This window comes from Malaclemys terrapin, chromosome 11 (assembly GCF_027887155.1).
Source record: "Malaclemys terrapin pileata isolate rMalTer1 chromosome 11, rMalTer1.hap1, whole genome shotgun sequence".
Taxonomy (NCBI): Eukaryota; Metazoa; Chordata; order Testudines; family Emydidae; genus Malaclemys; species Malaclemys terrapin.
This window is the reverse complement of record NC_071515.1, coordinates 31,664,948-31,809,126: the sequence shown is the minus strand read 5'-3', so window position 1 is coordinate 31,809,126 and position 144,179 is coordinate 31,664,948. Positions and strand designations below refer to the sequence as shown.

At 41.3% G+C, this 144,179-nt stretch overlaps 2 protein-coding genes, 1 long non-coding RNA gene and 1 pseudogene across 3 annotated transcripts; 2 read left to right on the top strand and 2 right to left on the bottom strand.

The window, feature by feature from the left end:
• Positions 1-5,389: 5,389 nt before the first annotated feature.
• LOC128845242 (DNA (cytosine-5)-methyltransferase 3B-like) lies at positions 5,390-6,533 on the bottom strand (annotated as a pseudogene).
• Positions 6,534-13,280: 6,747 nt separating this feature from the next.
• On the bottom strand, positions 13,281-20,035 carry LOC128845459 (uncharacterized). The gene is made up of 2 exons (XR_008446657.1): positions 19,932-20,035; positions 13,281-13,584 (listed from the first exon to the last, which is right to left on the bottom strand). It is a non-coding gene; the product is annotated as an uncharacterized LOC128845459 (long non-coding RNA).
• A 131-nt stretch (positions 20,036-20,166) lies between these two features.
• Positions 20,167-38,863, top strand: ZC3H15 (zinc finger CCCH-type containing 15). Its single transcript, XM_054044199.1, has 10 exons — positions 20,167-20,340; positions 24,777-24,878; positions 29,018-29,129; positions 30,979-31,131; positions 32,388-32,479; positions 33,950-34,132; positions 34,993-35,139; positions 35,313-35,414; positions 35,707-35,833; positions 38,065-38,863. Exons 1-10 carry the CDS (start codon positions 20,263-20,265, stop codon positions 38,253-38,255), a joined length of 1,287 nt encoding a protein of 428 aa, XP_053900174.1. The 5' UTR covers positions 20,167-20,262; the 3' UTR covers positions 38,256-38,863.
• Positions 38,864-57,433: 18,570 nt separating this feature from the next.
• On the top strand, positions 57,434-137,362 carry ITGAV (integrin subunit alpha V). Its single transcript, XM_054043352.1, has 30 exons — positions 57,434-57,809; positions 70,318-70,445; positions 90,471-90,562; positions 91,043-91,157; positions 93,128-93,189; positions 95,179-95,224; positions 96,816-96,941; positions 99,850-99,894; positions 100,368-100,411; positions 100,502-100,558; positions 101,083-101,135; positions 101,573-101,775; positions 103,259-103,450; positions 103,585-103,630; positions 104,696-104,803; positions 106,252-106,310; positions 107,400-107,554; positions 108,062-108,199; positions 109,227-109,294; positions 111,496-111,643; positions 113,875-113,967; positions 114,740-114,819; positions 118,799-118,879; positions 120,158-120,263; positions 121,296-121,454; positions 124,686-124,799; positions 129,217-129,330; positions 129,427-129,534; positions 131,118-131,240; positions 131,619-137,362. Exons 1-30 carry the CDS (start codon positions 57,652-57,654, stop codon positions 131,712-131,714), a joined length of 3,117 nt encoding a protein of 1,038 aa, XP_053899327.1. The 5' UTR covers positions 57,434-57,651; the 3' UTR covers positions 131,715-137,362.
• The last annotated feature ends 6,817 nt before the right edge of the window (positions 137,363-144,179 follow it).

Sequence of the window (144,179 nt, the reverse complement as noted above, 5' to 3'; positions counted from 1 at the left end):
TGAACCTTTACTGTAGTAACCATAGTTTTTCAAGATGACTGCCTGCATGGATCCACACTTAGTGCATGAGCTTGAAACTTTTAAATAGTAGTGTCCATTAGTGCAGTGTGTACACCTTGCCATGGCCCTGCCATCTCCCTCCCACTATATAAGAAGTACAGATCCAACTGCCACTAAGTTCCTGTATATCTACACTGCAGTCATACCAGAGCCAGCTCGAATAGCAATAGCAGTGAAGTCACAGCACCGTGGGCTCTAGCCTCTCAAGTACATATCCAGAGTCCCGGGGTGGGGATATACAGACTGCTGCCTGCCACCCGTGCTGCCACAGCTTCAAGCTAGAACAAAGCTAGTGCAGGTCTGGCTACATGTCCTGCAGTCACCCCTCCAACTGCAGTGTAAGTATACCAGAGATTCTTGATTCAGAGGGTAAGACTCAGATATAGTGGGGGTGGGGTGGGGGAGGAAGGGACTTTGGATCCTTGCAGGCAATCATGCTGAAGAACCATATTTCCTATGATACAAAACTGTTACTCTTTGAGCATTTTTTGCATGGATCCCCACTGCAGGAGACTGACAAGCAGACTCCAGGTCCAGAGGAGGTAGGTCTGAGGAGATGTCCTTAACAAAAGATTCACAGAGTTTAAGGCCAGAAGGGACCATTAGACCATCTAATACAATCTCCTGTATCTGAGAGGCCACTAATTTCATCCAGTTACCTCTTTATTTAGCCCAATAACTTGTAGTTGACTGCCCCCCGCTTCTTGGTATGCCTTTCTCCACTAAATTAAAGGGCTCTTTGATGCCCAGTATTTTTTCCCTGTGAAGGTACTTAAAGAGCTCAATCTATTAAATTTATCAAAAAAAGACAGAAAGGTGACTTGGAGGTTTAAGTCGCTCTCTGTAAGGCATTTTTTCCAGCCCTTGGGTGATTTTTGTGTCTCTTCTCTGTACCCTTTCTAGTGTTTCACTATCCTTTACAAATGTGGACATCAGAACTGGATGCAGCATTCCAGTATCAGTTTCACCACTGCTAAATACAGAGGTACAATCACCTCCCTACTCCTACTCACAATTCCCTGTTTGTACATTCAAGGATCACATTAGTCCTTTTTGTTACATGATTGCACTGGGATCTCATGTGCAATTGCTTGTCCGCTATGACCCCTGAATCCTTTTCAGAATCACTGTTTTTCAGGATACAGAGCCCAATTCTGTAGGTAAATTCCCTGTTCTTAGTAACTGAATGGGCCCAGCTTCCCAAGCAATCACTGTGTATGATTGCCTTGTCCTCATCAATATTTACCTCTTTGCCAATCTTTGTGTCATTCACAAATTTTATCATCAGTGATTTTATTTTTACTTCCAGATCATTGATGAAAATTTTGAATAGCATCAGGCCTACCTCTGATCCCTATGGAATCCCACTAGAAACCATTTGATGATGATTTCCCATTAACAACTAATTTTTGAGATTTGACAGTTAGCTAGTTCTTAATCCACTTAATGTGTGCTCTTTTGTATAGTCCTGATGTCTTTTATATGAATGCCATGCAGTAATAAGTCAAATGCTTTATAAAAGTCTAAGCATATTATTACAAGCACGCAGTTACTTTTATCAACCAAATTTGTAATTACACCAAAGAATGAAATCAGGATTCCTCTCTCAAATTGAATATATGTACTCAAGGGGAAGCTCAGAGTAAAGCTGCATGAAGCTATGGCTGGAACTCATCATAACTCTATGACTGAGACATTTGTGAGACATACAGTAGAAGTGCCTTCAGACTTTGTAGAATATGCTAACATCTTATGGTAGTAGAATCATTGCAAGCTCGTAGCAAGAATGTATGTTTAAATGGATCACTCTGCAATCTCTGGGTAGAAAGTGAGTTACTCCTAGTATTATCCATAATATTATCTGTTTATAGACAGAACTTGCCTATAAACAGTATAGACGATTTCTGAAATTGTTGGTCCAATTCAGATAGTTGCTTGAAAGCCTTTTGTAGCCTTTTGGATACCACTCATCTAAGCCCATATCATACAAGAGCGGCAAAGTCCATAAGGATAAGGTCTCTGGAGGAACTCATTAATCAGAACGGAACCAAGATGCAGGTGCAACATTGCAGAAGATGGAGTGACTAGAGCCCTGAGAGACAAGGATCCTGGACTGATTTCAGGTTCCCAAATAACAATGAGGCTGACTTAGAGAGCCTGCAGATCTGAGAACCGACCTTACCTAGATATAGTACAGGCAAGACATAAAAAAAAGATGTAGGGGAGGCCTTTCTCCTAAGAGGGGGCACAGAAAGACTCTGTGATCAGGAGACTGTCACTTGAAGTAAAAGAACAAGTGGTGCAGAAACAGCTGACATAATCCTGACTTCCTAGCATCGAGGAATCCAATAACAGCATACCCAACAATGAGACAGTGGGATTCACAGATGTGCCAATCACCTATGCATCTAACACCAAAGCAACCAGTGTCAAGACATCAAATACTTAAAGCCATCCACAAGGATGGACCACCTGACACAGAGAAGCCCTGCACAAGATCATCTATGCCGATGTCATGGGGTGCTCCACTCACCCTTGCACTGGCACCTCCTCCTGGTCGCTCTGTGGAATAACTCTTGAGGTAGTTGCCCCCTTCTGAAGTTTGAGTGCCATCACTCTCTTTCTCTCTCTGGTCTGCAGCTCCTCTCTCTCTCCAGGACCCTCAGCCTCTCCTTCATGACTTAACCCTCTGTGCCATTCAGCATTTCCCCCGTCCAGGGTACAGTACATCAGCAGTCCTAGATAGTCTTCCCATTCATTGCCTCAGGTCTATGCCTTGCCCTCAGTGGCTGGTAGAGGAACCCAGGCCCATCCTCTACTCTGGGTTCCAGTCCAGGGACCCTGACCTCAGCAGTTCTGAGTTTCCACACTCTCTGCCCTCACACTCCTTCCCTGGACTGCTTCCTACTCTCTGGTTCCCCTTCTCTCTCTGGGTGTACCAGCTCCAAGAACCCACCTCCCTGTCCATATGGAGTGACTGCTGCCTGCCTTCCTGAAGCCTTTACCAGCAGCCCCTAAACACTCCTCCATCTTCCCAGGGAGTGACTGCCCTTTCTCAGTCTGTAGCCTGCTAGCTGGCTTTGTAGACTCCACCTGTCCCTGCACAGGTGAGCCTCTCTCCAACCAGCTGCCTCTGGCCTAAATTAACTGATCGAGCCCACCCAGCCCAACGCAGCTCTTGCAGGGCTCACTCCGTCATAGCCCAATACAAAGATGTTGGAGCACCCAATATTAAAGTAGTTGATGATGATGTTCCCAATGCCAAGGCATCAGAAACATAACATATCTCAGTATCGTCATGGTGATGAGCAGAGTTGCGAGACTCAGTGCATATGGTAAGTCAGCCCCTGGAAAATATGTTCCTGCTCCTTGATGAGCTGATCCTGTATGGTGCCCCAAATGAGAAAATCCCATTGTATTTAGTAGGGATGAAAAATAAGGTTTATAGAAATATAATAGGGCTCTAGAAAAATCATTCTAAGAACCTGTAGAATCTACTAGAGAATGATATCCTGCCTTTGAATTTTAAACATATCCTATAGAATTATAGCATGGATATATTTCTGTATAGAATTCCGTGGAGTTCAAAGACTCTATAGAAAAGTCGTAGCTCTGAGAGAGCTAGGACAATAGATAGGAGACACAAGCAGCTTTTCAATGAGATACTGAATTACTGGGTAAGGCAAAAGACAATAAGATTCTGAGAACAATCACATAACTCACCTGAAACTAAAAGATCCTTAGTGGGATTGTGCAACTGTAGCTGACTGCATGTGTGCACCAGTATAATAGAGAGAATCTGGCCCTACAAACTGTAACAGAACTGAATTTGCAGTTTTATGCAGGATTTATTTTTGAGCATAGGAGAACAGTGACACTTTGTGGAAGTTGCTGTTCCTGGCAAGCGACCAGGCCTGAAACATCCTCCTGAGGTTAAAATCGTTGTTCTTTACAAGTTTCTTAGACTGTAAAAGCAAAATAGCCAGTTTAAATTTGATTTTGAGTCCTCTTGATTTACTAAGATACTCTCAGGAAATATGCTCTGGGGTTTTGGTCACTGATGAGCGATTAAAATATATTTCAATTTACGTCCTCCTTAAACAGAAGAGAAACAGGACTGTTTTTGAACCTGAGTCTTATCATTCATTTAGTCTATTTCTAAACAATGTTATTTATTTATAGATAAAGGAAGTGCAAAAGACCATATTCTTTCCTACATAGAAGCCTGATCCAAAGCCTGTTGATAGAAAAACTCCCATTGATTTCAGTAGGTTTTAGATCAGGCCCAGGATCTGCTCTTTGCTCCTTCCCTTTGCTTTTATGTATGTAAACATATCACTATGAATCACCTATTCCTTTCTTGAATGCATAAAACATACATTCAGTATGGAATAACACTGTTTATTTACTGCATTATTTTTAAAACTCTCAATGATCTGAGCCAAAGATACCTAAACACCTCACCATCTGGAAGCTTGACTGCTCTTGATATTTATACTCCTCAGGACCAATTGTTGAACAGCTTATTACTAGAATGGTGCTTATTTTTGCAGGGGACAGGTTTTTTTTTCCATGGGCTGGCCCCAGACTGTGGAACTGATTGTGACCAGGTGCCTGGAATGGACCACACTGAGAATGCCACACTCAGGGCAGACTGCAAGAATCACAGCAGACAATCCCCAAAATCTGGTGGTTTATTCTATAATTAGATTCATCAAGCCAGTAACAACAGAGCTTCTGCAGTACCACACTGGTTAAACAGAAGCCAAATACAGTCCCCCTTAGGTATCCCAGCCTTTGGCTTCCATCCAGACAAACAGGTCTAGGGCTACGTCTACACTATGAAATTAGGTCGATTTTATAGAAGTCGATTTTTAGAAATCGATTTTATACAGTCAATTGCGTATGTCCCCACTAGCTCATTAAGTCGGTGGAGTGCGTCCTCACTACCATGGCTAGCATCGACTTACAGAGCGGTGCACTGTGGGTAGCTATCCCACAGTTCCTGCAGTCTCCACTGCCCATAGGAATTCTGGGTTAAGCTCCCAATGCCTGATGGGGCAAAAACATTGTCACGGGTGGTTTTGGATACATGTCGTCAGTCACCCCTCCCTCCGTGAAAGCAACGGCAGACAATTGTTTCACGCCTTTTCTCCTGGATTACCCATGCAGATGCCATACCATGGCAAGCATGGAACCCGCTCAGCTCACCGTCACCACTGCTGTTGTGGGCAAGTCTACTGTGGGGGCTGCTGTGATCCAAGTAGCCAATGCAATCATTGACGTTCTATTATCAAGGGTAGTGACTCTGGGAAATGTGTGGGCCTTTTTAGATTTTAGGTGCATCATATTCCTGTCCTTTGTCGCTGGTGAAGAAGTCTTGCAGCCGTACATTCCAGTCCGGTCAGCACTGTAACACCCCATAGCACTTCTCTGGTTGACACATGTAACAGCTCCAGGGCTCTTGCTCTTTTGCATTGGCTGAGGTACCTTGCCCTACCAGGACCTCCAAACATTCGACACAGAAGCACCTTCAGCAGCTGGCATTGCTACACAGCAGCAGCTCCTTGCCTTCGTAGCAGACGGTGCACTAGGACTGTTACCTGTCTTCGTTGTACATGTAGAAGAGCTCCAGGAATCGATCCCTGCAAGTCTGGCAAAGGCTCCCCTCAAACAGCAGGTGGAATGTGGCTGGGTTTTTTCTCCCACACGATAAACAACTGTCTTCAAGGCTCCTGTTGTTGTTTGTGACTTCAGAAACCATTTGCTCTCTGCTCTGGTCCTCCTCCACCTGCTCCTTGCCGTTGTTGCAGAAGTTAGTCTTTAGCCGCTTGGCCAGGAGTTCTGGGAACGTCTTCCCTGCCCAGCTTCTAGCAACCTCCAGAGCATGCTGTGCGGCTCATCGATAGGAGACCAGCTTATTAAAGTGCAGTGGTTGAAATGCTGCCTAAGAACCATCAGACCCAACAGCTTGTCTGCTGAAACCTCAGAGAACTTCCCGTCCCCAAACCATTGCACCCAACGCATTCCGGAGATTGCCTGATGTTTGGATGTGACTCTGTAGGAGACGATGATTGCAGGCCACCAGGAGAAGCTCTTGATCTTTCCCCACATGAGCTCCCCAATTCCTTCCCATCCTGGTATTCCACCACTTCCCCTGCAACTCTGCTCTCCTGCTTCCCAGCGACGAGCTTGGGGGATCCGTTCTGGTCCTCCTGGGTGCTGCTGGCAGACATGGTACTGCTGCTCTGGGAGGACTCCTTGGAATCCTCCTCAGTGAGGTTGATCAGGGGCGCCTGGACAGACATGGCCACCCTCCTCTTAGAGCACCGAATGGGAGCCAGAGACTCCAGGTCATTCTCTTCTTTAAGTTTCATCTCATGGAGATTCAGTCCTGCCTGGAATATCTTACAAGCTGGAGGCTTCTGCCTCAGGCTGCTCTCCCAGCGGTCGCGACTACCCCTTGCTCCCATGGCTCATGAGGCCTGGACAGTAGCAAGGAGCAGTTCAACTATAGGCTGAGCAAGTGCAGAATGGGGCTAGAATGTGCCTTTGGATGTTTAAAAGCTCACTGGCACTGTTTGCTGACTAGGTCAGACCTCAGCGCAACCACCATTCCCATTGTTATCGCTACTTGCTGTGTGCTCCATAATATCTGTGAGAGTAAAGGGGAGATGTTTATGGCAGGGTGGGAGGTTGAGGCAAATCGCCTGGCATCTGATTTTGAGCAGCCAGACACCAGGGCAATTAGAAGAGCACAGCTAGGTGCGCTGCACATCAGAGAGGCTTTGAAAATCAGTTTAATGACTGGCCAGGCTTCAATGTGACAGTTGTGTGTGTTTCTCCTTGATGCAAACCCACCCCCTTTGTTGATTTTAATTCCCTGTAAGCCAACCACCCTCCCCCCTTCGAAATAAAGTAACTATGGTTTTGAAACCATGCATTCTTTCTTTATTAATTAAAAAAAAATGAGATAACAGACAAGGTAGCCCGGGTGGGGTGGGAGAGGAGGGAAGGACCAGGCCACATTGCTTATTGTAGCCACACTAAAAATCAAACTGTTTGAATGACAGCCTTCTGTTGCTTGGGCCATCCTCTGCAGTGAAGTGACTGGGTGCCCTGAGCCTCCTCTCACCCCTCCCCCCCCCACGTTCTTGGGCATCTGGGTGAGGAGGCTATGGAACATGGGGAGGAGGGCAGGTGGTTATACAGTGGCTGCAGGAGGGGTCTGTGCTTTTGTTGGCTTTCCTGCAGCTCCAACAGATGCTTCATCATGTCCGTTTGCTCCCCCAACAGATGCTTCATCATGTCCGTTTGCTCCCCCATTAGCCTCAGCATCGCGTCTTGCCTCCGCTCTTCATGTGCACTTAATTCTTTCCTGGCCTCTGCCACTGAATGCCTCCATGCATTAAGCGGTGCCCTATCAGTGCGGGAGAACTGCATGAGCTCGGAAAACATATCATTGCGAGTGCATTTTTTTCTCCTTCTAATCTGCGATAACCTCAGGGACGGAGATGATAGGGGGAGCGTAGAAACATTCTACGCTGTACGATTCTGGGGGGACTGCATGGTCACCTGTGCTGCTGAGTTCGCTATGCTGACCAAACAGGAAATGAAATTCAAAAGTTCCCGGGGCTTTTCCTGTGTACCTGGCTAGTGCATGGAAGTTCAAAGTGCTGTCCAGAGCGGTAACAATGGAGCACTCTGGGATAGCGCCCGGAGGCCAATACCGTCGATTTGTGTCTGCACTACCCCAAATTTGACCCAGCAAAGTCGATTTTAGCACTACTCCCCTTGTCGGGGAGGAGTACAGAAGTCAATTTTAAGAGCCTTTTAGGTAGACAGAACGGGGTTGGTTGTGTGGACGCAGTCATTTTTAAATTGACCTAACCCGTAGTGTAGACCAGGGCTAATATAGTGAGAGTTTACTAAAAACCCAATTCACCATCTGAGAGATTCTACAAATCCCAAAGGATCAGTCACACCTACCCGCAGGTCAATATGTATCTCATGTCTTACCCAAATATCATGCTGTCAACTAATCCTTAGTAAACTAAAGATTTATTAAGAAAAGAGAGTTATAAATGGTTAATGCATCATATACATGCAAATGTTTGCAAAGTCCTTATATCGGGTTTGTAGCAGTGATGGAATAGATTGCTGGCTTGTAAAAGTCTCTCTGAGGACCTTTCAGTCTTTTGGAAATTCCTCAATCCATAGTTCGAGACACTCCTTTTAGTTGTAAATCCACAGTCCAGAGAACTGGAACAGGCAAGAGACAAAATAGAGATGCCTCAACTATCTTTTATATGCTTTGTGTATGGAAGTTTACTGTCCCAAACAAAGTCCTCAGCCCCTGTGTATAGAAAATTGGAGTCCAGGGTCACATGTCCTTACTTGTGCTTTACTGACTCACAGGAGCAGCCATTGCCCATATTCTTTCTGAGGTGTCCACAAAGAAAGCTTACTGGGAGGGGTGAGTTTCAATGGTCCATTGTGAGCTGAGTGTCCTTAATGGACCATCAACAAACAGCTGTCTAGCCCTGATATAAATCTATCTGGGCGGGTGTTACCCAAGCATACAAGACATCTGACATACAGATACATAGCCAATATTCATAACTTCAGATACAAAGATGATACATGGATTTAACCAGGATAATCATACATGACAGATTGTAACTTTTCCATTGACATCTTGTATGATACTTTGTATAAAATTTGTTGCAATTGCATAGGCTGGAGCACCCAGGGGGAAAAAAAGTGGGTACTCAGCACCCACCAGCAGGTCCTGCCAATCAGCTCCTCTCCCTCCCCCCAGCGCCTCCCCCCCGCCAAGGATCAGCTGTTCAGTGGCGGGCAGGAAGTGCTGAAGGGGAGGAGCAGGGGTAGGAAGAGGCGGAGCGAGGGCAGGGCACGCTCAGGGGAGAAACAAGGCAGGAAATGGTGGAGCAGGGACAGAAAAAGGTGGGGTGGGGCCCTGGGGGAAGGGGTGGAATAAGGGAACAGCCTGGGGCAGAGCGGGGGTGCTTATCAGAAAGTCAGTGCCTCTGTACAACTGCATAACGGTGGTAGCAATACAGATACAAATGGTCGTTTTCAATCATAGAGCATCACACTCATTACTGTTGGAGTTCAAAAAACCACAAACATGCAACATCCTGGTCCAGATGCAACATGCATTTCTTTGATCTTGCCCTCACAAATAATACATAGTAGTAACTTAGTTGAAAAGAGAGAGAGAGTGTGAGTGCCATGCATGCAATTTTTCTGACTGGAGAGAGGAATGAAGAGGAAACCCTGCTTGACAGACATTAGTTTCCTTGTGTTATTTTCTAACTCTGGAAATCTTTCAGATATTACAGTGATGAGTGCAGTAGAAGAACCTTAGGAGAACAGAATTAGACAAATGTGATAGGCTATTTGACTGTGCCATACACTCCTCAGGTTGGAGTATTAATTTGTGAACCATATTATTTGCATAAAGTAATTGCCACTAGTGAGTACTACAATAAATTAGGATCTTACCTTTTATGGGGCAGTTATTTGAGTGAAAAATTGAGAATCCTAAGTAATACTGTCATGTAAAGAAGCAGGCATTTCTTCATTTTTAGGGCTATTCTTTAACAGTAATGAGTTTTAAAATAGATGGTGTTGGGTTTTTGTTAGATCATAATCTATTACTAGCAACAGAAATCTAACTAGATTTCACAGAATCCTAGAAATTAAAGATGAGATTCATCTATTACAGGTCCAGCCCTTTATACCCGTCATTGTGTGAGTATCCTTACGCAATGAAGTTAGTGAGACTATTCCCCTGAGTAAGAATTGGCTCCCACAATTTGGCCTGGGATAATTTAGTCCATCTCTCTACTAATACAGGATTATTTCCTACTATATATTTTTCTAGTGATTCACCCAATTTTGTTTAATATGCACCTAGTGCTCAGTTTTCCACTTCTTTTGAGACACTACTCCACAGTCTAATAGATATCACTCTCAGAAAGCTTTTTCTGATATTCACCTAGATTTTCAGAAGCTTAATTTCATCATATTACTTCTAGTGATATGCTTTTACTGTCTTGAATGATTACTCTTCATATTTGGAGTCAATGGTATAACTCAAATGAAGCCAATGGGTCTTGGCTGATACATGTCTGTATTTTCAGACCCGAGCCTACTACACGCTGGGCATCCATAACTGCTATTATACCTTGAGGATGGCTATCACATCTACTTTTAGACATCACTTCGCCATACTATTCATATTTTCTCTTTTAGTCATTCCTTCCTGATCCCTCTTCATTTTCTCTGAATTTCCCCCTATTTGTCTATATTTTTCTGGGATTGCAGTGCCTAGAAATGAATACAAAATTAATGTGTACTCAAGGAGCTTTGACAATTTTTATTGCTTTTAGTATGAAAGATTGTCTCTTGCTAAATAAAATTTAGCTTGCCCTCTATTTGAAATGTGCTCTGATAACTGGAATATTTAAGGCCAAGTTCTCTTCTCACATCTATGTTGAAAGGCATGTATTGTTGTTGTTATACTGCTCTAGATCCCCAGCAGAGGAGTTCCATGTGCAGTTCAAGATCACAGTGTGGTCTTCAAAAGCTTTTGTAAAAGTTACCCCATTAGTTAAGTAAATACACCTGTGCTTTTACAATCTGACAATATTTTGCCCTTCACTTTGGTGTTCGCTAGCCTCAATAGTTGGTGACTTTGGTTAAAAGAAACCAAGCATTTTTAACAAATCGCTTAAGCTAATTACATTATTTGTATAATGGTAGCACCTAGAAACTCTAAATAGAATTCAAGGCTGTATTGCACTAGGCCCTGTACACAAAGTGCTGACAATTTATGCATATCAGGAGACGGGGAGAAAACAAATACATGAAGAAAGGACCAGGCAATAGTATGATACTATAGGAAATGAGGTTCTCTGTAAAGCCAGTTCAGGACCTGAATCTGCAGACTGCTGGCAAGTGATGCTCATGGAAAGTAATGGTAGTCCTACCTTTGTAAAGACTTCAGGATTGAGGTTTAGCAAGTCTAAATTACTGTTCTATCTTGTTTTCAAGCTTCATAGGAGTACTTAGGCTTTATACATATTTTTCAGCTAACCAAGTGATCTAAATGCAAATTCATCACTCAAGGACACCATATGAACATATGCCACTCTCTGGAGCAGTGGCTCTCACTCTTACCAGACTACTGTTCACTTTTCAGTAGTCTGATTTGTCTTGCATACCCCAAGTTTCACCTCACTTTAAAACTATTTGCTTACAAAATCAGACATAAAAATACAAAAAAGTGTCACAGCATACTACTACTGAAAAATTGCTTGCGGTCTCATTTTTACCATATAACTATAAATTAAATCAACTGGAATATAAATACTGTACTCACATTTCAGTGTATAGTGTGGTAGAAACAAGTCATTGTCTGTATGAAATTTTAGATTCTCCTAACTTTGCTAGTGCTTTTTATGTAGCCTGTTGTAAAAATAGGCAAATACAGTGAATCCCCGCTATAACATGATGATTGGGGTCCAAAAAATTCGATTGCAATAAATGCGGGGTCGTGGTATAGCGAGGTTTACCATTTCAAGCCAGTCAGTTTCAAGCCGGTCAATTTCTCTTGGGCAGAAAAGGACTTGCTTTTGCAAACTGCCCATAACAGTAACTGAAAGGGTGCAGCTCTAGCAGCGGGGGCTCTCAGCCATGCAGCGAGAGAGGGAAATACTTGGGGAGAGCAGGGGAGACATGCAAGGGGCAGAGGAAGAGCGAGGAGCAGCTGGGGAGGAGAATGGCTCTTCTCACCAAAAGGAGAAGCGGGGGTAGGGGGGAAGAGGCAGTGGGGAAGGCACATTCCATTTTTTGTTTTTTTTCTTCGGCGGCGCTCCAGCCTTTTTTTTTTTCTTTTTTTCTTTTTTGTGCTTTGGCAGCACTCCGGCCATTTTTGTTTTTTTTTTCCTTTTTCGCACTTCCGCGGCACTCCGGCCGCTTTTTTTTTTGTGTGTGTGTGTTGCTTGGGGCGGCCGGAGCCACCTTATGATCACGTTATATCCGAATTCATGTTATTGCGGGGCGCGTTATAGCGGGGTTTCCCTGTATCTAGATGAGTTTATGTACCCCCTGGAAGACCTCTCCGTACCCACAGAAGTATGCATACCCCTGGTTGAGAACCACTGCTCTGGAGGACATGAGTACTGAAATGAATGACTATATTAAACCAGTCTAGCAATGCCGGCTTTTAAAATATGACAAAATATTGATAATATTTCTCATTTTCACTAACTTTCAGATCACTGTGAGAAAACACAACAGAATGGAAACAACTGATGCTAAATGTGAGAAGAGGTTAAAGCATTTTGTGACATGGAATGAAGAGATTGACATGTTATGTCCTAGCTTGTGGCATGCTGGAATCTAATTGCCATGCTACAGCTTAAAAGCCAGCATATGAGGAAAAAACTTGCAGAGAGCAGTGAAGGGCGTTGGGAGACACACCTAGACCCCTCCTGACAAGGACGACAAGATTAAGACATCTCCATTAGCATACAGAATGGAGAGCAGAGACAACTCCCCTAGCCTCATCTGCATGAAAGATGGGACAGGAAGACATCTCAATTTACATACAGAATGGAGAACAGAGAACCGCACTGAACTCTGGGACTAGAAAAAGCAGGGAAGCACTGCATCATGGGAATCTCTGCTCCAGATGCTAATGAACCTATGCCTGCACACACCCAGCTCAGCAGTTATCAGACCAATTCTAGTAATGAATCCTTAATTGATATCCAAATACTGAAGCAGCCTAGTTGCATTGTGCTGCTTGACCCAGTCCATGGAGCCCAGGGGCATATAAGGAGAGGCAGCTTTGAAAGTGCTGCTTCATCCAGCCCAGGATGTCCAGAGACATATAAGGGGTCAGCTTGACAGTGCTGATTGACCTGGTCCGCTCAGACTTGCTCTGTTAATGTATGTGTGGGTGTGTTCATCCGGTTCTGGGGCTGTAGAAACCCAGCCCTAGGGAACCTAGGTCCTGCAGGATAGCTCCATTGGGAGGGAACTTGCAGAAGGGAGAAGTAGAGCTCCATATGAAAACACAAGTGACATAAGCAGTACATTGATAGAATTACATAATCCCCACCCCCACAAGAGTAACCTGAATAAATGAGCATACCCCAAAGTAACAGGCAAATCTGGTAACAGCATGGATTTAAATTGTAGTGTATATTTATTAACATAGCTTTTCCTGAGAGAAGTGAAAAATCAGTATTGTTGGAAAACTGCCAACACTACATGGGGAAAAGATTAACATCTGGAAAATTCATCTCTGACTGCAGCATGGCAGCTGGTTTTCTTCCCAAGAGAAGTCTAGCTTAATTTAAAATATTTTTTGTTTCGTTACAAGTTGTTTAGTAACCTGTTTTCTTTTACAACAAGCCCCAGCAGTTTTGTTGTATAACTGGTGTCATGTCTGTTTAGTGATTCCATCCAGGTTTTGTTCCTACAGCGCTGAAAATAAAGGTAAAAAATAGTTAATCAAAATAAACAGCAGACAGGTGTTGCCTGATGGACAAAGTATGAATTTGTTGGTTATATTATTGGAAAGGAAGTTAAGTTTTGCTTGGTTTACTGATGAATGTTTATAGTAAGTAATTATTGTTAACTAGGTCACTTGTTAGAAGGGAGTATTTTTTAAATGTTTTGGAGAATCCTGATGAGGTTGGTAGTATTCCATGGAAGCATTTTTTTTTTTAAAGCTTCTTAGGTTAGATATTTAACACAAGTTACATCAAGAGCACATCAGAGGACTTGTTCTGTTATCCTTAGACCATACTGGACCATGAGGAATATGCGTTTTTTTTAATCTGTATTACCATCCAGTCCTTGATTAAATTCTTTGCTGGGTTTTGAAGGCAGAGATTACAGCTTTCTTTTTGGAGATTGTGTTTTTATTAGTGCAGGCATATATTAGAAAATCATTGTATCTATGTAACGTAGTGTCCCAAAGCTATATAAGAACATAAGGGTGAATATAATGCAAAGATTATATATAGGTTAAAGCCCCAATTCAGCAATGCACTTACGCATTTGCTTAACTTTAAGAAAATAAGCCTTACCAAAGTCAGTGGGATTACTAACATTTTTAAGTGTTCTGATTAATCAAAATTTCTTAACTCCTGAGTCATTAATCAGTTTTAACAACAGTATGTTCTCCATGAGTCTGTTGGACACTTAGGTTGCTAACTATGGTACTGTACATACTCAACAGCTCTAGGTTTAAATTTTATTAAGCAAAATAAATCTGAAACAGAAGATACATATAACTAAATAGTAGGAGACATTTTTCAATGGAGTATTTGGCTTGCTTTGTGTAGTCTTGTTTTTTTCCTCCTCAATATGGTCTCTTCCCCTCCTCCCCCTGAAAAATCTCTGTATTGTGAATTAATTCTCCTCCCTCTAGGCAATGAGTAGATGAATGAGAGGATATACGAATGAGAGCTTGGAGGCGGGGTTTATACACTCTGGCTATCCAGAACCTCGCAACTAAAGCTATAGGACTTGGAGACTAATGTCTTGATGGATAGCTGTGTCCATTCTTCTTCATCAAACAAATCCCACTGAAGGTGAAAGTACAGAATGGAGACATCTGGAGGACAGGCAGCTTCTCTAGCATTGAGGGAAATGGTACAGTAAATCCTCGCTTAACATTGTAGTTATATTCCTGAAAAAAATGTGACTTTAAGCAAAACAATGTTAAGCGAATCCTATTTCCTCATAAGAATTAATATAAACAGGGGGGGTTAGGTTCCAGGGAAATTTTTTTCACCAGACAAAAATGTCTGGTGAAAAAAGTTTCCCTGGAACCTAACCCCCCTATTTATATTAATTCTTATGAAGACTTATATATAGTGACAAAGCTCTGAGCCTGTATTGGTGGATCCCACGCTTCCAGGCAGATTCAGTGGCCTCAGAAGCTCACTAAGGCCCCCAATATGATCTCCCTTTCTCAGTACAGCAGCAAATGTCACAGCTTATTGAGCTACTTTCATCAAAGGCCAGTATGGGAGATAGGAAGGTGGAATACCCACAGTCTCTGTTGCTCCTTAGAGCTCAATAAGGTACAGTTTAGCCTCCTGCCTGGACCAAAGTCTGCTTCTCCTCTCAAGGGGATCTCTGTAGAGGAGGGGGGGGGGAAGGAATCCAGGCCCACCCTTTACTTCAGGTTCCAGCCCAGGGACCTTAATGGTAGCAGCTGTTGGCAGCTTTCCCTTCACCACTGACGCTGCTTTGATTCCCTGGGCCACTTCCCCATGGTCCCCTTTTCCTAGTTTCACCCTTGATTCAGGAAGCTTCGTCTCCTCCAGCTCTTGTCACCGAGGCTTCTCTTAAGAAGAGCTGGAAAGGAGAGCTTTTAAGCAGTATGAGTAGGACCTTAATTGGTTCCAGCGGTCGCCATTAGCCTAACGACCTTAACTGACCCTTTGCCAGTTAATTGTGGTCAGGTGCCAGCATTAGCCTAACGACCTTAACAGGTTAAATTGGCATCAGGTTGCTTGATTAGCCTGGAGTAGCCTTTGTTTGGCTATCCAGGGAACAGGGACCTGCTCATTCTAAGGCCGATATACCTGCCTTCCACTACTCTCTTATATCCTGCTGGTATACACACACATATACCTACAGAGGGCGGAAGAGGATAGGCTATTGCCCAGGGAATGCCTTACTGATAAATGATGAACTAGCACTTGGTTGAGCCCTCAAGGGTTACCACATTGTTATTAATGTGCCCTCACACTCTACAAGGCAGCACAAATGCAGGGAGAGGAGACAGCATGGCAGGCAGCGACACACACCCTGTGTGTGAGAGAGAGAGAGATGCGCATTGCCCCTTAAGTATGCTGATGCCACTCTAAGTACACTGCCTTTTTAAGTAGATCAGCAAGTTGAGACAGCAGCTGCTGCCAGCAAGCTCCCTCCATCTTGAGTCCTGTCCTGTCTCCCCCTACCCCCATAGAGATGGGATAGGCGGGGGGCAGGAGCAGGGGGGAGGACTCCCTGACCTTAGCCAATCTCTTTCCCCCCCACACACACACAGCAAACAGGAGGCTCCTGGGAGCAGCACTAAGGCAGAGGGCAGGAGCATCACAAGGCAGTGTGGGGAGGGACAGCTGAACTGCTGGCAATTGATAGCCTGCTGGGCGGCTGCTGCACACGGAACTTAGGGGAGCGGGGAGCTGATAGGGGGACTGCCGGTCAACCTTGCTTCCAAGCCCCCACCAGCTAGCTGCAACAGCCTGCTCTTTCTGCAAGCCGTAGACAAAGCAGGCGGCTGCCAAATAACGTTATAAGGGAGCAGCCTTTCCTTTTGTGTTTATTCCCTATTTCCTGTGGGTACATGTTTAGCTCCTGATTCTCTCTCACCCACTTTTCCTGTTTTTTTCTTTTTGCATTCTCTCTAGGTGCAGCGTTTTCAGGTCTCATGCTGCTTCCTCCCTTCTTGCCAGGGGCAAGAGCCTCTTTTTGAGGGCTCTGACATTTGTGGGGTTGGTTTTGCCCACTGGCATCAGTATTTCCCAGACATGAGTTGACTGCTGATGTATCTCTCTCCCTGTTCCCCAGTGCTTATGTACTATAGCCCATATTCTTCAGCCATTTGGTGGACCAGCAGCCTGATTTGAGAGTTCGAGACGAAGAAAAACCCAACTACATCTTGCTGCTCTCCAGAACCACCATCATTAAGGCTGTATCTATAAGCCGTAATGGAATCCCAGTCTCTTCTGCAGAAGCAACCCCCAGTCAGGGTACACTTTCTGGACTTCAGCAGAGATATCCAGTAGCTTGTTTCAAGCATCTGAGCACATTAATCTATCACTATTACATCAAAGTGATTTTCAGGAAGTAACATCAGTGGGCCATCAGGGAAAGCTCAAGTATTTATTGTGAGAACATTAGCTGAGGGGAGAGCAATATGAGAAGATACTCCTCCCACAGCCTACCTCCTGAAGGTTATTCCATGAGAGGGGATGCTCTAGATCTTTACATGTAAAATGCAGATATTGATACTTAACGCTTACATGAGTATTGTGAGAACACAGAGCACTGAAAGATGCTATATGGGCGTGCAAATTGATCAAAATTCCAAACAACAGAACTACCATCATAATTGGCACTAACCAATGTGTTTGTTGGCAGTATTAGCAAAGAGTATCTAAAACACTCACCCCCAAAATGATTAAAATACAATTGGACTAATACCCTCTCACATAAACCAATATAAAACAGAAATAACTACTCTAAAAATCAGTGGAGCTGTACTATTCTAAACCTATTGCAAGAAGATAATCAGACCCAGTGGTGGGGACTGGGGATAGCATGAATGGTTCTGGCTGGTGTTATACCTATTCTCATATAAATTTGAGGCCTTCCATTGTTATCAGTCAACACTTTCATGAGCACTAAATTAACTTTAAATTTATTATATAAGACAAGGATTCCTTAAGAAGTAAGTTTCTTACATCATCACTTTTATTCTCAACATAAACTGACTCCTTTCCTATGGATTCTCCAACTTAGAAAAAAAAACAACATTGAAAATTTCATAGGAAAATGGAACTTCTGTATCCAAGCAATTACCACATTTGCATATGAATTACCTTGCTGCTCCTGTTTTGCTCATTTTGGAAACTTAATAGAAAAGTTTAATATTTTTGATTTCTCAGAGGTAAGTGTCATACTGAATGTTACCCAATAGATTTGGCTCACAGCACAACCTAGCTTTTTTAGTTAAACAAGTGATTTCCATTATATAAAATCAGTATTGTCATATCAGATGTAAAAGTAAATTAGTCTTAAATTGGTAACCTTTCCAGTTATGCAGATGATGACAAATATACTCAAATGAATCTGGAAGCATGTGCAAGTAATAAGGCAAATCTCAAAAGATTTGAAATTTAGTTTTGTTTAGGTAAGCATCCTCCAAAATGTGGATCTTTATCAGAACTATTAGAACCTCTTGCATTTGCAAATCTGTATACGCTGGAAATCTTCTGAGAGCAGGCTCCCAATTGCCATTACATTTTGCTTTTGGTCAGGCCCAACACACCATCAGGGTAGCCTCTTTAAGTGGTTTGGTATTTTAGCACATGTACTTCTACTTTCTGATATAACCAGGAAATATAATTAATAATTAAGACTCACATTACGTATTATTATATCCATCACACTCATGAGGGAATTAAAGCATAGTAAAATTAAGTGACTTGATCAAGGTTACAGAGGAAGTCTATATTAGAGTTAGTAAAAAATGCAGCCCTAATATTTGACTTTAAGAGCTGGGGCTTTAAAAACACCAATTATGTGAGAATTGAGATAATATCACATAATAGGTGTCTAACTGCATTTGTGCCTTTGAAATTCTCTCCCCCTTTGGCCCTGGTTGGTGTTTCTTTTTACTGGTTCTCCCTTTCATGGTAAATTTCACAGTAAATTAATGGAAGTAATTGTTAAAAGGACCGAAACAAGCTATAAATAAATACAATCATTGTCACAGAATCAAGTTAGTTAAAATGCAAGTAAATGGGCCATATTCACCCTCATGTAACTCCACTGAAACTATTTCCACCACAAAACCCTTCGCCCAAATGCTGACTACTTGGTTAAGCACTGGAATAAATTGTCTAGGGAGGTTGTGGAATCTTCATCATTGGAGATTTTTAAGAGCAGGTTAGACAAACACACCTGTCAGTGATGGTCCCATAATACTTAGTCCTGCCATGAGTGCCAGGGACTGGACTAGATGACCTTTCGAGGTCCAGTTCTATCATTTTACTTCCCACCTGGATTGCTGCATTTTTCTCTTTGGCCTCCCACAATTTTGCTCATGTCCCTTGAAACCATCCAAAATACTGCCAGAAAAAGCATTTGCTTTAGCCTAATCACATACAGCCCCTCTCCAAATCCCTGGGTGGGCTTCCATTCCCCGCTACATCAAATTTAAGCTCTTTGCCTACATTCAGAACTCAGAACCGCCTCTTATCACCCTTCATTCCCCAGCCTATCCAGGCCACATGCCTCACTGTTAAGCCTGGTCTCCAGTCCCTCCCTAATCTAGTCTCCATCCCCCTTTCCCTACATCCCCTTACAAATGGGACCCTCTGTCCATCTCTCTCCTTAATATGCACTTCTTCCAAAAGTCATTGCACCAGCGGGTCTGGCTTTGGGGAGAAGCATTAGGTACTTCACCTGGTAGCTGAATTTGCTGTAAATCACTTTACATTTAGGCACCTGAATAGGGAAAACGCATATTACTGACTGAGGGGAAAGGGGGGGTGTATTTCATATGTGACCGGTATAGCATCTGGGTTGGAGTCCTGCACCAGGTGGTTACAGGTGCTTATTCACACACCTGTAGGGTGACCAGTCAGCAAATGTGAAAAATCAGGAACGGTGTGTGTGTGGGGGGGGGGGGGGGGGGGGATAATAGAAGCCTATCTAAGAAAAAGACCCCAAAATCGGGACTGTCCCTAATCAAATCGGGACATCTGGTCACCCTACACACCTGGCTCCCAGGCCAGTCCTGTTTGCGCCGGCGTCAGCTACACCCAGCGCCCTCGCAAGACGCCAACTCCCGGGGGGCGGGGGAGAAGTCAGCACACAGCAGCAAGGTGGGGCGGGGCGGGGCCGGCACGTCCCCGACCCGCAGTGAGGGCTCGGCCGAGGTGCGCCTGCGGAACGGGGAGTCCCCGAGCGGCTCCTGCCCAACGCCCGCTGCACGGGATGGGAAGGGCGCGGCGCAGAGAACCGGCTCCGGCCACCACGGCTGAGAGCGCGAGGCTCAGGCCCACTCCCCCACCACTGACCGTTCCCTCAGCAGCGGGGGGCAGAGCCGGCACGCGGGTAACCTCGCCTCACCCCAGTCACGTGATTCCGGCATCCCTGGGATTTTTCGCTCGTGCGGGATTGTGGGAAATATCTTTGCACGCGCTTCGCCATCTCAGATTGCGCGCGCAACCGCTTTCGTAGCGCGCCTCGGGGCAGCGGTCGTTGACGGCCTGTCGTAAACCGAATCCTTCCTTTGGTTTTTCATCGCTTGGCTGTGAGCTACGGCCCCTCGGTCGCCCGCGCGCTTTCCGGCCGCGGCGCTGAGAGGACCCGAGCGAGCGCGGACAGGGGCCCGCCCCCTTCCCCGAGATGCCCCCCAAGAAACCGCCGCCTGCGGCGGGGCCCAATAAGAAGGCGGACCAGAAAAAGAAGGAGAAGATCATCGAGGTGAGGAGGGGGCGCCGGGAATAGGCGGCGGCGGGAGGAGCCGGGGTGGCCAGGCCCTCGGAGCCGCCTCACAGTCGCGATGGGGCGAGGGGGAGTAGCTCAGGGAGGCCGTAACCGTCTCTCGCACGTCACGCCTCTGGTGTGTCCCCGCGTCGCCTCCGTATTCCGTCCGGCCCCTTTCCTGCCGGTCTCTGCTACCCACCGCATCCCGTAGTCCCGTCCCTGCTCCTCGGCCCCGATCCAGCCCCCGTCTCCCCTCTCCTTCCCGGGATGCGTCTCGGGCCCTTTCTTGATCCCATGTCCTCTGGGGGAGCCTTAAACCAGCAACCTTAGATTGCCTTAGAAACGGAGCTGATCTCCCTCTTTCCTCTCCTCCCCCCGGGGAAATGGCTACCGGGCGGCCACTTCGGTTGATACAACTTTATGAAAATGTTTTTAAATCAACAAGCTTAAAAACAAAAGTGTAGAAACTGCCACCGGGTACGGAGGCGCCTCTGAAAGGACTCCGCCGCCCTTCCTCTCCCCAGGCACCAGCCGCATCTGTTAACCCATTGCTGGCTTCTCCGTGGCCCTTTAACTGATCTTTTCATTGGATCCCGTAAATAGACCAGGGTTGGTTATTTTCAGCCTGAAGATGTGTTGGTCAACGTTTTTATTCTGACACATTAGAGCACAGGTGTTGGAAAGCTTTCAGGGCTCAGCTCTTTCAGATGTATGTCTGCAATGCCAGTCAAATCAAATCACTCTGTATGTGTATCTCAGTGCAAAACTTGGCCTATGGTCTCTTGTGTCAGGGCATAATGTCAGCTGATGGCATGGGTAAATACTTGTTTAGCAAATCTAGGCTGAATAAATTAAAGATTATCAGGTAGTAACATTTTGTGCTCTGTTGGTCCTCTAACAATGTTTGTCATTCATAAAACTATTCTTGACTGTTAAGAAATGTCAGTGTTTATAATTTTATTTAATAAAACCTGTAACATTATACAGGCTTATTTGTCATTGGGATTCCTTGTGAGTGAATATCTTCTGAAATGCTGAAAATATGACTTTTTTGGGGGGGAGGAAAGAGTGTAAATAGAAAATTAAATATCTAAGCAAACTGACTGAGATCAGTCAGGTACGTTAGATTTAGGACCTAGATATCTTAACAATTTCCTTTTAAATATAATGCTACAAACTACCCTCAAATAATTGTTCTTTTTTATTGAACTCCTTAAACTGCTTTAGATTTTAATAATTATCTTGGAGTGTTGGTTGCTGAATTAGTAATGTTTTGGCTGAACTCAGTTATAGGGGAGTTCTAGTCCACAAAGACTCTTATTTTGTAGTTGAAAAAAACAGATAAGTTATCTTTGACATTTCAAATGAGATCACAAACATGATAGTGCATGTAAAGTAATGGTGTATTTAAGGGACATTCATTATATAAAATGAGGCAGTAATGCCACATGTGAATCAGTCTTCTTTTTTCATAACATAGGGCATGTCTACACTACAAAATTAAATCGACGTAAGTTAAGTCAACATCTATACTCCATACCAGGAGCACTTCCACCGACTTAATTCTCTGGGGCGTTGAGGGCACTGACAGTTGGAGCCCACCACTGGGAAGCCCCAGCTGTCAGGCCCATGTGGGGCTGACAGCCAATAGACGATGTAAGTAATGCAGTGTCTACACAGCTGTACCACTGCAAGAGTGCTTGGGTAGTCGCGTTATGCCAACAGGAGAGAACATAATAGCTACCATTGTTCGTTGAGCTGGTTTTATGTTGGTGGGAGAGCATCTCCTGCTGACGTAGCACTGTGCACACAATGCTCAGGGCTGTGTTTGTTTTTTTTACACCCTGAGTGACAAAAGTTTTGCCCCATAAGTGCTAGTGTAGACATGGCCTAAGTTGACGTAGTGGGTGACTTACATCGGTGGGAGTGACATTTTAGTGCAGATGCTTACAGAGTTAGGTCAACATAAGCTGCTTTACGTCAACCTAACTTTCTAGTGTAGACCAGGCCTTATATTTGTTGTATTTAAAAGCTATACAGTCATTGCAAAGCAACAAATTATTAAAAATATACACTGAAAAATCACTAATCCATTATTATTATTGATGGTTAATTAGTATGTAAAACTTTGTGAGCTTGAGTGCTGGAACTATTTTTTAGTGTTTTCAATAAAAAGTAACCAGTTTCAAATTTATTTATTTTTTTCAAGTATCAGGGGGTAGCCGTGTTAGTCTGTATCTACAAAAACAACAAAGAGTCTGGTGGCACCTTAAAGACAGCTTTCACTCTATGCATCCGAAGAAGTGAGGTTTTTACTCACGAAAGCTTATGCCCAAATAAATCTGTTAGTCTTTAAGGTGCCACCAGACTCTTTGTTGTATTTATTTTTTTGTTATTTTGCTACGTGTTTTTCCTCTATTAACATTTCCCAAATTGTGTTAACCAAGATGTTATCATTGGGTGACTTTTTTTTATTCCAGTGACTAGCAATAAAATATTTTTCTGCTTCTAATAAATAGAATTAAATCAAAGGCAAAGATAGGCTTTAAATAGAGGTTGCAGTCACAGAAAAATACATTGCCGCAGATAGGAGTGTAAAGGGTGTTGTCAGGTTTTATATAAAATTTGAATGGAACTGAGATAGAAGATCTGCCTTCCATAAACAAACTGGAAATGTAGGGAGACAAATTGCTGCAGAGGAGCGTGAGCAGACACTTTTTGCCATGGAATGGGGGGATACTCAGTAACTTTTTGGATTGAACACACAGAAAGCAGGTGCCTTTTCTTCAACAGTATGAAACTTTGTGAAATACTACTTTAATGGTATCTCACATTGGTCACATAGGGAAGATGGGTGAGGAGAGGAACTACAGCAGTGGTAAAGAAAACTGTTAAAAGAATGCAGGACAAGAAAGGATTATATGGATATTTTACTGTTTTACAAAATTTTGGGACACAAATATTCAGATAAATTGAAGACATTATGACTTAATTTGGAGGACCCTTTGGTTCAGCACCTCAGGGGGAGGCAAGTGACAAGCACACCTTGCCATAACAGAAAACAGCAGTAAGGGGGAAATGCTTTTGGCTGGACACCCTAGGGCAACTGTTGTGCTTACAAAAATGCCATGGAATGGCATTCACCAAAAAAAAAAAAAAAAAAAATAAGCAGAACCTCCAAGTCCATTTTAAGGTCATATATGTAGTTTCTATCTTTTCCATAGCTTAGTGCATTTAACTGAGAAGCCTTTTTCTGCTGCCCAGAACTTGAAACTGGTGTTCCCAGAAAGTATTGTGTTTTAAGTACCCCTCTAGTCTATTTTCTGTTCTATCATTCTCAATAGAATAGATCAGTGTTCCTCAATCTTGTGAACATTGTGGGCCATATATGCAGCTCTCTGTGTTATGTGGGCCGCCTCCACACTATATATATATATATATATATATAACACATGTATGGCCCTGAGGATGTCACATGGGACGCAGCTGTGTGCTGATTGGGCTGCAAGTGGCCCGTGGATTGAGAACCACTGGAATAGACAACATCTTTCTTTATTTTGTGTTACACATTGAACTTGGGAATAATATTGTTCCACAAGTCAAAGTTAAAGGTGTGTGTAATGCAAGGTAACCTCTTTTTAAATAAAAAGCCCTATAGGTTTTACAGATTTGTAAAGTTGACTCTAGTTACTACAGAAATCTCCAAAGGGAAAATAAAGTATTATGAGTTGTTTTGGAGCTGAGTCTCAAAATGATATGCAACTCACATGGTAAACTGAGCCTGACAGATGGAATGTAAGATTTTATTCTGTTCATTTTACTATTGCTACATCATGTTATTGGTTCAGTCATTCATAATTGCCTGTTGGGATTGAGATACATTATCGAGAGAGATTATTTAATTTACCAAATCCTTGTTGAGGTATCTTTATTTTATCGTATTTTTTTTTTAATTCTTTTAATGCTGTCTGCATGCAGGCCTTCTATATTTAAATATAGACCAGATTACATCATTCAAAAACTAAATAACACTTATTGAACTGGAAGTTACAACCATAGGGTTTTTTAATTTGTTTTAATTAAATCTTTAAATACTCTTCTTGCTCTTTCTTGACTAACAAAGAATTAACTGTAATTTCTGAATGCTGTATGTTACCTTTGAGAATAACATGGCTTGTTTAAACTGAAAAAAAATCTATTTTAATTTAAGAGCTAGTGTTTAATTTGATATGAGACCTTCAATCTTTGCCCAATTCAAGACTAAATATTGCCCATTCTGTTCCTCAGATCAAAGTAGCTTTGGGGAAATCAAGGGTGGGAATGGTATTGATAAGGTGAAAGGAACAGTAAATTTTTGTTGTAACTTAAATTGAACTTTTCATAAAACTGTCCAGTAGCTGAAGCATCACTTATACAAATCTCTTCTAATTTAGGACAAAACATTTGGTCTAAAGAATAAGAAAGGAGCAAAACAGCAGAAGTTTATCAAGGCTGTGACTCATCAAGTTAAATTTGGTCAACAAAATCCAAGACAGGTAAGCACTTAATCTGTAATTATCTCTTATCAATCATAATGTCTCATATAGACTTGTACCGAGATGTTGTTGAGGTAAGATTTATTATTTACCTAATGTATTTTTGCTAGCACAATTTTAATTTATTCAGTTGGTTTAGATTTGTTTTAAAAATAATAGCCATTTAATTGTCAGACACTAAATCTCTTCATCATTATTGTTAAGTTAATGTTTATCTAGTTCAGGAGTCGACAGTCTGCAGCACACATGTCAAAAGCGGCACGTGAGACGATTTTTACAGACCCCCGGCCGGCAGCGGCTGAGTGGCTCAGCCCACTTCCAGTCTGGGGTTCCAGCCGCCGGTCCCTTGCCAGCCTGCTGCCAGCCTGCGATACTGGCCGCTGGCCCCGCTCACCTTGCTGCTGGTCTGGGGTTCCAGCCGCCCGGCCCCCTATCAGCCGGGGTACGGGCCTCCGGCCCTGCTCAGCCTTCCTGCCGACCTGGGGTACTGGCAGCCAGCCCAGGGCTCTGCTCCTGGCCTGGTCCCAGCACTCTGCAACCCTTATCAAAAATTACACTACAATTAGCTTAAAAACTTGAATACTTAAAAACGTTGTTTGTATATTACAGTAATCATTAAAACATGTATAATGTTAATAAATACATAGGTTTTATGAAACAAAGTAGTTGTACTTATGTGCCTGTGCTTAATTTGTGTTTTCGATGATTTACCTTATAAAAAAATCTCGCATGTCTCGTACCCCCAGAAAGGGCATCTCGCACCCCCCAGGGGGTGCATGCACCCGAGGTTAAGAACCACTGCACTAAACTGATAAGATCTGCATTTTAATTTAATTTTAAATGAAGCTTCTTAAACATTTTAAAAACCTTGTTTACTTTACATATAACAATAGTTTAGTTATATAATATAGACATAGAGAGAGACCTTCTAAAAACGTTAAAATGTATTACCGGCACGCGAAACCTTAAATTAGAGTGAATAAATGAAAACTCGGCACACCACTTCTGAAAGGTTGTCGACCCCTGATCTAGTTGAAGGATAACATAGTTCCAAATATAGAAAAAATTTTAATATACATTTTTTATAAAACCTTTCAACTAGTGAAGATGTTTCCATATTTAAAAAGCTTTCCAGTGGTAACAGGATTAGCAAACATTCCTATGGAATGCTTTTAATCCAAACATTATATTATTGTGCTAGTGTGTGAAAACCTGAAGCTAAATAACTACCACCTAATTATAAACAAAAGTGAAACTAAGTGGCCCTTTTTTACCTGTAGGGGTCAGAAAGGCACTCTTTTCCCTCCGTTCCATTCTAAGGGCTGAAGCATCAGAGGTGGCTAGGCAGTAATACTGGCTAGGCAGTGAAGGTTAAGTAGCAAATGTGTGGCAGTAATAGTGGATCACAAATTGAATATGAGGCAACAATGTGGTACAATTGTGAAGATGGCTAACATCATTCTGGATGTAATAATAGGGGTGTTTTAAGTAAGGCACAGAATGTAATTGTCCCGCTCTACTCACTACAGATGAGTGACTCCCCCACCTGAAGCTTTTGTGTCCAGTTGGGAGAGTCAGACTTTGAGAAATGTAGACCAACTGGAGAGTTCAGAGGAGAGCAACAAAAATGATAAAAAGTTTAAAAAAACTGACCTATGAGGAAAAGTTTAAAAAAAAAAAAAACCTGGGTATATTTAGTCTTGAGAAAAAAAGACGTGATAAGGCTTCAAGTAAGTTACGGGTTGTTATAAAGAGGATATTGATCAATTGTTCTCAGTGTCCACTGAAGGTAGGACAAGAAATAATGGGCTTAATCTCCAGCAGGAGAGATTTAGGTTACATATTAAGAAAAACTTTCTAACTGTAAGGATCGTTAAGCACTGGAATAGGCTTCCAAGGGAGGTAATTGGAGGTTTTTAAGAACAGGTTGGACAAACACCTGCTAGGTATGGTCCTGGCTCAGGGGAATGGTCCTGACCTCTCGAGGTTCCTTCCAGGCAGACATTTCTGTGGTTTTAGGCCACTGCCAGAGATGGGACATAGCATGGGAAGGTACAGTGCTATGTGATAGTACCAAGAATTCTTTTCTCAGGTGTCTGGGTGGGTCTTACTCACAGGATCAGGGTCTAGCTGATTGCCTTACGTGGGAATTTTTCCCAGGTCAGATTGTGACACCTTGGGTTTTTTGTCTTCCTCTGCAGCATGAGGCACAGGTCGCTAGCTAGGATCATCTTTAGAGCCCTGTGAAATTCTTTTTTGGTTCATGTCAGTTTCACAGCTGCCCAGGGCTGAATAGCAATTGTAAAACTGACCAGACTCATGTTGATTTCACTCAGTTGCTGCTTTTTCACAAAGCTGTGCGCAGTAGAGAAGAATTCTCTCAACAAAAAATGGAAACTGGGCAAGGTATATCCTTGTATGTCTTACGGACTTGCGAGGTACATCATTGTATTAGGATTAGATGTTGAAACTTTTCTCCCCAAACAGCCAGGAAACCTAGAAGTCTGGAAAGAGAACTTTCAACATCTAATCCTAATACAGTACTGTACCTCCCAAGGCCATACCTCTGTGAATAACCCTCAAGAGTCAAGGACAGGCATGTCTTGAGGTACAAATGGAAGTGCTGTCAAGCTAAGAAACAACTTCATCTCTAATCCTAGAGGTGTAACAAAGGTACTCTAATAAGTGTGTAATTTCAAAGAGTAAATCATTAAACATACTGGTTTTTATTGTAGTTGACAAGTGTGGAGGTGCCATTTCATCCATCAGATGCAAAGTAGGATTGAAATAGGCTTTTCTAGATTGAATGTCATTAGAAATCAAAATTGTAAAGATAATTTGGCATCTTTTTTAGGTTGACTGTTAGCCCAGGATCAATTTACCTTCATAACTATTTTGAAAGTTAGATATCTCATGCATCATTTAGGGAAGAGGGGAGCCTGCTTTTAATTCTGCATTGCATCAAATTATGCCCCTGCCTGGAAGTAGTATTATACTGGTAGCATCCAGGCTGCAGAGCCTGAATGGCAATATATTGAAAAAAAGAGAATGACTCTTTCAAATGAATGTTTACCATTGACTTCAATTCTGACTGGGCCATTATACACGATCATCATATAAATATTTACTACTGCTAATAATAATGGGAGCATAATTATATCCTTAAATAGTTAGGTATAAAGTCTCATTAACAACTTTGGGAGGAGAGTCAGGCATACTAAAACTAATTAATTGTACATGCTATTTTCCCATGTCTTCGTTCTTCTGCACAGGTCCAGGTATTGGGGTATAGGTCTTTTTTCCTACCAGCTTAAGTAACAGTAACTTATGATGAGGGGAATGGATTTTTAAACTACTAGAAGGGGGAGGCAGATTCACAATGTCTCCCTTGTTGTCATAGAAATAGTTTTCCCTTTCTACTTTATTCATTGTCTCTTCCTCGCGCACAATTCAAATGAAACTAAGTTTTCCTGCTATATACACCATCAGTTATTAACAGAACACTGTAATGCTGAAGAACTGCACACAATAAAATAAAAAATTGGCTAGGTGATGTAATGAATAAGATGACTTTCAAAGCCAGACTTCGTGGCTAGCTGCTGCTGATGCACATAAAAGGAAAGAACAAAACATAAATTTTAGGGTTTTAATAGTAGAGTCTCTACCTTTGTGGATCGTGGCCAAGAGTAACTGGGCTGAGTGTTGGCACTGGATCTTTAATTCAGTTATTCCTCTACTGTGACAGTTTGTGTTTGCTAGAGTCTTGCTGGAAGATGGCTGTCCTGTGCCAGCAATGACACTTATTTCCTGATTTCCTCTTCCATAAATGTGGAACAAAAATAGAAAAGGGTCCTTCAATCATATTGGTATATTTTAGCCCTAGTAAAGTGTTTCCTCTCTTCGGTTTGAAATGTATTTTAGCTCTTCCTGACATTTGCTAGATAGTGCACCCTGGCCATTAATACAAGGAAATATTAGGAAAAGAACAGATACTACGTTTGCGCCACAGCTCAGTGACTGTCGTTCTATGACATATAATTAATATTGCATGCTATCTTATCTTTGAAGTTGTAGTGTACAGGTTGTGAGTAACTTCATGGTTCTCAATATCCTTTACTTCAAATCTGGGATTATTATAGGCTGCTCAAGCTGAAGGTGACAAGAAATTAAAGAAAGATGATAAGAAGAAAGAATTACAGGAACTAAATGAACTCTTCAAACCAGTAGTTGCTGCCCAGAAAATTAGTAAAGGTAAACTAAGAGTAATGTAATATTTTAGTTTGTAGATAATTCTATTGGTATTTTATGAAGTTCACATTCAAAAAGTATTTAAAATGTCAGTTTTCCTATCTATAAGCAAGCAATTCTAACTTTTTTATTTTAATAATTCCATTCTTTTAACAAATAAAACTAAAATGGATATGAAGGGTTAATGAATATTATGTGACCTCTTAATGCAAACCATTGTGAGGTCATAATGTCATTGATCCGAGTACAGAAATCTGTACTGATTTCAATGGAGATTTCTTCATTAACATTGGCAGTCTGATTCTGTGCTGCATCCAGTTTTTACTGGGTACAGTAGAGTCAGGGGTGGAGGGCTGTTAGAGCCAGTTGCAGTTCCCCAATTCTCTGCCCTGGAGATTGCTAGAGTGTAGTGCACTCACTCTAGCACTGTCCTTCCCTGAAACTGTCCCTGTGCCAGAGGCTGCAGTGAACTGGTTCTACAGGCTCTATGCCAGTTGTGGCCTTGCATATAGTTTTCGTTCTCTGTGTCCTCCCCCCTTAGTGTTCAGTGGTGTCTCTTTCTTTGTAAAAGTATAACAGTTTGATTATTTTATTTATGTAAGTAAGGAACACTTTAAATTACCATTATTCCCATTTTACAGAGTGGGGAAACAGTCATGGTTGTTGTGTCTTAGGCTAGATCTATACTACAAAGTTTTCTCAGTGTAGCTGCGTCGGTCAGGGGTGTGAGAAAAATCACACCCCTTAGCTGACCTAGCTGTGCCAGCCATAACCCCAGTGTACATGCAGCTATGCCAACAAGTGCTTCTGCTTGCATAGCTAACTTTGTTTGGGGAGCTGCTGGTAATATACCATCAGGAAGAACTTCTTCTGTTGGCATATACTGCACCTGGACTAGGGGAATCTGCCAGTAGAGTTATAATGTAATGTGCCAATGTAACTATCAGCAGAACCTGTATAGGGTAGACTAGCCCTTAGGTGTCAGATCAGATCATTGGCCAAATCAAACTTTTTTTTTTTTTTTTTGCCTGACACCCACCCTAACCATAAACATCACTGCCTCATTAAGATTAAATCCTAGTAGTTTCATTGCTATAGTAATACGTCCCATAGCAGTGGTTCAGTGCCTGTGAAAATACACCTCTACCTCAATATAACGCTGTCCTTGGGAGCCAAAAAATCTTACCGCATTATAGGTGAAACTGCATTATATCAAACTTGCTTTGATCCACAGGAGTGCGCAGCCCTCCACCCCCCCCCCCCCCCACCATCCCCCCCGGAGCACTGCTTTACCGTGTTATATCCGAATTCATGTTATATCGGGTTCCATTAACTATGTTGCACTGGTGCTAGATGGCTGCCACTGAAAATATCATGCCTTATGAATCAATATAGGAATTAAGTACAAGAAACTTGATTAACCCAGTTGATAGTTTTAAAGTGAATTTGATTCTTGAATTAGTACCTATTGTAGTAAGCTAAGAGTAGGTCACATGCATTACTTAAGCCACACATTGATGCCAGTTTTTCTTAAATATCAAAATGCCTTTCAATTTGGACATTTAAAACAAACCTAACAACAAAGTAGGTATGAAGCATGCAGTACATGAAAGACAGCAGCTTGGTAGTGGTATTGAGGTAGATTGAGAGAAGTTAGTGATGGTGATTGTACTGTGAATAACTTCTAGTTTTTTTTAAATTAACTTTGAATTTCCATGCTCTACTGTTTGGTGTTTAAAAACTGAAATGTGGCGTTAATGCTTTTTGAAAAAAATTGGCAAATAATTTTAAATGCGACTTAAAATGTTTTGCCTGGAAACAGTACTAAAATACTAAATTTCATATGACACAGGTGCAGATCCCAAATCAGTAGTTTGTGCTTTCTTCAAGCAAGGACAGTGCACTAAAGGAGATAAGTGCAAGTTCTCTCATGATTTGTCTTTGGAGAGAAAGTGTGAAAAACGAAGTGTTTACATTGATGCAAGAGATGAAGATCTTGAAAAAGGTATAGTTATATTCTTTCTGGAAAATAACTGCCAACATATTTTTCTGGTGCCAAAGTTCTAATAATAAGTTCATAAGCTCTTTGGAGCAGGAATAGTCTTCTTGTTCTGTTTATACAATGCCTAGCACAATCAGGTTGTGGCCTATGGCTGGGACTTCTAGGTGGTTGGTAATACAAATAATATTGAGCTGACTTAAAAAAGAAAAATCACTCAACTTCATATCTGCAAGAGAATTTTTTCTAGTCCCTATTTTGATGGATTAGTATAATAAAGACAATGTGCTACAGGGCAGCAGTCCGTAAAATCTGGTGGTGTGGAGTATTTACAATGTAGAGGTGGCAAGTCATATAGAATTGGCTCCTTTTAGTTTCCAATTGCTTCTAAAGATAGCCAGGCTTTAGAAAAAGCAAATGAACTGCAACTTATGGTTTTTACTCATATGCTATTAGTAGTAGCATAATGTGTATGAACAGTATTTTAAATTCAGGTTGCTTGGGAAGCTTCTGTCTGTGGCTTCGTTTTCCATCAGCACCGATCAGTTGAAAATAGAATGCTGTTTGGCTTTGCACTTTTGCTCAGCATGGGTTAGAGAGCTACACTAAGACAGGTCAATTTTCTTTTGTGGTTGTCATGCACTAACACAATGTTGTATGCCATTCCTGCTTGGTAATATTTTAACCTTTTGACACACTGAAGTGGTGCACCAGGACCACATGTATGATTTCATTGTTCTTGTTAGCGTTCCAACCTTTCACAGCTTCTTTTCTTTAATGGCTGCTTCTTGTGTATCACCAAAGATGATAAAGAACTTCCTGCCTTGATTTATATCTGTCAGCCTCTCTTCTCCTGCTCATGTGTTTATTTGAACTATTTTCCCCCCACCTCCTTCCTGGGCACCATCCCACCTACTGTTCCTTGTTTCCTTCTTTTTCCCCGCAATCCACTCAACGCAGACATGGAATCTCAGATTCTATGGGGGGGGAAGTTGCGGGGGGGGAGTTGACATGAGTTTATGTGGCGGAAGAGGTGTAAATTCTTTAAAATGCTCTCAAAGAATTTTGGATTTAAATAAAAGCACGTGAGGCTTTGAAAATCCTTTTTATTAAATCATAATTAAGAACCTAAACTTGACAGTATTGCTTTTACTTTACTGCAGTTAAACTGCAGAATCCAAAGCAGTTTGATTATGAGGTTTGGCATTTTAGTTATAATTCGAGATGTAAGTGAAACCAACTTTTTTACTATTTATATCTAGATACAATGGATAATTGGGATGAGAAAAAGCTGGAAGAGGTGGTGAACAAGAAGCATGGTGAGGCGGAAAAGAAAAAACCCAAAACTCAAATAGTATGTCCTTTTCTTTAATTGAGTAGCAGTAGTTATTAGCTATCATTAGAGAGAATTAAATTTGGAAAGGTATTGGATTTTTCTACTAGAATATCTTGAAATCTTTATTTGACTATTATAAAGACATTTTGAGGATAAAGGTTGACTTGTATTAGTCTATCATCTTGCCATATTTCTGAAATAAGCAAGGCTCTTTTATAGTTATAAATATATAGTTTATGTGCATATTTGGGTATGAGAAGTATCTTTTTCTAAGATAAAAATGATTTCATAAACAGTATGAAGAGTAATCCTGGTACATTATTGGAAGTAATTTGACTACCCATTTTCAAGATTCAAGTGTTCATAGTTACATATGCCAATAGGATTACTTGTGTGATTGATTCTCTTGCACATCTTACTTTTTTGATTGTGAACCTAAGATGCTAATAGATTTATAGATGGGAACAAAGAAATATTCTAACCATGAGTGCCCTATCAGTGCATACAGTTTAATCTTTTCTGTAATGCTAAGTCTAAAAAAAAAACACAAATTAGAAGGTATTTTCTAGTCCTTAGGGCTCCAAAACTATGGGATATTTTAAATTGGGACCTTAATTTGTATCTTAACTAGCATCAGTTTAAATCTTTAATATTTTATACCTTTGGGTTTTTCACTCTTTTAATTCCACATTTTTATCCATACAAACTAAAAATACAAGAAAATGGTGGTTGTGTTCATGCTCTGTTATTTCACAATAACTAAATATTACTCATGACACAGTTGGAAGTGAAATGTGAAAGAACAGCTTGGGATCTATAGTAAAATTAATAAATTGCTTGTTAAAGTTGCCACATTCACAGCTCTGGCAACTGAAGTGTTCTATCTACAGATGGGTGTAGGACTGCAGCAAGAATGCATGCTGTCCCTTCAGTGTGCTTAAAAACTTGACCTGGAAAGGAGAACTTCCAAGGTTGAAAGGGTAGTAGAGTACAGTCTCCATTCTCATTACATTCTTGATGTATCAGTTTGAGACTGTCAAAAGCATACAAAACCATAGCCTCTTTTTAAATTTGGATACCTCTCAATGAAGAAGGACATAGACCTGACCAACTCGCTTTACACAGAGACTCTGGATTTATACCACTAGACAATCAATCACCATTCCTTTGGGGAAACAGATGGCTCAAATTTAGAAAACCTTAACAGAAAAAGCTGCTGAAAACTTTAAATGTATTTTTTTATTTAAATAAGTTAATCAGTTGTACTCTTTTGTCCATTGTTCTTTAATCAAAATACATTCAAAAATATTTCTTCTTGGGACTTCTGTTTGAATGATAGCTCAGAAATGTAATATGACAAGCTGTGAATTACTGGCCATTGTTGTAATACTGTTCCTGAGTTAATGTGACACACTGGTAAAGTGAGTTTATGTAGCTGGGGAGGAGAAGGTAGGATTCAGGGGTAATAACCACTGTTTTTTAATGCAGGTCTGCAAGTATTTTCTTGATGCTATCGAAAACAACAAATATGGCTGGTTTTGGGTTTGTCCTGGTGGAGGAGACAACTGTATGTACCGCCATGCTCTCCCTCCTGGCTTTGTACTAAAAAAAGACAAAAAGAAGGAGGAAAAGGAAGATGAAGTTTCTTTAGAAGATCTAATAGAAAGAGAGGTAAGGTAATAGCTAACTCAGTCATTCAAGCCTGAATATTACATGGTTTAATTATTTTTTAACAAAGTACTCTGAAAAGAGGTACATGTTCAAAATACTCTTCTAGCAACATAGTAGAATGGTACTCACTGATGTTTGTCTCCATTGGGGTGTTAGAGTGAAATATACTTAGTGAGTCTTTGAAAATAATCAAGTCTTTCTTTTGAAATTGTTAATTTTCCAGTTTATTCACCAGGTAAGATTGCAAAGTAAAGTTTAACTGAATATTTACCTCTAGAGGGCAGCAATGTTTTAGGTCAGAATTTTGACTTGTAGTACAGAAATGCAGCATTTGAGAACAGTAGGCACTATTGAAGACTGGGTTTCTGTGTGTGGGTTTTTTTATGTTAATCAGGAAATAGAAAAGATTGAAACCCGAAGAAAAATCTAGTGGCGTTTCTGCTTATTGTTTAAAAGGAATCTGGGAATTTTATTAATAACATCTCTTCAAAAGCCAAGACAAGTGTTGCCGTTGAAATTGACAGCTTTAGTTCATACCATTTATATTTTAAGGATGCAAATAACCATCATTTCTTAAATATTGCTGGGTTACCTATAGTAGTAGAATAGATTTGGATGTAGCCTATTTAAACTTTTCTTTGAGTCAAGCAATCTCAAATTTGAGTGCATGAATGCATGTTTATTATTAGTAAGTAAGTCAAAAGAAAAATCTCATTAAGTATCTCTAATGTACAGAAAAATCTTAAGAGGGAATGATTTTAAGAGTCAGTTTCTTAATTTGTGAAGAAAAACTTGACCTATTGTATTGTAGATCATTGTGTTCACAAAGATTGATTAAAGCTAATATCTTTATTGTACAGCGTGCTGCCTTAGGACCAAACATTACCAAAATCACCCTAGAGTCTTTTCTTGCATGGAAGAAAAGAAAAAGACAAGAAAAGATTGACAAGGCTGAACAAGATATGGAACGGAGGAAAGCAGATTTTAAAGCTGGCAAAGCACTGGTGGTATGTTCTCCACTCAAATACTACTACTTGTAAGAGGAAAGAGTGAAATACACTTTATAATGAGGTAGCTGGCCTGAAATTAAGCCGTGTGTATTTTCTTTTATTCTCTAAATTGCAGTACAGATAATAATCAGTGTTGTTTGAACATGTCTTACTTGCTTCCCCATGGATAGATCAGTGGACGTGAAGTATTTGAGTTCCGTCCTGAGTTGGTTGACGCCGATGATGAAGAAGCAGACGACACTAATTATATTCAGGGATCAAGTGAAGATGAGGTAAAGAAGCAAGTATTAACTCTTTTTAACTACCTCATATTGCTGGTTACCATTTAAAATTTAGAGACTAACTGTTTGGTTTTGATAGGCTTCCATAAAAAAGTAATTATGATTAAATTTGAGAAGCTTGGCTAGTACTTAAATAGTAGGTGCCCCTTTTAGTTTTTCTGTTACTTATACCAAACAAAATAAAACTTGCAGTAAGAAAAGTTGATAACAAATCAGTTGCAGGAAAACAAAGATTAATGCAAAAAAAAAAAAAAAAAAAAACGTTTTTTTTTTTTTTTTTCAGGTTGAAGATCTTGTGAGGATAAATGATGTAGACTTGAACCTGTATGTCCCAAAGGATGTAGATGAGACTGGTATTACTGTGGCTAGTCTTGAGCGATTCAGCACATACACTTCAGTGGAAAAAGATGGTAAGTTCACTGTTTAGGCACAACTAAGTTAACAGATACAGTACATTGAAGTAATGTTAAAGGTCTTTCCAATACCCAAATAGAGAGTGGCTCTGAAGAAATGTTTGATAGATTTGTATAGTGCTTATTGCCATAGTATCTTAATGCTGCTTCACATATCGTTATTCTGTATTTTCAGAACACAATATTTTCTAGTATAGGGGAAAGGAATTGCTGTAGGCAGATTATTTTTTTTTTAATGGAAGAAATGCCCTTTGCTTTGTGACCTCCAGTTAATATTTACAGTCATTTTTACTACAGTATTTGTTGTAATTTTTAAGTGATTTAAAAATTACATCTTGAAACTGGGAAAGGAAACACCTTTCTTTACACTTTCCTGTTTTAGTAAATAAGTGAATGAATGATGACTCCAAAATCTGTAAGTTTACCTTAAACTTGTTAGCTAACTTTTTAAGGCAAGTACTCATCTTACTATATATTTGTACAGCAGCTACCATATAAAACCCTGATCCTGATTCGGACCTTTCTGGACTTATAATACAGCACTGAATAATAGTAATAACTAGGGCTGTCAAGCAATTAAAACAATTAATCGTGATTATTCGTTCTGTTAAACAATAATAGACTACCATTTATTTATTGCAAGGTATTTACGTGCCGGATATGCTAAACATTCATATGCCCCTTCATGCTTCAGCCACCATTCCAGAGGACATGCTTCCATGCTGATGATGCTCGTTAAAAAAATAATGCATTAATTAAATTTGTGACTGAACTCCTTGGGGGACAATTGTATGTCTCCTGCTCTGTTTTACCTGCATTCTGACATATATTTCATGATATAGCAGTCTCAGACGATGGCCCAGCACATGTTATTGTTCATTTTAAGAACGCTGTCACTGCAGATTTGACAAAACACAAAGAAGGTACCAATGTGAGATTTCTAAAGATAGCTACAGCACTTGATCCAAGGTTTAAGAATCTGAAGTGCCTTCCAAAATCTGAGAGGGATGAGGTGTGGAGCATGTTTTCAGAAGTCTTAAAAGAGCAACATTCCAAAGCGGAAACTACAGAATCTGAACCACCAAAAAAGAAAATCAACTTTCTGTTGGTGGCATCTGATTCAGATAATGAAAATCAACATGCATCGGTCCACGTTGGTTTGGATTATTATTGAGCAGAACCTGTCATCAGCATGGACGCATGTCTCCTGGAACGGTGGTTGAAGCATGAAGGGATATATGAAACTTGAGCGCATCTGGCATGTAAATACCTTGCGACGCCAGCTACGACAGTGCCATGAAGAATGCCTGTTCTCGCTTTCAGGTGACATTGTAAACAGGGCTTTGGAGCTGTGCTCCAGCTCCAGGCAAAAACCTGCAGCTCCGCTGCTCCGGAGCTGCTCCGCTCCAAAGCCCTGATTGTAAACAAGAAGCAGGCAGCATTTATCTCCTGGAAATGTAAACAAACTTGTTTGTCTGAGCGATTGACTGAACAAGAAGTAGGACTGAGTGGACTTGCAGGCTCTGAAATTTTACATTGTTTTATTTTTGAGTACAGGTTTTTTTTGTACATAATTCTACATTTGTAAGTTGAACTTGCATGATAAAGAGATTGCACTACAGTACTTGTATTAGGTGAACTGAAAAATATTATTTCTTTTTATCACTTTTTACAACGCAAATATTTGTAATAAAAATATATGCTCTGATTTCAATTACAACATAGAATACACTATATATGAAAATATAGAAAAACAGCCAAAATATTTAATAAATTTCCATTGGTATTCTGTTGTTTAACAGTGCAATTTAAAACTGCGAGTTAAACACGTGAGTTAACTGCGATTAATCAGCAGCCCTAGTAATAACTTAATATTATGAACCAGTTGGTGAGGACAGGAGTTGTAAAAATCTTTTGCATTTATGCACATCTATGTTCACTTGTAACTGTTAAAAACCCAGTCCTACAAGCACACAAGTAGTCATATTGAGTTCAGTGGGATGAATTGCATTAGTAGGTGCCTTAAGTCTTAGTTGAATATGGCCGTATGGCAGTATTTTTGCATCAAAACATAGGTGTGTATATTCTTCAAGCATGGAGCCTAGTTGGTGGTGGGAGAGAGAGAGAGAGAGAGAGAGAGAGTGTGTGTGTGTGTGTGTGAGAGAGAGAGAGACAGTGACTAAGAATTTGTAACATTAATAGACATTGTAAGAATTTTTTATTTTCAGATAACAAATTAAGTGAAGCTTCAGGAGGTGGGATAGAGAATGGGGAGCAAAGTGATTTAGAAGAAAACGAGGCAGAAGGAGAACAGGAAAATGGAGTAATAGATGCAGTTCCTGTTGATGAAAATCTTTTTACTGGAGAGGACTTGGATGAACTAGAAGAAGAATTAAACACTCTTGATTTAGAAGAATGAACAAACAAATCGAATAAGAAAATTGAAGTCTACCTTACAAAGTGAAAACTGACTACATCATTTTTTCGTCTAGAATTCTTAAACAGAATGTTTATGGTTTCCCCAACTGATTCTGGAGGGCACATCAAAAATCAGAAGTACTTTCCTTCAGTTTCCTTTACTCCACTCTTGACTACACCTCATCGTAAGCTATTCAGAGTAGTTAATAATTGAATTGAGAGCTGTCATCGCAGAAAATGAGGTGTAATTTTCAACTAAAAGTAGGAAGCATAACTCAAGTTAAGTGGATTTATTACTACCAGGTGCAGTATACAGTCAAAGTGAACATTCTTTTCACCAGAACTGCATTTTTTAATAAGTAATTTTGAGTTGATTTAGAAACTGCCTAAAATATTTGAGCAATGTACTCTAAATGGAGCTGGTACAGATTCAGATGGTCCTGCTCCAGTAGGTATTGATATGCTTTACTTCTTCAGCTGGATGCTAAAGATGTGGATTCGTGAATTGATACAGCGTCCGCTATGGTGCCCTCTGTTTAAAATGTTTTAAACTTTCCCTCCACCTCTTGCCAACAAGGTTGTAAATAAAGACTGTCAACTTTAAAATCATTATGTTGACTTTTCTTTACATCAGTGTGTGACAAATTGTAAATAAAATATATTTTGTATGATATAGTGAGTAAATATGTTCTCTCAAGTGGTGATCCAGAAGTAAACTTGTGGGTTTCAGCTAAAGGAGTGGCTAGTTACAGTTAGCCTTCAAGCCCTAGACCTCCATGCAGAAGAATTCTAAATTGCATATTATCTTTCATATTTCCATGCAATAAAACCATAATAGAATTAATATGACAGTTCACTCACCTGTTGTCGCATCTTATTCTTCCCTTGGCCATATTTGTACATTGTCTAGATTAGCAGCTTTTCATGGGGGGATCTTGTCTTCATATGTCTATAAAGCACTTAGCATATGTTTCAGAGTAGCAGCCGTGTTAGTCTGTATCCTCAAAAAGAACAGGAGTACTTGTGGCACCTTAGAGACTAACACATTTATTAGAGCATAAGCTTTCGTGGACTACAGCCCACTTCTGGGCTGTAGTCCACGAAAGCTTATGCTCTAATAAATGTGTTAGTCTCTAAGGTGCCACAAGTACTCCTGTTCTTTTAGCATATGTTTGGCACTATACCAATTATAAACCAGAATACATAATTAGTACTGTCTGCATCTCCAAAGGAAAACTTGGGGATGGGCATTGTCTTTGATCTCTAGAAGGCAGCATTTTCAGGCCTCGGTATAGGTCAATATGATGCTTTAAATGTAAAGCTTACATAAAGCTTACATGTCCTGTGAATAAAGAAATTGCCTCCATACCAATGATTCCTAATTTATAGTCTCGTGGAAAACCAATATTTATCCCCACCTCCTTAGCTTACAAAAAACCCTTGCTTCAGAACTAAAAATCAAGTAACAATACTGTTGCATTAATTATAAAATGTGTACTGATTTACTCATCAAATGACTTCAGAATTATTTTCCAAGGAACATTAAGATCCGTAGTTCTGTGGGTGAGTTTGCACAAATGTCTTCCAAGTGGTAACATCAGCTTTAATGGGTTACTTCTGGTGTTGCTAAAATGAACTCTTGCATCTGGAATGCCATTGCTAAATTAGCTGCCATAGACATTTTTTGCCCTTTTTGGGATCTGTCTTTGGGGGGGCGGGAGAGGGGGACATTTTTTTCCCCTTAGCAACAGAAAATAGCATCTGAGAGAGAGAGAGAGGCCCAGTGAAACTGATTTCTAAAAGTAAATATTTAAAGGAAAACACTGATCAGTGAAAGCTGAACTTTCTTACTAAATATTTAATTGTCAGAGGCTTCCCTCCCCCTTCGTCCCCCCACCTCCCTGACATGACCACACATAAGCAGCACTGCCAGCAGTCTGATGTAGCTCAGGACACTGAGAATGCAGCTCCCATTTTGAATGACTGACCGTACATAACTTTCAAAATATTTGTTTTAAGTTGGGTTAAAAAAGTGGCTTAATCATTTATCAGTCTGTTGAAAGATCTTCCTATTTCTGTTCATATTTTATATATATAAATGACTTTTAGGCCTGTAATTTTTCCTACTTAAATGTGGTGGTTAAAATATTCTATATTAGTGTGACTCCCTCCCATTCACAATGAACATTAGCATGGTTGTCAGCTTTTGTACCGTTCCTTGATGTGAGGCTTCAGGTGAGAGAGAGAGAGAGAGATCAGTACTGGATTTGGAATCTAGCCAAAAGTCTCTCTTATCTACCCATTTTATTTCTCAGTTCCTTGGTGGCAGCAATTTCAGTGCATTTCCTGGCCAGTGCAGTAACACTATTGGCAAGATTAAGTTTGTGTTACTGTTATAGACATTCTAGTAATTCTCAAACACTTGATGTTATGGATGACAGCTCAATAACTACACTGCTAAGAGATATGTTGTAGGCTTCTATGTGATATGGTAGCCTCTTTGCTCATACAACCTCTTTAATAGGCAGATGAATAAATGAAGATTAGGCTTGTAGCATCTGATATGTATACTGGGGAGGAAGTATTAAAAAAAGGAATATTGGGTGGGGTATGGGGAAGAGGGAAATGGGAAGGAACTTAAATAGTCCTTAAAATTTTTTACCTACTCTTAGCACTGGGAATTCCAAAGGATGTCTTAACTGAAAAAAATATATATTTTTTTTCAACTTTTCTTGTCAAATACCCACAGCACTTTGTGTAGCCAATTTCCTTGTTTCCCTTGGTAGGTAGGTATAGGACTGTATATTGTGAAACCAGTATTCCTACAAAGAAAGGGGCAATTGTGCTTTATGCTGGATTCAAATTTGTATATCTAGATCAAAATATTACGTTAATCTGTTACTTGAGAGTTCAGCTGATTTTAACAGATATATACTCACTGTTGTTGTGCAAAGTGCTTTTCCTGAGAAAATCTGAAATTCTAAAGAGATCTTAAACCTGCAGCTAGCTTGGTCATTAGAAGTTAGGATGTAGCCACCAGTCAGTGACTTGTGCCCTACAATAACACAATATTGGTAATCAGCTGCCCAAGACATTTTTTGGCAATTGAAAGATGATAATTCTTGTGCCTTCTTGCAGGCAGGTATCTGTTACACATACTCACACACAGTATTGACTCCTATAACTGCAGTGGTTTAAAAAGGGTTAAATTGTGTCTTTGAAATTGTGCCAAAAATCTTTTGCTTTTTTTCCCTCCCTCAATCAGAATATCGACCACATCTGATTGCAAGAATGTGAATAATTGGGGTGTTAAATGTAGTGTTCCAAAGTTTCATGAACTACGGGGTAAGTAACAATTCTGTGGTCCACAAAATCCAGAGTACCGCATCTGGCCAAGGGATGAGATGCCTAAACAAATGCTAGTAGCCACACCAGCATCATTTCAAAAGTTGGGGAAGAGGAGAGTAAAGTGTTCAGTGAAAAGATGTTATAGTACAATTAAAATACTTTCTAGTTCTGTACATTTTAAGCAGTATGTATTTCATTTAAAAACTGAGCGCTTTGGGGCCTGACTTTCAACAGTGCAGCGTACCCACAGCTTCAGTTCAAGACTATAAGAGCTGCATGTGCTCAGCACCTCAACTAATTCCCCAGGGCCAGAAAATACTGTCATTCACTGCCCTCATCTGTGTCCTTTCTTCTTTGCCAATTCTACAGTGTCCTCTCTTGCTCAGCTCTTTTGCCCCGTCTTGTTTTCTAACAGTAGCAAGCAGGATGACAGCCTTTAGCTTTAAAAACAAATCCTTAAACTTGGGTGGTGGTTCAGCATACTTTCCGCTTTGAAGAAAAATTTAAGAAATGAACGCAGAAATGTGCTACTTTAAATTCAGGGCATTTCTGTACTTCTGTCATTTGAAGATCAGCTTAAACATAATCTATTTTTAAAATATTTTCCAGTCCCGTGTCTTGTACAAAGCTCAAATTCCAGGAAATCAAGCAGTATGACAAGTACTTATTCCAGTCTGTGTGCTAAATTAAAAATGAGTGCATTCTTTGTCTGAATGAGTTCTGGAAACTATATCTGTGCTTTTGCAAATGAACATTGATATAATACAAGTGGGTGCACCTGAATCTGTGATTTCGTGCACAGATATTTTTCTTACTACCGCCAAGTTGAGGCTTTTGTTCTTGTTTCTGTGGTGTTAATTTCTCTGTGATGAGTTGAATAATCTCACATTAAAGTCAGTTACAGTAAAGTGAGAGACAAGGTCCTGCTTGAATGAAATGAGTTACTTGAAACATTGCCTTTATGCAATTCACTGAACTCAGATACATGCTATATAAATTTGTTGTATCTAACGTGAATAAAAAGTAGTTTCCCTTCCTCTAATCTGCCATAGATAGTGTATTAATTCAGTGGAAGGGACTCTTCGTTTTTTCTAGTTCAGAAAACATGCTTTTCTGGCAAAAAAGGCTCACTGATTAGATTATAGATTCTTTTCACCTTTCCTCCAGGCCCTACATCTGTTCATCGATAGCCGCTATATTTTGTTTGTTTTTAAATTCCTTATACACACTAACATACAGTGAAGACACAGCTTTTTTCACATTCCATGTAATAAAACTAGTTCAGATAATGAAAGTTCAATGGTTTCTTGGCTCTTCTGTTGTGTAAATGCTTATCAACTGAAATCACTTCCCAAAAGTTGCAGAACAGAACGTTATAGTATCCAAGTCAGTAGTAGGAACTATAACTTGCTTAAATATGCAGATATTCAGTTAAAGTAGCGAGAAAACAAAACCAAAGGTCAAGAGGAGCTAGAATGACAGTTTCTTTCTACTACAGTAGCTCTATTATTTCTTTGTTCCAATTTCTTAAAAGTAGCTAAGCCTGTACAATGTATTCAAGTTTTTGTTTCTAAGCTTAATTATTACTTTGTAACCAATGTGTTTGGAAACACACTCTTAGCCATGTGTTCTGAACTTCTTCTATGCCTACAGCTGCTATGCCTATCTTGAGCTATTAGTGAAATATTAGAAGTGATCATTTTAAGTGCACAAACCAGGAAATTCACAAGTTCAGATCCTTGCCTTCCCCTAATGCACCAAAATCACTATAGCTTTAAACTTGGGACGATCCATGTCCTTTTCTTAAATGCTTTAGCTTACACAGTAATAACAAATCTCATTAGGAGAGGCGAAAAAAAGGAAGATGGTGGGAAGAATGATGGGTCTAAGAATGACCAAAGGGGTTAGAAAGAAAAATGGTGTTTAGTAAAAAACAGAAGTCTAGCAAGTGCCTGGGAGGAAGGCAGCACCAGAGAATTTCATTTATTCTTACATTGTTATAATTTCATTTTAATTTAATACAAACTAGAGTAACTAGATAAAAATATCAATGTATCTTGATCTTGTCAGGACCCTAATCCTTCAAGCATGCTTGTAGCTTTGTCAGTTAATAATCTTTGTTATGGAAGGGCCTAGGGACCCACCAAGAATGGGGCTCAGTGCACTAAGCCCTGCACAAAGGTGTAGGTAGCCCTTGCCCGTAGTTCTGTACAGTGTGTTCTAAGGCACAAAAGTGATTTAGAGAGACCTTTCGGTGGTTGTATATGCAAATTGCCTGCCCCTTCCCTTCAACTCCCATATACAAATGCAAGACAGTGACTGTAGCTTTTTCTTGTCTCTCTTTAACTGATGAACTTCAATAGATGCTCTGTTGTCCTTTAGAGAGAGCAGCCTTTGCTGCTTTATTCATTTAGGATATTATGGCCCTGATATGCTCAAACTAAAGGAACTATTGACTATTATTCCTAGTGATGAGAAAAATTATCTATTCTATTCAATGAATCATCAATAGCACCATTTTATTTGTGTTTAGTCCAGCAGGGCACAGAGGCAAGGTATAAAATGAATAGCTACATTATAAATGCAAATTCTTATAAAATACAGCATTGCAAGTATGTACATTGGGACATGGTTAATTAAAGCCACTTAAGGAGAAAGAGATGACAAAATTCTTCCAACCAGAGTTATGCAGAAATAACAATGAGATAGTTGCTTTGTGCCTCAGTGGGGCATGTTGCAACTGAGTAACAGTTTAGTGAGGATCAGGGAAATTTTGTCTAGTGTTTTCAGACTGCCTTTGTTTAAAGATGCATCTTGCTACTATCAGAAGCTATAACAAGTCAAGAACAAATAGCCTCAGTTATTTTTCACACCCCCATGTATCACATATATGCCTAATATTTTGATGAGATCAATGGACCAGAACCTCATCGGGTATAAATCAGGGTAACTCCAGGGAAATCGTTAGAAAAGAAATGAGGAGAGCATGAAAAACAAGAGGTAGAATGAAACAAAAGAATGAAATGTCTGTTCATTCTACCACACTTTCATTTCAACCTTCTACAGCAAGGAGGAAAAAAGAACCGGAGGCATTCTAAAAGGGAAGAGAGAAAGAACAAACTACAACAGAATAAGAAGATTACAGCAAAAAGTGTGAGAGAGCCCAAAGCAAGACCCAGTGAGAAAATCTGATTCCCTTGTACATCAGATGGTTCTGGTACATGTGTTTTAAAATTAACAGATTATGCAGAGGCTCCATGGATCTACTGAAATAAAACTCTATAGACATTTTAATGACCCCTTCCATCAGTTTCAGTGTATATCAAGGTAGTGAGAGACGGTGAGGCCAAGTGGCTAGAGCATTGGACTGAGACTTGGAAGACCAAAGTTCTCTTTCCAGCCCTGCCATTGGCCTGCTGCGTTCTCTTGTGCAAGTCACGTCCTCTCTCTGTACCCCCATCTGTAAAATGGGGATAATGATACTGAACTTTTTAGAGTGCTTTGAAATCTACTAATGCAAAGCACTATATACAACCTACCTACTGTTGTTATCGCTTGTGGTCATTTTGGAATCTCAGCCAAACCATTCTGCCATTCCCTGACCACTAGAAATTGTGAAACTGCATTTACTACACCAGTCTTTTTATAACGGAGTGAATTGAGCCCTTAGAGACAGCTCAGAAGATTGAAGTCATCTTTGTATCCTCTGAACAGGAGCGCTGCAGGCAGATGCAGTGCAATCTTTCCCTCTCACTGCTCCAGTCATCTGCCTCAACCTTTCTCTGGAGGAACCAGCCATGTGGGAATAGCAGTTTTGTTTCCTCTCCATGCCTGTTTAATTCTTGGCTTTTCTTCTGCCACTGAGGGGGTCAGTTTTGTGGGTTTCTTTAAGCCCTGGCCACTTGTCCATGAAGAGTGGATCGAAGGCCATCAAGCAGCCATGTGTAACAACTTGTATCTACCCGAAAGACTCTGATCACATTACCAATCCTCCCATGTTTTCCATCAGCCTCAGATGTCTCATGGCCAGGACACAGGAGTGTACCTAAACAAGGGCAGCTCTCCTTTGAAACCCAAAGATTCCAGTCCAAACAAATGAATGGCAATGCAGCCTTGAGTGTCTAATCAGGAATGGCTGTAATTTTCAAAACTGTCACTCTTATGCAGCATTCCCATAGAAAATTTGTATTTTGTTTTTCAGACAATTCTCTAATTTACATTGACTAGTTTGAATAACTGCTGCATTTGGAAGTCAGCTAGTTGTACTTGCCCTTTTGGCTATATCTATACATGCTGAGCAATATGCAATCATTACACAATGGATAACCATATCGATGTGTATTAAACTTTTATTACTCTGGTGTATAATGAAGAGATCACACTTTGAAGGATCAGAGGCCTCAAGTCAGAAGGATGCAGCAGAGGTGTGTTGTATGCAGTCAGAAAACACAGGGAAAGGTGATATATATAAAGATATCCGTGTAGTGGAAAACAGTTGTGATGCCAGTTAGTGGATATACTTTTATGCACCAAAAGAAATAAGAAAGGGCATAATCCAGAAAGCCTCCAGACCTTCCACTAACTTCAGTAGATTTCCATGTCTGGAGAACTTCCAGCATCAAGCCCTTTCTTATTTCATATGCATATAGACTTTGGCTGCATGGAAGGGGAATCTTATTTCTTTATGGCTGATAACAGAATATGCAGTAGTTAATATTACTGCTTCCAAAGTTTCCTGCTAACACTGAATTATGTATGTTTCAAATTATTTCCCCCGAAGTAGTATCTTATATTTTCTAAATTTCATCTCATGTTGTGTATTGTCCCAAGCTGCTAATCTCTCTAGGCTCCTTTTGTATTATTACTGGCCCTGGCAGAGGGTCAGGCTGTAGGGCTGTATGAAGATGGACAACAGAGAAACAGGAGTAAACAGGAGAGAGACGTGAGATACTGAGGGAGGAGCGGGGGATGTTCAAGGTGACAAGATGAGCTAGGATATGTGTGTGACCAAGGGGGAATAGAGGTAAGGGTTTCAGGAATCTCCTGGATCTCATATCTACATAGAAGTCTGCCAAAGAATGCCATGTAAGTCTCTGATGAAAGCTTATGTCACACTGATCATCATAAATAAGGCTCCTTGTTCGTCACGGAGCTCATGGAAGTCACGGATTCCGTGACTCTTCATGACTTCTGCAGCAGCTGATGTGCCTGGCCCTGGGGCCACCTGAGTCTCCCCACCCCCCAACAGCAGGAGTTTGGGTGTGAAAGGGCTCAGGGCTGGGGATTGAGGTGTGGGGCAGTGCTTACCTGGGTGGGGGGCTCCCCTCCCTCAACTCCTAGCTTCATGTGCTGCCTCTGCTGGCAGGCACTGCCCCCACAACTCCCATTGGCCACAGTTCCCAGCCAATTGGAGCTGCAGAACCGGGGCTTGGGGCAGAGCGGAGGCAGCCATGGAGCTCGGTAGCCAGGTAGGGAGCCTGCCCTATGCCTGTCAACCTTCCCTGCTGTTTCTCTAATGGAGAAAAAAATCTTTATTAATTCTTCAAAAAAAAAAAAAAAAAAACAGGAAATATGAGCAATTAATGCCTATATGGATTATATTCGTTTTTCAAGTTTGCAGGACTGCTATTCAGAATGAATGTTTAGTAAAAGGCATGAGTTATGAGGACTTAATTCTGGCCAAACCAAGGAAATATGAGTCGATTTTTAAAGCCAGTGGAATTGTTTCTTATTCTGACTGTGTGAGGTCCTGGAAATAAAACGCGGATGAGTAACTTATCCTCTACAGAAAGCAAAGAACCATGGGAGGAAAATGTCATTGTCTTATACTGAAGTAATGTTACTAACAATACTCAAGGAATTAAATCCAAACACAGACCTGTTTTGGAACTCACTTCCTTTTTCTTCCTCAAGACTCTTTCAGGTTGTTTCTGGCCTAACCTACTTAGCCAGCCATACCTGAAAGACATGATCTTTGGGCTAAATTTTGACACAAACTACATTTTCATCCAGCCATTGTCCTAGGGTTACCATACGTCTGGTTTTTCCCGGACATGTCCGGCTTTTCGGCAATCAAACCCCCGTCCGGGGGGAATTGCCAAAAAGCCGAACATGTCCGGGAAAATGCCGGCTGGGCACTTCCCCTTCCGCGGCGGCTCTGTTCCTCCCCGGACTCTTTGGCTCTGTTTAAGAGCCGAGCTGCCTGAGGGCTATGGGCTTCAGGCAGCCCCCTTGCCTCCGGATCCCAGCTGCCGGCCAGGCACTTCCCTTCCCGGGCTCCGGCGGCGCAGGTCCGGAGGCAAGGGGGCTGCCCGAAGCCGGTAGCGCTCGGGCAGCTCGGCTCTTAAACAGAGCCGAAGAGTCAGGGGAGGAGCAGAGCCTCCAGCCGCGGCGGCTCTGCTCCTCCCCTGACTCTTCAGCTCTGTTTAAGAGCCGAGCACTACGGGCTTCGGGCAGCCCCCATGCCTCCGGACCCTGCGCTGCCAGAGCCTGGGAGGGGAAGTGCCCGGCCAGGGGCACAGGGTCCAGAGGCAAGGGGCTGCCCGAAGCCCAAGCACTACCGGCTTCACGGTTTGCCGGGCAGCCTCCAGACCCTGCGCCCTTGGCTGGGCACTTCCCCTCCCGGGCTCCAGCTGCGCTGGGGAAGCGCCGGCCGGGGGCGCAGGGTCTGGGGGCAGCCCGGCAAACCGTGAAGCCGGTAGCGCTCGGGCAGCCCTTTTCGCGTGGCTGGGAGAGGGAGGGAGGAGGGGGCGGAGTTGGGGCAGGGAAGGGGCGGAGTTGGGGCTGGGGTGGGGAAATGGATGGGGCCAGGGCCCGTGGAGGGTCCTCTTTTTTTATTTGCTAAATATGGTAACCCTACATTGACCTGACTGGACTATTGCATTATTCAGGCAGGGGTCTTGGCACCTTCTATACTGCATGAAAGCCATATAATCATGGTTGAATCCCTAAGGCTTTTGGGCCCCACCAATTTGCAAAACATCCCTGAGGGCATCATCAGTCCAACAACTGAATGAGCTGGTAAGACTCATCACATGCTAGTCAGAAGCATAGACAGAGTGGTCCCTAGAGTCCCTGCCCCTGCCATTGCTCTCACAGATTCCTATGGTTCACAGATGTCCTGCACCAGCAGATGAGATGGGCAGACGTTCAAGTGACAATGGTGGAAATCAAAAGCAAAAACACACCAAAAGAAAAGCCTGTTTCCAGGCCTATCCAAAGCTTGTATTTCAGGCCAAGAGATCACTGCGGCTCACCTCCATTAATGCACCAAACCATGCCCAGTAGAAATATTCAGAGTGGTGAGTGACTTCACCAACCCAAAGTGCCTACAGTCCACAGCACAACCTACCCATAGCTCACGCTGATATCTTTCTTCACTGAGGGCACTGTCCATGTCTGTAAGGGCTTCTCAGGCGGCATGGTACTGGAACCCATGAGCAAATCCATGATCAGCCCTTCTTCATTCCATGAATTCATCCCACTCAAAACATGTGGGATACTCTAATGGAGTCATGACCCAACACTTATGAATCAGACTCCTGGCCTGCTTGATTAGTAAAGAAGAGTAATGAACAACCGGGATATCTTCCAACTGAGATTGCTAACGCTTCTTTTGTCCATCCTTCTTCCTGCTTTAAACACTACACTGGCAGACCAACCCTGAAGAAACCATCCCTCAATGCCACAGATTAAGCTATTACCCACTATCTAATCTTCCTTTCTTTGGCAAGTTTAGAAAAGCTTGTAAATGTATTTGTCCACAGGGCATGCATGCCTACAGATTGTCAAAATAGTCTGCAATTCATCTGGCATGAAGCTGGGCCTGCAAATATCAGTGTGCTCGAGAAACATTTCCCGCCATCTCCAACCAGCTAGAAGTCTGTGTCCTCCCATCCTTGCTACTTGTTGACCTGGTCACAATAAAACACACCTTTATTTCCTTTCACCATTGCAGCAATGCATGGTGAAAGGAAATAAATAGACAAGACAGATACAGAGTGGAAGAAAATATTATCCCCATTTTACAGATGGGAGATTGAGGCACAGAAAGAGGGAAGTGACTTGTCCAAGGGCACATGGGAAGTTTGTGGTAAATCCAAGACTGGAACCCAGATCTCTCTTAGGGCCTGATCCTGCAAAATGTTATTCATGTGAGTTGTCCTGTTGACTCCACTGGCAGTCCTTGTGTAATAACTATTCACACAAATAGAGGCTTGCAAGACTAGATCCAGAGTTAGCAGATCCCAATAGGGGGCAGAGTTTATCCCTAGACCATAAGACCCTAAAAGAGGCTAGATTAATTTTAAATTAATCCTGCCTTTCTCCACAACCCCATCCCTAGCATTTCTAAAAAATGGAGCCAGTCCTCCCATCCACTCTTCAATTGTTAGCTTTTATCACCAAGTATCCTAGTCAGTAACTGCAAATCTAACAGTGGAGATAAGAGGAGAGCAAACACATAAGCACATACTTTGCCTGTTCACTGTCTGAAACATGATTTTACAGGCTTCATTTTATAGTTATGCTGGAACACTGAGAAAGCAGGAAATCCCGCCCCCCAATCTCATCTCCATGCCTGATGAGACGGTGTTTTTGCTTGTAAATATTAACAAACCCATTCTTGTGTATTCAGACAACAGTCCATCTTTTTGCTCTGTCAGACCTAATTACTCAGTGCAAGCAATAAACAGAGATTAATTAAGCTTCTCTGCAACACAAAATACTCTTCTTCCTTGTTAATGCAGAGTAAGCTGGCTTTCATCAGGACACACAGTGGTGCAACAGTTAAAGAAACATCAGCAGAGAACCAAATATGACCCAAATCCCCTTCACTTTCCCCAGCTCTACCTGGGCTGGAGATGGGGGTAATAATGCCTTATTAGGAGATGTGGCTACACCCTGAAATTGTCTAGACTTACTGACTCTGATTGTGCTCTGAATTAAGCCCAGACAGTAATGACTCCATGACTTCCGCTTAGCTGGATCAGTGACTAAACTTGCTGGGAGAAGAGTGGGAGGCTGTCTGCTGAGTCAGGAAAATGACAGGCTTTATTACCTTACTCCCTTTGGTACAGCTCAAGATAAAACGAGAAGAGATATGCATGTGAAACAGTAGTGAAGGAAAGAGCAGAGGGGAAATTGTTTGAAGAAGTTAGATAAATAACCGCAGTGATAAGGAACCCAGCGTGTGATATTTTCACATACCTTTTCTCTTAATGAATTCTCTTAACTGACAATGGAAGATAACACTAGACAGCTAAGCAGGAAGAGTCACCCCTAAAACTTATTACTTGACACAGCAGCTCTGACACTTTGAAAATAAATCATTTTTCAGTGTTTTGGATATAGTTTTTAAGAGACACTGTCAGTTTAAAAAAACCCACTCTTCTCTTTCTGTTTACCTACTTGTGCTGTAAGTAACACCTAAACGGTCTCTAACCAAAAGAGATTAAAGCATTTTTCTATTTCTGAGCTTGTTTATGTTGCACATTTGCCAGCACTTTGTGTCAATTCACTGTTTATCCTCTATAGTCAGTCACTTAGCTGACCTCATCTTGTTTATGTTTTTTACCCATCTACAGCAGGAAAGAGAACATTGTTTTAAAAAAGCAGGAAAATTGCCAGAGGGGCTTAAGGGCAGGTGTAGTGACTGAAATTATTAAAGCTATGTTTACACTACAGCTTATGTCAGCATAATTTACGTTGCTCAGGGGTGTGAAAAAAACCACACCCCTAAGCGACATAAGTGACATTGACATAAGCGCTCGTGTGCACAGCGCTATGTCAGTGGGAGAGCTGCTCCCACTGACATAGCTACCACCGCTCGCAGAGCTGGTTTTATTATGCTGACAGGAGAGCTCTCTCCCGTCGACATAGGGCATCTTCACCAGATGTGGTACAGCTGCGCTGCTGCAGCACTGTATGTATAGACATGGCCTAACTTTCCCTCTCTTCTTAATTTATTGGATTTTAAGTCTGTGCCCTTTAAGAGGGAGTGTTATCCATTATCACTGGAAGCTGGGATTTATCTGCCACTTAGCTTCTCTGTGCTTCAGTTCTTCCAGCTATAAAATGGGTATAAGATTTCACTATTTGACAGCATGGACGTTGTGAAAATTAATTAGTGGTAGTAAAGAGACCTGGTTGGAAAGTGCTCTTTTTTTTCCTGTGGAAAATGACTTTTTAAAAAAAAAAACAATCTCACAAAATATTGAAAGATTTTCAAGGAAGTAGACACTTTCTACAAAACAAAAAAATAATGTAAGCAAAAACCCAGTTTTCTGTCAAAAAGGTTTTGATAGAAAAATGTTCAGCTAGCTGTAGTAATAAAGCATTTTCAGATTATCAGATGAAAACTTCTGGATAAGTATAAAGTATTTAAGAATATAATGTACAGTATTTATTATTGGATTTAGGGACATAATCTTTTCAGTTTAACTATATAATTCCTTTTTGAGGATATTTCTTATACTCTAGTTATTAAGGGCAGTATTTGCTTGGCTGGGAGTGTTGGCTCTGTTATTTAACTAAAACAATACTGCTTTTCATTTATAAGGATTGTGATTTAAAATTATATTTAGCACAATAGGTGTGCATGGCATTTTAGATATATTAATGCCTACATGGAATACACAATTCCTGCTTTGAGAGTTTTACAGTGTGAGTTATATATAACGTGACATGATGCAGGGGGAGTATCAGCAAAATGATTATTTTAAATTAAAGTTAAGCCAAAATCTCTTCACTTGTTTTTGAGCTAGATGAATGGAAGAGGCAGTCTATACTTCTCCCATTGTCATCAGACATTTTCTGCAGAAAAAACTCACCTGGATATACGTTTGGCCCTTGTTTGATTCTGTTTGTATGAGGACTCAGCTGTGTGTCAGTGTGCATTTATCCTCTCTGCTACAAGGACTAGAAACAAAATGAAATTTAGATTCTACAGACACTGATGGGTCCAGCAGAGAAAGTAGGTATAGCATAGTACCCCACAGGCAGTTCAATCCCTCATTTTTGACCTTTCCTCCAACCCTCATCTTCATCCTTTCCCTATAGTGTATATCAAATCGATTCCAAGTTTCCCAGCTGTAGTGAATGGACAGAATAATTAGGCAAGGCATAGGAGCATTTCTCAAACCCAACATAACCATACTAGTATGTTGAAATGAATAAATGGCCCACGAGACAGATTATCAGTCAATTTCTATGTATGTAAAAAGCAGCCTAGTATTTCTGTTTTGGAAAAAAACAATTCAGGAGTAAGACAAAGTTTTAGGCTGAAACTTTTCTTCTTTTTCTTTTCCCCCTCTTTTGTTGCTCATATTACATAAAATCAGTGTATGTGTTTTCATAATTTATGAGCTTCTTTATTGACAAACTTTCCAAATTTACTCAAAACTACGCCTCAAATTCTGCTCTGTTACACTGTGTAAGCAAGGGCAGAACCCGCCTTGCGACTTTAAATATGCAGAATTACTATGCTTTTAGCAGTAATTCTCCATATTTATTAAATCCAAAATAGATTCAGAAACTTTCCTAGAGGTTACCATTATCTTGATCTTTCCTTTTTAGTCTACCATAATCTGTGCAATCTTTAGTTGATTTCAGACTGACTTAATTTATATTGTATATAACCAAAAATAATGTAATTATATTTTATCCAGAGATAAATATTATGTTAGGCCTTTTAAATTTAAGGTGACTTTCTCTGTTAGATTTTAATCTAGTGCTAGATGATGTCTGCATCTCCAATACTGATAATCAATGGGACCCTTACATAGTTTGTTCTTATTAGCTTATGCCCTAAAGACTACAGAGATCAATGAATTTGAGTTGTTGAGAACTAACTGGGAAAGAAAAGAGAAGACTGTGATTTCCTATTGGATAGAAACTCTGATACTGATCCTAAAATGTAATTTATTACTGTGGTTGTAGATAAAAGATCGTATTCCCACTGTTTGTGAAAGGGTCTTAAGAGGATTAGTTCTTACAGGAAAAGTAAGACAAATCTTGTTAGAATAGAGGCCTCTATTAAATATTAATACATTAATTTGATTAGATATGGATTAAGCCTTTTTATCAAAAGATAAATTATTAAAATGCCTCCTTTGGAAAGGGATTTTGTTCAGGAACAATGGTGGATAGATTAATAGTAATTCTTTTAAACAGCACTTTAAGAATTTAGCACTTTTAAGAATTATTTCCTATTGGATGTGTTTTCCACTTGAAAAACAAAAGAAGAGTCTAATCCTTATAGATGCTGATTGCCCTCCCAGAATCACAGGATACAAGTTTAAAAGCGACTTCTAATATTGGGTACCTCCCTTTTTTGAACTCCAACTTCAGGCATCTTGCACTTGATTTTCAGAGGTGATGAGCACCCGCAGTTCCACTTAGTCAGGTAACAGATTTTAAAGCCAAAAGGGAACACTATGATCACTCAATCTGATCTCTTATAAAACACAGGCCATAGAAGTTCACCAAGTGATTCCTTCATCAAGCTCAAGAACCTCTTTTAGAAATACATCCAATCTTGACTTAAATACTTGGGTCTTTTCTACACTACCCGCCAGATCGGCGGGCAGCGATCGATTCAGTGCGGGATGATTTATCACACCTAGTATAGACACGATAAATCAACCACTGAGCGCTCTCCTGTTGACTCCAGTACTCCACCAGAACGAGGAGTGCAAACGGAGTCGACGGGAGAGTGTCAGCTGTTGACTTACCGCACTGAAGTTGCATATCTTAGATCGACCCCGCATGGTAGTGTAGACAAGCCCTTAGTGATGGAGAATTCATCACATCCCTTGGCAGGTTGTTCCAATCGTTACTTACTCTCACTGTTAAAAATATGTGCATTATTTCTAGCTCCAGCTTCCAGGCATTGGAACTTATGTCTTTGCTAGACTAAAGAGCTGGCTACTAATAGAAATCTTCTCCCCATCTTCAGGTGTATTTCATACACTTATTTCCTTGCTGATTCCCTCTTTTTAAGAGGGATTTCCAGAACTCTGCATCTGACCTTAAATCAGAAATGTATCTATTAAGATATCTTAATATCTACCTACCTGGCATCTTTAATATATTGTGTGCAGCCTTTATTATTTGCTGTCATTGGTTTTGATTTTACTTGGCTTAGTCACAAGGTCCATCTAGTTCAGTATCCGTGTGCATCACCCACACCTTCCCTCCCCCCCGCATCTCTGCCAGTGGTATGTACCAGATGCTTTAAAGGAAAGTGCCTGAAACTCTGACAATTCTGGAACAACATGTTCATAGAGGAAGTTTCTTGTGAACCCTGATTCAGATACTGTTTATTCAAACCTGTCTACATATGGAATTGATCCTGACCAATGGGAAATCTTGGCAAGTGATTGTAACAAGTGGCACCATCATCTCCATCTGGGTATCAAAGTCCATGACAGGAGCTGGCTCCTACAGTTTGAGGAGAAAAGAGCCCGTAGGAAGCAAGCAGCTCCCAACCAAGATACATACATTTGCAATAACTGCCAAAGATCAGGCAAATCTCAGATTGGCCTATTCAGTCACATGAGACTTTGCAAACCATCTACATCACAGGCTGCAATTCCCACCATCTCTTGCAGATGAAAGGATGCCAACTTGTTAACTAATGTAACTGTATTCCTATTTGGAGTCTGCAAAACTGTTGGCCTTGTGACAGTGAGTTCCACAGGTTAATTATACATTGATTTTTGTAATCAGTTTTCAATTTTGATGCCTTGCTGTTTAATTCAATGTCTCCTTTGTTCAGCATCATGAGAAAAGCCAGACTTGACACTCATTTTACCGTGTCTATACCAGTCATTATCTTATGTACCTTTATCATTCCCCCGCTTATTTTCCTCCTCTCTGAACTAAACAGCCCCAGCCTTTTCTATCTCCCCTCCATTTGAAGGTCTCTCTCTGCCTCTAGGTATCTCCCTACCACGTTCATCTGTCTCTGAACTTCTTTTATTGCCAGTATTTTTTCAGCAAGTGACTAGCACCGAAGACAGTATTACAGGTGAAGGTGTATAACTGATTGCTATAATAGCATCACATTTTCAGTGCTTTATCCCATTTTGTATGCAACCCAACATTTTATTTAGGAGTTTTGAACATTACTCTACATGGAGCAGAGGTTTTCATTGAGTGTCCATAACGGGATCCAGGCCTTTTTTCCCTAGGGATTAAAGTTAATTTTGAACCAATCACAGTGTACGGATAGTTCCAAATTATGTCTTCCAATGTTTATTACTTTGCTTGAATGTCATCTGCCATCATGTTGCCCATTCTCCTAGGTGTTCTGAAGTTCCCCAGAATCTTCTCTTGTCTGGACTAATCTAAATTTTGTGCAGTCTCCAAACTGTGGGCCTCACTACTTAAACCTTTTCCTGAGATCACTGACAACTAATAGATTCTAAGGCCAGAAGGGACCAATCACCTAATCTCACTTCTCGCGTAACACAGACCATACAACCTCCCCGCAAATAATATCGAACAACCACGATCCCACTATAGAACTCTAGGGCACTCTACTATTAACCTTTTGCCATGCTGAAAACTGACCATTGATTCTGACTCTGCTTTGTCCCTGTAGCGAGATTGTAATACATGAAAGCACTTTCCCTCTCCTCCCCACTACTTTCTTTCCTTAATAGCCTCTTGTGAGGGAATTCATCACAGGCTTTTTGAAAGTCCAAACATGTAATGTCAACCAGTTCTCCCTTATCTGTAGACTCAGATGTTTCTAAATAATGTCAAGGCATTTGACCTCATTAAAGATTAAGTGTATGACAAATTAAACTTTAAAATAAAAAAATCTGAGTTCTTAATCTGTGCCAAATATATTTTCTTTCCACCCTGAAATCACTCAAAAATAGCCTTATAATTTAGCAAACTTTCCAAAACATTCCACATTTTGGGTTAGAATAAATGTGTTAGAAAAAACCCTTAATTATGATGATTTTGCATTTGTCCACAGAAACACAAGATGAAATCCTGGCCTCCCTGAAGTTAACCGGCGTTTTACCACTGACTTCAACAGAGCCATGATTTCACCCTGGGAGAAGGAAACACAGTCCCTGTTCCAAGAATCTTCTAAGGTACACTCTTCGGTTTTGTAAAAAAAGATCTCTTCTTCCCTCAGTTCTGATTTCAGGGATTTTGTGCTGTCATCATTTCCCTGACTCTCCAGTTGCAATTGACTAAGTAGGGGTGCCACCTGCCCACGTTTGGCCAGAATCCTCCCTTTTTCCGAGGCAGGTGTCCTGGGAAATCTGCCAGGGTGCTCAGCACACTCTGCCGCTGTCTAGATTTCTGAGCTCAGGAGCATCCTCGATGTCCCGGTTTTTTGCAGCTGAGAGTGGCAACCTTAAGCCTAAGTGTCCCAAGGCGGACAAACACTCCATCGCCGGGGGGCGGGAAGGGGCACTGACCGGCCCCTACTGCTGCTGCCGCCCCCCAGTTCCCCGGCCCCTGTTGCTAAGGGGCTCCCCGGGCCGCGCAGAACCCGGCACTCGGGCGCTGCCTGGGGCTGGTGCCGCTAGGTGCTGCTCGGACCTCCTGCCGCCCCGGGGCCTGGCACTCACGTGGTGGGGCGCCCCGGCGCAAGAGCAGCCCAGCAGGTGCCCCTTCGGGTTCCCGACCCCGGCCGGCGGGGGGAGGCGTGGAAGGAAGCGAGTACCCCCCCATGGCCGGCGCCGACCCTGTCCGCCCCCCCGCCAGACGCTCCTCCCCCTGCCCTAGCGCCACACGATGCAGCTTCCCCCGCCCCGGCGTGGGGCGGTGCATCAGCCGCTGGGGAGAGGCGGAGGCCGCGGCGGTTTCTCGCCAGCCCCAGTCGCAGGGAAGAGCCGCTCCGGGAACGCAACCAAAAAGGAAGCGACCCGCCCGGCCAGGAAGCCCTGCGCCGCCTCCCTGCGCCTCGCCCCGGGCAGCTGGTCCCTGCCGGCAGCGGGCACTGCCAGGCTCCGCTTCGGGCTGCTGGGGCCGGCGGGCGCTCGGGCATCCGCTGGGCACTGCCAGGCGACTGGACACCGGCCATGGCTCGCCTCTGCCTGCTACTGTTGCTGTTCCTGGGCCGCTGGCTGGCGCTCGGCGGCGCCTTCAATCTGGACGTGGACGGCCCGGCTGTTTACTCCGGCTCGGAGGGGAGTTACTTCGGCTTCGCTGTGGATTTCTTCGCCCCAGACTCCTCCTCGTACGTATCTGTCAGCCCGGGGGGCCGGGGGCCGCACGCTGCTGGTGGGTGGGGTGTTGTAACCTGGGTCCCCTTTGGCGTCCCCAGGGCCGTGTGAGTCCCCGGAGGGGCTGTGGCCCCTGGTGGCAGGGTGATAGCAAGTGTGAAGAATCAGGACGGGGGTAGGGAGTTAATAGGCGCCTATACAAGACAAAGCCCCGACTATCGGGAATGTGACTATCAGATCAGGACATCTGGTCACCCTTGGTGGAGTCTTGAAGGGCCGGGAGAATTGTGAAATGAACAAAGCCTCCCATCTCGTCCTCTTCCCCTGTCCCCCGAAGCGGGCGAACATCCTGTTCTACTCTAGCTCGGGTCTCTAGACACTTGATTTCTTTTCTGGCACCCTCTCTCCCGCCCCTTGCGCTGTGGCTTTGAGATTGACCAGATGCATCCTATGCATCCCAAGCGTACAATGTTGAGGGTCGCTTTCTATGAAAGAGTGAGGGCGTTGTGTGAGTGGCTTTTGGCTGTGGAAGCCACACAATTGGGTGGCTGCAAGAAACTCTGCTTTTGAAACTCTGGTCCATTATCACCTTTGGCAAATTGTGTCAAAGAACTTTGTCAGCCAGGAAAGTAATTCAGAAGTTCACACAATAATAATAAAGACCAAGCTAAAAGGAGGCTACCTACGCATTTAAATGGCTACTGTAGCTTATTTTTTATTTGGGAGAAAATCAACCAAGTTCTCTGTATTAAGCCTTTCAGAAGAAAACTAATGGCAGGCATTAGTGTGGGCCTGTTTGCTTTGAGGGGGATGGCTAAATGGCCTAATATTAAGGATTTAAATATATTGACCCCCTGAAACAATAGGTTTAAATCTCCCTTCATTCTTCCAGGGTATACTGATCTAAAGCCCACTTGAAATCATTGGAAGTCATTTTGTTTCCTTAGGCCCAAACTGAATCTTGTGCAGTTCAATCAATAGACCTGGCTTTTGAATGAGACCTTAAAAATTGTACTGCCTGGGCACTAAGGGCCATTTTTAAAACCAGATCCTTTTATGTGTGTCTGCATATGCATACACAGTTCCCATGATTGTGTGCACAAACTGGATATACAAAATTCTACTCCCTGCAAACATAGGATAGGTCACTTTTGTTTTAAAACTGGTGTGCAAAATATTTAGTTCTTCTTACTCATCATCATAGTTAAGGGCAGGGGCATAGACTTTGTGCTTGGACTGGAAAATTTCTTAACAGTATTGCAAGACTGTCATAATCATCATAAATATTATGTATGCAAATTTAGGCATGGGTTTGTATTTGCATTGTTGCATACAAAACACTGAGTATCCTGTTTTAAAAATCTGCCCAAGTAGCTCCCCTGGCAGTTAACAGAAATATAGGATTTTTTTCTGGTGACTTTATCAACGGAATCAGAATATCTGTTTCCTACTCCAATGTTGTGTATGAAACTGTTTGACTCCATTGCTATAGCCCTTTGCAAACATGGAGGTATTTCAATGGTATATCTCTGAATTTTGTGAAGTATCTGAGGGTTCTAAAGGATCAAAAGTGCTCTAGAGATTGCTATTGATCATGTGTACTTCTTGAAGGTGTGAGATTTGAAAAAGTTGCAGTCTGATTTTAATTGGCACCTTAAAATAAAGATTCATAATGACGTAGTTCATGATTCACAAAAGTGTTCCATAGTTCTTCTATCAACTCTTAGATGAATTATAATACTACAATTTATCTTTCTTAGGTGGGATACACATTCTAGTTCTCCCTTTTTGTGCCTTCCCCACCCCTCCAAAAATCAACTTTAGAGGTACAAGATTTACATATATCTGACCTATGGGGTGATTTTTCTACTCATCTCTTGATTTTAGCAGCTAGAATTTATTTATAAACTTATATAAATATTGAGTAACACTTTTTGTAAAGTATCAGTCTTGTTTGCATTCTTTGTTGCTCCAGTTAAGTAGAAGTCACCCTGTAACTTGTAAATGTTGCAACACTTTTTTGTGCTGTCTTCATTCTGCAAGTTTTATACTATTATCTTTAGTTGTATATCTTGAGTAAGAATAGTAAATATGTAAACAAATTAGAGGTTCCTATTGTTTTCTGTAACAAAAGGTCTGATCCAACTCCCATTTAAGTCAATTATGGGGGATTTTCCCATTGATTTTAATGGGAGTCAGAGTGATCTCTTAATGCCTTATTGTAAAAGGTCCTGGTTTACTATAGTGTTTGTTTGCTTTTACCCTTAGAGTATTGGCATTTTCCAGATGACCAGCCAAATGAGAGACACATGACTATTCTGTATGGGAATTCTTTTCCTTGGTGGTTTTTATATTGTTATGCAGTCAAAATATGTATCTTGTGTGCTTACCCTACAAAATTAAGCTTCAATACTGCAGATTTACCATCTATTTAACTTTAAGCATGTCCCATTCAATGAAATTATTCACTATTAATGCCCTTAAAGTTAAGAACATGTATAACTCTGCAGGATCAAGGTTTTATGTGCTACCCTACGTTTTATACAATGGACCTGTTCAGGTGTTTGCAGAATCATTAGCTGAATTGCATATTTCATAAATGTATATATTTGCTGTGAAAGAGACACACATTCTGAAATATCAACTTCATGATAGTTACACCAGATTGCATAAATACAAAGCAGTGATCATAATTAAGGCTATATTTTAGTGTCAAGTATTTTTAGTAAAAGTCATGGATAGGTCATGGGCAGTAAACAAAAATTCACAGCCTGTGATCTGTCCATGACTTTTACTAAAAATACCAATGAATAAAATTTGGCAGGGGGCTGCCTGGGCCCCTGTGGGTGCTGGAGGAAGGCAGCCTGGCTGCTTGGCAGGAAGTGGCCCGGGAACCCCACTGGTGCTGGAGGGTTTGGGGGTGGCCATGGACCCCCACTGGTGCTGGGGGGGCGCAGGTGGTGGCACACAGCCTGGGACCCCCGCTGGTGCTGGTGGGTGGCAGTGCACGGTCCAGTACCCCTGCTGGTGCTGGGGACGCACAGGTAATGGCGTGTGTCCCAGGACCCCCACTGGTGCTGGGGGCGACGGGTTGGCGGGGCCGGCAGGCTCCCTACCGGGCTCCATGCCTCCCCCTCCTAGCAGCAGCAGAATTTGGGTGTGGGAGGGGGCAGAGGGTTGGGGCACGGGATGGGGTGAGGCGGGATCTGGGCAGCGCTTACCTGGGGAGCTTCCCCAGAAGCAGTGACACCCCCTCGCTCAGCTGCTAGGCGGAGGACTGGCCAGGCAGCTGTGCGCGTTACCTCCGCCCAGCGCTCTGGTCCTGGCCAATGGGAGCTGCAAAGTTTAATGGCCAGAAAATGTAACGTCAAGAATGGAATGAAGCACGAGTTATAAACCTTAGTCCCCTCCAAAAAGCTGATTACAAATCTTGAAACTTGTCCCTTGTGTACTAAATTTTCCTGTGTCACACACTGAATAATTAGCCTTCTCTTTATCCCCACTGCTTGTGGCTAAATAGCAAAGCTTTCATTGACTTCAGTGGTTCAGGATCAGATCCATGATTCTTCCTTTGTGATATGCAGAAGCTTGACAATGTATGTAAAAACACAGTTTGCCCATTTGGTCCAACCACTGTGTGAGAGAGAAAATAGGCAGTGAACAACAAACTGCATATCTTCAGTGGACCATTGTGCAGAAATCCAAGAAAACTGTTTTTCATTATGATTAGGAAAAGGCATTTAGTGAAATCAATGTTGGATCATGTTACAGTAAAAGCTTTTATCTGGCATGTTGGGGGAATGGGGAGTGCTGGTAAGTCAAAAATTCCAGTTAACTAAGAAGGAGGGAGTTTGGGTACAGGAGGGGGCTGGGGGTTAGGGTACGGGGGTGGGGCGTGGGCTCTGGAAGAGAGTTTGGGTGCAGGAGGGGGCACGAGAGGGGGTGCGGGGTGCCAGATCCTGGCACACTCATCTCGGGCGGCTCCCCGCAAGTGGCAACGTGTCCCTGGCTGCTCCTAGGTGGAGACACGTCTAGGTGGCTCTGCGTGCGGTCTCTGCCCATGGGAGTGCAGAGACAGCACTTGCGGCGGGGTGGGGAGCAGCTCACGGAGCCTCTGTGGCTGTCCCTCCACCTAGGAGTAGCAGGGACATGTCACCACTTCTGGGGAGCCACACTGAGCCAGGTAGGGAGCCTGCCGGCCCCGCGCCAACCAGACTATAAACCGGACTTTCAGTGATGATCAGAAATGCTGGTTTGTAGAGCTTTCCACTTGGTAAAGTGCCGGATAACACAGCTTTTACTGTATATGATTTCTGCCAAACTTGTAACATGGATCATTGACCCCTGAGCCTTTTTTGTTGCTGCTATGTAGAATGTTTTTTTTTTGTTTTGTTTTTTTGTCACCTACTCTTCACTTGACATAGCTTCTTTAAGCTCTGCTTCATAAATGTATTAAGGCTTTAATGTGTTAATTTTTGCAGCAAGTTAAAAATAATGTGCATCTTTTGTTACTCAATAAAACTTTATTGTTTGGAAAATAATTCATCTTCATTAATTCTGAACAGATGCTGCAGAGTGCCTGGCGGCAATGAGAGCACCCACTTAGTTTTTATTGTAAACTGTGACACGGCTCATACGATCATTGCAATCTTGTGTTTGTCAATCATAAATGTACAGCAGCACCACAAAATTAGTAGGTGCATTGCCTGTTTTGTGATCCTACATGTGCATCAAACATCGCACAATTCCTAACTGATCCCCAAACTGCAGAGCCACGTAGAACACAGAACACCACCGTGTCTTACTGTGGCTCGCTGTTAAAGTGCTCTTCCAGAGCTTCCCTGTTATAGCCCCTATATCTCCATGCTAACCTCTTCTGATAGCCCCTGTGTCTGGCTGTTCAAACTCAGCAGACAGCTGCTCTAGCTCTGCCCTACATCCTGGGAGCAACTCTTCCCCCTTTGCTTCACAGATACTATGCTGGTAGTCGAATCTGTCAAGGTGGTCAGTCAGTGGATGGCTTTGTAAGGCAGGGGAAGGCTGGGTCCCCCAGGATCACTATTGGCATTGCAACATTGCCGATAGCAATCTGCCTGTTGGGAAAGAAAGTCCTTGCTTGTAGCTTTCAGAACAGCCCTCTGTTCTTAAAGATGAGAGTGTCATGCACCTTCCCACATTGATGTCAGTGAAACATCTCCAGTGATCTACCAGTTCTTGCATAAAAGTAGCCCTTTTTGTTGATGTACTCTGTGGAAAGGCAGTCTGGTGCCAGAGTAGGGATATGTGTGCCCTCTATTGCTCCCGCAGTTTGGGAACCCCATTGCTACAAATCCATCTATTGGACCCTGCATGCTGCCAAGAGTCAGAGCCCTGTGTACTGGGAAATGATTAATGGCCCTGCACACTTGTATGACGGCTCCCCACAGTGGATTTTCCCACTCCAAAATGATTTCTCATTGACCAGTAGCAATCCGGCATTGCAAGTTTCCACAGCGTGAATGCCACTTGACTTTCCACTGTCAGTGCAGGTCTCGTTCTGGTGTCCCTGCACTGGAGAACTTGGGGAAGTTCAGCACACAGATCCAGGAATATGGCCTTGCCCATCCAAAAGTTCTGCAGCCACTGCTCATCATCCCAATCCTACATAACAATGCCATCCCACCAGTCAGTATTTGTTTCTCAGGCTTAGAACTGGCATTCCACCATTTGCAGCTGCTCTGTGCACACGACCAACAATCTTGAATTGGTTCTTGCTATGTCCCACTGCAATCTTTTCTCCAGAGAGTCATCATGTTCTCCGTGGCTCTTCTTGAGGCTCTGCAAATACCAGAGAATCATGTGTCCTGTGATGGTAATGCTCATGACAATAATTCAGAGCTGAGCATGCTCCATGCTTCTGTCAGCGATGACGGACAGTGACAAGTCCCATGCAGGTTCATGGGATTTTCAAAATAGGAACGAAAATTATGAAATAGAGATGACATTATGGGTTGGAGACAGTTGCATGATGGAATCTTGACCCTGGAGTCACGACTCATTTTGACTCCACCATGCATTGCCAAAACTTTCCAAAAGACAGTGCACTGATGGACAGTAGTGAGTTGCACACTGGAATACCTACCCGTGGTGCACCGCACGTTGCATTGAAACAAACACTCCTTTGTCTTGACTACATCAAGTACCTTTTTGTTTCATTTCTGACTGCCACCACCAGTGGTACCATCCCTGCATGAAAACCAGCAATGTTAAAAACAGAATCTCATTGACTTCACTGGGCTTTGGATCAGGCTTTAAGTTTTTGGGATCCACTTGTAGTATGACTAGCTGGTCAGGAATCATTCTGACTGATTTCAATACAGTGGGCCAGATCCTCAGCTAGTATAAATTACGTAGCTCCCTTGACTATACTGATTTATCCCAGCTGAAAATCTGGTATACCCTTGCTTCACTTTGGTAAGTGCACTAAGAATTGCTTAAGTGAAAGTTTAGAAAGCAGGAGTTGAAATGTAGAGAAGATGAAGAAACCTGGGTGTTTCTACACTGGGGATATTTTCTAACCAGTGTTGAAGTTGGTTCAGCTAACTAATGTGCCAGCCTTACACTATGGTTATCTGACTCAGTTTCAGGGCTGACTCTGTTTAAACAAGCCACGCTATCTAAAGCTGTCTAAAACCAGGTCTCTGCTATGGCTCTAACTGGTTTTAAAACCTATCTGAAAATATTCCTAGCATAGACAGGGGGATCCTATAACATAGTATGTTCTTATGAGTTTTTATAGGGGAGATACACTGGGAGTGCTGTCCTTTCTCTTCCTTTTGCTAGAAGCATTCTTTTCTTCTTTAACACGTTTGTTTTGGTTCTACCTAAGGGCCAACCAACAAAGGGTCCCATTGTGCTAGGCTCTGTACAAACACAGTGCAATAGACAGTCTCTGTCCTGAAGAGCTTGCAATCTAAATAGACCAGACAGACACAGGGTGAGAGAAGGAGTAGAACACATAAGCAGAGCAAACAATGTGATGACAGCAAAGAGCATGTTGGTTCCACAATTTTATTTTATTTATTTATTTTTTTTGCTTTAGTTAGGAGGGGATGAGGTAAATGGAAAGGGAAGAGAAGAGGGATGAAGGGTACAGAGCAGGGACCTGCAAGGATGAAGGGTCCCAGAGCTTGGGCTCCAGTCCAAGCCCAAATATCTACATAGTGATTTTTAGCCCTTCAGCCTGAGCCCCACAAGCCCAAGTCAGCTGACCTAGGCTAGCCGTGGCTATACCACAGGTCTTTTATCCATGCGTAGACATACCCTGTGAGGGCAGGGGAGAGTTGGAGAAAACAGCCAATCAGCATAGGGTAGAAAAAGGCCACTCAGAACTGTTGAAGGTTGTCTGAATATGGAGCTCACATGAGCAGACAAGGAGGGAGGTGACGTTTCCTGGGTCCTAGGGTCCTCATTGTGTTTGGGTGGTCTCCCCTACACAGTTCTGTGTCCAGGGGGTGTGGAAGCAGGGGTTGTCCCAGTTTGCCCCATTTTGCCTCCTCCCACCAGTGCAGCAGGCCCTGCTTTGGCTGCTTCTGCCCCTACTGGCTGGAGTCTCTGGCTTTGACAAATAAATACAAATTTGACATAAATGATAGGAAGGCAGAGCTGCTCAATGCCTACTTTCCTTCAGTCTTCTCACAAAAATAATATGTGACCAGATGACTAGTGAATTTACCATAGACAGTAAAGGGGAAGGGATGCAGATCAGGATAAATTAAGAACACATCAGATATGTTCTGTCTAATTTGAATGAATTCAAGTCACCAGGGCCTGATGATATTCAGCCTCAGGTGCTGAAGGCATTAGGTGAAGAAATCTCAGCGTCACTGGCAATAATATTTGCAAACTCATAGATGACAGGAGAGATTCTGGAAGACTGGAGAAGGGCTAACGTAGTGCCCATCTTTAAAAAGGAGAAGCCAGGGAAGTATAGACCAGTCAGCATGATCTTGATACCTGGTAAGCTACTAGAGCAATGTATAAAACATACAGTTTGGGAATACCTGGAGGATGAAGGGGTAATCACTAGCAGCCAGCATGGGTTTACTAAGAACAGATCATGCCAGACCAGCTTGATTTCCTTCCTTGACAGAGTAAATGGTTTGGTGGGTAGGGAGAATGCTGTGGACCTAATATACTTGGACTTTAGCAAGGCTTTTGACACAATCCCACGTGAGGAACTATCAATGGAATGATGTCAGATTGGAGGGAGGTCTCAGGTGGGGTTTCTTAGGGATCTGTTGTAGGTCTGGTGTTATTTAACATCTTTATTAATGACCTGAGTGTAGGACTAGAGGCTATACTGATCAAATTTGCAAATGACACAAAGCTCGGGGGGTTGCAAACACTTTGGAGTATAGAGCTAAAATTCAAAGGGATCTTGATAAATTGGAGAACTGGGCTATAGAGAACAAAATGAAATTCAACAAAGACAAATGTAAGGTGCTACACTTAGGGACGGACACCAGAGGACAGCTTTACATCCAATGTTGATCACAGTGAGCTCAATTTTGAAGTCAAAGCAGGAGTACCTCGGGTGTGTCATGTCTGAAATCCTCTTCAACATTGTCATTGACTGGGTAATGCGGCGTACAACAGAAAGACATGCCAAGAGGCATTAAATGGACACTCTTCTCATCCCTTGAAGACCTGGACTTCACATTTGATGTCACTCTACTATCACATACCTAACATCATATTCAAGAGAAAACAACTCGGCTCAATGCATTCAGACAGCAAATTGGACTGAAAATCAGCTGCAATAAGACAGATATCATGACCTTTAATATTGCCTCACCATCACCAACACGGATAGAGGATTATGTCCTCACTAATGTAGAAACATTCACAACAGCACCATCAGCCAGGATGGTAGAACAAGCCAGGACATCAGGAACAAAATCAATAAAGCCAGAAACACCTTCAGGATCTTAAATACAGTCTGGAAACCATCAAAATACAACACCAAAACCAAACTCAAGATTTATCAGAGCGGCGTACTTTCAGCACTACTTTATAGTGCAGAATGCTGGGGAATGAGAAAGTATGACGTGTCCAAACTGTCTTCATTCCATACAACTGCCTCAGAAAAATCCTCCGTATCTTTTGGCCCAGAACAATCTCAAACCAATATCTATTGACACAGTGCAGCCAAGAGGATCTGAACACCATCACTGCCAGGAGGCGTTGGAGATGGATTGGTCATGTGCTTCGGATGGAAACTGATTCCTTCACCAGAATAGCAATAAGATGGACACCTGAAGGCAAGTGAAAATGAGGCTGTTCAAAAACAACGTGGCAAAGAGCTGTGGAAGCTGAGCTGAAAAACCTGGGGCACAGCTGGGGAACCATTGAAAGACTTGCCAGAAACACACAGGAGTGGAGGAGCTTCGTCACTGCCCTAAACGCCAGAGGTGTAATAGGAACATGATGATGATGACACTTAGGGAAGAAAAAACAAATGCACAAATACAGAATGGGAGTTAACTGTCTGTGCAGTAGCACTGCTGAAAAGGATCTGGAAGTTGTGGTGGATCACAACCTCAATATGAGTCAGCAATGCGATACAGTTGCAAAAAAAAGCAAATGCAATTTTAGGTTGCATTAACAGAGACATAGAATGCAAGTCATTCAACTTAGCGCTGTTTAGGTCTCAGCTGGAGTATTGTGTCCAATTTTGGTCACCAGTATTTGGAAAGGATGTAGAGAAACTGGAAAGGATCGAGAGATGAGCGACAAAGATGATCAAAGGGATGGAATGCAAGCCATATGAGCAAAGGCTGAAGGAACTGTGTATGTTTAAACGAGGCGATTAAGGGGGGGACATAATAGTGGTTTTCAAACATTTGAAAGGCTGCAATTAAAAAAAATGGAGAAAAGTTGTTCTCTCTTGCCACAGAGGGCAGGACAAGAGACTATGGTTTCAGACTACAGCATAGCAGATTTAGATTAAATCTTTGGGGTGGGGGGACTTCCTAACTGTAAGGACAGTAGGACAATGGAACAGACTGCCTAGGGAGGTCATGGAAGCTCCTTCACTGGAGGTTTTCAAAAGGAGGCTAGATAGCCATCTGTCTTGTAGGATTTGTGGTGTCTAAACCATCCATCTTGGCAGGGGTTAGACTAGATGTCCCTTGAGGTCTTTTCTAACCCTATGGTTGTGTGATTCTATGACAAACTGTTTTATTAAGCATTCCTCCCTGCATTGATAGTAACACTTTTACCCATTGTCTGCATTTTAAAATGTATTCGAGGAAAATGGCTATCCGTGGCTTTAAAGGGAGGAACAGTGTCATAATATTCAGTATAAAATGGAAATAATACAACAGGCTGCTTATCAATTGCCGCCTCTTATTTTCTAGCCACACTGTTTTTCAGATTCAGACCCTAAAGAAAGTGCTGATTAGTCAAGCGTGGTTCATGGAATTGTCAGAGTTTCTGAAAGATGTAGTAATCTTGAGTTGAATTGGTTTCTCTTTTTTGTCTCACTCCCAATCTGAATATACAGAGGTAGATTTTTGCAATCTGCAAGTTCTCACAGCCCTATGTCACAGCAGCCAATGGGCAGAATGCAAATCTAAATACACATGAAGATTTTAAAAATTAGAATGGGTGTGAGAGAAAAAAGGGTTAGTTTTTGATGGGTTTCAATAAAGACTCAGTCATATGCCAAACATGCAAATGTGTGGTTGACATCAGCTGGGGTTCTTGGAGGGACTAATTAAAAAAAAAAACTATTACTAGGCTGACTTACCAGTTAGAATATTTTTAAAATGAAAAATCCCAGATTTTTATCAAGGTTGGCCTTTGACTACACTGGTCTACAATTTTTGAGAAGTCGTCTGCTTCAGAGTTAAAATGTGCTATTTATTATGTATTTTGATGTGCTGAATTCAAATATGACAATTAAAACAACTGATTGGCTACTATTTCTAAGATATTTAAGTTTTTACATTTTATGTCTATGTATATTGTGTAGATAGTAGAGTTTTAGTCATAAATTGTAAACCTAGGTCTTTTCATGTGTTTATGGTTGCTTTACATGATAATATTTCACCTGTCCCGTTTATGGAACACTTTAAAAATCAGCCAAAGGGTTATATAAATAAAACTTATTATGAAACAAAAGGCCAAAAACTATTATGTACATAGTTTAGTCCTATTCAGTGTCTACTCGGCGCTTCTTGGCTTGTCTCTTGTATTCCCAACTGGAGGCACCATGCAGAAGTAACAATTGCTGGTATGATCTGTTGGCTCTCTCCAAATCATTGGCACTGCAAAAGGCATAGATTTCCTTTTCCTGTTCAACCACTGGCGAAGATTTGTTGCACAAGTGTTGCAGCATATGTGTGGGGCCCACCTCTTGTCCTGATCTCCAATTTTGCAGCCAAAATAAAGGTGATAGGCTTTCTTAACCATAGTGGTTATACTGCGCTTTTGTGATGCAAAAGTCACTTCACCACAAACATAGCAGAAGTTATCTGCACTGTTCACACAACTACGAGGCATCTCTGCTCACTTTGGCTAAACAGAAATGTGTCCCTTTGCAAAATCAAACACAGACAAATAAGAGAGCATGACACTGTATGATTTCTAGAGCTGATATAGGGCAATTTGTTCAGCAGAGTGATGTAAGCTTCGTTATGATTGCATCATCCATGACTTCTAGGAATAACACGATGCAATTCATATCATGTATGACGCAATACCAGCTTCAGATTGCATCATTCATTGTTTTGCCTAAAAAGCAAGTACTGTCCAAACCCAGTCATAGATTTATTCATAGATCCAGTCAAAGATGTATTTTAGTCATTTCTGGTTTAAATTGAGATCCCTTCCCTTTATAACTCACTTATCCTCTGCCATTCTCAAGTCAAGGGTCGTATATACTGACCCAATAGCATATCTTGAAAACTAGAGCCAATCAACAATTTTAAGCATCATTTTCGTTCTCAGTGACCCAGAATTAGTAAAGTCTGACTACATTTATTTCAGAAGCATTTTGGCTGTAGAGCAGTGCTATCTGCCTTGACTTGCTTTTAGGTATGAAATGAACTAGAAGTGATGCCAGACTATTTTTTGTTTTTGTTTTTTAACCAGGGTACACTACATCCTTTTCTGTCACATACACACACACAAGATTGAATAATGCAAGAGGGAAGGAAAGGCTGTCCAGCTAAATGTCTGTCTGAAATCTGAATTGGTCAGGAAATGTTTTAAACACGAATCTCTATTTACGCTTTCTCAGCTGTCTGGTTTTTAGTCAGAATTTTGTTTTAACCTGCATTAACACAGGATCCAAAACAACCCCCCTAATCCGAACATCCCTGAATCTTGAAGTAGTTTGGATCCAAATTCTAAGTGTGTGTCTTGTAACCATGGTTACATAACCATTTAAAGCACTATATAAGAGCTAAGCATTATTATTATTAATTAGTGACTGTGCTCTTGAACCTTCTATTTGTGTTTTCTTTTTTACTTCAGGATATTTCTTCTGGTGGGCGCTCCAAAAGCGAACACTACACAACCTGACATTGTAGAAGGAGGCCAGGTGCTCAAGTGTAACTGGAATTCCAACAAAAACTGCCAGCCTGTTATATTTGATTCCACAGGTAAAGTGTGATATACTTGCTGTAAGTAGATGGAGCTTGTAATGTTTCCCATGCCCTAAGCCAGGGGGCTTTCACAACAAAGTGAACACAAGTGTCACAGTGACACTTTTTCCTAAGATACTTATTTATTTGTTTTTCCTAAAGTTCATTATGGACATGAACACATCAAAATCATTGTAATTTATTTATGTAGGTTTTTATTTGCGGACTCAATAATAAAAATAATGTTGTGAAAAGTAATATTTGTATGTTCTTTAATATCACTTTTCACAGCACACTTAGTAGCTAGCTGGAAAGCTGGGATAAGTGATACTAGAAGTATCACACGCTACTTCTAGTATCACTTATCCCAGCTTTCCAGCTAGCTACTAAGTGTGCTGTGAAAAGTGATATTAAAGAACATACAAATATTACTTTTCACAACAAGTATTATTTATCACAGCTTCCCAGGTGAAAAATGATACTTGCATGTTTGTTCATCACTTTTCTCAGCAAGCACCAAGACAAATTAAGTCCTGGAGGGGGAGGCAGCAGGGGCCAGGGGTGATGGAGGGATGGTTGTGGGGCTGGGAAAGGCAGTGGAGGGCCAGTGTGATTGGGGGGTTGGGGTCTGCATGGCCAGAGCCAGGGGTCAGTGCCTGCTGCTGCATGGTCAGAGCTGGGGGCTGTGCAGCTGAAGCCAGAGGCTGGAACCTGCTGCCGTGTGGCCAGGACCAGGGGTCAACACTCGGGGTTGGCTCCCGCCATATGGCGGTGGGAGCCTGGGACTGGAACCAGGGGCCAGTGGCCAGAGCCAGGGGCTGGAGGGCACCCGAAGCCCTGCAGCCAGGCTCCTGAAGTCCCGCTGCTGGAGCCTGCTGCCCAACCATCCCAGGGCTGAAGCCCATCCCCTCCCCAAGGTTGGTCAAGAACTTACTGCTTCTGCAGTGTTGTGCCCCACCTGTCTCCAGAGGCGGTGCAGGGCAGTGCATCCAGGAGCAACAGGGAGAGAAAGGGAGAGGCCAGTACTTGCCCAGGAGGCTGTCATGGCCACACGAAAAGCCCCTGGTGGCTGCATTAGAGAAATTCTGCGCCTAAGCAATGGCTGACAGTATGGGACTGTTCAGATTCAGATGAGGGGTTGTGATCCAAGTTAGTTTAAATGCAAGTTCTCTTGGTTTGACTCACTAGTCAGGGCTTACTCTTCTTTCTCATTGAGAATTTCAGTGTGTTTGGTGTGTGCTGGAAGCTTATGTGAATTAAGTTTTTTTTGTTTAACCTGACTACAGCCCTGGTTATTCATTCATACTTTCTCTTTTGTATTCTGAAATATATCTAAGACATTACATGGTAAATACGGCCCTGACTTACATGTGTGCACCTCCCACTCAGGTTATTCAAAAACATCAAACTGAAACCTGTGGGTGTAAACTGAAACAAAAGCAAAGGTTTTCATGAACAGAAATCAGTGGGGTTTTTACAACTCTAGTCATTTCACAATACTTACCTCACATCTTTGTCAGGATTTCTCAATAGGTATGCAATGAGAAATTAACCCATGTCAGCACTGTACTAAAATGGAAAACAATATTGGTGATGTATTATACTGTGCAATGTTATCATTCCATTCAGTCTTTACGCTCTGTTACACTTAGTGATTTCCACCAGCTGTAGTAGGCTATGTGATAATCCACTGCACGTGTTCCTACACTTGAGCCCATGGGTATTGAATCCTGTTTCCCACAGCTTGTTTTAGGCCAGCATGTGGAAAAACCATTACATGTCATGAGCGGGCTTAGCAAGACCTATATTAATGTGGCCTGAGGAAGCACTGGTGATTTAGAGCATTACAGGTCACCATCCAGCTGTGTGTCTGTCAGTACTTTCTATGTACATGTATGCACACGTGAGTTTTGTCTAGATAGGTTGTCATACTTATTCAGAATTTGTAAATTATACTACAGTACAATAAAGATGCTATTTTTCTATTGCATTAATTTGTCATGGTATCTCACCAAAGTCTCTGAAATCTGCACATGATACTGGAAATTGTTCTGTTTATTAGTTTCTAAATAGTTGAAAGCTGTACTCGGCATAGTGTGTATAAAACTCCTATCAAGATTTGGCTCTTTCTTCATTGAGAACAAACCATGGTTTTAAAGTTGTTTTGGCTTTAAAATTTCAGTCCACAGCTACCAGTTTGTCAGACTGCTTAGGACATAAAAGCTGTGTACAATTATTATTTTCAAGTTACTAGGGTTTTTTTCCCCCCTTCTGAACAGGGTAGGGTAAGAGTCATGAAATTGGGGGGTTGGATTTGACTGGAAAGTAGTGTTGGCAGTAGCTTTAGATATCATAATGGTCTATTGCATATTTGTTCTTCAAAATATTCCTTAACATATATCTAGAAATAAGACTGACTTTTTATTTCACAATGCCCTAAGTACTTTACAGCACAAATACAACAAGGGTGAAATCCTGACACCATCAAAGTCAATGGCAAAGCTCCCATTGACATTAGTGGAGCCAGGATTTCACCCCAGGTCCTTGCCTCAAAGAAACCTTTTCTCGTTTCCCTCATGTCAAAAGTTAGGTGGTAAAAGAGTGTAGGTTGTGGGAGGGCAAAACTTAAATATGATCATGTGGTTGCCTAGTTTAGTCCTGAAAGATTAATTTAGAACCTATTTTAAGCAAATAAATCTTACAAATGTACTTCTGATATCGAAAATATTCTCTGACTCTCCAATAAGGGATGGACTAGTACTCAAAGCCATATTCAGGCAACAAGACTTAAGAGCAGAACACCCAGGAATCTGAATGTTTAACACACCTGACACTTCTGATATGACATGAGCTTTAGAAACTCAGATTCGCAGGTGTCCCGTGTTTTATATTCACTCTAAATCATTGATTATAACACTTTTGCAAACCACCCTGTTGAGTTCTGAACAATCCTTTTGATAGGGTAAGATTGGTTTTAGTATAGTTGAGGCTTGTCAGTCAAGTCAATGACCGCTGTACAAATGTCTTTGTTGGCCAGAATACTGCTTATGTACATCTCCTCGCAGTAATCGCTTTTGAAAATTTGGTATTCTGGATTTAGTCAGTAGTACAAATGGCCTTGAATAACCAAATTCAGACATGTAGCAGTTCATGATGAACATTCTTTTTATTAGGGGATCTCTTTTTTTCCACTTTAAATATCATCATTAGTAGATGCATTATAAATACCAAGAAATATAGGAGATATTCTGGTCATTAAACTTCTTTTTGACCGTAAGCACTGTAGATAAATGTTATTGACATGTATTGCAATACAATTTTATAGCATTTTTACAACTAAACTGATAAGTATGCCACTATTACAGAAATCAGTGTAGGCTCCAATAAATGATGGAGTAGAATTTCCTGTATAAGAAGAAAGTTTTGAGAATTCTACTGATGAAAAGTGCTATATAAGAGAGAGACATTACTAGCTAGTCAAGGAAAGCAGGATGCCAGCCACGTTTGTGCAGGCTGTATTTTTAAAAGTTCAGTTAAACATAGTTCTTTCAAATCTTGTAGTTCATTTTCATCCCCTGGGTGTTTAGTTAAGCATCTGGTCAACAGAATAAGGAGAAATATGTTCGTAGTCTAAATCAGGATGCTCAGACACCTCTATACATTTAAAGTAGCTCTCTTTAAAGGACACTACGCAGTTAGGGCCCCAAGTTTAAATTTACTTTTTTTTCAAAACCTGTTATAAAAATATTTTTTTATTGCAAACTTTTCTTTTATTTAAAAATTCCCTTGCAGTAGAGTAGCTATATTTGCATTGGGTTAGTGTGCAAGATCAAAAAAGTGAAACTGATCGTAAACTGCCAGCAGAGGTAAAGCTGTATTTAAATTGGAGCTGTAAGCAGAAAGATATGCTTTAGCCAGACACAAGTTATTGGGCTCAATGCAAGGTTAAATGGATGAAATTTGATGGCCTCTGATACAGGATACAGATGGTCCTTTCTGGCCTTAAGTGATATGAACCCGTGAATTGAGGGAGTACGGTTTCAATGTCCAAGCTGAATGTAATTCAAAAACATAAACTGTAAATGCTCTAAAGTATATTAGATAGTAAAATAATTTCAATATGAATAATCATAGGCCCTGATCCTGCAATCCATTCCACGCAGGACCTCTGTGCAGATTCTCAATGACTTCAGTTGGAACCTGTGTTATGCTGCTCAAATTGCAGGATTGGGGTTTAAGCTGGTCTAAGTAAAACAGATAAGAATTTTGTTTTAAATATGGTTTCAAATGTTGATAGTGGAACAAAATCTGCTCTTGTTTACACCAGTGTAAGAGAGCAGAATTTGTCTGTATTTCTGTGTCTTTGATAAACTTTATGTTTTCTGGATTATGCTGAAGTACAGTCTTGGACACTGCTAGCAATCTTTAAGAGTTCTGTAATTAATAGATCTTTCTACGCTAGCTGAAGATTTCTGCTAGATACAGAACCCCCACTTTGATGTAGAAAAGCCTCGGGCAAGTGGCAAAGGGAGATGTGCCTCTTCTGTGGTGATCACAATTAATGAATCAGTTTAGGCTCTGAATATTTACAATAGGCTTTCCCATATGCCAGGCAAAGTAGGTAGAGGAAAAGGCCTCACTACTATAATGCATGTCTCTACTTATCAAGGTACGTACTACTAGGCAAACAAGCAGTGTTTTATTTATATTTTTGCCTTAGGTAATGGGCACATTAGGTTCCTGGAACTTAAAGATAAGAATTTCATAGTTGAGAATCATGATGGCTCATGAGAATTTTTATTCAGATACATTTTCAGTTGTTAAAATTTCATTTGGATGTTTATGGAAATGCTGTATTTGTCACATTGTGTCTGGGAGATTAAAAAGTATGTTTATACTCCAAAAAAAAAAAAAAAACAGGGCAGTCAATGCATTGTAACAATGCAATCTCTTTTAATGTGTGTAATGCTGTAGCTGGTTCCCTGCCATTATCAGGCCAGTATTTCAGATTGCCAAAGCAGAATCATATTTTCTTTTTTTTAAAAGCACATGGCAGGAACAAGGATGGCTTTTTGATCTCTTTAGAGCAGAAATCTATTCAGATACTTTGTAAAGTACATGTGAAGTTTGGTTGCTAATGGAGGTAAGTCTGTTACACAACCTTTTGTGATAAAGTCTGTGAGAAAGTTAAAGTAAGCATCTTGCCCATAATGGTTGTTTTTGTGTTGGAGGGTCTCATTCTCTTTCATCCTGTGTCCGTTTATTCAGCCACTTGCAAACAGATATTCCTCAGAACTCTCTGTTCCTATATTTCTCTTCCTATGACCTTTTAAGCAGCCTTCCAAAGCAGGGCCTATAAGATTCCTCAAAATAGTTATGAGGAGGCCCTAGAGTCTAACATAAGAACCAGGGGGCTCTCAATTAATTTAATAGGCAGCAGCTTTAAAACAAACATAAGGAAGTACTTTTTCACACAGTTAGGGTTGCCAACTTTCTAATTGCACAAAACCAAGCACCCTATCCCCGCCCCGTCCCCGAGGCCTTGCCCCCCGCTCATTACATTCCCCCTCCCTTGGTGGCTTGCTATCCCCCACCCTCACTCACTTTCACTGGTCTGGAGCAGGGATTTGGGGTGCAGGAGGGAGTGAGGACTCTGGTTGAGGGTGCAGGCTCTGGGATGGGGCCAGGGATGAATGGGTTTGGGGTGCAGGAGGGGGCTCCAGGCTGGGGGGTGGGGCAAAGGGGTTCAGAGTGCGGGAAGGGGTTCTGGAATGGGGCAGGGGTTTGGGGTGCAGGAGGGGGTGAGGGCTCTGTCTGGGGGTGTGGGCTCCGGGAGTGGGGCTGGGGATGAGGGGTGCAGGCTGTGGGAGGAGGCTGCAGGTTGAGGCAGGAGGTTGGGGTACAGGGGATTAGGGCTCCATTGGGGGGTGCAGACTTTGGGGTGGGGAGAGGGCTTGGGGTGCAGGAGGGGGCTTCAGGTTGGGGAGTGGGGCAGAGGGGTTCAGGGTGGGGGTGGGGGTTCTGGGCTGGGGCAAGGGATTGGGATGCAGCGGGGGTGAGGACTCCATCTGGGGGTGTAGGCTTTGAGGTGGGGCTGGAGATGAGGGAGTCCAGGTTGGGGGGGGACTCTCAGGGTTGGGGTGCGGGCTTACCTCTGGCGGCTCCTCGTCAGCGGTGCAGCGGCGGGGAAGCCAGGTTTCTGCCTGTCCTGACTCTGTGCTACACCCCGGGAGTGGCCAGCAGGTCCAGCTCCTAGGTGGATGTGCGGCCGGTGGCTCTGCGCCCAGCTCTCCCCTGCAGGCACTGCCCCTGCAGCTCCCAATGGCGGGGAACTGCGGCCAATGGGAGTGCAGAGCCGGTGCTCGGGGCGGGGGCAGCATGTGGCGCCCTATGGTCCCCCTGCCTAGGAGCCAGACCTGCTGGCCACTTCCGGGGTGCAGCGCAGAGACAGGACAGATAGGGACTAGTCTGCCTTAGTTTCACAGCACCACCAAGTGGACTTTTAATGGCCTGACCGGAGCCGCCAAGGTCCCTTTTCAACCGAGCATTTCGGTCGAAAACCGGACACCTGGTCACCCTACACTCTGTCAATCTGTGGAATTTGTTGCCAGGGGATGCTGTGAAGACCAAAAGTAGAACTGGGTTCAAAAAAGGAATTAGGTAAGTTCATGGAGGATAGGTCCATCAATGGCTATTAGCCAGGATGGGCAGGAATGCAACCCCGTTGTCTGAGAACCAGACGCTGGGACTGGATGACAAGGGACGGATCACTCTATAGTTGCCCTGTTCTGTGCATTCCCTTTGAAGTATCTGGCATTGGCAACTGTTGGAAGACAGAATACTGGGCTAGATGAATCATTGGTCTGACCCAGTATGACCATTCTTATGTTCCTAAGGAAAATCAATTGTCATTTACTGAGTGAATCTTCAATAGAAATAAAAATAATAAATTAATGGAGATATCCCATCTCCTAGAACTGGAAGGGACCTTGAAAGGTCATCAAGTCCAGCCCCCTTCCTTCACTAGCAGGACCAAGTATTGATTTTCCCCCAGATCCCTAAGTGGCCCCCTCAAGGATTGAACTCACAACCCTGGATTTAGCAGGCCAATACTCAAACCACTGAGCTATCTCTCCCCATATGCAGGGAACTGGAAAAGGCTTGTAATTCATCCACAGCATGTGATGGGGGCTAAGGAGGGAATGACCTGAGTCTCACATCATGTACATATTTCTCCCTGTGTATTTTGAGTGGTTAACTGAGTGGAACCTCTACAGCTTTGCAGGGTCATCCATCACTACTTTATTTCTCATATGTTGCACAAATGCTAATTCCTGAGTGTTGTTTGGAAATGGCAATGTAAAACAGATTACTCCCAAGAGTATTTGACTGTTTTGTTAATGGAAAACTTAGCATTCTCTCTGTGCATGGACTAACATTTAATTAAGTGGGCTTCTTCAAAATTCTTCATTTAATTTTTCATATCCAGTGAGAATTCCATTTTATGAAGGTAATATGGAACTTAACTAATGGCTTTCCTGCCTGTGGTATATAACACAGGCAGACTTCAGTCTTAAATGGTTCTGGGGTCAAAGACAGGAATTCTCTCTCTCTCTTTTAAACTCCCGAGGGCTGGAGTCAGTAGAAGCCTTGCCTACACTAGGGTTTTTAGCCACTGATGTAGCTAGACAAGTTTGAAACTCTTTTGTGTAGGAACTGCTTCCTGGTGGTTGTACTAGGGTTGTACAGAGCTGGTCCCAGAGGAAAGCACACACTATACCCTCCTCAGGGTTGACACAGTGGACGTGCTTCCCCATGAGCTGAAGATATCTAGATGCTATTGTGCCACCTGGGGCTTTTTTAAAAAATGGCCACTCAAACTGCTTTGAGAGACTGAAAGGCACTTGTTCTAAAGTAATCACTGATCCTCCTAAAAGCCACTCCATGCCTGAGAATATCTGTATATTGGTGTAAATCAGTGGGGCAGTTATCGCTTCTTTATTTCCTGCAGAATAAGTACTGCAGTTTCTTTGTACTTACAAGCAAGAAGAGCAAGGTCAAAATAAAAATATGGTCCAGGTTACCTTCATCAGTAGTTTCCAGAATTCTGCATTGGTGGTTCTCTCTGAAAAGGCTTTGCCACTGGGAATTGGTGGTAAGCGCTCAGTAACCCTAGCCTGGGAATGGCCTACTTTTGAAATAGAAGAAAACCAGCAATCTACCCCCCCGCCCCAAGGCAAGCCCACCGCAACCCCAACTACAAGACAACTCCGCAGCACACCCCCCGTCAACAGCCACTTACAGTATCTAGAGAGAGAACACATATAGATAAGATTGATAACATCGCATGTCTCCTCTCTTTCACGTGACTCAAACCATCTCTTACACACGTGTGGTGCACTTGTGTGTTGGTGGGCAGACAGCTGCTGTATTTTCAACAATTTTGATATGTTGTTGCTTAAACCAGGGAAGGGCAAATTACAGCCCGCGGGCTGGATCTGGCCCGTCAGGGCTTTCAGTCTGGCCCGTGGGATTGTCTTGCGTGGCACAGAAAACTGTACAGCGTAAGTTCATGAAATTCGCTCCCTCCCTCAATGTGGAGGAAGATGTGCACAGCTTTTTGACCCCAGTTATGAATTTTACAAACTGGTTTAGAGAAACAACAACAAGTTTATTAACTATGAAGGATAGATTTTAAGTGGATTATAAGGGATAGCAAACAGATCAAAGTAGATTACCTTAGTAAATAAGCAAACCCTGCAAACTGAGTTTAACACACTAGATGGGTAGGATATAAATTAGCAAATTCTCACCCTGAGTGATAAACAGGCTGGCAGATTCTTAAGGCACAAGTTGCCATGGCTTTCCCAGTGGCAGGTTTTCATACACAGGCTAAAGATCCCTCTAGCTTGGGACTTCCCACCGTTCAGCTCTTGTCCCACAGGTGTTTCCAGGTGTGTTGTTGCAGGGAGAGTGAGGACCCCTCATGATGTCATTGCCCCCCTTTTTCGTGTCTTCCCACTTGCTGGAAAGCTCTTTTGCTGTGACCTGGGTTAAACACTTCCCATTGTGTAGTGCTATCTTGGAGAGGTTTTTATTGTACACAGTTCCTGAGGTAATCCTTGTGCTTGGGTGCATTTCCTCAGTAGGCCATTAGCATTGTTTGGCCTTTTTACTGTTGTATCTGAAAGGCTGATTACGGATGCTTTCAGTCTCACAACATGTTTCAGTAACACATACGTAGCCAAACTTCATAATTTCACATATGAAGCTAACACATACAATCCAACAAGATATTAATGTCTAGCAGATAAAGACTTTCTGAATGATACCTCACAAAACTTACTTTGTACAAAACATAACTTAATTACATGCCAGTGGTGTCACAACATCACCAGACAAATGCTTCAAAATTAGTTTCCTTTTAAAAAATACATTGGACGTTCAGTGCAAAAAATACTTGTTTTAGAATAAATGCAAAATATCTTGTGTTAACTCATTGTTAAGGTTTCAAAATTGAAGTGTCAGGCAGTGCACATTGTTTTTGTAACTTTAACTTGACTATGTTGCAGATCTACTGATGAGTGTACAGTATAAGTGCTAAGTAATTTTTCCATTCCTGTTTATCTTATTCACTGAGTAGGTTAATACATCACTGTCATGAAGTGTATTAACACTGGAAATTTTAATTTTTTGAGTTTCCTGACTTCTTCTTAGTTTAATAATGTAAACATAACATAGCACTAGCAGGTTCTTTGAACTGAATTACTTCTTAAAACTCTTTGGAGTTTTCTTTCTGTGTTCAAATACAATTTCAGCATTTGTTAAGAAGCTCCAAGTGGGTGTTAAGTGATTCTTCAATACAAACGCTGTGGTGAAATCTACTCCCAGAACAATATACACTGTATAATTGCAAAGAGATCATGTAGTAGTAATTTCTCTTCCTTTGAAGATACAGAGAGTTACTCGTTTCCCAACCAAATTGCTATAAACAAAACTTTTAGAGCATGTTGGGAAAACCTTGTCTACCTTCACCCTCATGACCTATCTGTGAAAACATAACTTGTGTTTTAAACTCTGGCTTTAAAAATTAGATTTTCGGGATTCAGATGGAAAAACTATGATCCTTATAACAAATAGTTTCTTTTCTCATTTCTCTCCTTTCTTCCCCTTCCCCACCAAATTTTGTGTAGAGGACCTCTACTGTACAGGGCGGATGCTCTAGCACATACTCTGGGTTTTGCATCTGATTTCCTGCCCTTGCTGCGTGGCAGCCAGATCTGGTCATTTGTTCATAGTGAAAATCTGCACAGGCGTTGAACTGTAGCTAAATTTTACTACACCACCCTCTCTCTTTTCCTTCTGAAACCAAATGATATAAAACTTGCTAAAAGGTATGATTCACCCTATGGGCTGCACATAGGGTTGCCAACTTTCTACTCGCACAAAACCTTGCCCTGCCCCTGCCCCGTCTTGCTCTAAGACTCCGCCCCTTCTCCAAGGCCCTGTCCATTCCATCCCCCTTCCCTTTGTTGTTCACTCTCCCCACCCTCACTCACTTGCTCATTTTCACTGGGCTGGCTCGGGGGTTAGGGTGCAGAAGGGGGATGGGGATGAGGGATTTGGGCTGCAAGAGGGGGCTTTGGAGTGTGGGAGGGGGTTAGGGTTTGTGGGGGTGTGAGGGCTCCGGCTGGGGGTGCAGACTCTGGAGTGGGGCTGGGAATGAGGGGTTTGGAAGATGGGAGGTTGTCAGGGGTGCAGGCTCTGGGTGGCGCTTACCTCAAGCAGCTCCCAGAAGCAGGGGCATGTCCCCCCGACTGGCTCCAATGCAGTGGCGTGGCCAGGTGGCTCTGCGCACTGCCCCTTCTGCAGGCGCCGACCCTGCAGCTCCTATTGGCCGCAGTTCTCAGCCAATGGGAGCTGTGGAACCTGCGCTTGCGGAGCCCCCTGGCTGCCCCTATGCGTAGTAGCCGGAGGAGGGACATGCTGCTGCTTCCGGGAGCCACGCGGAGTCATGGCAGGTAGGGAGCCTGCCTTAGCACGCTGCGCTGCCGACCGGACTTTTAACGGCCCAGTTAGTGTTGCTGACCAGAGCTGCTGGCGTTCTGGTTGAAACCCAGACACCTGGCAACCCTAACTGTGCACCTACATGAAGCTTTTTCTGAAAATCCCTGATTTCTAGTCTACATCTACACTACACATCACTAGCAGCGACGTGTCGGATATGTGTAGCTACACGCAGCAGTGAAAGGCTCTGGCAGGGTGGAGGCAGCAGTGAAAGGCTGTAGTAATGGGGAGGTGGTGGAGCCTTTCCTTGCTGCTTTCCCACTGCCGGAGCCTTTCACCACTGCTGAAGTCATTCCCTGTGGTAGGAAAAGGCTCCAGTAGCGGGGAGGCAGCAGGACAATACACTGCTGAAAATAGTGGCATAGACCAGGAAGCATGCCTTGGGCAGCTAGAGAGCTGTATAGGGTATGTACTCAAATAGACCCTTGGAGGGTGTGTATATGTACTCACTCTACTTGCCTAAACCAGGCCTGACCATGTATACTGCTATTTGTACCCATGCTAGGGGAGCTACCCGTATATATACACTACACCTCTGAAAGAAGATACACCCTGACTGCTGCACCCACTAGTTTTGACTGTTTGTGGGCCAGTCTCTCATTGCTTTGTGGTATGCAACTTACCTTCCATGCCCCTCCCTCCTCACAGCCTTGTAACTCAGTAGGACTGGTCTTACACAGACACAGATCCATCTACCGCTGAAAGTATTTCCAAATGTTGCCTAGCTGATGGTTTCTTGAAATGCTGAAAGGTAGTTCACAGTGGTTGTACAGACCGGGGATGTCCTCCTCTTTAGAAAAGATTAAATTTATTCTTATTTTGCCGAAAGATTGTCAGACACTAATTGTAACAGGTAACAAAAATCAGTGAGCAGATGGGTGTTTTGAAGTCATTGTACATGAACATCAGGAAAAGTAAGTTTTGATCAAGTGTGACGTACCAGGGTACAGTCCATACTCATGAGCAGCTGTGTCACCCCTGCCCTAGGGTGCCTTACAGTGCCTTGCTGAAGTAGCTCACAGCTGTGCCGCTCACAAACAGCTTCCAGCATACAAGGCACATTAAGATTTTTTGTTACCGGTAATATAGTGAATGTCAGGGGGCGTAACCTTCACTGGCTTTATGCAGTCTGGATAAATGCCTCCGTTCTTTTGCCATAGCATTTTGGGGGAGTGGGATCACTAAAAGCTATGAAATTTTATTCTGGACATGTGCATACACACTTTTTGAGGGACCTACATGACCAGTTGAAGTCTATCAAATTGTACACATGTGAGCAATATGTAGAAAATGAATGTGAACCAAAGGATTCTGTTATGTGACTGCTTCCAAAAAGGAAATTATATTCTTCTTCCTTTCAAGTCTCTTGCAGTTCCCTTGAGTATCACGCCTGCAAGACTGAAATTAACTCTTCCTTTTTCAAGAATGTTTAGGGCATTGTTTGGAATCCCGTAAGCTTGTCAAAGGAATAGTAAAAAGTTTTAAGTTTGCAATGACAATCTTTCCTGTTAATGTTTCAATGCAGTGTACTTGTGAGCTCTTGAATTGCATATTAGATTGGGAAAACGTGACTGTTCCATTTCAAAATGCCTCTGTGTACAGCCCTGTGCAGTCAACTTCATAACCTGTATTTTTGAGTCCCTGTTTCAAGAGCTTCCTTGCTAATTCAAATACTTAGTTATCTGACAAAATACAGAACGTTCCATTAAACTATTGTAAACTGAAATATGCTCTTAATACAACTTTGAACTTCCATGCTAATGAGTTGCAGATTTCTCTGGCAAATTCCATTTTAGCACAGAAAGTGCTGGCTCTGCAGTGATAAACTGTCTCCCCCACCTCTTTAAAAATTTATATATAATATATATATATCCTCAGATTGTGACTCACTGTTAGTTTCAATCTTTTTCCTGGCAATGAGGATGTCTCCAGAACTCTCTGCCTTTTCTGTATCACTTCCTGAAATCGGGAACTGGGAAAAGCATCTACAGAAAATTACCAGGCTTCAAGTCTGGGGTTTTCATGTACTGGTTGAAATGTTTGAGTCCATTCCAGCTTTTTCCTGATTGCTCCAGGAAAAAAAGTTACGTAGGCTAAGTCTGACCGGGTGCAGTTTGGCACTTTCCCAATTAGCTGTATTCTTTCACTGCCCACATTTAGTATACCACAGTGTTTACGCAGGAGTTGTCCTGTATTCATTTTGGCTGAAATTCGTTTGAGATCGATTGTTTTGATCCACGCTAAAAGAGAAATACGGTTTTCAAAAGGGAAATAATAATAAATAATAAATGCCCCCTCCCTTACATTTCTTAGCTTCCTTCCATACTGAAGTGGGTGATCCTAGACAATAAAAGGCTTTGTTTGGAAGCCTACTCCATCAGTCTGGCCTGGCTCTATTTGTGACCTATTTAGTTTTAGGAGGGCATATTAGCTGCTTTGTGCAGCTTCATCCGTTCAGTGTTCCATAGTTTAGGAACTGCTGATAGAGAGTTAAGGGCAGAACTAGCATGTTGTGAACTTGAACAAAACTCTTGAAGGCAAATTTATGTATATTGAGGAGGAAATAGTGGGGAACTCCTGCTTTCCCCTAGAGTAGGATAAGGAAGGGAAGTTGGGATGATAATATAGCTGTTGTATAGCACTTTTCATCAATGGATCTCAGGACTAGGAAAGTTGGTATCTTTGGAAATTATCCACTTTTAGCAAAATATTGTTTTTTAAATGGGCATGATTGTTTTACTGGCTAGCCTACACTAGAAGTGCTACATTGGTGCAGCTGCGCTATTGTAACACATTTGATGAAAATGCTGTGTGCCGACGGAGAGAATTTAGGGAGGTGGCTTATTCACACCCCCGAGCAAAGTAAATTATACCAAAGTAAGGGGTAGTGTAGATTTGGCCACTGACTTGGACAGAGATTTAAACCTGCGAATCTCAAAGGGAGCTGTTTGGTTCAAAAACAAACTACTCACCTGTGTGAAGGCTGTTTCTTCATTTGTAATTAGAGGGATCGATTCTAATCTTGCTAACTCCTCCTTCACACTTCTATAGCTCTGTTGAAACCCAGCTGTCATCTCTGTGATTTACCCTGAAGTACGTGAAATCTGAATCTGGCTCAGGGTAACTCCAGTGACTACAGAGTGGGGAGAGGTGTTACATGTGTAAAACCTCACCAATGTGCTGTCAGTTCCCAACGCTGGAGAAATCACTCTTGTGTGTTTGTGAATAGGTAGATTTCTGCCAGAATATTGTTTCACTGGGTGTAGTTGGATCATGATTTAAGGACTAGCTGGAACACACAGCTTCTTGCTTACATCAGATGGGGGGGAAGGGGGAGGATGGGGGAATTCTGTTGCTCCAACAGAGCCTTGAGGAAGTAACAGGATTTTTTCCCCCAATCAGAGGTAAGCAGGAGCTTTGTGTTCCTGTTTATCACTGGGTCATGATCCAAACAGGCTTGCTAACCAAGTGATACTCATGCAGGAGTCAGTCCCTTCACAGCATGGGACTTTTAAATGACGATTAACATTCGCCCTCTTGGCTCACGATCCCCCACAGTCAAACCTTTATTCAGATTTTAGGTGGAAGATGTCCAGCTTCAAACCATCTACAATCTGCTTTCTGTAAAGAGCACTCCTGTATATTTTGTAAGGTTGCCTTTTTTTGGCTAGCTGCATTAAGTTTCCATTTATTAAAACTCATCTTAACTGCACCAGTCCTTATTTTACTGAGGAGACTTTAATCTATTCTGTAAATTAGGTCAGTCTTAAAATTTTACAGCTTTTTAAGTATTCATAGTCTGGGCCAAACTTCACCAGTTCAGTGCCTCTTGTCTTGACTCATACAGTTACCTCAATTCAGACTCTCACTTCCAGAGGGGAACAATGTTTACAGTCCAATCTTCTCATTACCATGGAGCTTTCATGAGTTTCTGCTTCCAAGCATGTTAAGGGTTGCATAGCACAACTTCCAGATCACTTAACAGTAACTTCACCATTGTTTATATAGCAAATAGCATTTATATTGAATGAAGAAGGCATAGACTGTAGCGGACTAGCCAAAAATATGTCAGAAATAAACCTCCCCCCTCCTTGAATCTCTCTGCCTTCTTTGAAAGAGTGTGATTAATAATCTCCTCCTCTTCCTGCCATTTCTCCCCATCCCAACTTCCAGATGTAAATTTAAGTCCTATTTAATATAATAATGACAATGTCCCGTTTCTCCAACAGCAAAAATACACCCACAAAACTGATCAGTAAAGGATACCAAGTTTGTTTTTGAGCAGGAGGCTTGACTATAATAGAACTGGAATGTATCAAGGCATAATTGTGTTAGGACCAGTTAGGTGAAGGTACTTTTTGTTTGGAGTGGTTGCCTACTCTGACTAGAAAGAGGAAAAAGTCCTAGGGGTGACAAGGGGCTGAGCACTATTGAGTTGGCACATCAGGTCCTTTTCCCTAACGAAAAGGTACATAAGATGATGATAAGTAGGATGGTGGAACAGATGCACAAAGGAAAAGCCCCAACACAGATCTGGCATTTATACATTCATTTTTATTTATGTGACATGTACCCCATGATTAAGGCCCGTCATTTTCAGTTTTTATTTTATTTAAGGTTTCCGGGGAGTTTACCACTACAGCAACAAAAACAGGTGAAAATCGGTGCAAAATTCTTAATTTTTCTGGGTAAATATCAGGGTTTATTTTGGTGGACAGAAGGACAGGGAAAAAAGTATTCAGTAGGTTGAATTCTTTTCATCAATGCATTAATGTGGTTTGCTGCAGAACTAAAACTGAACTCAAAACACAATACCACCTCTGAGTTCAAGAAAACAATATATTTCTAATCCCCAAATAAAACTTTTCATTTGAATAAACAGTTTACTGTTGTAGATTTAGAACTATTAGCCTATATTTACATTTAACAATTAGCCATACCATTTGCACTACGTACACTCAACTTTCATCCTTTTCTCCTGATTTTTTTGAAACTTTTGAATACCTCCTTGTGTTTTGAAACTTATTCTGATGCAGATTTTTGTTTTCTTCCCATTTTAGTATATCAAATCTTTAAACCATTATCTGCTAACAGCTTGAAATGTGACATGGTAGATGTGAGATTCATCAGCACATTCAGATGTGTACACACTTAGAGCTTGAGTGCAGCAGGCCTGTTTGTTTGTGTGTATTCTAGACTAATACATAGCCTTACTTCAAGAGGCAGCTTTGCATATACATGCAGACTAATGTATTATCGTAATACATATATCTCATGCAATGTATTGTATTTTCCTAATAATACAACAAATTATTTTTTTATATATTTGAATGATACAAACGTAGGATGAAAATCAAGGAAAAAACAAATACTTTTTGTAAAACCCATACTTTTTTTGTTAAAAATTGGTTTAAACTGAAAATGAAGGGGCTTACCCACCAACTGTGTTCCTTGTAATGGATGCATTTTAACTTGGCAAGGAGATTTTTAAGACAATATCATGATTTTTGAGGACCTGACCAATTTTATGTATGTATGTATTTATTTACTTGGGGTCGGCAACATTATGGTTAGAGAGACATGCTCACTGAGATGGTTTTACAGTAATTTTAAAATGTATTAAAATATGAATCAATCTGTAAAATTGTTGATTTAAAATATATAGTAGCTAGATGTAATTTTCTCATCAATGGTTTAACAAAATTCAGAAATAAATAGTACAAAAAATTGTCCACCAAAATGTCTTACATTGGTTTGAGCATGTGAACTCTTGTACCCAAAGTTTCATAAGTTTTAGTAAACACTTACTGATTTTCAGTTTTGCACGCTTAGGACTCTAGACCTAATTTACTTTCTGTGCCTGCCAGGCTAAAGAATACTCTCGTGAAACTTTAACTTTTGGCACAATCTAAAAAAGCTGCTAGGGAGAAGCTATTGCAGTGCATATATTTCTCACTTGTTGATACATGTAGGTGAGATGTTTTTGCCTTGCTTGAGAGAGGAGACAGTTCTTTTTTCTCTTTGTCCAAACACTGCTTATGAAATATGATTATTTTGTTTCGTAATTGAGCTTCTTTGTAAGGCTTAGTTAACAAAAATTTAATCTCTCATGTCAAACATTTGTGCATTAATACTGTATGTTGAACGCTTCTGAGCATGTTCAGAAGAACAAAGGTATCATTTTCTGTGTTTGTGGAATATACCTAAACAACTGTGCTTAAATCTCTCCTCCCACTCCAACAGCGGCTTGCCAGAATCCCTAGGCTTTGTCTACACTACACAACTTTTAGCGATACGGTTGTGTCGCTACAACCGTGCTGCTAAAAGTCATGCAGTGTAGCTGCTGTTTGTCGTCTCTCCTGCCAACAAAAACTTCCACTCCCAACGAGCAGTGTTTGTATTTGCATTGTCAGCAGGAGAGCGCTCCTGCTGACAACACGCAGTTCACACTGGCATTTGTTGCGGCAAAACTTTTGTCTTTCAGGGTTTTGTTTGTTTTTGTTTTTTTATAACACCTCTGAAAGACAAAAGTTTTGTCATTCAGTTGCCAGTGTAGACATAGTTTAGGGTGGAATTTTTCAAAAGCACCCAGTGCTTGATTTCAGTGGGAACATAGTCATGCAGGGTGCTTTGGAAAATTCAACTGTTAACCTATAACTTAGTTCAGTCAAGTCCTAGATATATTGCAGTCTCCAATTTACATCCTCATACGGAAAGCTTTAATTAGGGAAACTGATCTTTTTTTTTTTTTTTAAACCCACCTCATTCTCTACCTTTTTAATACTGTTATGGCAAAAGGTGCTTAATGGTTCCATAATCACTGAGATGGAAGCACCTAGGATGAAACTCCCCATAAAAAGAGTTAAAGATGCCATACACAGTAACCACAACCCAACACATCATTAAGGGTATTGTTATTGTGTGGGTTAAAACATTCTCCTTTGTCTGGCACTTGAAGCACTGAGGTTCCAACTTCCTTGGTACTGCAGAGCCCCAGGTTCACTTTTCCAGGTCATGTAGCCTTGGTGAGCAGCCTGGGATTAGGAGTTCCCCAGGTGTAAAATTGAAGGGATTAGTCTGTAAAAAGAGAGACTTGCGGGGGGCCCCTCAGAGGCAAGACAGCTGTTTCTGGGGACAGGGCAAAAAGTGCCTTGCCTGAGGATTCTGGAAGAAGGATTTGCCTGTGTGCCATGTGTTACCAAACCTGTTGAAGGGTTACAGGATTTGTGTACATACTGTAAATAATCAAATCGCATTCAGAAGATACCTGGCTTCAAATTACAGATTTCTGCTCCAGACAGAAATTGACCAAATTCTGCTACCGCTGGGTGGTAATACAAATCTACAGGCTGCTGATCATGGAGAGATGTGCACTTTTACTGGCCACTGAAGTATTAAATAGGAATATAGTGAGAGAGCAGAAGGGACTGAAATGTCTTTTTCATTGGCCTCTTTGTGCTATTGAAATTAGAAAAATAAAATAACTTTCTCTGACACTACGGAAACCTGTCTTGGTTTCTGTGTTGTTCTGGACTAAGATCAGACTAAGGGTATGGCTTCGGGCGGGTAGCAATCGATTTATCCGGGATCGATATATTGCGTCTCGTTAAGACGCGATATATTGATCCCCAAACGCGCTCACTATCGACTCCGGAACTCCACCAGAGCGAGCGGCGGTAGCGCAGTCGACGGGGGAGCCGCTGCCATCGATCCCACGCCGTGTGGACCCCAGTAATTCGATCCAAGATACTTCGACTTCAGCTATGCTATTTGCGTAGCTGAAGTTGCGTATCTTGGATTGATCCCCCGCCTAGTGTAGACTAGCCCTAAGGGTTATCTAGCCACCTGTTTGTTTTAGCCGCCTGTGGGGACTGGAGTCTGCTTTGTTTTCCTTTCCGCAGGATTTCCCCATCAGGAAGTAATAGCATGCCTATGGACACAGAGATTTCCTTACAAGGTGTATAATGTACAAGGAAGTTTTGATTCAAGTAGTCACAAGTATTGAGTAATGGAGCTGCTGATTCACAAGAGAGGGTATTTTTTGCAGCATGTGGGACTGATGTATCAACTAGTCAGCTTGCTGATACTTTAAACACAGACATAGCAAAACTTCAGTAATTTTCATGTCTTGTGTACACAAGGAAGCTATTGCAAAATAAGCTAGGGTGTGGATTTAAACTGCAGTAACTTATTCTTCACTACCTCCTTGTGTGGACTCTCCTTTTTTGTAGTAAAAGTGCCTCTAGGTTAATCCATTTTCAGGCTATTCCAGGCTATTTCCCCTATGTAGACAAGCCCTTAGTTATCTCCCACTCTGAGTGCTGTACCCTAGGGGTTTGATTATCTTCTCACTGAAATGGCAAAATTTCCATTGCTCTTAGTAGGAGAAGGATCAGTGCTGGGTATGTTAGATGATTTTTACATTTACACTTACACAAGAAACCATTCAAGTTAACTTACTCCTCCCAAGCTTCCACAACAACAGTTAACTTTTAGGGCATGTATATGGGGGTACTCAGGAAAGTGAAGGGGAATTAACTTAAAGTATGAAGTCAATGCACATACGCCCTTAGGAAGGCGCAAGTTAGCCATAACTGTCTTATTCAACTTACTTACGTTTTAACTCATTGGTTACTGTAGACAGCAAAACTTTACTCCTGCTTTGTATCTAATCATATCAGTTGGTATATTTTTGAATCTTTACTTGATTTGATAACATTCAGAGTGGAAATTGCAACACTTGTGCTCTTACAGTAATTCAGCATTCTGCCTATGCTTCTTACATGTTGGGTAAATAATCACATATCCCATAGAGATATAAGCACATCAGAAAAAAATTACTTCTATCAAAGCTATTTCTGCCCTCAAGTATTATTGGTTTCGGCTTGCTTTTTATCTCTGTCTGTATTAGTATTGTTTCTCTAAAGCTCACTCAGTGCTCATGAAATAATGCTGTGTTTTTAATTTTCTTTGTAGGCGATAGAAATTTTGCCCCTAATGATCCACTGGAGTTTAAGTCTCACCAGTGGTTTGGAGCATCTGTGAGGTCTAAAAATGATAAAATTCTGGTAAGTCTTGCTTGTAATGTTTTTCGGACACTTCTACAGGAAAATACTGCAATGGAAGGACTGTGACAGTTCAGAATTAAACTTAGCCTTTCCATCCAATTTGAGTTTCTCATTAGGAGTTTATTGGTTGGCTTTTCTTCTTGTGCTCAGGAAAGTCTAGTATAATTCATGAATTAGTGGATGTTGAAGTTATTTCTGAAAAATCCCTCTAAAGCCCTTCCAATAGATTATTTTATGAGAGTTGTACACCACTTTCTATCAACGAATGCACATTTCTAAAAATACAAGTGGACTTTTCCTTGTCTAAGGTTGTTACAACTGCCCATTGTGTGGGTAATGTGATGTACTTCTACTAAAAGCAGTGCTTTTGGATCTTTTTTCCTTGGGCATGCAGTAGAACAATGGTGCAAAGATCCATCTGACCTGCTCAGGCGTTCTGAAGAGAGATCTGTTTTATAGACTGTCATGTCTTTTCCTCAGGCCTGTGCCCCCTTGTATCATTGGAGAACTGAAGTGAAACAGGAGAGAGAGCCTGTAGGAACTTGTTACCTTCATGATGGATCTAAGGCTGTTGAATATGCTCCCTGCAGATCGCGTACGTATAGAAGGTTTTGTTGTTTAACTTAGTAATTTCAGTTTCTCCTCTGTTACACCAATTTTATGTATATTTGTCCGGAGTAAGAAGAGAATCTGTTTTGTGCCTTCCCTCTTTTTCCATGGTCAGGTTGGCATTTGTGGCAATTGGGGAAGAGCCTGACCCAAAGCCCCAGGTCTGGGTACTCCTGAACTTTCGAGGTGTTCAGGATTTGCATTCAAATTTCACAGATGTCGGTGTCTCTCTCTCTCTCCACCCCCACCATCCCCACCCCCGTTCCCTACAGTGGATCAAACTAAGACCATGGATCCAAATATCCCTGAATTTGGGAAAATCCAGATATGAATTTCACAGCTCATTGATAATTGTTGTGGCATCCAAAATGAGCCCGCTTTCCTTCTGGGATGTGGATGTTGCTCTGTTGCAACCCCCAAATGCATGAATTTCTGAATCTGGAATTATTAATGTCATATTAATGCTCCAATTGATGCTCCTTTTAACTGTATGAAATGTGCCAGAGCAGATTAAAGTTTCTGCCAGTGAACTACTGAAGAGGAGAATAACTAGGGTACTGCAACATATTATGAGTACAAAGTGCCCTGCACAGAACAGTCTCACTTCTGTGCTGCTTAGCTGTGTCAAATAACACCCTACTTTTAGTTGCTAACATTTTCAAAAGTAGCCTCTGATTTTTGGTGCCTTCGTGTTTTTTGTACTCCATGTCAGATATCATGGGTCTATTTGTTTGAAAGTGCTGAGCACCCACAAATCTTGGTCATATCAGTGGGGCCTGTGGTGGCTCACACCTCTGAAATCAGACCCAAGATGTCTCAACTTGAGCACCCAGAATAAGAGATTACTTTTGAAATTTGTTACCCTATTTCTTTAACCTACTTTTGAATCACAACACTGACTGAGAAATTCTGCAGAACAGCAGGAAGTGCATTCCATAGTCATCCAACATAAAAGCATAAATGTCTATGTCTTAAACTTAACGAATATTCAACAGTTATAAATAAGGGCCTGTCATATTACTGCCCTAAAGCTGTATATTCAGGGGATTAACTCAGTCATAAAATCTCTCTCTGGGCTGAATCCTAGCATGGGAACGATCAGCCTGGAATGCTTTTCTCTTCTTCTTCAGACAACCCTTGAAATATATTATAGTTATATAGCTTTCTGGTGGTGGTGTGCTTTTTTTTGCGTAGAAAGAGAAAAATATGTTCCTTTTTCCAGATACTTTACATCTATTTTTCCCCAATACCTTTGGAATTTAACTCGGCAGGAATATGGAGTTACCATTTACTTCTATTCAGATAGGCCTAGAACAGGCGTCGGCAACCTTTCACAAGTGGTGTGCCGAGTCTTCATTTATTCACTCTAATTTAAGGTTTCGCATGCCAGTAATACATTTTAACGTTTTTAGAAGGTCTTTTTATATAAGCCTATAATATATAACTAAACTATTGTTGTATGTAAAGTAAATAAGGTTTCAAAATATTTAAGAAGCTTCATTTAAAATTAAATTAAAATGCAGAGCCCCCCGGACTGGTGGCCAGGACCTGGGCAGTATGAGTGGCGCTGAAAATCAGCTCGCGTGCCGCCTTCGGCACGCGTGCCATAGGTTGCCTACCCCTGGCCTAAAACTAATCCTAAAGTTATTTGATTATGTGTTGAAGAACAGGAAGAAATATCTGCCTTGCCATATTAGAACAAACTATTGAAGCACCTAATTTGGTATCTGACCTCTGGCTTTGACCACTGCTTCCGAGAGAGGGACAAAAATCTCCCTCACACCAAACCAAAAATCACCTGGAGTTCAAGTTCACCCAGTCCAGGCTCTGGCCATCCAAGGATGTTTGAGCAGAATGGGTCAATGTAATTATAACCATCTTACCATTCCCTGTCACAAAGTTTAATTTATCACTCTCTCCCCATCTGTTTTTTTGTTGTTGTTTTTTTTTTTGTAGCAATTATTGATGCTGATGGACAGGGATTTTGTCAAGGAGGCTTTAGCATTGATTTTACAAAGGTATGTGATGCTCATTGGATGTAGCCTGTTTTCACAAGTCAGCAGACAAATTACAAATTTCAGCAGTTCCAACCAATACCTGATATAGGCATGTATCTATTTTTTAAACTAAAGAGTCATCATTCCTAAAAGTAAAAATTAAGTATAAAAAGTAAACTAATTGAAAAGTTTGGAACAAGCCATCATTATGAGCCCTGATCCTGCAAGGTGCTTAGCACCTAAGCTCTGAAAGATCCTGCCCTACATAAGTACCCTGCATTTCCAGCTTCTGTCAATGTAATTTTATTAGACACTTAACCATACACTGGTCACTTCACGTCACTAAGTCAGTTCTCTTCCAGGAATGACTTGCTCTGAAAGTGACAGTGTAACCCCCTCTTAATAACTCCATTAGTGGACTGTGCTTGTAGACCCAAATCACTGCTGCTTATTGAGCCACAGCTCTAAATTGTCGTTATCTTCTTGCTCTTGTTCTCTTCCTGATGTTTTCTTTCTTTATGTATGTAGGTTGCTGTATGAAAATGTGTTTTTCGTATATTCTCTTTTAATGTTCCTTTTTTTGTTGTTTGTTTGTTTTCTTTTAAAATCCAAACAGAGGGAAAATGTTTACAAAGCTAAGCATCACATAAAAAACAGGACTTGATCCAGCAACACGCATAAGCACATGCATTGCTGTAAGCACACAAGTAGTCCCACTGACTTGAATGGGACTGCTTGTGCTTAAAGTTACAAACATGCTTTGCTGGATCATAGCCATACCAAGTACAGGAAAAGCTGTGTTATCTGGCACTTTGCAAACCAGAAAGCTCTCTAATCAATCCTTTCGGGAGGGGTTGCGGGGTGTGGGCTCTGGAAGGGGGTGCAGGTGCGGGAGATGGAGAGGGGCAGTGGGTTGGGGTGTGGGAGAGGTTTCAGGGTGCTGGATCTGGGCGGCACTTACCTTGGGCAGCTCCCCACAAGTGGTGACATGTCCGGAGAGATGCGGCCAGCGGCTCTGTGCACTGCCTTTGCCTGCAGGTGCCACCCCCACAACTCCCATTGGCCGAGGTTAATGCTCCTAGGTGGAGGAATGGCCACAGGGGCTCTGTGCGCTGCCCCCGCCCTGCCCCGAGCGCTGACTCTGCAGCTCCCATTGGCCAGGGACTGTGGCCAATGGGAGCTGTGGGGGCGGCGCCTGGAGGCAGAGCCAGCATGCAGAGCTGCTTGGCCGCACCTCTCTGGACATGTCGCCACCTTTGGGGACCTGCGCGAGGTTAGAGCCATCCAGATCTGGCACCCTGGAACCCCTCCCGTGCCCCAGCCCTGAGCCCCCTCCTGCACCCAAACTCCCTCCCTCTTAGTTAACTGGAATTTTTGACTTAACCATCAACCCCCCATTCCGCCAACATGCTGGATAACAAAGCTGTTGCTGTAATATAGACAAAGATCAAAACCAAGACTACTTTGTGTACAATATTTCTGTAGTTGATTAAGAAAAAGTAGGGACAGGGGGAGAGGAGGGAATAGTCTGTATGCCTCCACAGAAACCGGTCATATGACAGACTCCTAGCAAAATGTCATACGGTTTTGTTCTAACTATATTCTATTGTCTTAAAATTATGCCTGTAGGAGTCTCAGCTAAAATGACATGAATCATTCAGTTCAGAGTTTAAAAAGAAGAGGTGGGGTGAGGGGAGGAGCATAGGGGAGGGAAAAGAAATTGATCAAAAGCAGATGTCGATTTGCTTCAGTAGTGTTAAACCTAATAAAATTCTAGAAGATCAACATTTTTAATTATTTCCTTTTTGTTTTTGATTCTCTTTTAGTAGGCCCGTGTAATCTCAAATCATAATTAAAAAAATATAACAACATGTGGCCTGGTTGCTACAGCAACTTTACAGTACAAGAGAACTATGTGCCCCTAGAATTACCATATATTTCATTATAGTTTATTATTTTTCAGATGTATGGTAATGAGGGCTCTTATTTTTTTTATTTAATTCTTTCTAGGGAGACCGGGTACTTCTTGGAGGACCTGGAAGCTTCTACTGGCAAGGTGAGACAAATCACTTATGTGACAAAAAATGCTGACATCCTAGATTTTCCACCCCCATTCCACCTATCTTGACTCCTCCATAAACGTCAATATCTCCGTGAATGAGACATTAGAAATATATTTTTTTAATCCCCTTAAAACATTTACTGAATATTTGAGGCAGCTTTAAAAGACTTCTTTGCACTGATTATTAACTAAATAGCCATAAAATGTTCTGTTAAATATATAAAATGTGTGTGTTTGTTCCTAAAGGCAAATATTTTGTTCAAGCCCGATGAGGTTACCTCAGGGAATATTTTGCCCGTCCACCCAAAACCTTAAAAGCAAGGAAATGAAAAGTTAAGCAAGAGGTCTTTCTTGTATCTTATAACACAGACATCAAATTATTCACTGTCAATGAGACGCACTACAGGCCCCACAAAGAGAAGTACATTCCATTTCCTTTGGATATAGAGATACGCTACATTCTCCACATGCCCTGCGCTGTAACACAAACGTTACCTCTGACTTCACAGTTTCCACAAGAACATTTCATCTCTCTTCTCCTAGAGGGAAGGCCTTCAACTGACCATTGCTCATGCACGGACACTGTGGGTGTATCTACACTGTAGCTGTGGAAGAGCCCCTCGGCCTGGCAGACAGACACGCACTAGCTATGCTCAAACAAATTTGCTAAAAATAGCAGTGTGGACACGGTGGCATGGGTTAGCCACCTGAGTACAGACTCAAGGGGTCGGTTGGGCTTGTACTTGGGCAGCTAGCTTGTGCTGCAACGTCCATGCTGCTATTTTTAGCACGATAGCTCAAGCAGCATAGACAGCCTGTGAATACAAAAGCCGATTGACTTGCTACCACCACCACTAGTGAGCAGCTGCCAAATGTAGTTGCCCATGTTCCATTAGTATTAGTGCAGACCCTGAATAAAGGAGAGTGATTAAAAATGCATTACAGATGCAATTGATGCTCATAAAATTGAGTTAGTAATGTATGTTTATTTTGTTAGCTCCTTGAGAAATTGTCATCTCTTACATAAAACTTGAAAGGAAAAAAAAAATTCTAAATGTAACAGTAATTTATAAATAAAATAATGCTCCTGAACTTGCAGTTTCATAATTTCCTACAATTCTTTTAAGCTAAATTCTGAAATGCCGCTAAAAGGCACGCATTGTAGCCGCTGTTTGTCGGCAGGAAAGTGCTGTCTCGCAGGCAAAAAACTTCCACCCCCAACGAGCAGTGGTAGCTTTATCGGCAGGAGAACTCTCCCCCCCGACAAAGCACTGTTCAGACCGGTACTTTTCATCGGTAAAACTTTTGTCATTCGGGGGATGTTTTTTTTTCACACCCCTGAATGACAAAAGTTTTAACAACAAAGTCCACTGTAGACAAAGCCTAAGTCTCTGCTGGATCATGGTCTACATTTTTATTTTTTTGCCTCCCAATGGCTACTGTTATTGTTGTCTAATGGAGGTTTTCCCTTTAGTCTAATGGAAAAGCTATTGGTTTAGAATCCAAAAATTCTCTGATTAAGTCCCATTCTTCACAGTTAAATTCACCGGAGCAATTATCTATTTTAATGTATTTTTTTCCGCAGGTCAACTCATTTCTGATCGTGTAGCAGAAATTGTGGATAAATACGATTCCAAAGTCTACAGTATAAAGTATGATGACCAGTTAGCAACACGGTCCGCTAGTGCTGCTTTTGATGACAGCTACTTGGGTAGGTCACTTTGGGGGGAAAAAAGGGGGGGATATTTGTATCAATATTGCAGCAAGACTCATTAGATTTGATCCTGCACCCATTGCAAAAGACCCAATAACTTTTATTGACTTCATTGATTTCAACAGGAGCAGGTTTGAACCCTTACTGAATGTTAATGTTGATAAAGATAGCAGTTCATAAGAGTGTTTCTACCTGCTAAATGCCTATCCTTTTAGGATTGTGTGCATCCATCTTGTCTCTCTAATATGGAGAGTGACTCATGGTCAATCTTGAGCTCTTGGACATGTTATCTAATCCATGTATATTTGCTTTGCACTTGCTTTTTATATGGTGTCAGAGATTTGTCACTTTCTCAGTGATTCTGTATGACCCTTGGGGGAAAAAAAAAGTGTGACCAGAAATCTTTATCAGTGAGATTACTTATTATTCCGTAATCCTCTCCCTCTGCCCTTCAAAAAAGAAGTTCTAAGTCAGCAGCTGGTGTAACATGGCACAGAAAATCCCCTAATCCCCTAGTTCTTAAGTCCTTTATTACTTTAAAATTGTGAAAGTAAAGGAACAAGCCCTGTTCTGCCTTTACAGGACAGTCTAATGTACACCAGTCTGGCATGGAATCAGACTTGCCTGTTCAAATCATACCAGTTTCCAAGGTAATTCAAAATTCAACTTTCCCTGAGAGGTCTTAAAGGAGAATAAAAGACCCCAAAAAGTGTATAAGTGGACCCTGCTAATATGGGAACAGAGGTCAATCTCAGTGACCCATTTCCCCACCCTTACATAAACCTAGATAAACAGGTGCTGGAGATTATGTTAAAATGCTGAAACATTAGAAGCATTTGAAACCTACTTACTAGTTTAAATTCATGCTTAGAGCAGTCCTCTTTCTAGATAAAAAAATGTTTTGGTCAGGAACAAGTGAAAGTCGGCTTTTCAATATTGCACCAATTTATCAATATGTCTCAGTCACTTGAGACCTCGTTTCATTTTTGTCAACACAGTGGATGCTGTTAACTTTTCATGGCCCTGAGCCAAAGCCCAGGGAAGCCAGCGGGAGTCTTTCCATTGACTTTACTAGGCTTTCAATCAGGCCTTACATCACTATATATGATTTTATATGGAGATTCACATCCACACCCACCCCCTCACACATATTGTGTTTACTTTAGAAATACAGTAGTTGGAAGTAGCCTTTGGATTCTATGAAACAAAATGAAAATGTGTGTTGAGGGAATAATGAATAAAAGTGTTCTCCAGGAGAGGTGAAGGAAGTAATCATTTAGCTTTATATAGGTCTAGCTTAGACAAAAGAAAGGAAAGGAAAAATGTTCCTAGGAAACATGAAGTAAAATTCCTGGGAGAGAATAGTTTTAGGGTGTTCCTTGGGTGAGTGTGTAGAATTCCTATGGATACCAATGTGAGGTCTGTATTCCAAGAATAGTGGGTATATATCCATCTTACTGAATGTGCAAAACAGAGGACCAGGAACTCCTTTAAGAAAAGGCTGTTTGGGAAACATTTTTATTTTGTTCACACGTACATTGTTTAAAAGAATTGTCCTTTCTAAAAATATTCCCCTGTCTGGACCTGAACATGTTCATCATTTAATACTGTAACAAATTAATATCGATGCTCTTGCTACAGTTCCTGGAAGTTCTCAAAAAATACTGTGCCTTAAACTTCCAAGTAAAACCCTTATCTAAAGGAAGAAACTGTTCTTCCTCACTAAAATAAATTGAACTAGAGCATGTTGGAGTCTGTCAGATCTGACCGGTTAAGTAGGGTCTGTACTTGGGTGGATGTGTGATCTTCAAAAAGGGTATTGTGTTGCAAAAAGTGACTTTGTAATACTATTTCCTCGGAAACTGTACTGGACTAATGGTCCAGTGTAATGGTTGGGAGAATTATGAGATTAATATAGAGGTCCTGAATTCTTGTGGTCATTTAAGAATCCTAGGTCTCTTTTCACAAAAGCAGAAGTGCCAGTAATGATGTCTTAGCAAAATTCCTGTTTTCTTTCCTGAAGGTCTTGTGAGTAGACATGAGGCCCAGGAGCCAAGCACTTTTGTCTAACTGTGTGCACTTCACTGTGCATCTGTTCATTTTTACCTATCAGTAAAATTGGTATTGTGATTGGGCTTTTTTGTATTAAGTAGTTAGCAAAGAGCTTTGAGATTATTTTACTGCCACTGTCTGAATTTACACAGAACAAGTCATTGTCTGCTATCTCAGTTGAATTATGATCTGACCTCCCCTCATCCACCAAAAAAAAATCAGGCTAAGTATTAATATCTCAAGTAGGAGCTCTCTCTGTATTAGACATTATTCAAAATTCTTTTACAAAACCCGGGCCAAGATTCAACTGCTGAGTCCAGAACTTGGATCATTCTGTTACTGTTCCTGATGTGCCCTTTTTCAACATAACAGGTAAATCCTCATGTGGTCTTGATCACCACCAAATTTCATTGCCATAAATTCATCAAAGGATTCCATTAGAGAGAAACTTGGATTGCAACATATAAATCCTTTCAGACTTTGGGCAAGTTGAGATGTGGACCCAAACATGTCAGTTCTGGACCATCTCTAGGTTCTATGTTTGTTTGAACCTAGCCATTCCAGTTTCAAACTGGTGGATCCCCATTTGGCAAAACAAACCTGCCCATTTGGACATGGCTGTTCCTACTGAAATCAATGCGTCTCATGCAGACTGTAACTATTTTTAGTTGGGTAGTATAGTTATCCAATGGATATGCTGTTTGGAATAGCTATTTATCCTACTATCTTTTGAGATCATTCAATAGGATGTGCAAGCAAAGTGGATCATATGGGAAGTTTTGAGAAATTACATGAAAAGCAAAAATTAATAAGCTTCATATAGTGACTTATCACTTTTGTTATTGTTGCTCAGGTTATTCGGTGGCTGTTGGAGAGTTCAGTGGTGATGGCATAGAAGGTACAAGCCTTGTTCTTGTTTTGTTGCTATGTAAAAATGTGTTTAGCAGGAAGCAGAGTGAATGGGATAAATTCATGGAGGATAAGTCCATTAATGGCTATTAGCCAGGATGGGTAAGGAATGGTGTCCCTAGACTCTGTTTGTCAGAGGGTGGAGATGGATGGCAGGAGAGAGATCACTTGATCATTACCTGTTAGGTTCACTCCCTCTGGGGCACCTGGCATTGGCCACTGTCGGTAGACAGGATACTGGGCTAGATGGACCTTTGGTCTGACCCAGTACGGCTGTTCTTATGTTCTAATAGTCAAACACACACAAACAAACCCAGATGTACATGTATGCATACACAGCATAGTACATCACATTCTAGGAATGAGCAAAATGGTTCAGGCAAATTAAGATCTAGCTTGAGCCGTTGTTCTTTGCTCAACTGGAATCTGAACATTACCAAGTTGTCTTCTTTTATGTTTCAGACTTTGTATCTGGGGTTCCAAGAGCAGCAAGAACACTGGGCATGGTAGGAAACTTGAAATCTTCAATTTGAAAAAATGTTAAATGTTGTTGTGTATAGTGACATGTTACTAGCTCATTTCTTTTTCCTATGCAGGTGTCTATTTACAATGGGAAAAATATGTCATCCTTGTACAATTTTACTGGAGAACAGGTATATAGTTCTGCTTTATACCAATGAGGTGGCTGTAAGGGTGCAGGAGAGAAAAATTCTTCAGAATGACAGAACATAGGCATGAAGTCCATGGCTCTAGAAGATATATTTTGTTGTTAGCTCATATGCCTCCAGATCTTTAGTAATCTGTGGATGTGTTCCATGAATTCCCTTTCTTGTGATGATATTACTTAGAAAAACAGTCTTAGCACAGAAACCCCTTTAGAAACCTTTAAGAGTCATTGGAGTGGAGTTGTGTTCATGCTGCTTGGTGTTGTAATTCAATTTAGTCTGTTAAGAATTAGAAAAGAGGATGGACCACTGGATTCTACTAGTTGCGGGGAAGGAGTAATCAATTCTCTTTATCCAGTTGTAGAAACAGTTTACTGAGGGAGTAGGGGAAAGGAATGAAAAAACTATTGGTGGCACCTAATGAATTTCATGTACCAAATATTTTGGAGGGGGGCAAAAATGGCACTCCTTGAAGTATTTGGATCAAACATAAAACTTCTGTTGTTTTCCAGATGGCTGCCTATTTTGGATATTCTGTAGCTGCCACTGATATTAATGGGGATAAGTAAGTGCCTTTTTTTTTCTTAGTTGTTTGTGGAAACACTTATCTGTGTCTCTCAAAAATAATTTCCTAGAACAAAATTAGCAATATTTCCTATTACACTTATTTCTCTCTCCTTATGGCTTTTTTACTGCATTTTATTCGGGCTTCCTTGCACAACATGCTTTATTTTGAGCACTCAACATGCTTTTTTTTTTTTTTTTAAGTTGTCATACGTCATCTACGCTGTCTAAATAGGAAATGCATGCTTTAGATTCTGGTAGATGTATGCTTTCTTCATCACTAAATTTCTTTAAATTATAAGTGAAACCTAAAGATATATATGAAACATTCATCTTAAGCATCACTGTACAATTCTGTGTGACAATGGGTGGTGGGAACATGTGAAACTGGAGTTTCTTGTGGTGGGTGAAAGACTGCATATTATTTTTTATATACAGTTACACAGATTTGTTTATTGGAGCTCCCCTTTTTATGGAGCGTGGCTCTGATGGCAAGCTTCAAGAGGTGGGTCAGGTCTCCATATGTCTTCAACAAGCTTCTGGAGGCTTTCAGATCGTAAAGCTGAATGGGTTTGAGATATTTGCGAGATTCAGCAGTTCTATTGCACCTCTGGGGGACCTGGACCAGGATGGCTTCAATGGTAGGTCCTCATTTTATGAATTATCAAAATTCACATTACACTATGAAATTAAACACAAACAGATTAGACTGTTGAACACCAAGGTCTAGTCTCCCTTCGATGCATATATGCTACTCTCAAGAATGCTAACATGAGTTACATGTGTGCATCACGCAGAGACTATACCATTTAAAGTACAACAGTGACTATTTTAAGCTGTTATATCAGTCAGTGAACTTCTTTTTGAATAAGTACTTCGATCAAATACCTCATTCCCATAATGAGTTGGAAGGGCATCTCTGGTGAAATTTTGAGGTTTCCCTTTTATAAAAGCCAATCCTTCCCCAAAAAGTCTTATGATAGCAAATACAACCTCAACAAAGGATATTTCATGAAGGATTGATACATTAGGGATTGTAGTTGATTTTCTAGCCTTTCATTTGGTCCATAGGAAATGTTATAGTTCAGAAATAGTCATGCTACAAAACAGAACAAAAAATGCAAACTAGATCTAAAGAACAATATTAAAGGTGATAATCTGTCCAGGAGATTTTTCTCGTGCATGAGAGGCAAAAATTTGATTTCAGGCCCAGTATTAGTCTGTATATGTTACAACCATTGTCTCTGCTCCTTTCATCAGCTCAGTGCAGATAAGTCCTAATGTCCATAAGACAACAGTACTATATTTGAGAGTTTCTTCTCATTATGTGGCTTTATATAAATGTACAGGGAGTAATGTTATAACATCTGCTACATGTTGTTTCAGATTTTAATACTTTGATTAGGTACCAGTGGTGTTCATGAATCAGCATGGGCACTGTTAAATTCAGATTTTATACACTTCCAAAGCTCACACTTGTTTTTTAGTTGTGTTTCCTGTGAAGACTCAGATTAGCATTTTGTTTACTACCATTTATCATTCACTACTAATATAAGTGTTCTCAGACTTACTGAGATGTGGCATAATTGCATTAATTTAAAATTCTGCCTATGGTATATTGCCAAGCACTCATCAACATAGTACTTAGGATCTAATAACTGTGTTTTACTAGGCTGGTTTAGGTCCATAGGAGCGATTAAAAATCTTGAACCCTCTGGATGAACATGATGATATTAATGAAACCTAGTTTGGTAAGTTGTCTCCAGAAGTGACCAATCCTGGGTGTTTTAGGGGAAAGTGTTAAATACCCAGACTCCAGATAGGTGCAAAAGTGTGTTTGCAGGACTGGGCCCTTTTATGTTGCAAATAAGTCTATAGTACACGTGCTCCTTAAACATTAATTTTGGTGTCATTCTGGAAAATCTCAGGATCCTACAAGTTATATAAAACAGAGAAGAGGGTGTAGATAAACCTTTCAGAGAATAGTAACATTATCAACTTGCTGCCATGTACTGAAACTCTGCTGTAACTATATTTTGCCCATATGAATTGTTCAGTGTCAGCACAAAGAAGTTCTCTTTGTTTATATTTGGAGACATTAAGGCTATTCCTTCTGGTTCACAGATATTGCAGTTGCTGCACCCTATGGTGGAGAGGACAAAAGAGGGGTTGTTTACATCTACAATGGAAGAGCGACAGGTTTGAATGCAGTGCCATCTCAGATTCTTGAAGGACAGTGGGCCGCCCGTACCATGCCACCAAGTTTTGGGTACTCACTGAAAGGAGCCACTGATGTGGACAAAAATGGATATCCAGGTGCTTTTTTCTTGACATAGCTTTAGAACAGTTGCAGTAATGTGACTGCATCACCTTTGTATGTCTGACCAACTAGTGTCCCTTTTTAAAAAGAGGATAAACTCTCAAATTTAACATTTCTTTCTCCTTTCCAGATTTGATCGTTGGAGCCTTTGGTGTTGACACAGCTGTTTTGTACAGGTAGGAACATGGTGCATGTTCTCATGTAAGTGCAGTCAGGAGGAAAGCTCAGTGAAAATTGTAAATTCCAGAGTGGAACAGAAACGAGAGCGTCTGCAGTTCTGTCTTGCTGCATTGCAGAGTGACATGGATAAAAGTGGTTACTTCATTCTTTCCACTGTGTTAATATGCGGTCCATAATCTATTATTTGCTTCTGGTGGATGTGTCCAGAGCTGAGAGAAAACACTGCATGAGATCTTCCTCTATGGCCTCCCCTGAGGGACAGTTCTCCAGAGGCCTGCAGGTGTAGAATGCTGCTGCCTGGTGAGATGTGCAAACCTGCTCTCATCCTTGAAGGTTCTGCGAGCTCCTGACTCATTATGGGCAACTCCTCCTGTGAGAGAGGGGCAGAGTGGGGCATGGAATGGAAGGAGCTTGCTCTCCCCCCACCCCTCATTCTCACAGGCCAGAGTGTTAAGTTGAGCACAAAAAAGGTTATGGCTGCTTCACAAAAAAGGGAAGTAACTTACTCTCCTCAGAGAAAGGGGGAGGAGGGGAGGAATTGTTGGAGAGTTCCAACTCATCTTCTGATCTGCTTCTGGGAGCATGTAGCTGTTCCCTGCCCCTTACCCAGGGCAGGGTGTAAATTTACAATATAGCCATTAGGGATCTAGTTGAAAAGTGTCATTAAGGTTCTTCAGTTCTGCACATATTCACTCCAGTCTCTTCCAAAGAACTTACAGTATCTCATTCCACTCCCTTCCCTGTTCCCTCTACTTATCTAGCATCTGCCTCTTCTTGATTCATTTTGACATTTGGGTAGTATTGATGTGAGAGTCCACAGCTCCTGGTATCTGGGGCAGTTTTTCTTTAACTCTGTGCCCCATCTACTCTCCATCTATTTGAATTCAATGAAAAAACTTCTCTCTTGTATCTTTTTCGATTTGCTGCTCTATCATTACATACTGTGTCTATTATTTTTAGATTTACTTAATGTATAACATTTTTCATAGTATGAAGAATTTTGTGATGTTGTGTTATACGAGTGTCGTCATTCACACAAATTTATTTACTTTTGTCTACAGGGCTAGACCAGTTATCAGTGTAAACGCCGGCTTAGAAGTTAACCCGACCATTTTAAATCCTGAGGAAAAAATCTGTGAACTGCCAGATACTGGTGTGAAAGTTTCCTGGTAAGGTGGTTTGTTTTTACTTAAACTCTCAAGGCTGAGAGGGTAGAACTAATAAACAGATTTAAAAAATGAAACTGGATTTTCTGAATGGCTAGGCAAAGCAAAGCAAGCACACTTAGAGCTTGAGCCATATCCTATTAAAATCAATAGACTCCCGGTGACTTCAGTGGACTTTGGATTTGATCCTCACTTTTCACCTTTCGTTCATAGATGGCAAAATGTTTCCACTGAAAAGAGTAAAATCTCCCCAATTAAATCAGCTCAGAGCTGAACAGCTGCATATCAGTGCAAATAAGGAAGTCCTCAGTTTCCTTTTGGAAATTTCTACGTGTCCCGGGTTCCTAATGCATGTCAGCACCAAGGTTCAGCATCTCGCAGATGAATGCCTGTATAATCGCTAGCAAAGTTATTGCATAAATGTTTACTACTACAGTACTACTGATAAGAATGAATTCACTGTTCAGGAAAGTAAGAGACCACTAGGGTTGGTTTGAGCCAGGTGTGTTGGGACCAGATGTCTTGCAAACTCCCTCTAGCAGTTTTTTTTTTTTTTTTAAAACAATTCAGTTCTGGACTGCAATTGCCCTGCCTTGTTAGGCCTGGGCTCCTCAAAGCCCAGGCTGCCAGTTGTTCCCCACTGTGGAGTGCTTTAACAATATCGGTCAAGAACCCCAGCTCACTTTCATTTCTGGCCTTCAGCACAATTTGAACTCTGGTCTTCACAGGTGAACGTTATTAGGCTAATCAAGCTCTAAAGGCTCTGTGTTTCTACCGTCACTGTCTGTCTTGAAGTTTTAAATTTTTACAGTGGTAAGACCTATACCCCAAAAATGACCCTTCAGTGTAGAAGTGCCATGAGCCATATAAACTGCTATATGCGTTCTCCATGGTCATGTTTAAGGTTGATGGCTCTCTGGTACTTCGGTCCCCAGACCTATAATACTGCAAGGTTTACTTCCTAACCCTAAAGAGTGGCTGCCCCACATGTTTCAGGTATTTTTGTATCCCCCGCCCTTGAAAGCCTCCCCAACATTAAACTTCGCCATATGGAAATAACATAATCCATATCCTCTGAAATTTCCAGTTTTCTCCCAGGTTGGGAGTGCTGATTGAGAGCAATGCAGTGAGTTTTCTACCTGCTCCAGTTGGGGTGAAAAAACACATGACCTGTTTTTGTATATTCATTTGTCCTCGTAAATTGGGAAAGAGCAGGGCTGGTTTTGGACAGTGCCCCATGACCCCACTGGAACTAGATGGGACAAAAGAAACCGTCATTAATCTGTTCTGATTTCTTTGGCTATGAGGATTGAACTTTGGGAGTGGACTGGGTTTGGAGTCTCTAAAGAAAAGAACTTTGAACTGGGAAAATTATGGGAGAGCGCTTTTAAACCACATTCTGCTGAAAAATATTTAATCAAATATGCTTTTTGAAATATTTTTTTAAACAGCTTTAAAGTAAAGTTCTGCTTAACAGCTGATGGCAAAGGAAAGCTCCCTAATAAACTCAGTAAGTTCTGCTGTTTTAAAAAATGTAAAGCTTTTCAAATTGTCTGTAAGCATGAATCCTGGTTATAACTGTTTCTTAATCACTGAAGTAATTGCTTTTTCAGTATAGAGCTTGATCCTTCCCAGTGCTGAGCCCCTTTAGACACCATTCAAGTTATTCAGAAGTGAAGTCCCAGTTCAGCAGTGAATTTAAACATGCATTATCCTTTAGCATGTTAGGTCCCACAAAATTGAATGGGCTTTAAGCACGTGCTTAAGTGGCTTTGCTGAATTGAGGCCTGATAGCACTTGTCATCTGGCAGGATCAAGCTCTTTAGCTGTGTCTACAAAAGGGAATTTTAGATAAACAATTCCCATGGGTGAATTAATGGAACTAATAGTGGAGACGGTAATTGAGATGCTAACGGCCTAATCCAACTCCCATTCAAGTCAATGGAAAGACTCTCATTGTCATGGATGGGAATTGGATCAGGAATCGGACCAGTTTCAATAAAAGATTGATTCGAAGAGGTTTATATAGTGGCGGTATGTAGGTTTTTGCAGGGCAACAGACTGATGGTTTCTGGCAGATTATACTGTCACATACAGGAAACTTTCAGTGTTTTCTACATAATGTGTGTAGAATAGATATGATCTGGCAAGGTTTATGTAGAAGGAAATTTATTATATTTTTAAGTTGTGGGATCCATATCAAATACATTAAGCAATGATTAGATTAGTAATAATAAAAGTGGAGGATATATATTGTCGGTGTAGGGATTTTTTTCCAGAGACCTCAACAATCTAACTTCTGCTTTCATAAAGAAATCCCAATATAGAGGCAAACCTATTACTTGAAGATTTGTCTTCAAAAATAATATGCTTACAGTGTTGAGCAGAAGATTTGAGTCTCCTTTTAGTACATATCAACCTCTGCAACAATATTGTGATGACAGATTTAGTACTTGAAAGAAATAAAAGTTTTTAAGAGGGCACAGCTGTTAGATTGCCATTACAGCTGAAGTCAGCTTGTGACTTATTAGCTGAGAGGAACCTGCTATGCGTACTGGTGGTCAAGAAATTACTAACTCAAATGCTTTGGATTTGACAGCCTTCCAAGTGGAGCTGCTGTTGGATAAGCTTAAGCAAAAAGGAGCCTTAAGGAGAGCTCTGTTTCTCCACAACAAACAGCCTGGTCACTCTAAGAATATGACTGTTGTCAAAGGGGGCACAATGCGTTGTGAAGAACTTCAGGCTTTTTTGAGGGTAAGAGGTCACTTCAGTTAAACTTTTAGGGCAAATGTCTTTTGCCTTATTGCACACATAGAATAAAGAGCTGTAATTACCAGAGTCGTTGTTGTTTGCCCTGAATTATTATTGCTATAGAAGAAGGATGGTTTTGTGATTAAAACACTGGGCTGGGTTTGGAGAGCCAGTTCTCAGCCCTGCCACAGACTTCCTATGCACCCTTGGGGAAATCATTTAAATCTCTCTGCGTCCCTCAATTTCCCATCTATAAAATGGACATACTAACACTAACATTGTCTGTCTTGTATATTTAGATTGTAAGTTCTTTAGAGCCGGGATTTTCTCTTAGCTGCTGTACAAACAAGCAAAATGGGGCTCTGATCTTGGTTTGGGACTCCGGGTGCATAATACAACCAATACATAATAATAGTACCCAATACTGGTAGGCTTTTGATTTGAATCCAGTGCACCTCTGGGTTCTTTTTGATGTGATTTAAGAATGACCAGAATCATTTCTCCCCTCAGGATGAATCTGAGTTTAGAGACAAACTTACTCCGATCACCGTTTTTATGGAATATCGGTTGGATTACAAAACAGCCAAAGACTCAGCTGGATTACAGCCCATCCTCAACCAGTTCACTCCTGCTAATATTAGCAGACAGGTATATTCCTGACAGTTTTTGGTTAAACAGAATAGACAGTGTTTTCAGCCTTTGGTGCCTAAATCCACATAATGGTAAACTAGTGGCCTTATTTTCAGAAACACTTCTGAAATATCAGAACACCTAAATATGGATATAGGGGTCTAGCTTTAGGCACTGAATTTTGAAAATGTTTTCCGAATACATGCACATATTTTTTTCTCTTTTATAAGTTACTTTTTTGCATTAGACACACCCTAGTCTTTAGAGCTGAGCCTCTTTTTCACCCATCATACTTAGCTGTATTACAGAAAACAGAGGTCAGGTCAGCATCAGGTATGCTGGTCCAGAAGGGTGAGAGGCTTTAATCCATTTTCTCATTTTGAGCTGTTGTACGTGCCATACCTATGTGAAGTTTCCAGGGAGAGGAAAGAGTAAGTTACTCACTGTAGCATGCTGTTCACTCCGTCAGCTCATTGGTGTTCCTAGATCAGTGGGCGCTCCTCCTCCCTTTTAACCCAATACTGCAAAAGATGTAGTCACCTCTGAAATTTTTTTTGCTGTTTGCCATTCTGGAGCACAGGGTTCCTAGAAATTGTTCCTGATCTTATGCTTACATTTTAATACATTTCAGAGATGCTCTGTAGACTAATAATTTATCCTTGCAGTTCTCTCAAACAACTTAATTTCTACCTTTTTATTCCAAGCTTTGTAACAGTCATTTGCACAGAGAGAATAGTGGAGATGCAACAGTAAAGAAACAGATATGATTTATTTAAGGTGATCTGCAAATACGATTGATAAATGTAGACATCGGCTTTAGATTTATATAGTGAGCAAGTGTAAAGGGGGCATGCAGCATGCATAAAAACTGTTTTTCTTTTTTCATAGTTCATGTATATAGAGACAAGTAAACAGTTCCCCTAATTAGAATTGTTCCAAAAAACCTTTGAAAAAAGCAGTGATAAGGGAATTGTGCTAATGAAGATACATGTTTGAATTAATGGGCTGAACTTATTAAAGCCATATGTATTTGATTTTTGCACAGACACATATTCTGCTGGACTGTGGTGAAGATAATATCTGCAAACCAAAATTGCAGGTTGCAGTACACAGGTAAATTTCAGTGTTGGAAAAATAAACACCTAATAAATACTATGGAAAAATACTATTGGGAAAGGTAACTTCCTATGTAAGGCTCCAACCCTACATAGATCTTGTGTACTGTGAGTAGTCCCATTGAAAAGAATGGAATGGAATGAAATCGTTGGGAGTACTCAGAGTATAAAATGTAAGCGTGTGCATAAGTTGTTTTTGCTGGATCATGGCCTAAAAGGGAACCTGTTTTCCCATTGTGACTGAGTGCTGTTAACATAAACGAGTTGTGAGGAGAGACTAAACTCCTGTAATGACACTGTGGCTGCATGTATATAGTCATCATTGTCTCAGCTAAAGTGAAAACATGTGACAAGGAAAGCAGAGCATGTAGAATCTTCAGCTACAAACCAAAGGGCTATACCACAGTTTCATTAGCTGCAACTAGACGCAGTTACAGACACATGAGAAGGTGTGATTTTTATCCAGCAGAGGGCAATCGTACATGCATGCATGAGTATGTATTAGGGTTACCATACGTCCGGATTTTCCCGGACATGTCCGGCTTTTTGGGCTTCAAATCCCCGTCTGGGGGGAAATCCCAAAAAGCCGGACATGTCCGGGAAAATCGGGAGATGCGGGGCCGGCGGTGCTGGGCCGGGCCGGCGGTGCTCGGCCTGGGGCCGGCACCCCAGGGCCCGAGCCGACCCAGGCTGGAGACGCCAGGGGGGCCAGATTTGATAAGTTAAGGAAACTATTTCTGTGCTTTTTTTCATTTAAATTAAGATGGTTAAAAGCAGCATTTTTCTTCTGTGTAGTAAAGTTTTAAAGCTGTATTAAGCTGTTCAGTTGTAAACTTCTGAAAGAACAACCCTGAAGTTTTGTTCAGAGTTACGAACAACCTCCATTCCTAAGCTGTTCCTAACTTTGAGGTTCTACTGTATATAAATGCATGGAATGCTCACATCTTGAATACTTCATACAATTCTGGTCGCCCCATCTCAAAAAAGATATATTAGAATTGGAAAAGATACAGAGAAGGGCAACAAAAATGATTAGGTATATGGAACAGCTTCCACATGAGTAGAGATTTAAACGACTGGTTCTGTTCAATTTAGAAAAGAGATGATTAAGGAGGAAAATGATAGAGGTCTATAAAATCATAAATGATGTGGAGAAAGTGAATAAAGAAGTTTTATTTACCCCATCACAGTACACAAGAACCAGGGGTCACCCAATGAAAGTAATAGGCAGCAGGTTTAAAACAAGTATAAGGAAGTACTTCTTCACACAACACGTAGTCAACCTATGGAACTCATTGCCAGGGGTGTTGTGAAGCTCAAAAGTATAACTGGTTTTTAAAAAGAGAGAGATAAGGTCATGGAGGATAGGTCCATCAGTGGCAGTTAGCCAAGATGGTCATGGACACAAACCTGTGTTCTGGGTATCCCTAAATCTCTGTTTGCCAGAAGCTGGTGTAGGACAACAGGGAATGGATAATTGTCCTGTTCTGTTCATTCCCTCTGAAGCACCTCGCACTGGCAACTGTTGGAAGACAGAACACTGGGCTAGATGGAATATTGGTATGACCCAGTATGGCCATTCTTATACTCTTACACTTGAGAGATTTTATACCAATTCAGAGAAAATTTGGGTCCCTTGTAGTTTATATGCAACATTTTCAAAGATTATATAGGGAAAATCTTTTACATTTATCTGGAATTATTAGAAAGTGATATAAATGTGTGTGTTTTTTGGAGATGCTGCTTGCAGCTCTGTAGTTAACTTTAAATTGAGTGTGGGAGTGTGTGTGTGTGTATGTGTACATTTATACATAAACTGCGTGTTTGTGGTTATTAAAATAGCAAGGGCATACTGGGGATCTGGCCCTTAGCATTTATCTACTGTTCTGCTGTTAGGAAGTGTGTGTGTTGTGTTGTGGTTTTTGTTTTTTTAATTGACAAATGCTTTGTCAGGAACAGTTCCTCCTAATGATATTTCATATTTGCTCCATTATTGCCAGTGACATCTTTTTTCCTGTAAAATCCATTGAAAGTTGTATTTTTGGAGCTATAAAACATTTATCGCAAGTTAACTGCGGTGCCCCTAATGCTCTAATGCAATGTCAGAATGCCTCGTTTCTGTAAATCCTAGCTGTTAGGCATAACTACTTTAAACATGTGACCACAGTATTCACTTTTGCACTTGCTGTGCTTGCTCAGTGATCAGAAGCAGATCTATATTGGTGATGACAATCCTTTAACCCTGATTGTCGATGCCCAGAACCAAGGGGAAGGAGCCTATGAAGCTGAACTCTTTGTTACCATTCCACCTCAAGCAGACTTCATTGGTGTTGTTCGTAACAATGAGGTAAGTTTCTAACTCGCTTTCTTCCTGCCGCTAGTCCTGTTGCATTTACTCATGGAGGTTTGCAGGATCAGGCTCTTAGTGTTGCACAAGCTTCAGTTAGTCAGTTAACTAAGCCTAAAAATTCAAATGTTTACCCAAACCTCTTGGCTGTGTAAAATTGGACTGGAGCTTTCATTAGAACAGATGTCATTGCAGGAGTTTTGTGGTACTTACTTTGTTTCTGGTTAATCTGAAAGTGCTGTAAGGGAAGTGTGTCTTCATCTACAATGACACATATGTTTCTGGTACCAGATGAAACCAAAAAGTCAAAGCAGTGTGTGGGAAATATTAAAACCACAACTTTCTAATGAATTGTTCTGATCTCACAGCACACACTCTTGCTTGCCTTGTGTAGTTTTGTGGACCCCAACACACTATTTTACCTTTTAGGAAAGAGTTCCCAAAAGTAAGCTATTGTAAGAGGGGCTCTAGATCACCATTTATTAGACTGGGTGCACTAATATTCTCCTGCTCTAAACCCTCACTAGCTCGGTCCCAGAAATTATGGGTATTCTGTGTTAGTCTTCCAATTAGTCAGGTGATCACAATAACTTTGAAATTGCCTGAGCCAGATGCCCCGTTGGAACTTCAAAGCTGAATTATTCTGATTCAACAGAGAGGTGTTAAGCAACAATGGATAGACTTCACACAGCCACAGTGAATACACACAGATTATTTCTGGCACAGGTCTTTGAACAACACCTTTGCTAATTAATTTATATTCAGACTCAGCATTTCATATCCTGGGTAAAGAGCTGAGCAAATCTAAGAGAAACAAAATAATATCTGGGCTCTTCTGCTCCCTCCCTGCCACACAAGTGAAGAACAAAATCAATGAGTGGATTCTGCTGGAAATTTTGTAACTGCAGAATCCTCATAAATTAAGGGGCTTCAGTCACATGGAGTATTTGGGATTGACTTTTAACTGCTGCCCCTGTAGCCTTCTGAGATGTTTGTATTTCTTGGAAGGGACATAAATTCTCTAAATGGGTTTTCTTTGGCATCACACGGGCACAGGCACAAGCGACCAATCTCTAAGCACCAATGCTGATACTTGAAGCTTCTGTGAAGTTTCCCAGCAGTGCTCTGCCTCCGAGTGTGCTTAGATCCCACTGTGCTTCCAGAACTTCCCCCATCCTAGTTTTCTCTCAACACAGTTAGGCCTTTGACCTATAGGATTGTTTAAAATGGCCACAAAGTTGGAGAATGCTGAGATAAATCAGTAAATGCTGTTTTTGCCATGAGTTCTTGCAACCTAGACTGACTGGATTGCTCTGTTTCTGATGTCTTGTACATGGTTATTTCTGAGGTGTCAACACACACACACTGTCCCCCTACCCTCAACTAGTCAGACTGGGGAGAAGGAGGAACAGCCTTCAACAGCTGAATAACCCTAGGTTTGGTTGGACTGCCGGGATGCTAAGACAAACCTTCCCTTTGATGTTCTTTGCTAGCCAAGGTCTGTAGGAAGCACAAAATGAAGTTACATTATCCCTCTTCCATACTCATAAAGTTTAAGAGAGCACCTGCTCTTAAGAAAAAGAGGGGGGGAAATCCTTTTGTTTAAGCCTCCTCAACTCTGTTGTTATTCACGGTCATAGTGGGCACCACTCCTTTAGTCCCATATGATAGTGTGCCCTTGAGTATCCTGGGTCGTACTTCAAATGGCATGTTCAGAGAGGTTTGCCTTCTGCTACCCTAGATCTCTCTCCTGTTACTCATCTGTCGTCAGTTAATTTGTGGACTTATCCAAAACCCGATGTCTTTGATAAGAACTGCTTCTGAGGAGCTACTGACTTCGCATCGCATTTTGCCTTCAAAGTCTTGTCTCTCTTAAAGTGAAGTATTAATCAAACTCTGAAGCTAACTCCCCTGCAGAAAAGAAGTCATAGGTACTTCACATAGGTGTGGAGAACTCAACCTGAGAAATACTTGAGGCCTCAAAAATCATCATTGCTACCCAATATGAGTAAGAGTATCAGACTTTCATACTGTATATTTGAGAAAACAGAACACCACCTACCTCGTGAGGTTTTTACCTCCAGATTTTTTCCAGAGCTACTAGATGATACTAAGATTGGCCAGTAATATTTAAATGAATGCAACTTGCTTGCAATTTGTTCCTGTCTTTCATACTGATGCCAGAAAATATTGCACTGCTCTTCTTTAAGATATGCCTGTTTTTATTGCAGGCTTTAGCACGTCTATCATGTGCATTTAAAACTGAGAATCAAACTCGCCTGGTGGTCTGTGACCTTGGAAATCCCATGAAGGCTGGGACTAAAGTAAGTCAAATGCGTGGCTGGGGTTTAAAAGAGGCAGGAAGATGACTCTTCATATTCTTGGAGAAAGATGCACACTCATACTGCTAGAAGATATAATCTCATTGACATTTAGATCTCAAAATATATTTTAAGCCTCCTACATGTTAGAGTAGTTCAAAGAAAACATTCTGATAATTGGCTGCAAGTTTGCCGGTAAACTAATGTCTGAAAAGAATGTACATGGTTTTTATGATGCAACTTTACCTAGAATTACTCTGTAATAATTCTGAGCACTGTTATATAGCACTTTTCACCCATAAATCTCGAGGCCATTTACATAAGGGAATACATATCATTTCCGACCATTTTAAGGATAGGGACGCTGAGGTGCAGAGAGAGTAAGTGATTCACTGCATGACGTTGGGTGAATTAGTACAAAACTCGGAAATGAATCTAATTTTCTTGACTCCCAGACATTTGTCCAGTATACTAGACCATGCTGCCTCCTGGTGCAGAACATGGGGTCTGGGAATATGTAAAAGCAAACTGGGGAAATGTTGAAGCAAATTTTATTTTTTCTCTGAGGCAGTATTATGACAACTCAACCTCAACCAAGTGAGAGAGGCACCACTTGTTCAGTTGGATGCCCTTATTGCTAGTTCAGTCTGCCTTCTCCTCCTCTGTAACCCCGGGCCTTGTGCAATTTCAGTGACAAATAGTAGTGCTGAACACTTTTTGTTATGAACTTGATTCTGTTTCCACTAAACCTTGGTCACTTGGTTTTGTTTCTAAGCTATTAGCTGGGCTGCGTTTCAGTGTGAATCAGCAGTCAGAGATGGACACCTCTGTGAAGTTTGACTTGCAGATCAGAAGGTATGGAACTAGATGCTAACACCACTCCTCCAAATCTACTTTACGCTGTAGCTAGTACTGAATAAATACCTTAGTAAATGACAAAGCTATGAACTGATCATTTACAGTTTAGTTCTAAGCTAATTTCTTCCTTTCTATTTGGTAAATGTTCTATCGTGGATTTAACTTGCTTTAAAACACTTCTCTGTTGTTTGTAATGTAGGAAAAAAGTCAGTTCTGTTTGTATGCAGTTGATTTTCCTTCCACATGATGTGGCACAAATGAAATGGTGCTATTTAGTACCAATGGGTACAAAACCAGATGAGGTATTTGAAGTGGAGCTTAATATTTTGCATTCTCGGTTCAGTTCGGATCTCCTCTTCACACATGCAGTGCCAAAATGTGAAATAATGTGTGCATTTGAAGGATTAGCAGGAGGCTCTGTTTTAAAAATGAACTTTGCTTGGACACTCCAGTCCTTCTATGGGTGGGTCTGCACTGCAGCTTGAGGCGTGATTGCAGCTGGGTTAGGCACACCTGTGCTAGCTGTAATCTAGTTACCATGCTACAAATAGCAGCGAAGGCGTGGGCTTCAGCTCAGGCTATACGAGCCCGCCCGGGACGCTGAGTATGTACTTGTGTTGCTAGTCTGAGCTGGCGTCCGTGCTGCTGTATCGTCACTGCTATTTTTAGCTGTGCTAGCTAGATTAAAGCTAGTGCAGTTACACTGACCTGAGACTCAGTAGTACCTCCCATTGCTATGCAGGCATGCTCTTAAGAGCATGTTAGGCTAGGCTTGTACAAATAATGAACTTGTGACCGTGGGAGCTGCTGCTCCATGCCAGGGCTATTCACCTATGCTGTTCAGAGCAGAGACCATTTCTTTGTTTTTTTGTACAGCCCCTGGCACAACTAGGCCTAGACCTGAATGGTGACTTTCTGGGCAATACCGTTAAAAAATAGTAAATATATCAGGAGCATATGAATGGAGTAGATTTATGTGCTTGCTGGAGAAAACACAGGCCTCCTGTGATGCATAGTAAATAGGAATCTGTCTCTCTGGTTATTATTTATACGTCTCTTAAGTTAACTCTGAGCTTCAAATGTAGCACCTTGTCCTTGAGGCATCAGGTCAATTTGCCTCACTCCCTGGGGACTTTGTCCCCAGAACCCAATGAATGGATTACACTCACCCATATATGCATTTTCGCTCTCCAAAACTGATAATATGAATAATAATTTTAGCCCTTTCCTTCAATTTTAGTGGCACAGCAGTTTGCCTTGGTGATCAAAGGCTTCGCAGCACTACAAACCCTTTGATCTCACATAGCTGTCTGGTTCAGTTTTATTCCCATCCTTTCTATCAGCCAATGTACTGTTGCTTCTGGCCAGTAGCATATAACTCTAGCTCTAACTCCCTTGGAAAAGGTGGGCACCACTGGGCCTCCTAGCTTCTTCCTCCCTCAAAGGTGAGAGCAATCACCAAGGCACCTGGTTCCCTCCATCGGAGGAATAACAGTCCCTGCAGATCCTCTTTCCCCAGCTTCCTCCATGCAGGAGGGTGGGGGGGTGGGAGGGAGCTGCTACGGCACCTCCCAGGACCCACCTCAAGAAACTCGCCTGCCTGACTTCCGATTGCCACCTCCCTCAAAAACCATCCCCCACCATCTACCTCTGATAGCTCCCCAACCCTTTTCACCCCTGATCTCTCATGAAGGCAATCAGTTGTGAGGTAATGAACTGAGTCAGCAACCCAAGTATAATCTACTACAAGTTAATATAGGGAGAAATGCACGTTTTATGTAACTGTTTCAGAGGGCAAACACAACAGGATAGAAATTGCTTCTGCAGAATGTGAGGGGGAACTGCAGCATTTAGTGACATGTGACAGAGCCAAGTAATATGACAGACATGTCCCACTTCTCTATTCTGTGCCTTTCACTGCACTCAGAGGTGTGCACTGCGTGTCAAAAAATGGCTCTCCAGTCAAAAAATGGCTGTAACACTCCCAACAGTGACAAAAGAGAGGGTGCCCTTGTTTTTACCAAACCCCAAATTGGTTGTGAGGTCTAAACTTAGATTTCACCAACAAACTGTACCAAGTGCAAACTCCTCAGGCACTTTAACAGCCTTAACACAGAGTCACAGACAGTCCTCTTGGGTACTCTGATCTGTATTGCCACCCAGGTGAGCATATCTCTGTGATAGATGTCTCCTTATACCAAGGATCACAGCAATATTCAAGTTACTCCTGCTCCCAAAGGACCAGTCACTTACCACAGGTCAATTGCACTTAAGGTCTCGCATCAGTGGCAGTACTTGTAGACAGTCCTATAGTAAACTATATGAAGATTTATTAAATAGGGAAAGGAAACAGAGTTATTTACCAGGTTAAAGCAAGCAGACGCAGACACAGACACACGAGTGAATTACAGTTTTTAGGTTTCAAAGAGTAATATAGGCTTCTATAACTAGAAAGCTCTACTTGACCTTTAGAGCTAACCTATGCTTCAGCTGGGGATCTCTTGTTTATGCCTAGAAACACCACCTCCTCCTCCCTGATTCCAAGCAGCATGGAGATACCTATTTGCTTGGTATGGGGTTTTTATCCCCCTCCTGCCATGTGCTCTGAGCTGCAAACTTAGCTGATGGGTAGAATCCACTTGCATGACTCACATTCTCGGGGTGGAGAGCAGAACAACAATAAGAGTCTTCAATCCTTTTGTTGAGGGTTTCTCAGTCCAGACATAGGGTGTTTTCAGTTGCAAGATCCAACCAAAGCCCCTCTGTTATGGCGGGTCTTCTGTAGAAGAGCAGTTCCCCACACTAATTAACGTTCCTCTCCTATATGGCGAGAATCACAGAGGCTCACAACAGAACCGCTCACATATTACAGTATGGAACATAGACACTGCAAGTAAGATGAATGCATGCAGCAACTCTCGTCTAAACACTTTCTTAAAATTCTAATAATTTATCAATATCACAAGTGAGCCATACAGATTCCAGTTAGTGTCCAGCTGAGACACGAGCACCTTGACATGAGCTGGCACCTGGCTCACCAATGGCACAGGTACAACCTGGCATCCAAAAGGGTATGATGATTGCTGCCTAGGAGGAAAATATTGCTCTTCTACATGTAATTTGTAATTACAACAGCTGAGAAGAAAATAGAGAACATTTAGGAAATCCTTACAGAGGAGGCAATGTGTTCTAGTGGATAGAGCACTGGTCTAGGATTCAGGAGACCTGGATTCTATTCCCAGCTCTGCCACTGGCCTGTTGGATGACCTGGGGCATCCTCTCTCTGCCTCAGTTTCCCCTTCTGTAAAATAGGGATAAAGAATTGATGAAAAGCTTTTATTTAGGAGCTGGAAAGTGCTAGATTGTATTGGTATGAGTAACCCTAGCATTTATAAGTGACAACTGCCCTATGATCTAGTACATCCTTCTGTAGGTTTTAAATGTAGGGTTCAGTGCCCAGCTGCTGATTAGTGTAGCTGTGGCAGGGGATGAGGTATGCAGAGATGACTTTAAGGCATTTCCTTGCATCCCCAACATTGGGGCTAGGTGAAGGCCACACCAGCCCTTGGGGCAAGTTAGAGCGGCCTAAGAGCTAGATAGGGCTATTATGTAGCAATGATCACTGGAGTGCATTTTGCTCTGACCCTGCCTTCTCTAGTCCTCGATTGCCCCTATGCCAAGGAGAGTTAGAGTGGAAGGGCTGGCGTAGTCAGCTACACCAGCTTTATTCCAATTGATTTTTCCATGGCAGTAGAATATTTAGGGGATTTAGGGCAAGTTTAAGGCCCGTTTATTCTGTACAATATGGCAAAGCAGACCTCAGTGGAGCAGAATATCTGGCCCTTCGTTTTTAGTACCTCTCCTTTTGCCCCGGTGACACAGGAGTCACATAATAATGTTACATAACATGTGCTTAACGCTTGAAAAAAGAACCTTGTTCATTCCATTTAACAAATGGACTTATCTTCTTTTTCAGCTCCAATCTATTTGACAGTGTAAGCCCAATAACATCTTATCAGGCTGACCTTGCCATCTTAGCATCTGTTGAAATTAGAGGGTGAGTGTTGATACTAATTTAGCAAGTGTCTCTTTCTCAGATGAGTGGTTTTTTTGTTTTTGTTTTTTGGTAAACTTCCTTGCTGGTATTACTTCTTATTGAGCCTTGGAGGTTTTGTAATAGAAAAATAAACATGGATTCATGTCGTCATCTTTGGGGCTTTAAGTGAAACCTAAGTAATTTGGGATCCCAAGTCAATTTTGAAAATGGGACTTGGGTTCCTAAGTCACTTAAGTGCTTTTGAAAGTGCTACTCTTCATCTTTATAATTTGTTCAAAGAACAGTATGTAAAAATTACTCCCAAAAAATCACCTTCTGAACAGACTAAGAAAATACACTTTGAGTCCAAAACTGCCAAAACCTTTTTTTAGCATGTCAAAATACTCTCCAAATATAGGTCTAGAGTAGCTTGTCCTTTTCAGCCTTAGGTATAGTATCTGTGATGAGACTCTCCTACTGCTATTTATTGAAAGCCACACTTCACTGAACTGTTAAATGGTCCTTCTGATCAGCCAGTCAACTCAGGATGCCTCTCACTACATATTTTAATGTTCCTGACTAGCTTTTATTTATCTATTTATTTTACAAAGAGCACTTTTCTGTGCAGCTCTTAAACCTCTGAAGAATCCTGACTGTTCATTGAAGATGTTAATTTTTTTCTTGCTGGAATGCTAATGTTGCTCACAATCATTGAGGCCTTGCATATTTTTTAGAGGAAAAGTGAAAATCGCCTGTGAGGCACCATTTTCTTTAATTTTTCCTTCCCACCAGAAACCTACTGCATTAGTAAGTTCCTTGCGATCCTGGTGCTGTTAAACCTTCATGTTTAAAATGGAAGAAAAATTAATAAAACCACCATTACCAACCAGGTGCTGGCTGAGTTCCATGTATGACCCTACCAATCAGATGCCCCTATCATCAACACTGCTCACAGTTGAATTTTTCACCACAGAAGGTTGTCCAGATAGCATGTATTAATTTTATACTTTGACCCCAAACTAGAAGAATATGAAGAAAGATCCCTCTGAGAGAGAATTATTCTACACAGTATATTGAGCAGAAGATCAAGCATTTTATACAAAAAACCCCCACTTCTGCTCATTCTAACGTCCAGTATTTAGGATGGAAAGGTCAGTGTCAGTCAGTGTTAGTTTTTAGATATTTGTAAATTTAGTTTTCTCGAATCTGCATTATGAAAGCCTTAGGGTCAATTTTTAGAAATTAGTAGTTGATTAGGCTAAATATTTGATAGCTTTGTTTATTCCCTTCACTATGTAGTGTCTCTTCTCCTGATCACATCTTCCTCCCCATTGCAAACTGGCAACCCCAGGAGAATCCAGAGACAGAAGAAGACATAGGACCTCTAGTTCAGCACATATATGAGGTATGTAATAGTTATTGATTTGAGGTCCAGGATTCTAGCCAATAAATAACGGGAAGGAGGAAATATTTTAGTTAAGATTTCCTTTATGGTAAATGTGCTTTACTCCATGTGGTTGTTCAATAGGAACTTAGAATTTGCTGCATTGAGTCAATTTAGTCCATTGATTCAAGCCTCTGAGGAAGGCAAAAATACTAACAATTAATATAGCCAGCTGTTCAATGCTGTACATTGCAGTTAGTGGGACCTGGGAAGAAATTCCTCTCTGATCCTTACAGCAGTCAGCTTATACCTGAATCATAAGCCCCTATGCTGTTTTACATAACTGTGCATGTTATTGGCCATAAAATCATCCAGTCCTTTAGAAAACTATACAAATTATCTGGTCACCTGAATCTTGCAACAGTGAAACCAATAAAATGACTACTCAGTGTGTTAATTATTCTGGACACTCAGCTGTACTATAATTATGCAGTCATTATTACAAAAGCCTTTTGCCTTGAAAATTAAAGTCTTTTGAGAGAGCCTTTTTTTTAAGCAACTATCACAGCTTTCATCTGTGTTCAATTAATTTTTTTAAATAGTTTTTTTTAGAAAGACTGACTATGATTCAAGTTGTTATACAACCAATAAGGTACTGCTTTATCTAAAAAAATTATTCTTATCATATATCTGACATGTTCACAACAGACATACAACTTTTGGATAAGAAATGTACAGTCTCTCTCACTTTGGGCAATGTAGTACATTTAACAAATGGAATTTCTTGAAGGCAGAAAAATATCTTTCCTTTAAGTTTTTTCAGAAGAATCTCCCCTTTCCAGCAAATTATTTCAAGTAATTATAAGTTAGCTTCTTGCGAGATGAAATTTCTTTCCATAGTAACACTGTTAATACTCTGATTGTACTGACAGTCAGGGGAAATCTTGTAGATGCTCCTTCATATAATTTTAAATATATACTAGTGCCTACTGAGCCATTAACAAAGGAAAGAGGATAGTCTTACACAGTCATTAATTTTCTTCTCATCACTAGCTGAGAAACAATGGTCCAAGTGCCTTCAGCAAGGTGATGCTAAATCTTCAATGGCCTTACAAATACATCAACAACACCCTGCTGTATATTATGCAATATGAAATTGATGGACCCATGAACTGCACTTCAGATATGGAGATCAACCCATTGAAAATTAAGGTAAGCAGAGACTTTTGTAATGCCATGCTTGGGTATTGAGTCCGGTTGGGTTTTTGTTTCTGTCATTTTGCTGCATGCTATAAACTGTGAAATATAAGTTTATTTATATAGATCAGACCCTCTGCTGATGTAAATAAGCATAGACGCTAGTTTTGCTGGTTTCACTCCTATTGAGAATTTGCCTATTTTCTCTATTCTTTTTTATGTATTCCCTTTTATGTTTTGTTATACCCTGGCTCCTTGTATGAGGAGACACCAGCTGGAAGGATAGGTAGACACCAGTTTTTCAGCCAAAAGTTCAGATCTAGTATCCCCCATCTTTTTTTTTTTTTTTTTTCACTCATGTTGGCATAGTTTTCAGTCCACAGCAATTAAATTTTATTTAAAGTGAATTTTGTAATATGGGTAACACAATAACACTACCGTGAGTTCAGCTGTGGCGGCTACAGTTTCAAGCTTAACAGAGTAAAAGTCACCTCTGCTACTTGCTTCAGAGTTAGTCTCTAGGAACACATAAAAACCAAACGTAGTGACTACACGTACATTCACAAGTACAAGGTCTAGACTGTTTTACAATTTTTATTAAAGTTACAATTAAAGGTAAGGTTACCCAAGCATATAGAAATTCTATACATACCTATGCACAAGTTACAAATATAGTTATATTCACATCCTTAACAACAGTGTTAGGGTCTGATGGGTCTCTACTGGCTTGATCATCAGTAGAGGATGGTTCCTGATGGAGTCTCCCACAGGGAGCTCAATTTTCCCATTCTGGGCATCCCCTTTTTATAATGTGATTCTGTCTATACCTACATTCTGCACATGTCCATAAAAGTGTCAACGCTCTTTCTCTTATTGGTTTGTGTCCCCTGAAAACTTGAGGGACCCCAATTTTCTATAGGCTGTATAATTCTCATTAGCATTGAAGCACAACCTGTATCCCGTGGTTGAGACATGTCGGATACAGATGTGCCTTTACAGTATTTTTATGATCTAATATTTATTTTCTGGGTAATTTTACACAATATTACTACTTGGTACCTCTTTTCCCATAATCTTAGGGCATCGAGTTATTTTCTGGTCACTCGGGTCATCATTTCTTGTCTCCAAAGACCTAAAATAGCTAAGCTAAAATCTTGCAGGCCTCAGCCTACAGGTTTTTGCATTTCAGCTTGTCAAGTCTGATTCTTGGTTCTTCTAAATACTGATCGATCTTATACTTTTATAATCTTACAAATTAACTCTAATTAACATAGAATGAATATATATGATATAACATATTGATTAATCATAACATCACACAATAAATGAATAATAACTAAAAACATTGGCTACAAATGGAATGTTACTTAACCTACATTTAAACAACAACATTCCAAAAGTTGTTTTGTTATTTATGTAATATTTTTATTTTTCAGTTTAGTAGGAAACATTGCATTATTGTTTTTATTACTACTTATTTATCTAAGGCCTGATCTAAAGCACAATGAGGTCAATGGAAGTCTTTTAATTGATTTCAGTAGCCTTTGAGGCCCAGGATGCCACAAAAGTATTTTATATATAATACACAATGTTATATATTTCTCTCATGCAATTTCAATATACAGTATAAATATAGTGTGTACAAATATATGCAATTTCAAATCCCTCACAAGGATAAATGGGTATTTCATATGTGGAACCCAGAATAGTATAGTGTCCCTTAGGTCTCAAATGTGAAATCTGGGAAAAGAATTCCCAAATTGGAGGAATTGCTAAGGCCCACAATATCCTACCCACAGTACCCTATTTCAAATCCCTCCTTAAATGATACAAATGTGTGTATGTAAGTGTAACACACAGTGCTTGTACCAGTTTCTTAGACTCAAATACATTAGAAGTGTTGGGGAGAGACCCTTGAATATGAGATTGCTAAATTGAAAGTGCTCTATTGACAGCTTTAAGAATAAATTCTTTGCTCATTCTAGGCATGAAACTTCCATTGACATCAGCTAACATTCTACTAATTGAACTGTATTAAAAAAAAAATTGAGTTTGGTGAGGCAAGAATTGGACCCTGCAGGGCTCTGAATTAGGTTGTATTAAACATCTATGTTAATGATCTAGGAAAGGGAGTGAACAGTATGTTAATTAAATTTGAAGATGATGCTAAATTTTGGAGATTTGCAAACCTCAGCTAGGACAGAGACAAAGGGACCTATCGGGATTAGAAACAAGGACAGATACATCTTTTGAATAGGTTCCATTCTGCTGCATGTACCAGAAAGTTCCAGACTAGGGCTGTGTGCAATTCATAGGTTTTGATTTACCCAAGTTTTGTGAAATCTTTTAGGTGAGGTCAGTTTGAATTTTTTCTTGACCTAGTTTTGCTTTGCTTGAAGTTTACAGGCACCCAGAAAGTCAATGCAAAACACTAATAAACTTGAGTTCATTAAATGGTTTTGCTATGCAATTGGTATGTTCATGTCTGTGTTGCAATGACATAGCAACAAAATTATCCCTGGTTTCAAGGAATCCATTTGCAAAATCACTTTTTTTGCTTTCTCTGGAATACAGAAACAGCAATAACAATTAAGCAAAAACATGTGAATGACCCAGTCAAAGAAGTTTGGCTAGCTGTTGACTTGTAACCCAATTTCTGCACACTCCTAAGTCTAATCAGTAGTAGTAGACTATCATAGACTATCAGGGTTGGAAGAGACCTCAGGAGGTCATCTAGTCCAACCCCCTGCTCAAAGCAGGACCAATCCCCAGACAGATTTTTGCCCCAGATCCCTAAATGGCCCCCTCAAGGATTGAACTCACAACCCTGGGTTTAGCAGGCCAATGATCAAATCACCGAGCTCTCCCTCCCCCTTCACCAAGCTATCCCTCCCCCTACTACTTTAAGTAGTTCTTAAAGATCTCAAATCACATTTGCCAAGAGTAGAGGTATTAGCTTGGTGTCCTAGACACGTTCTTTTTAGGTAATTACCTTTGTCTACTTAAAATTCCACGGCATTCCCAATAGTATGTGACAGTGTTCCCCCAGTCCTATACTAAACTGTGGTGAAATGCTGCTCTCTTCAGTTAAAATGTTGCTATGTTCCACCCCAGAGGTGATTGCTTCTGTTAAATTATTCCTGTATATGTATTTGGTAGTTTGTAAAGCATCCTAAGATCCTTTAGGATCGAAGATGCTATATAAGATATTGTTTATTATTTGTGCCTTTCTTGATGTAATCCTAGATTTCAGTTCCTAAAGCAGATGAGAAGAATGAAACCCTTAGGGATGAAGATAATCGTGATCACCATATAAATCGAAGAGATATAACTGCCATCGAAGGCGATGTACATACTTTGGTAAGCGCTATAGTAGCTCTTGCACTGATATATTTCAGCTGTCGTCTTTTGCTCTTTTAATGGAGAGATGAAAACTTTGGAAATAGTTTTTTATAAAGGAAAAAAATGCATTTGATAATCTAGGGCCTTGATTTTTCCACATGTTTCCATTTTTAGTGGAACATATGTAATTGTGCAATCAATTAGTTAGATGTCCGAATGCATTTGTGCCCACAGTTACTTGTAGGCAGGGGGATTGAGGTGAGGCCTTTTTCTATGTCATGGTCTCCATATACTATGCTTTTCTGTAGAGTTGGGAGATTGACAGTTGGATGGGGGAGGTGTGAGAAATCGGGGTAACTGAGGAGAGGTATAATGACGGGGTGAGCCCTGGGGGCATCTTCACAGCCCTGGATTGCAGTGATATTAGAGCATACTCTGCCTAACTGACCAATGGACTTTCTGCCCTTCTGCTCCTGATGTTTGCAGGGACCTGTCCCTGTTTTCTGGATAACAGCAGGGAGTGGGAAAACTTCTGAGCTCTTGTGGCCTCTCCGCTCCCAAGGGGACCCAATATCCACAGGAAGTGTGGGGATCATCTGTGTTTCTCTTTGAAAGGAGCTAGATAGAGGGATTTTGGAGATCGACTCTGCAGAAGGAGGAAAAAGTAATAATATAGTAATAATAGTGTAGTGAGTCCACTTTATCTGGTAGGTGAGGGAGCAAATGTAGAGGGAATCCGGGGTGGGGGGGGCGGTTATGGTTTAATGGGGACTCTTTAGAAAGGATAATTCTAAAGAAATGTTTAAATGGTTTGGACCCATCAAGCTGTGTATCCACCTGTTGTTGCTGTCAACCATGAATTCCTTCCTTTGCTTCCCCTTTTCTTTCTCTTGTTTGTTATGCTCGATTCTTGTGCCTTGTCTTTAATTGGCTGGGGCAGGGTCCGTGTTCACCTAGTGTTTATATAGCACCTAACAAAGTCAGGCCCTAGTTCTGATTTGGGCCCATTGGCATTACTGTCATATAAATAAAGTTACTCACTGGAGTATCAGTCTATTCTGTAACCCTTGAGACTGTGAAATAGACAGTGAATTTCTCCCCATTTCTGTGGAATGAACCTGTCATACCTTTGGGAAGGTCAGTCTGCTGTATCTGCTTGGGAGAAGTGGTGGGAGTACTTCTGGGATTGGTGCTCTGCTCAAGAGGCCGGCATCAAGGCAGAGCCATAGGCGCCGACTCCGTGGGTGCTCCGGGGCTGGAGCACCCACGGGGAAAAATTGGTGGGTGCTTTGCACCCACCGGTAGCACCGGTAGTGGGTGCTACCGGTGGGTGCAAAGCACTGCCTCCACTCTACCTCCTCCCCTGAGCACGCTCGGGGAAGAGGCGGGGCTGGGGCGGGGATTTGGGGATGGATCCAATAGGGGCAGGGAGGGGCGGAGTTGGGGGCGGGGGCAGGAGGTGCGAGCACCCACCGACACTAAGGAAAGTTGGCACCTATGGGCAGAACCACCAGAACACACATCCCAGGATTATTTGCTATAAGGCCGTGGTAGGGACAGGTCAAAGAAAAGGATCAAAGTGTACCTGCATCCTATGTTGGGGGGGAGTGGGTCTGTGAAGGAGAAAATGGGGATTATCTGATCAGGCAGGAGGAAAAGGGGGGGGGGGAAGATTCTTCTCCACATAAGAGCTCCAAACTCCTATACCTCCAGTGCAAAACATTCCTTTCTTAAGAGTCGCTGCCTTTTCCCAGCCTTCCCAATGGCTCGGTAGGCTCTCTAACCACCAAAAATTATATCCTATATCTGGAGTCTGTATTCTAGCATTTTCAGGAAGACTGATTACAGGTAGGTTCCATTTAAAATACAACCTGCACTGTCTGCAATAACCCCAATAGCTTCCCTGAATTAGAAGAGGAAGTACTGCAGAATAGCAAATAGTGAATTTTTATAGCACCTATTATAGATGATACAATATAGTAGGTTTCTTCAGTCTCTAACTTCTATGATTTATTATATGTGAGATATTTCAATTGATTCACTAGCTTGACAAATAACTCAGTGTTTCAAACAACTCTGAGATGGGTGAAATCAAGGACACAATTTCTGAATGACAAGAATATGCTGCCAGTTTATGTTTTTATCTTGTACACCCAAGGCAGGGTGATGGTTGCATCCAAATGGTATTGTATAAGCATAGCTACAGTTCTGAATGTCATGTCAAAAAGGAAGGGGAAAAGAGGCAGCCTTGTATTGTTCCTCTTTCAGTCTGAATTGTTGATGATCTAATCCCATTAGTTAACGAGGATGCTAGTGGAAAATAGAAATGTTTAATCCAGGTTAGAAAAGCCAGCTGAACTCTGAATTTCCTTGGCATTGCTTACAGATAAGGGACTGTGATGCGGTCCCTGGGATGCAGCCTGGGACTGTGGGACCACTGTGCCCCCTTAACTCTCCACCCTGGGCGCTCTCTCACAATGCTTTGCTAGTGACAAGCAGCAAACCCCTCCAGGTGCTGTTATCGCTCAGCACAGCAGCATGTGGAGCTCCTCACCCAGCGATATTGCATGAATGCTTCCAGAGCCACTCATGAATCACACAGAGAAAGGCACCAGCCAAATCTCCCCAGCTCCCAGCCTCAGGAATATACCGTCTTTCACTGCTCAAGACCCTTTATTGAGCAGTGCAAGTTTATTAATTGGTTCACCACTTTATCAATGGAAAGTGGATATATACCAGCCTTTGTAAACCTGAGCAGATTTACCAAACACTTCAGAGAAACTCACTGGTAAAGATAAACAGTAAAACAAGTTTATTGACTACAAAAGATAGATTTTAAGTGATTATAAGTGACAGGCACAAAGTCAGAGTGGTTACCAAAATAAAAATATATATAAACATGCAGTCTAAACTCTCAATCCTATTAGACTGGGCAATATCTAGATTAAGCAGTTTTTCTCATCCCACTGGATATTGCAATTCATAGTATGCAAGTTTCACCCTTGAAACCTGGACCAGTCTTCTCTGTTGGAGTCTTCAGTCTTCTGAATGTCCTTGTTGCTTGCAGCATAGCGGGAGGAGAAAAGGCGAAGCATGGGGCCCCTGTGTTCTATTTTATACCCTTAGTCCATGTGCTTGGAGAAGCATGTCTGGTGGGCATAGCTGAGTCACAAGGTGATGCAATACCCCTGGTGTGTCTCCTGTGAGTGAGTCATTGAATTGTAACTCCTCTGCTGGAGAAAGGCTGGTGATGTCTGTTCTGTACCCACCCGGGAGTTGGTTACCTCCCTTGTCGTTGTCTCTGAAGAGCTAGTATCTGGGCGCTTCCCAAACCCACAGCATATTTTAGTGAAAACCATACAATACAATTCTTATAATTTTATATGCATTAATGATGCACATATTTAGATGGAACAATGGGTTTCGGCAGATCCCCTGATACCTCACATTGCATCCTTTATTTGCAATATCACAATTATATATAGATGAGGAACATGGGGTTACAGGGCGCTCCCCCGAGGTATAGTGTCACAGGATCACTCTGCCTTACTGAAGGCCTTTTGTCCAATTTACTAACAATGCAGCAGCAGAATGTTTCATCGGTGTCTGATACAGCAGGTGGAATCTTTGGCATAAATCTTTTTCTAAAACCTCTGTGATCTTTGTATGAAGGCCAACAACACTGAAGCACTTAAGTTGGGTCTGTGCAGTTATTTGGCACATGGTACACAATAAAATGAGAAGCCAAAGCTTCCACAGTTTCTAGAACAAAGAGAGAAAGTAAAGCAGTCTTGTCAGTTATCATATTAACAGGAATAATTTCTATTTGAAATAATTTTTTAGCTATGTTCTCTGGGATTGGAGGATACTACAATCTGAAAGGATTTGTGTTTCTCCTCGTTTAAGGGAATTAATCTTAAATAATGGAATTTGGCCTTTACATGTTGTAACAAAAATATATTGCATCATGAGTTTGTGATATCCAACTGTGAAATACAATGCTATGGAAATCTATAACTGAGAATACATCGGGTACAATGTACCATATTTTGTTGAAATATGTAACCTTTCTAATGAACACACTGAACAATTACAAACTCCAGCATTCAGTGAGAATTCAGTTCAGCACACATCTTACTAAAGTATATATCTGTAATGCATATCCTGGAATGGCCATCAAATGTTTCTAATCATGGTACAAAGGGGCCTTAAAATTGGGTTAAATCAACAGAGTTTGTTAATTGCAAAATTATGGAATTTCGCTCTGGATTTCCCAGTCACTTGAGTGATTTATGGAGTTTCTATTGCACATTTGAATATAGAAATTATCTAATGTGTAGCAATTGATGTAATGTCATTTGTATCTTTAAGACTGAATGTAGACATAGTAATGAATTTTCATCAGTGAGGTAACCATTCCTCTTGTCGCACGTAGGGCTGTGGAACTGCTGAATGTTTAAAAATAGTCTGCCAAGTTGGCCGCTTGGAGAGGGGAAAGAGTGCAATATTGTATGTAAAATCCCGCCTTTGGACCCAGACCTTTATGAACGTAAGTGCCTATTAGTTCACAATCTCTCCCACCTTCTGAAACATGAAAAGTCTTTTTACATCCAGCATGTAATATCAATTTTGTTTTTTTGCACAGAAAGAAAACCAGAATCATTCGTACTCGCTCAAGTCATCAGCCTCATTCAATGTTATAGAGTTCCCTTACAAGAACCTTTCATTTGAAGATATCCACAATTCTACAGTAGTAAGTCATTTTTGTCTGAACATGGTTTGACCCAATGCACATTCAGTTGAAATTAATACAAGAAATAGAATGATCAAAATTAAGCACATAAATTCACCTTCATAATGCTACTACATTTTAACTAACTCTTAGTTTTATATATTAAAATTATTTATACACATAAAATTAAGAATAAAACTAAACATTTTTAATCTGAAAACTAGAATTCTAGCATTTGACATGTAGGCTGTCATATATCTATATTGACAATACTGTGGGCAAATAGACCTAGTTAATAGATACAAATCAGTCTACATACTGACAGTCCTGAATCACTCAAAGAGCCTGTAAAACTTGTTCTGATGTTCAGGATTATATTTAGTCCTTTATTGGGAAATACAGTTTACTGATGTCACAGTGGTGGCACTACCAAACATATCTTAGGGCCCAATTCGGCAGACATATGCAATATATGCTATTTATCATTCATCTTTGACCGCTTCACCTGCCTTTTGCCTACTAATCTATGTCTGCTGGGACTGCTTCTAATATTCTGAAGCTTTCCAGCGCCTACCATGTTGTGGGTCTTTCTCCCCCCCTTTTAACTCTTCCAGAGAAATATTCCCTTCTCCCCATCCCCACACACACATATTACACTTGCCAGACCGCAGAATGGACAGTGTTAAGTCCTGCACCATTGACAGATGTGAAGTCCAATATCTTGTGACCAAACTGGTGCAATAAGAAAACCAAGAATGGTAGAAATCTTCAGTTTTCTAGTCTTTGTAGAGTGGAAGGGTTTGAACTTAAAAATTATGACATTCTTATTTATTATTTATTAATATTAATAACAATAATAATAATCTGGTACTGCAGTAGTGCCCAATAGCCCCAGTGAAGAACCAGAACTATATTGCACTAGGCAGTGTACAAATGCAGAACAAAAAGATGAGCTCTGCTCTAAACCGCTTAACAATCAAAGTATAAGGCAGTAGACAACAGGGTGATACAAAGAGGAGGAGAAACAATGAGGCAGCAGTGGTCATCATGATAAACAGCGATCTCGGCTCACCAGCTCTCTAACCATGGTCAAGTCTTTTGTAGGCATCACGGCAAAAGAGAGTTTTTACAGAGGGATTTGGAAGAGGACATTCTTATACAGTATCTGGTTTCTAAAATATATTAGTTACAATTTTCCTCTTTCCAAGTCCTGTAAGGTTTGCTTCTTAGTATTACGGGGGTGCCTATCTTTAAAATAAAATATCAAAAATACATTTAAAAGCTCTGAAACATTTGTGAGATGCCACAGTTCTTCTTTACAATGTCTAGCATATATAGAATATGTATTTAGTGTGGTTCAAAGGCTTTCATAGTCTTGGATAATGTGGCCGCTTCCAACTTGGGCTAATGAAGCCTTTTTGCCATCATATATTCTCCATCAATTTACAGAAGTACCATCTCATCCAAAAGAAATGTTAATTCATGGGGTGCATTAGGATGTGTTTTAAATATGACAGGTTCAAAATATGTATGTCACATACTGTATGGACAAACTCATTCATGCCACTTCCTAATAAAATGTGATTCATTGTGTTTTTCATTAGGTTACCACAAATATCACCTGGGGCATTCAACCACAGCCCATGCCAGTGCCAGTGTGGGTTATAATTTTGGCTGTTCTAGCAGGATTATTGCTCCTGGCTGTTCTAGTCTTTGTAATGTACAGGGTAAGCATTATCCTTTGGGGGTGGGGGGTTCCATTATTGATGTATTACTGCAAATGAGACTAGTAATATTGTCTTAAACAGGCTGAATATGTTGATCTATTGGGTACACTGCAGAGTCCATCCATTCATCCTAGGTTGTTGAGCAGGGAAGGAATTGCAATAAGGATTGGTGTTTGTTGGAGGACTGGGCTGTGTTTGGCTCTGTTTTCCTGTTAGTTAGTATTTCCTGGTTTTAGAGGATGAGCTGAAACTAGAGAGTAGGGAGGAAAACCCAAGTGACTGAATAGTTAGGTTGTTTAAGTGCTCACACAGTGAGAAATGGCTCGTAGATGGCATGACTGTCACTTTCCAAATACGTGTGATTTCTCCAAATTACAGATGGGGTTCTTCAAACGTGTGCGACCTCCTCAGGAAGAACAAGAAAGAGAACAGCTGCAACCCCATGAAAATGGCGAAGGGACGTCAGAAGCTTAAAAAGAGTTTTATCTGTGTAACATACTGAAACTAAAAATGCCAGCATCTTGGTTACAAATTTTGATTTCCCTCTTAAGGAACAGACACTCCACGACTGCACTACTGCTGATGTCTTTTGGCATTGGGAATAGCCTTAACTACAGATTAAAAGCAATATATTTAATTCTTCCCCTGTATTAATCACGTTAATAGATGTGACTAATGCATATGCACTGATTTGGATGTAAAAAACATACATGATATTTAGTGCCATGATTTTGCTAATCTAATTTCAGGAGACACTGTCTTTTGATGCACAGACTAGTGTTGTACGAACTGCTACATAGATTTCACTTACGCTCTGTAAACAAGCAGTTCCCATAGTTAATTGCTAGATTTAGTATGTTCTCTGTTGATAGACATTTACATTCTGACACTACACTTAATTTTCAAGCTCTCAGTGGCTAGATGCACAAAATGAGTATAGCTTGTTTTACAAGTCTGCCTTGATTGCAGAGCTTTTCTGTCCTTAGACTCTTTGCTGATGATTTCCCCCCAAAAAGTATACATGGGAATATGCAGCAGGATCGTTCCCATTTGCCATCTCTTCTGCATGTTGGTCTCCCTTTCTGTAGGGAGTTGGGGGTCAGCTGCTTCCATGGGACCATTTCTCCTCCCTTTTCCCACTCCTCTTGATTTCATAGATGGTGCTCCAGAGGTCTTGGTCTGCATTTTTAACCAAATATAGTTACCCTGATACAAACCTTAGTGTGGATGATGATATACCAATATAAAGGTTCCTTCTACCAGGGTAGCTTAGTACCCTCCCAAACAGAAATAAACTATACCAGTATAAATTCCTTTATGCCAGTGTAACTGTGTCCACACTAGTGGTATTATACTACTTAAATATACTAGGATAGTTGAACTGATGCAACTTTTGTATTTGACAAGCTCTAAGAGTAACAGCAAGGACAGACCACTTTGGCATGTATTCCAGGTTGCTTGGGGCAGCATCTCCACTGTAAATACCCCCGATGACCAGAGAACCTTTTTGATGCAAGTTGTTGGAAATTAATAGCTTGTTTAGACATTCATTTTTGCCTAATGTCTGGTTTTTGGAAAACCAGAACCGATTTTCACTCTTCGTTGCATTCTTCTTAGCTGAACCACTATAGTATCTGAGTTATTACTGAGAAAGTCCAAAGTTAATAAGGAGTTAATTTGTATATTGGGCAGCTTGCTTTTTTATCCATTTACATATTGTTTTAGACAGCTGTTTAAGTGAAATTAGTTTATAATGGAAATCCTGGCCTCACTGAAGTAATGGATTTTACCCACAGCCGTTAATGTTATAGTATTGTTATTGTAATTATAGAGGGAGGAATCAGGACCCAAGCCATTAGGGGCATGTCTACAAGGCATCTGGGGGTGAGCCTCCCACCCTGGGTCCACAGAGTTGCTCTAGTGGGGCTCATGCTAGCACTCTAAAAATAGATTTTTTGATGTTCCATCGTGGTCCAGAACTCAGGCGCTCAAGCCCATCTCACCCCACCCTGGCTTCAGAATCCAAGTTCTAACCTGACCTGTCTACACAGCTGTTTTCAGAGTGCTTGTGCAAAATCTGCTAATATAAGTCTGTGGACCCAGGCTGGGTCCCAGATGCAGAGTAGACATGCCCTAGATGGCCTTGTTGAATGTATTTTAAGATGAGACAGGAGTGATTTTTTTATTAAATTCAGCTTCAATTGAGGCTTGATCCTGCAGTTATACTGCGCACCTGATTCCCATTGACATTAGTGGGAAATCTGCATGCAGAAGGACCATTGGATTCTTTGGGTCCAGTCTGAAACTTAGGCTAAGCCTAGAGGTTGAAGAGACTGTCAGCAGAGAGAACATGGTTCTGATTCTGCAAACACGTATGTGCTTAAAGCATGTGAGTAGCCACAGTGATTTGAAATCAGCAGGACAATTCACCTGTCTAAGGATGAGCACAGGACTGAGGCCATTACGGGGAGACAAAGAAAAGCACGGGAAAGCCCAGCTCATCTGGGAGGGGTGTTAGCGTTAACTAACCCCTGTTTTTATAGTCACTAAAGCGTGTTATTTCTTGGCATTTAGGGTACATAGGTATAATATCAGCAACACAGTTGTAACTATGGAAACTTCCACCTGTACTAAGTTACATAAAGTAAGATTTCTTGAAAATATTTGTATTTCTTATATTCTCCTAAAGAATACCAGCAAATAATTGCCTCTCCTCTTTGATTAAAATCCCTGTACATTCATTAATCTCCAGTTTAATTGTTAGAAAACAGTAATGTAGCTGCAGTGTTCAGGTTACATCATGAATTCAACCGTGCACACAGCCCCCAGTTCAGGACAGCACATATGCACAGGCTTAAAATTAAGCATATGCTTAAGGGATATTTTGAACAGGGATGCTTTCCTGAATTGAGGTCTTTGTTTTTACAATCTAGATTTGGCAATAAGATGATTATAGAATTTATATTTTCTACTGTCATAATAGTTTTCGTAGTGGCCTGCAAGCGCTACTTGTATTCTTATAGCAAGTGTTTTATAATGTTCACTTTTTTATAAAGAAAATGTGATATTTTTGTATGCAATTAATGCCCCTGAATCAAGTGCTGTGCATAAAATACGAATGGCAGAGAGCTTATTTAGTCCTCTTTTCAGATAAACTCATTTCATAAGTCCAAATTCATGTATATGCATTAACAACTTGTGAAATTATTTAGCCTAAGAGGGCAATTAAAAAAAATCCAGATCTTTTATGAATTTATATAACTACTCCAACTTGCATTATTGCAGCATTTCATCGTGTATCTTAAAAAGTTAAGATGTATATTGTCTGGTACCATACTTGACAAGATTCATGAAGTGTAAGGATGTAATCTCACTTGTAGGTTTAAATTAGTCTTTCAAGAAACACTATTAAAGTTCAGTAGTAGATATATTGTTGTGAAGCACAAGTTGGAAGCCAAACTTTAGATATTTATATCAAAAGTCAAAATCTTTTAGAAATGTTCACACATGTCTATATTAGACTTGTAGTTCTATCCTTTAAATTTATGATTGCTGAAACGACCTTGGTACTTTTGATACTTTTAAAGAAAGTCTGCTACTGTATTTCCTTTCTTTACTAAACATTTTTTATCTCTTTATGTATAGCTAAGATTTAAATCCAAACCGAGATTTTAGTATTAGTTATTCCTAAAATTGTGTCCAGCCTTGAATACGTGTAACCTTGTTAAAATGCACTTTCATAGGTATCTTTTGAAAGTATTTCAGCTGGAACTAGGGGATTCTTGGTGCTTTTGAAATGTTCACTTTATTAATATATAGCTATGAAAGTGTAGAGCTTTACACAGCAAAAAATGCATTAAAGAAGTTTTCTTAGGAGTGTCTGCTACTATTTCAGAGGGGTTAAAAGAGATTTTGACCATTTTGGGGGGAGGAGACGGGGGGAGAAAGATTCAAATTGTATAACATCTTGTTTTAGAACCAGTGCTCATGCCAGAGGGAGCTATGGGATATCACTACTGAGCACTACCAAATCGCATCAGAGAGCAGCATTAGCGTGGATAAAATCTAGTCAACTCTGTCTTACTGCAGGGTAGAGCCTGTTCCAAAGTCCTACGAAGTCGGCTTTCAGTTGGGCTGCTCACGTACAATGCAGCTGTCTGTGAATGGGAAAGAATTAAGGTTATGTATTTGGAAAATGGCAGCCCAGAATGAATGGTTAGGTGGCAGAATGTGCGCTGACCTTGTCACTTTCTTGGGGTGATAAGGGCTTCTTTCACTTGTTGACACAAGAGCTGAGAAAAAATGTTTTGTGCACTGTGTACTCCTACCACAAAGAAATGCAACCTTTTGTTCCGTTTAGGATCTAATCGTGGGAGATGCTGAGCTCTCGCAATTCCTTGGGATCTGAACTTTTTGGTACTCAGTCCCTAGTTTTTAGTTCTCAAGTGCAATATAACATTATAATCAGACCTAATTCACTGCCAAGTCATTTTTAAGTTTAATAGGCCTAACCTAAGACGTGATGTAGCATTTGTTGACTTACAGTAGTCAATATTTTTAAAAACCTTTTACAAAACCAATGTATTAAATTGAGTTGATACATGAATGCTGTAGAAGTGTTTTGATCACCCACATTGGGTCAGACATAATGAGTATATATTCTAAAGTTTATCAGTTGCTAATTCATTGGTTTGGGTTAATGAGATTTGGTACAATGTTTTTCTTTAAATCCATTGTGGAAAATTTTGACTAGTGACTGTACAATAATGTATTTGAGTCTGTAGTGCTACTGCTGTTTCATATGTTTGTGCCTCTTATTTCAGTGTAATTTTTTTTCCAAAAGATATTGGAAACATTTTAATAATAGCAAAGGAAATCTAAGTTTAAATGCATTGTCCTTGTAAAAGTATTTTACATTAAGGTTGAATAACTTGACCCTTGACTTTTGCAAAATAAATAAAGATTTAACATAACATTAGAAACTGCAGTGAAAATATTAGTTGAGTGGCCCTTTCTGATCCATAAAGGAAACTTACTTGTTATGTCAATTCTGTTTTGAAAATGTAACATTTAATTCTTCATTTTACAAGACCATTTTTTGCATGCATTTTGCTAGTGCATTAAATTGGTACAATGTTGTGTGCACAAGCAGAAAATTAACTTACTAACAAGACTGCCACAAATTTGGGCAACTAGCATTCCTAGCTATTTGATAAATATATTCATGAATCAACTGGAAATATTTTCAACAGTTACAAAATTGTTTCAAGGGGCCTTACAGAACATTTAAAGAGAGCAATATTCATTTTCAGCCACCTTATTTTTTTAAAATATAAATCACACAAATTGTGTATTGCAGCAGGAAGAACTGCATTAGCAACAGATATGGCTAGCAAGCCTTTCTTATTTTCCTTTAAAGTCAATTTTTAATCCCAGTAATCCACTGAGACCTTACAATTTAAAATTATTTCATTGGGTTATATTTGTATAGCTCTGTATTCAATTTTAGATATAATTTAAAATATTCATGATTGGATAAACGGATTTTCAAAATCTGATTATAAATGTTAGATTTTTATTAGAATTTTGGAATAAAATACCTCAATAAAAAATCTTCTCTGAATTATTTCAAAGGGATATGCACTTTAAAAAAATTCCATAAAATAGTCAGTAGAAAAATTCCAGAGTAGCTGCTTGCAGCCCACAAGGATTCATTGAGTATTAAAAGGTGCACATAACACAGATGTCACTTTCTCAGCTGAAGTTGCACTTCCAACAGGGGGATTTGTTACTACAGTAAGGGGAAAGAGAAGCTGGTTGCAATCTATTTTCTCTCATTACTGGATGACAAACCTCTTGCAACATATCTCAATATCAAAAAGTTATATCTGCAAGGATTCCATGGTCATTATTTTATTGACGGAAAACAGTCACTTTTTATCCTTTTCTTAAATGTGTAAAGTTACCAAGGGAAATTTCTGGAAACGAGTGTTTAATTTTCTAGTTGTACATATTAGGACAATTAAATTTCTTGGATTGTTTTCAAATTAACAACTGTATTCATCTTTATATTCTGGGTGATTGTAAATATTTTGCTGGACAAAATAAAGGGGTGCATATTATTTTCTTTTGACTGAATATATGTTTACTTAGGAAGTAGTAGAGCTAGCTGAAATTTTTCAAATTTTCGTGTGTGTGTGTGTGTGTGTGTGTGTGTGTGTGTGTGTGTCTGTGTTTCAACCAGCTTAGAATGGTAGAAAATCAGTGGAAACTTTTTTGGCATTTTTCAATCGGCTCTATAAGGTACAGCATCTGCACACAGGTTGTGTGTCTATAGAACACACTGTACATACAGCTCAGGTGGTCAGGTTGCACCTTTAGACCTAATTCTGCATAGACTTATGCATGTGCTTCCCTTATACAATGAGTAGTACTATTGTCAGGGCTTTAATATTCCCTCAGTTCTGCTTCTTTTGAAGACCATGACATAATACAGGGGTCGGCAACCTTTCAGAAGTGGTGTGCCGAGCCTTCATTTTATTCACTCTAAATTAAGGTTTTGCGTGCCGGTAATACATTTTAACATTTTTAGAAACTCACTTTCTATAAGTCTATAATATATAACTAAACTATTGTTGTATGAAAAGTAAATAAGGTTTTTAAAATGTTTAAGAAGTTTCATTTAAAATTAAATTAAAATGCAGAGCCCCCCGGACTGGTGGCCAGGATCCAGGCAGTGTGAGTGCCACTGAAAATCAGCTTGCGTGCCGCCTTTGGCACGCGTGCCATAGGTTGCCTACCCCTGACATAATACATGTTGAATGCAGTAGAAATAAGAGTGAGTGCTGCCTGACTATAATATCAAATTACCAAAACAAATAGTGGGTTGGATACTAACTGGAGAAAACCATAAAAGGAGACTAAGAAAGATGTGCAATATTGAAGTCAATCTATAGCTATCTAAGGTGTCATGGTTGTCAATATGCTCCATATGACACTTCCTGGCAACAGCAGGAACATAAATGCGGTCTTTTGCTCCACAAGTATAGCTATTGCGTATATTTTGAGCTAAAGAAAAAAAGCTTTTAGTTAGTGGAGACAGGATACTGGACAACATGGACCATGGTCTGACCCAATAAATGGCAGCTGATCTGTAGCCACCATTTTTATCCTGTGAGACAAAGACCAAAATGAGGGGCCACCATTAAAACAGCATAGAAAACCTCTCTCTACATCTTCACATCCAGGCAGTGTTTGAGGGTATGTTTACACTACGAAATTAGGTAGATTTTATAGAAGTCGATTTTTTAGAAATCTATTTTATACAGTCAATTGTGTGTGTCCCCACTAAGCACATTAAGCCAGCGGAGTGCAGTACCGAGGCTAGCGTTGACTTTCGGAGCATTGCACTGTGGGTAGCTATGCCACAGTTCCTGCAGTCTTCGCCACTCATTGGAATTCTGGGTTGAGCTCCCAATGCCTGATGGGGCAAAAACATTGTTGCGGGTGGTTTTAGGTACGTCATCAGGCCCCGCTTCCTCCCTTCATGAAAGCAACAGCAGACAATCATTTTGCGCCTTTTTTCCGTGCGGACGCCATACCACAGCAAGCGTGCAGCCCACTCAACTTAGCTGCCGCTGTTGTGTCCTGGGTGCTGATGGCAGCAAACGGTGCAGTAAGGCTGCAAACCATCGTCCTCGAATGACTGCTTCCGCTGCCACTCTGTTCTCCTGCAGACACCATACCACGGCAACCATGGAGCCTACTTAGATCACCGCGGCAGTTATGAGCACTGTAAACACCACCGCATTATTCTGCAGTATATGCAGCAACAGAAACTTCAAAAGCAGGTGAGGAGGCGACGGCAGTGGCGTGGTGACAAGAGTGATGAGGACCTGTACACAGACTCTTCTCAAAGCACGGGCCCTGGCAATTTGGACATCATGGTGGTAATGGGGCAGGTTCATGCCGTGGAATGCCGATTCTCGGCCCAGGAAACAAGCACAGACTCGTGGGACTGCATAGTGTTGCAGGTCTGGGATGATTCCCAGTGCATGCGAAACTTTCGCATGTGTAAGGGCACTTTCATAGAACTTTGTGACTTGCTTTCTCCTGTCCTGAAACACAAGACTATCAAGATGAGAGTAGCCCTCACAGTTCACAAGAGAGTGGCGATAGACCTCTGGACGTTTGCAATGCCTGACTGCTACTGGTCAGTCAGGAATCAATTTTGAGTGGGCAAATCTACTGTGGGGGCTGCTGTGATCCAAGTAGCCAACACGATCACTGAGCTGCTGCTATCAAGGGTAGTGACTCTGGGAAATGTGCAGGTCATAGTTGATGGCTTTGCTGCAATGGGATTCCCTAACTGTGGTGGGGCGATGGACGGAACACATATCCCTATCTTGGGACTGGAGCACCAAGGCAGCCAGTATGTAAACCACAAGGGGTACTTTTCAATGGTGCTGCAAGCACTGGTGGAGCACATGGGACATTTCACCAACATCAACATGGGATGGCCGGGAAAGGTATATGATGCTCGCATCTTCATACTGGTCTGTTTCAAATGCTGCAGCAAGGGACTTACTTTCCAGACCAGAAAATAACCGTTGGGGATGTTGAAATGCCTATATCAGAGGGGTAGCCGTGTTAGTCTGAATCTGTAAAAAGCAACAGAGGGTCCTGTGGCACCTTTGAGACTAACAGAAGTATTGGGAGCATAAGCTTTCGTGGGTAAGAACCTCACTTCTTCAGATGCAAGTGCATCTGAAGAAGTGAGGTTCTTACCCACGAAAGCTTATGCTCCCAATACTTCTGTTAGTCTCAAAGGTGCCACAGGACCCTCGAAATGCCTATAGTTATTCTTGGGGACCCAGCCTACCCCTTAATGCCATGGCTCATGAAGCCATACACAGGCAGCCTGGACAGTAGTCAGGACCTGTTCAACTATAGGCTGAGCAAGTGCATAACGGTGGTAGAATGTGCATTTGGACGTTTAAAAGCGTGTTGGTGCAGTTTACTGAATCGGTTAGACCTCAACAAAACCAATATTCCCATTGTTATTATTGCTTGCTTTGTGCTCCACAATATCTGTGAGAGTAAGGGGGAGACGTTTATGGCGGGGTGGGAGGTTGAGGCAAATCACCTGGCTGCTGATTACGTGCAGCCAGACACCAGGGCGGTTAGAAGAGCACAGCAGTGCATGCTGCGCATCAGAGAAGCTTTGAAAACCAATTTCATGACTGGCTAGACTACGGTGTGAAAGTTCTGTTTGTTTCTCCTTGATGAAAACCCCACCCTCTTGGTTCACTCTACTTCCCTGTAAACAAACCGCTCTCCCCTTCCCCCTTTGATCACCACTTGCAGAGGCAATAAAGTCATTGTTGTTTCAAATTCATGCATTCTTTATTAATTCGTCACACAAATGTGGGGATAACTGCCAAGGTAGCCTGGGAGGGGTGGAGGAGGAGGGAAGCACGCGGTGGGATGGTGGAGGAGGGGAGGACAAGGCCACACTGCACTTCAAAACTTATTGAATGCCAGCTTTCTGTTGCTTGGGCAATCCTCTGGGGTGGAGTGGTTGGGTGCCCGGAGGCCCCCCCTACCGCATTCTTGGGTGTTTGGGTGAGGAGGTTATGGAACTTGGGGAGGAGGGCGGTTGGTTATACAGGGGCTGCAGTTGTGGTCTGTGCTCTTGCTGCCTCTCCTGCACCTCAACCATACGCCGGAGCATATCAGTTTGATCCTCCAGTAGCCTCAGCATTGCTTCCTCCTCTCATCACGCTGACGCCACCTATCATCTTGATCCTGCCACCTCTCCTCTTGCTCCCGCCAGCTGTCCTCTCACGCGTCCCTCCTGTCCTCGCGTTCATTTTGTGCTTTCCTGCACTCTGACATAGTCTGCCTCCACGCATTCTGCTGGGCTCTTTCAGTGTGGGAGGATGCATAAGCTCAGAGAACATTTCATCGCAAGTGCGTTTTTTTTCGCCTTCTAATCTTCGCTAGCGTCTGGGATGGAGATGATAGGGGGAGCGTTGAAACATTTGCAGCTGTGGGAGTAAAAAAGGGGAGAGCAGTATTTAAAAAGACACATTTTAGAGAACAATTGGTAGACTCTTTCACGGTGAGCCAAGCTGTTAACGTTACATAGCCTCTTATATTGAGGGCCTGCCGGTTTGGTGTGAGAGATCACACAGGCAGGGCCGGCGGGCAACAGAATTCGGCTTGCAGGCAGACATGGTAAGCCACAATCTTTTGGCTTCTTTAACCTTCATAACATGTGGGAATGGTTTCAAATAGCAGTGCCCTCATTTCTTATACCAAGCACCTGTTGGGTTGGCCATTTAAAAGGAGGGTCTGCAGTTTTCAGGTTAACGTGCAGCACAAACCCAACTAAACCCCCTCCCCACACCCAAGTCTCTGGGATGATAGCCACGTGGTCGGGGGAGGGGTGAAGCAAACAGCAGGGATGATTTCTGGTCAGCCACAGGCAAACAGCCCAGCAGGAACATCCACCTCTGAATGTCCCCTTAATAAAATTCCCCTATTTCAAGCAGGTGACCATGAATGCTATCACTCTTCTGAGGATAACACAGAGAGATAAAGAATGGATGTTGCTTGAATGCAAGCAAACACCGGGACCATACACTGCCATGTTTTATTATGCAATGATTCCAGACTACTGGCCTGGCGTGGTAAAGCGTCCTACCACGGAGGACGGAATAAGGCTGCCCTCCCCAGAAACCTTTTGCAAAGGCTTTGGGAGTACATCCAGGAGAGCTTCATTGAGATGTCCCTGTAGGATTTCCGTTCCATCCCCATACACATTAACAGACTTTTCCAGTAGCTGTACTGGCCGCGAATGCATCCCAAGTCTTCAGGGTAAATTAATCATTAAACATGCTTGCTTTTAAACCATGTACTATATTTACAAAGGTACACTTACCAGAGGTCCCTTCTCTGCCTTCAAGGTCTGGGAGCCTGCCTTGGGTGGGTTGGGAGGGTACTGGCTCCAGGGTGATAAACAGATCCTGGCTGTCGGGGAAAACAGTTTCTCTGCTTGCTTGCTGTGCGCTATCTTCAATCTCCTCCTCATCATCATCTTCCTTATCCCCAAAATCTGCATCCCTGTTGTGTGAGAATCCATTGATGGAGGCCATGCACAGGGGCGGGGTAGTTGTAGGGGCACCCCCTAGAATGGCATGCCGCTCATCATAGAAGCGGCATGTCTGGGGCTCTGACCCGGAGCAGCCGTTTGCCTCTCTGGTTCTTTGTTAGGCTTGCCTGAGCTCCTTAAGTTTCACGCGGCACTGTTGCGGGTCTCTGTTATAGCCTCTGTCCTTCATGCCCTGGGAGATTTTTTTTCCAAATATTTGGGCATTTGTCTTTTGGAACGGAGTTCTGATAGCACGGATTCCTCTCCCCATACAGTAATCAGAACCATTTCATCGATCAGCTCCTGTTCAGTCCATGCTGGAGCTTTTTTGCGATTCTGGGACTCCATGGTCACCTCTGCTGATGAGGTCTGCACGGTCACCTCTGAGCTCGCCATGCTGGCCAAACAGGAAATGAAATTCAAAAGTTTGCTGGGCTTTTCCTGTCTACCTGGCCAGTGCATCTGAGCTGAGAGTGCTGTCCAGAGCTGTCACAATGGAGCACGCTGGGATAGCTCCTGGAGGCCAATACCATTTAATTGCATCCACACTACTCCAAATTCGACCCAGCGGGGTAGATTTTAGCACTAATCCCCTCGTCAGGGAGGAGTACAGAAATTGATTTTAAGAGCCCTTTAAGTCGACAAATAGGCTTTGTCGTGTGGATGGGTGCAGGGTTAAATTGATCTAACGCTACTAAATTCGACCTAAACTCATAGTGTAGACCAGGGCTAAATCTTGCCACATCTTCCTTCAGAATATCTGTAACATCTTCACCTTCCCCCTAATATAGACACAGCTACATTTTTACCCAGGCCCTAAACTTGTGTTTCATCTACTGCAACCTCTTGTAGACTGATGAATTACTATCATGTCTAAAATTTAAGCAGTAGTTGATGGAGAGCTCTGAAGACTGCAGGAGCTACTCTCTAAACGGGACTGCCAGACATAATACCTCAGAGAAAATAAGTATTCAGGTAAGTGAAACAAATTTTTTATTATTGGCTTTCATATCCTTGCAAGATTGGTTAAAAAAAAATGTCTGATACAATTTTTTTTGTAAATGAACAATTGTAGATATGCTAGAGGTAGTCCCACCTCAAAGATTCATCTAAATACAATATTATTCTCCCTTGGAAGTCATCATCTTCAACAACAATTTTTGTTTTTCAGCATTCATTTCATATTTTTGTACATAACTAAAACCTTAGTTTAAAAAGTTTAAGGTGGAGAGTGGGTCCAACCAACATCCAAAATTTTATTTTTTAAAAAAATCAATACTTTTTAAAGGCCAAATATTAGAACTACTTAAAAATTCAAATATTAGAACATTTGGAAATGAATACTTAAGGGATCCAACCATTTTCCCAGGGCCATATAGTCTTTCATCATTCATCAGCTCAAAGGGGGAAGCAGGTAGCAGTCAAACTAGAAAGTCTTTTATAGACCCATGTTCCTCATCTTTACATAACTATATGCAGGGATGCCACATTTAATCCAACCATTCCCGAGGAAAGGTGAAAAATCATGAGATCCTAAGGGATAAGACTACGGTGCAGAGAGATGCACATTTTTCCCCATGCCTGCTCGACTGGATTCAGCAAGTAGTTATTAGTGGGGGCTTCATTATATTAGACTAGAGCATGAGATCTGGAGAATCAAACTGATTGTCTATTTTCCATGTCCAAAAGGAGTGGCATTAAACCATCAGCGCCCCTGGTTAAAATTAAATTAGATTTTTGTTCCTTCAACCCTTCATCTCTATGAAGTCATTATTGATGACAAT

Coding starts and splice junctions, on each gene's coding strand:
- ITGAV (XM_054043352.1), top strand. CDS start 57,652: ATGGCTCGCCTCTGCCTGCTACTGTTGCTGTTCCTGGGCCGCTGGCTG. Junction 101,776..103,258: donor GGACCAGGATGGCTTCAATG/GTAGGTCCTCAT, acceptor TCTGGTTCACAG/ATATTGCAGTTGCTGCACCC. Junction 106,311..107,399: donor AAAGCTCCCTAATAAACTCA/GTAAGTTCTGCT, acceptor TGGATTTGACAG/CCTTCCAAGTGGAGCTGCTG.
- ZC3H15 (XM_054044199.1), top strand. CDS start 20,263: ATGCCCCCCAAGAAACCGCCGCCTGCGGCGGGGCCCAATAAGAAGGCG. Junction 31,132..32,387: donor AGATGAAGATCTTGAAAAAG/GTATAGTTATAT, acceptor ATTTATATCTAG/ATACAATGGATAATTGGGAT. Junction 35,415..35,706: donor AGGGATCAAGTGAAGATGAG/GTAAAGAAGCAA, acceptor TTTTTTTTTCAG/GTTGAAGATCTTGTGAGGAT.